The sequence below is a fragment of the Bos indicus x Bos taurus genome, chromosome 5, assembly GCF_003369695.1.
Source record: "Bos indicus x Bos taurus breed Angus x Brahman F1 hybrid chromosome 5, Bos_hybrid_MaternalHap_v2.0, whole genome shotgun sequence".
Lineage (NCBI taxonomy): Eukaryota > Metazoa > Chordata > Mammalia > Artiodactyla > Bovidae > Bos > Bos indicus x Bos taurus.
In genome coordinates this window covers 90334588-90449393 of record NC_040080.1, presented here as the reverse complement: position 1 = coordinate 90449393, position 114806 = coordinate 90334588, and the positions used below count along the sequence as shown (strand labels likewise).

Here is a 114806-nt window from a genome sequence, read left to right as displayed (position 1 = left end):
GTCACACTTGACTGATTCAAGCACTTGCCCGTGCGGAGACATAGACACATATACAGACCAGAGTCACATTACGCCACTCACAGCTACATGCACCCCCCACAGACACCCACACACCCCGGAGGCCTGGCCCACAGAGCAGGAACTCATGAACTTACAAGTATTCACCTGCTCTTATCCTGGCTCCCCACCTACAAGTGACACGTACACACATGTACATATATAAACAAACAGAGCCTTGGCCACAGAAACCCCATCCTGGTAACACTGGCCTTGCCTTTGGGGTGGAAGGCGGCGGCAGGTTTGCAGCTTCTCATTGCCAAACCGCTAAAGAAGGAGCAGAGAAGGAAGGAGAAATAGCCAGAGGTCAAGGAAATTTAGACAGACATCAAGAAACAGGGAAAGAGAAGGGGATGGGGAGAGGTGGGAGGTTGGGAGGTTGGGGGAGGTGGACAGGAGAGGAAGGGATGGAGGGGGAAGCTGTACTCAGGTTTGGAGCTAAATTCTGAGCCACTGACACCAGGCCTGGGGGGGGGGGGTATTTTCCTGTAGTGCTCACCTCTCTCCTCTTCCTCCTTTCTCCTCTCTAAGAGGCCTTGGGGGGCCCTCCCTATCCAATTAACAGAGTAGGAGCAATCAAAAGGAAGTTGTTAATTTGCTGATGCTCATTAGGGGCTCTTAGCACGAAGGCTGTTGAGGTCTGATGGTGTCAGATGATGAGGAGGGGAGTGTGGGGGACAAGAATTCTATCTCTAGCCCCTCCTTCATTCCATTTGTGGGCTGGTGGAGCTCTGGGAGAGGGAGGTGAGAGGTGTGTTCCCAGGGCTTTAAGTCAGAATGAGAACGTATAATGAGAAGGGGCTGGCACGGAGAAAAGAAGTTGGATGAGAAGTTGTGAGGGGTTGGGGGCAGGGGGCACATGGAACTACAGGGAAGGGCGCTGGAGATCCCAAGAGGGAGTGTAGGCTTAGGGCTGAGGAGAAGGGAGACTGGGATCCAGTTACTAGATTCTTGGTCAAGGTGCTACCAAGAGGAAGGGAGGATCTTAGATTCTCCTCTTGAACTGGGGAGCTGTCCAGCAGCACCAGGCTGTTCCAGAGAGCTGCCATGTGCCCGGGCAGCCACTGGGTGGCAGCACCCTCCCAGATACTTAGAATCAACGAAGAGGGGCATTTGGGAGTGGGATTTCAGCCTGGGAGGGCCCCAAGCAGAAATCTGAGGAAATCTTGGGCAGAGTCTGATTCCTGAATTCCAGATGACTTCAGGAGGAGGGGTGGGCCATTTTGAAGCATCTGTAATTTCCCTAGCTCCCCACCCTCGCAGGCTGAGTGACACATGGAAGCTTCTTCAAATGGCTGCAAATTGCTTCAGTCACCTGGGATGTTACTGAGGGAGCAGCGGGGGTGGAAGGAAGGTGATGAGGTGAGGTGGAGGCAGGCAAGGACTGATTGAGGCCAAGGAGCAGCCTCAGGAGGAGTTTGGGGGAAAGTAAGAGTGTGAATCGGGCAATCTCACATCCCAGACCTGGCTCTGCCATTCATTAGCATGAGTAGGTCCTTGACCTCTCTGAGCTCAGTTTCCTCATCTGTAAGATGGGGATAATATTTATTTCACAGGAGATTCTGAGAATTACATGAACTAATGCATAGAAAGAGCTCAGCACATTAGCTTGTACTCAGTAAATCCTCAATAAGTAGTAACTTATTATTAGCATTACTGTTTGAATTGAGTAATAAAACCACCAGTGCAGCCACATCAGGGTAGAATCTGACAGCGGTTCTCAGCCCAGGCTACACATCTGAGTCACCTGGGTAGCTTTTTCAAATGCTGCTGCTGTGGCCCCACTTTAGACCAATTAAATCAGAATCTCCAGAGGTGGGGTCCAGATTTCCCAGCTTCTCGAGATCTGTGATATATACCAGTCAGTCTTGAGAAATCTAGATCTTCAGAATCCACAGGTCTGGATCAAAGCTTTGGTTATTTACTCCTGTATATCAGACCCCGGCTATTGTTTCCTCCTCATTTGAGGTGAGATGGATCCTTGTACATTTTAGCAAACTTCCACTGTGGCTTTTCTTGTGTTCAGCCCCAGGACTGGCCCTGGAGTCATGGGCCAAATTCTCTCAGTGTCAAAGGAGAGATGAACACGCTGACAACTGACTCCAGTCTAGCAAAAACCAAGAGTGAAATTGAAGGATGGACCAGCATCAAGTGGCAGAAGGGCAAGTCCTACTGACAGGTGCAGGGATGAGAGAAAAGGGAAGCTGGCTTTAGTAAGATGACATATGAGGGATCTAAGGACTGTGATTAGTGTCACATTTCTTCTTTCTCTGGGCCCACCTCCCTCTTATTCAGGCCTTAACAGATCCTAGCTCCTTTAGCTTTCTCCCAGGTTCTTGTCCACACTTTCCTCCTCTCTGGCGCCTGCAGTCCCTCGACCTCGATAGCCTTTCTCTTCTGGGGCTGAGAGAGAAATAGGCCTGTAGGGATCCCTCTGTCCCCTGCACAAGGCATCTGGCTAGGACCCACCCAGGGCTTTGGCATCATACTGACCTGAATTCAAATCCCACCTCGGTCACACCAGTGCTGTGTGATCCTAGACAAGTTCCTTAACTCATCTGAGACTCCTTTTCTCCACAAACCATAAAATCTGGCTAATGCCCACAGGGATAAAAAAAAATGTCTTCCTGGTAAACAGTAGGTGTTCCATCAACAGTAGCAAGTATTATTTTCATCCCTGAGAGGTTGATGGGGCAAATTCCCCACGGACACTTCCCTTGCAGATGGCCCCATCTGCTCTAGGTGCAGAAGCGCCCTCCAGCTCTCAGAGACAGTGGAGAGAAGGGGGAGACAGGGGAGGGCAAGGCCCCCTGGGACTCCCGGCAGCTCTTCTCCGCTCCCCAGTGCGTGAAATCACAGGCGCCCCAATCTGTCTGCAACCGCTTCATCTGCCAGCTCAGCAAATGTGGAGACAATTAAGGAGTTAATTAGCAGACAGTGGGAAGGGGCTGTGGACCTGAGGCAGACGAGCCCCATCAACACACCTCTCCTCCACCCCTCCAGACTCCACTCTGTCTCTTGACCTTCATCTTCTCCCGCTTCATTCTCTTTTCTGGTCCAAATGCTCCTCTTGCCTCTTCCCTCATTTCCCTCTACCCTTGCCCTTCACTCCTCCCCGATTACACCCCTCCCCCAAGCCTGTCCTGTCTTCTCTCTTCCTCATTCCTCTCTCTAATCTCTCCCCTGCCCCACTTGGCTGTTCCTCTGTCTCCCAGCCAAATCACTGCTTTCTCCATCTTTGCAGGGCCCACCCTTTTCTCCTTTCCATGTTCACCTCTCATTCTGGTCCCTCTTCACTCTCTGCTCCTCCCCTTCTCCGCACATCACCCCTCCCCCTCCAGCATGAATGTGGGTCTCAGAACAGAGCCTTGTTCACTGGGCACCGTATCTGCTACAGGAATCAGTGGGTTCAAGGTTGCCTCCCGGGTGGGGTCCCCAGCACTGCAGCCTGGAAGGAGTCTCCTCTGACCCTCACCTGCTCCCAGCTCCTCTCTCTCCTGGCGCTCTAGGTAACTCAGTCTCTTTCCTGTACCAGAACACCTTTGGGAGGCTCCCCATACTGCCCCTGCTGCCTCCCCGGGGTCTTGGCAGTTCATCTGCACTTCCAGGATCACGTTGGAGCCCTCTTTTTCCTCTTTTCCTCCCTGGGGGCCTGGCAGATGGCCACCTTTCTCCCGTCACAAGTCCCAAATTGTGTGTCATCCTGTCATTTGGCGGGGGCGGGTCACAGCTTCAGAAGGAAGGGATGATTAAAGAGAAAACATAAATTGGGAGACAGAGAAAGGCAGAGAGCAAGAGACAGGAGGAGAAACTGGGGCCAAGGCAGATTGAAAGGGCAGATGTGGGGAGGGAGGTGGAGGAGAGAGACTGAGACAGAGAGAGAGAGGGTAACTAGAGATGGAGCAATGGAGACTTGGAAATAGGGAAGAGCCCACTAAGGTCCCTCATTGCTTTAAAATTCTGGGTCTTTGAGAGGAGTGAACAAAGGAGAAACAAAAGATCCGTAGAGGACCTGGAGCTTTTCTTTCTCCAGAAAACTTCCCTGGTTAATCCCTTACCCAACCCTGGCCTCCTTGGCTTCCCAGGTAGGCTAGTGGTAAAGAATCGGCCTGCGAATGCAGGAGATCTAAGAAATGCAGGTTCAATCCTGCATCAATCCCGCAGGAAAGATCCCCTGGAGGAGGAAATGGCCTGGATAATCCTGTGGACAGAGGAGCCTGACGGGCTACAGTCCACAGGGTTGCTAAGAGTCGGACACGACTGAGCAACTTAGCATGCTGGCAGCCTGACCTCCAGTTTACTCCTGCTCCAGCGGCCCTCGTCTCTGTTTTGTGGGCTCTGATTGCTCTGGGAGTAGGTCTGTCCTCTCTCCTCCCCTGACAACCCCTTCCCAAAGCAGGGTGTTCCCCCAGAGTGGGCAGTGGCTACTTGGACCTCCGGAGGAGGGGAAGGTGGCCTGTGCTCTGCCCGCATCAGTAGGTGTATGGGGTCCTGGGCACCTTGGGGGTGGGGTGGTCTGCATCTTCAGCTCTAGAATACCAGCACCTGGGCCATGCCTGGCCCTTGCAGCTGCTCAATAGTGCAGCCTGGGGGTCATGGCTGGATCTGGGGTCCCCTAGGCTGGGGACACTTTCCTTCCTCTACATCAGTTGGCTCTGCAAGGAGCTTGTGTCTCTGAGCTATTCCCCAGCTGAAGACAGTCCTCCCTTCTTGCTCCCACTGGGGACCCCTCTACAGCCCACACCTTCCCCATGGACCCTCCTCCCACCTTCACCAGGCCTTTCTGGCAGGTGCAATCTCAGCGCCCTGGGCGGCCTCTGAGCCGGAGGAGGCAGTGCGGGTGAATAATTCATGGGTCTGGGAAGCCCTTATCTCCCAGGCCGGCCCCACCCGGGGCCCCAGTGCTGGGCCGCCGTCCCGCGGCTCCTCGCTTTATCTCGACGCCCAGCTTGTAATGCAGCCCGCCATATCACAGGCAGAAGGGGAGATTAATTTTCTGGTTTTGCATGGGCGGGGAGGGGAGGGGGCATGGGGAGGTGCTGGGGAGCAGAAGCTGGGATCTTTCTGATTTCAGACTCCAGCGGCTTAATCCTCTCCCAGGCCTGAAGGAAAGGGTGTTGCAAGCCAAATTTCATCATCAGCGGCAGCCCCAACAGAGGGAGGAGGAGGCGCAGGGCAAGCAGACGGTGGGCGCTGGAACGGACAGGGGAGTTGTTTGGAAACTGGGGGAAAGCCGGCCCTCAGCTTGGGCTTGCCGACGACGCTGGCTTTGTTGAGAAAGGTACTCAGCCCGAGTGGGGTGCACACGGGGGCACGTGTATGTGCACACACACGGGAGCTTGGGGCACAAGGGCATACCTCTTCAGGAAGTGGCAGTGGTCTTGCTGTCTGCCCCACAGAGCCTGGCACAGAGGCGTCTCAAAAAATGTTGAGGGGCTGAACTCTGGGGAATCACTGATGAGCTAAGCAGATGCAGCTCCCCGTGTGCCTGACACCTTTCCACGTGCCCCCGCAGGCCTGGCCACTGTTTCCTGTGCCCTCGTGGTCCAGGGAGGCCAGCGAGCAGAGGGACACTGGCCTGGGGAGCCTGCTGGCCCCTGCTGCTTCTGCTTAGCTGACACAACTACCCAGAGCTAGAGGAAGCCACCGCCTGTTAGTTGAGCACCTATTGTATACCAGGCCCAGGGCAGGGTAGATGTGTGTTCCCGAGATCAATCAGATGTGAGTCTTGGCTATGGTGCCGGAGACCGAATGTGCTGTTTGCCAGCAAAGAGCTACTAATGAAGTGCTCCACGGAGGGAGAGAGTTGATGGTAACCAGGAACATGTCTTGTGGGAGGTAGCATTTGAGACAGGTTTTGAAGGATGGGCAGGAGTTGGGATTGGCCCTAATGGCAGGGAGGGAGGCATGGCGTTTTGGGAAGAGGAAGAATATGGAAGAAGTGATGATACAGAGACCAGGGTGAAGCAAAGAGATAATAACTTTGTCTGGTGGGTGAGGGGCAATAGTGAGAGCCAAGGCTGGGAAGCAGAGAGAAGTAAGGACAGAGAGGGTCCTGACATCATGTGGAGGAGCTTGCATTTGTCTGGGGTGATTGGGGAGCAATTAAGGGGTTTTGAGGGCTTCTCTGGGGCTCAGTGGTAAAGATACCAGCCTGCCAATGCAGGAGATACAGGTTTGATCCCTGGTCCAGGAAGATTCCCTGCGCTGCGGAGCAACTAAGCCCATGTGCCACAACTATTGAGTCTGTGCTTTAGAGCCTGGCAACCACAACTACTGAGCCCAAGCACTACAACTACTGAAGCCCGTGCACCTTAGAGCCTGTGCTTTGCAACAAGAGAAGCCACTTCAATGAGAAGTCCGAGCACTGCAACAAAGAGTGGCCACTGCTCACCGCAACTAGAGAAGAGCCCACGCAGCAATGAAGACCCAGCACAGCCAAAAGTAAACAAATAAAATTATTTTTTAAAAATGCCTTTGAGCAGGCGTTGACATGATCAAAGTGGTACTGGGGGAAGATAAAGACAGCCAACATTATTGAGTGTTTGTATACTGGGTGTTGTTCTAAGTGCAATGGAAGGAATTCTCTCATTAAATCCTCATAACTATCCTTTTAGTAGGTAATGATATCATCCCATTTTATAGATGAGGAAATGGGGTCACAGAGGTGTTAGTTATAGATGGAAATTAATTGAAGACAGCAGAAATCACTGATGGAAAGTTTAGGCTGATAAGTTCTTTAATGTCTCGGGCACTTTGGAGCATGGAAAGGAATACTGATTATTTTTTCTACTTTGATGTCCAATTTATTAATCTTTATTCAATTATTAACATCCCTCCCAATATTCTCATACTACTTATACAACCACTATGTCCAAAACCTATGAATTTAGCAAATTACATTCCCCCAAATATTTAAACTTTGATTGCAAATGAAATCAATTAAACTCTTCATAAATCAGGTTTTCCTAAAAGCTTTAAACATCTTTGCTATGCTAAGTCACTTCAGTCGTGTCCAACTCTGTGTAACCCCATAGACGGCAGCCCACCAGGCTCCCCCATCCCTGGGATTCTCCAGGCAAGAACACTGGAGTGGGTTGCCATTTCCTTTTCCAATGCATGAAAGTGAAAAGAGAAAGTGAAGTCGCTCAGTCATGTCCGACTCTTAGCGACCCCATGGACTGCAGCCTACCAGGCTCCTCCACCCATGGGATTTTCCAGGCAAGAGTACTGGAGTGGGGTGCCATTGCCTTCTCCGTAAACATCTTTAAAAGCAGACAAAACAAATGGTATTACAATGATTGCCCCCCAAAAGTCCAGTACAAAAAAAAATCCTGCATTTGAATTTCTTTGTTTAGTATTTCTAAGATTATTTTCTTTATTCTTACTCTTTTCCCTGCCGGGGGTAGGATTTTCCTGACTTAAACTAGAGAGTCAAGGTTGACCTGCTTTCATCAGGCTAAGGCTGCAGACTGGGTTGACTGGAGATGATTTGGGACTGGCACAAAGATCCTGGTGAGGTGGGGCTTCCAGGGAGATTCTCCTAGACTTCATTATGCAGCCCTTGGCCTGTTTCATCGGGAACTCTCCTCTTGACGCTTGGACCAATCATAGATTCTGAATTTTCGTGTGTGACCCTAATCTCTTCCCTAGAATGATTCTGGTTCTGACGGCCTTATCTTTACCGTACAGCCCGCTGTGTTCTGAGTGGGGCCCGGTCTGGTTCAGTTAAGTCTAAAGCCCCTGGTCAATTGGTTAACTGGAACTACCTCCTTTTCCTTCTCAGCAGCTGCTAAGACCCAGGCTATTGTCAGCTAGGTGCTGAAGCAAGGGTCTAAGAAGAGGCATTAAGGGCTTGAATTAGGGCAGTGGCAAAGAAAATAAAAAAGAAAAGACAGTTTTCAGAGACTCTATGAAGGCAGAACTGACTTCTATTAAACAGGAGAGAATGGCTTACCTCAAAGAATCAAATGAAAATACATGTGAAGGCTCTTTTGTACAGTATAAGCACCATTAAATCGTGGTTGTTTTTGCTTTTGTTATTGTGTTGTCATTTTAAGATGGCCAAGGACAAAGCCTTAGGGAATTCACATAGGTTTAAGTGGTAAATGGGAGGAGCGGAGGCAGGAAAGGGGGCTGAAAGGCAAAGGGAACTGACACTGTCAAAGAGAAGAACCAGGAGGGAGAGAGGTCACATAGACTAAGGGGGTGGGAGGCCCCAGAACAGGCAGGGGTGTTTTGGGGAAGCCCGGTGGTTCAATGGTAAAGAATCCACCTGTAATGCAGGAGCTGCAGGAGATGTGGGTTCGATCCTTGGGGCGGGAAGATCCCCTGGAGAAGAGAATGGCAACCCACTCCAGTATTCTTGCCTGCAGAATCCCATGGACAGAGGAGCCTGGCGGGCTACAGTCCATAGGGTGGCAAAGAGCTGGACACAACTGACGTGACTTAGCATGCACAGAAGAAATAGGCAAAGTCTGGTCTGAGTGAGGTGGGGACAGGATGGGTGTGTCTGGAAGGAGGAAAGGAAGGGAAAGAAGTGAGTGTTGGAGACAGGGCTGGGAGATGGTGACTGCCTGGACGTGCTGCAGAGGGTCCACAGGGGAAGCTGGCGATGCTGAGGGCATGCACCTGGGGCTGGGGGGCCTGGGAAGATGCAGAAAAGGAAGGCTGGAGTGGCCCTGGGTTTTTTACAATGCGCAGGTTGAAGGCTCCCCACAGTGACCAAGTTTGATGAGCCTTTGCAAACAGAAACTGTTCCCTTAGCCATGTGGCCCCCGGCTTTCCAGCATTGCTGGCAGCCTCCATCCACCCTCCGCCCTCCTCATGGGACTCAGAATCAAAGTTTAGAACCAGCAAGATCTTTTTCTTTTATTTTTTGGCTGCACTGTGCAGTATGTGGGATCTTAGGTCCCCAACCACAGATTGAACCTATGCCCCCTGCAGTGGAAGTATGGAGTCTTAACTGCTGGACCACCAGGGAAGTCCTCCAGGAAGGTCTTTATTTTATTAAAAAAAATTTTTGAAGACAGTTTAAAAAATGATACATTTCTTTTTAAATATTTGATTGTTTATTTGGCTGTACCAGGTCTTAGTTGTGGCATGTGGGATCTTTCGGTTGTAGCACACCGGATTTTCAGCTGTGGCATGTAGATCTAGTTCCCTGACAAGGGATCAAACCCTGGGATGTGGGATTTCCTGACAAGAGATTGAACCCAGGCCCCCTGCCTTGGGAGTTGGAAGTCTTAGCCATTGGGCCACCAGTGAAGTCCTCAGCAGGGTCTTTAGAGATCACCTAATCTAGCCCCCACCTTCAACTCCCACCATTTAACAGATGAGGACACTGAGGCCAGAGAATATAAGTGGCATGATTAATGAGTGACAAAGCTGAGATTAGAGCCCTAGCGTCCTGCCTCTTAAGCTAATATATTTTATCCCTGTCATTCAACTTGGCAAATGTACTGCAAGAGAACTTGGCCCCTTGACACCCAATATCATCTGGCTGCCTAAGGAGACTTTTGCAGAGAAGTAGGCTTTATTGGGTTTGCTAGACCTGAAAACCATGGCATTGGATTAGGAGGCTTGGTGGTGGTCGTTGAAGGTATGAAGCATCAGAAAAGGTAAGCTCCTTCTGAAGCAGGAGTGATGTTGGGGGGATTTTAAGAAATAGCAGGTAAAGGAATTCCCTGATAATCCAGTGGTTGAGACTCTGTACTTCCACTGCAGAGGGCTCGGGTTTGATCCCTAGTCATGGAACTAAAATCCTGCATGCTGCACAGCGTGGTTAAAAGAAAGAAAGAAAAGAAAGAAACAGGTAGTCAGCAGTAGGGAGAGAAGATTAGAGGCAAGTGATAGAGGCATGGGGCTGGGTTCTCCTGGGCTCAGTGAAGCTGTGGCCTAAAGCTTCAGCCATGTGAAGGATCGCAAGAAGGGAGGTCAGTAGTGGTGGTGGTGGTGGGCTGTGTCCTAGTGGGAAGTGGAGCTGGAGACCAAGGACATGAGGACTCTGTACAGGATGGGGTGGACACTTTACCCAGCTTGAAAGAACCACAGCCCAGCCCCCAAACCGGCAGAATCTCTGTCTCCTTTGGGCCTCTGACCACTCTCTTTTCCCTCCTCCCTTCGATTGCTGGTGGTAATTGCTCTCCATTTGGCGATTACTTAGTTCATTAATTGCCTAAAGAAGGGCATCAGCCTAGGGTGGGGAAATTGGCAAAGAAAGTAATGGGGAAGGAGGACTCTAGGGGAATGGACCTGGACTTGGACAGAGAATGGACTGCTGTGTGGTGGAGGAGAACAGTCTTGTATTACTGGCTCTAGTCAAGTGGACTCCTCTGCTCAGCTCTAGTTTGCATGCATCCTAAGTCACTTCAGTCCTGTCCAACTCTGCGTGACCCTATGGACGGTAGCCCACCAGGCCCCTCTGTCCATGGGATTCTCCAGGCAAGAATACTGGAGTGGGTTGCCATGCCCTCCTCCAGGGGATCTTCCCAACCAGGGATTGAACCTGAGTCTCTCATGTCTCCTGCATTGGCAGGTGGGCTCTAAACACTAGCGCCACCTGGGAAGCCCCAGGTCTCATTTGGAGGAACCTCTTTTCCACTCTAATATGGACTGGACATTGATACTTTCGCTCTCAGATACCCTACCATCCCCAGTCGTTCACATTCTCCATCATCAGAACAGCCAGTGTCCTCCACTGTTATCAGCATCATGGCCATCATAGTAGGCAGTCCCTAAGGTGACTCTCAGTGACCCCTCCATCCTGGCGGTCATGCCTCTGTGTAATCCTAACCCCTCAAGTGTGGGCTGTATTTAATGACTCACTTCTAGTGGACAGGACTCAGCAGGGGTGATGGAATGTTATTTCAACATGAGGCTACAAAAAAGATGTGGCTTCTTTCTTGCACTGAGGAAAGCCATCAACCCTCTGGAGAGGCCCACGTGGCAAGGAACCACCCTGCCCCCCTCCCAGGCCCAGCCAGGCCGATACCCAGTGAGATCCAGGAGCCCAAGAGGAACTGAGCTTGGAAGCAGATTCTCCTCCGGTGGAGACCATAGATGAGACCACAACCCATGCTAACACCTTGACTGTGTTCTTGTGAGAGACTTGGAGCCAGAGGCACTGAGCTAAAACCATGCTCAGATTCCTGACCCACAGAAACTATGAGATAATAAATGTGTGTTGTTTGAGTTGTTAAGTTTTGTGAGTAATCTGTTATGCACTGATAATTAGTACAGCCTCTGTCACCATCATTAACCACCATTACTACCATCGTCATTAAACTCATGTTATCAATATCACCACCCGACGCCACCATGCTCTCAAACTCACCACCATGGCTGTCATCACAGTCATGACCCCTGTCACCATCATCCCCACATCTATTTTTTTTAATTAATTAATTTTTAAATTTTTTGGCCACACTGCATGGCATGCAGTATCTTAAGTTCCCTGACCGGGGATCGAACCCATGCTCCCTGCAGTGGAAGCACAGAGTCTTAACCAGTGGGCTTCCAGGGAAGTTCTCCCACTTCTACCTTCAACTCAAATGTGAATTCTGTCATAAGAACTCTCACCACAATCATCACCTTCAGCTACAATAGTCTTTCTAACACCCACTATGTACCAGACTCTAGGCAAGCCCCAAGATTACAAAGAAATAGGAGACACGATCTGTGTCTTCAGAGAATCTGTTGGGGTCTCTCTCGGGGAAATCAGGACGCATTCATAAAAAGAGCCTAGTAAGTCGAGGAAGTCGATGCTTATTGCCACTTTGGGTGGTAGGAAAGCCTTCATGGAGGAGGAGGCCCTAAAGTGAAGCTTCAGAGGATGGTGGCCGGATAGGCAGAGGGGAAGGAGACAGGAACCAGCCTGATGTGTCCGGTGGAAAATGACGCGAGGACACCTGGCCAGAGGGGAAGACCAAGCAGAGGAAGAAGAGAGGGGGGAACGAGGTTGGAATCAGAAAAGAAGCACATGGATTTCTAATGCATTTGTGCAGGCCTCTACACTTTCCAAAGCATTCTCTGTGCTCAGTTGGTTTAGAAGAGCCATACTCTTAAAAATCTGCCCCATTTCCAGGCTTCCAAGGTGGCGCAGTGGTAAAGAATCTGCCTGCCAATGCAGGAGACATAAGAGACTCAGGTTCGATCCATGGGCAGGAAAAATCCTCTGGAAGAGGAAATGACAACCTGCTCCAGTATACTTGCCTGGAGAATTCCATAGACAGAGTAGCCCAGTGGGCTACAGTCCGTGGGCTTGCGACTGAGCACAACACAACCAACAACCTTCAGCCAGGGGGAGGCAGGCCTGAGGCTGAAGCCTCCAGCCTTCTGCTCCAGCAGGAGGCAGTGTGAGTGATGGGACCCAGTCAACCTGAGTCACAGTTCCTCCCAGTGGATACCAATAGGCAAGTTATTCTCTGTCAGTTACGCCTGCCTCTCAGGCTGTTGCGTAGACCAGACGTCATACGAAAAACACTGCATGTGAGTCCAGGCAGCCTAAAAATAAAATGTTATGTCCATCCCCTAGTCTCCCTGCCTCGTACCTTGTCCATCACCTGGAGATTGGACAGCAGCTGTGTCAGTCCCGTCCAGGCAGACCACACAGCAGTTTTTCTACTGGTGCAGGGTGACGGAGCAGAAAGAACACTGCTCTAGGGGCTGGAGAGGACACTCTCCAGAACACTGCTCTAGTGTGCCACACTGCACAGCTTCAGGGGGCACCATTCACATGTGGACGCAAGGATAGGAGGATTTAGGGAGTAGATACTATTGACCAACTGCGCCTAAAATCTCCCCCTCCTGGGACTTCCTTGGTAGTCCAGTGGTTAAGACTCTGAGCCTCCACTCCAGGGGCACAGGTTTGATCCCTAGTTGGAAAACTAAGATCCCACATATGGCAGGGCACAGCCAAAAAATTAAAATAAAATAAAATCTCCCCCCTCCTGAATGTCTTTCATGACTGGTCCAGGACATTCAGCGCCTCAGCTCAAGCCTGTTTGACCAAGAAATCCCCTGATCCACCTTGCCAGAGGGCTTCCCTGTTGGCTCAGACAGTAAAGAATCCGCCTGCAGTGTGGGAGACCTGGATTCGATCTCTGGGTTGGGAATTTCCCCTGGAGAAGGGCACAGCCACCCACTCCAGTTTTCTGGCCCAGAGAATTCCATGGGCAGAGCAGCCCAGCAGGCTACAGACCATAGGGTCCCAAAGAGTCGGACATGAGTGAGTGATTTTCACCATCACTGTCACTTTGCCAGAGAGACTACACGCTCTACCCACTGGGGAGGGCAGGGTCCAGAGCCAGGATTCTAGGGCAGGAAAGAAACATCTAGAGCTTCTGGATGAAGCTCAGGTCCATTCTTCAGCCAAAAAACATACCACGAATTCCATATAAACAAGATTATGTAACTATTTACAGATTTCATATGACCAATGCCCTGGGACATAGCTGTGCTGTGCTTAGCCGCTCAGTCGTGTCTGACTCTTTGTGGCCTCATAGACTGTAGCTCACCAAGCTCCTCTGTCCCTGGGATTCTCCAGAATACTGGAGTAGGTTGTCATGCCCTCCTCCAGGGGATCTTCCCAACCCAGGGATTGAACCTAGGTCTCCCACATTATAGGTGGATTCTTTACCATCTGAGCCATCAGGGAAACCCAGGACAAAGCTAGGTTTTGTTATTTGCTTCACTTTCACTTTCTAGATGAATAAATGGGAGCTCAGAGAGGTGAGGGGCTTCCTAGGTGGCGCTAGTGGTAAAGAACCCACTTGCCAATGCAAGAGACATAAAAGACACAGGTCAATCCCTGGGTTGGGAAGATCCCCTGGAGGAGGGCATGGCAAGCCACTCCAATATTCTTGCCTGGAAAATCCCCATGGACAGAGGAGCCTGGTGGGCTACAATCTATGGGATCATAAAGAGTCAGACTGAAGTGACTAAGCATGCACGCACAGAGAGGTTAAGTGATGTTGCCCAACACCACTGAAGCCATGAATGGCTGAGTGACCTCAGGATGTCAAAGGTCATGTTGTCCTCCAGCCCCACCCTGCTCAGAGATGCTTAGCAACTCGCAGGAAGCCTTTCAGTTTGGAAGGATACAATAGGGGGGTTAGAACCTAGGCCTCCTCTCCAGCCCCTAGAGCAGTGTTCTTTCTGCTCCATCACCCTGCACCAGTAGAAAAACTGCTGTGGGGAAGCAAGTTTGGCAGTGGAAAAGGAGAAATGATGGTTGGGGAGAGAGGAGGGAGCTGGAACCCAGCGGGTGACTGTGGAGGATGGGGTCAATACTGAGATGGGAGGGCTGGGGCACCCGGGCCTGTCGTTGGCTGGGGCTGGGACCAGCCTTCCCCACTCCATCAGGCCTGGGGCTGCAGGCTGCCAGTGTTCCTCCATCAAGACCCCCGGAGAGCCTGAAATCAAATACTCCTCCTCCCCTGTTCAGGCAGTCTTATTGCCACTGACAGCAAATGTATTGCTCTAATCTTTTCTCATTTCACCAGGATGGGCTCCATTCTGACCTCCCTCCCGGCCTTGAAGCCTTCCTGAGGCAGGGGGGAGGCACTGAGATGGGAGGCGCTGGGGCTGGGCTGTAAGGGAACAGTTGCAGTGATGGCAGATTTGATATGCCTTGTCTCTGGAAGGCGGAAAAAGGCTAGAAAATTTGGAGATCTCTGTGGGGGACCCATGATGAAGGGTCCCCTGTGAAAGCAGATGGGAAAGGCTTGGTGGGCAATGAAGAACCAGGGCCTGGAGCCCCAGGGAAACAGACTTCTGCAGAGCAGACAAGCCTGGGCATGTGTGTTTGTGTACGTGTTGGAGCCAAAATTGTAAGCTTGGGAGATGGTCCTGACGAGATGGGGCAAGGCAGGGTTTGTCCACGCCCTCCAGAGTGACTGACCCACCCTGTCCATCCTCTGTCCACTCTGCTGCCCAAGAAGCCTCGCCGGTATGAAGCCCCCGTGCTCCCCTGGCTGCCTCTCTTTCTGGTCTTCGCTGCTTAGGTGAGCACTCAGGTTCTGTGGTTGTTGTTCCGTTGCCAAGTCGTGTCCGACACTTTGCAACCCCAAGGATTGCAGCACGCCTTCCTATCCTTCATTATCTCCTGGGGTTTGCCCAAGTTCACATCCACTGAATCGGTGATGCCCTCCAACCATGCTTGGCAACCTCAAAAAGGCTTCGTGGGAGGCCTGGGGGTCTGGGAGGGCAGGAGGAGCGGCTCTTGAGAGACACTCAGCCTGGGGGTCAGGGCTGGTGTCTAGAGCCCAGGAAGAGGGGCAGGGGTCGGGTAGGGCAAAGGGACGACTATGGGAAGGAATCTGCTGCTCTGAGCCTTTGAGGGCTGTGAGAAAGGAACAGCTGGTGAGTGGAGCTTGGCAGGGAGGAGAAGTTGGGGGAGTGAGGCAATGTTCTGGCCCTGGGTCTTTCATTTGCTTGGCTAAAATCAAGCCTGAGCTTGTGTGTGTGTGCCTGTCTGTCCCAGGGCAGGGCAGAGCCCCTGTGTTGCGTCATGGGGAGCGCCTGTCTGAGTGCACCTTCAGGTTAAGCTGGAAAGTTTTCTGGATCCTGACAGTCTGAGTGTGACAGGGCCTCAGCCTTGGGGGTATATTGTGTGGAAATCCACTTCTCTCTTCAAAGTTCTCTGGCCCTTGCCAGGGAGAAACTTCTGATTGGAGAGCCTGAGCTGGGTCAGAGCTCTGCCCGGGGTTCAGCAGGGCTGGGGTGGGGTGGGCGAGGGGCTGAAAGTGGAGGAGGGTGCTGGCCTCGATCCCGTCTGGCAGTGAGCTGCTGCTGCTTACTGCCGGGTGAGGCAGCCCACATCTCAGCAGAGGTCTTCTCATAATTACTCCTTTTTTCAGACAAAATCTCTGCCTGAACTGACTTTCTGCTCCTCTCTTACTGTTCCCCAACTCCTTCAGAAAGGAGTCCCTGCCTCCCCAGATCTCCATCTGTTCCCCACACTCCGGAGGTTCATGCCAAGACCACTCCCTCGGGATGGCCATCTGTGCCTTGTTGGTACCTTTTTTTTCCTCCTCCTTTCCTTGTCTGAAGATAGCTGAAGTGGAATGTGAGAACTTTCCTATGAGCCAGGCCAGGAACTGGAGCTCCAGGTCTAACGAGAAGGGAGTGACTGAGGTGTATGCAATATGCTGGGTCCCCTCTGGGTCCCTTACCTCCCTCAGATCTGTACATCTCCCTTACAGAGCCTTATGTGTAACATGTCTTCGTTATTGTCTCTAGACACAGGACTGGAACCGGGGTGGTATCCTCTCCCAGTTTGGAACCGCTTTCTCACCCCGTTTCCACGTCGTTTCCAGGATGCAGCGCCCCCTAGTGGCCTAAAATCCCTTCCCTTTTGTAGTTTTGCAGGATGGCCGCTCAACTCCAAAGGATTTCCAAACTTTTTCATTCCAAAACACTTCCAAGACCTTGACATGTTATTAGTGTTGTTTTGTTTTGTTTTTTGGGGAGCGGTCATGATGCACGGCTTGCGAGATGTTAATTTCCAACGGGGGCTGAACCCAGTTCCTTGGCAGTGAAAGTGCTGAGTCCTAAACATTGGACTGACAGGGAATTCCAGCAGTTGTATTTTTGATATCTGTTGATTGAGAAAGCACCATAATGACTGAGTTCTGGATCTCATCATTAAAACTCATTTGCATTTTATTCATCCCCCAGCAATCATACAGTTACACATAGTCAATCAGTTACACACAGATGGGTTACTCATAGTCTTTATGGTGCCACAGGATAAATCTCCTGTGATTATTCCAAGGCCTCTAAATTTGGGAACCATGGATTTAAACCACTCCTTATGTCACTGATGCGGAGACAGGCCTGGAGAGCAGAAGAGGTCTGTTTAAATTCGGTTGCACCAGAATTTGAATTCAGGGTAGATATGTGCCCCAGGGACTGCCAGTTTCAGTCCTATAGGGGCCTAACTGGAAGAAGGCAATGGCACCCCACTCCAGTACTGTTGCCCGGAAAATCCCATGGATGGAGGAGCCTGGTGGGCTGCAGTCCATGGGGTCGCTAAGAGTCAGACACGACTAAGTGACTTCCCTTTCACTTTCCACTTTCATGCGTTGGAGAAGGAAATGGCAACCCACTCCAGTGTTCTTGCCTGGAGAATCCCATGGACAGAGAAGCCTGGTAGGCTGCAGTCTATGGGGTCGCACAGAGTTGGACACAACTGAAGCGACTTGGCAGGGGCCTAACTAGGGAGGAAGCTGCAGGTAGAAGATTGGGTGATGGGCAGGAGAGCAAGACCGTCCCCAAGAAGTGCCGAGAGCGCACCCCATCTTCCTTCTGTTCAGAGCAGGTAAAACAAGCCTAGAAGGGCTGCAAAAGGGACCCAGGGGAAGGAGAGAGCAAAGGAACAGAGAATAAGTAGAGATGACAGTCTGCTCTGCTTCCAGCACTTCCCTAATTTACCCAAACTGCGCAGACTTCAGACAAGTCTTTTCACTTCTCTGAGACTCACCTTTGTCGTCTGTAAAATGGGAGGGAACTAGCAGTTTAACTTTCCCCTCTCTGTGGGAATAATACTTTGCTTGTCCCATAGGACTGTTCAGAGAATCTAATGAAATGTGTGTGAAAGTTCCCCAGCAACAGCTGGGGAAGAGAACTTTGAATCCATGATCTCCTTTTTAAACCTTAAATCAACAGATAGTAGAAGTTGAACAGAGATGGAGAGAGCCCAGATCTGATTCCAGGCCTGACTCTGAGAACTGGCTCTTGACTTAACTTTCAGGGTTAAAAATTAGTAGTGTTGCTACCTGTTACAGTTTACACGAATCTCTGGCCTTTTTTCAGAACCAGCTACTTTCCTCTTCCTTTTCTCAGCCTGTCTCCCTACAGTTCCAGCCACCTTGAACTCAGAGTAGCTGAGCATCCTTTGAATGAAGTATGGGCAGGCAGTAGGGCTTGCTGGGTCAGCTGAGGTGGGCACAATGAGAAGGGAAGTATACTAGTGTTGGTGGGAGGGGGGATGGGGGGCAGTACAAGGTAAAAGTGAAAAGTGAAAGTGAAGTAGCTCAGTTCAGTTCAGTTCAGTTCAGTTGCTCAGTCAGTCGTGTCTGACTCTTTGTGACCCCATGAATCCCAGCACGCCAGGCCTCCCTGTCCATCACCAACTCCCGGAGTTCACTCAGACTCACATCCATCGAGTCAGTGATGCCATCCAGCCATCTCATCCTTTGTCGTCCCCTTCTCCTCCTGCCCCTAATCCCTCCCAGCATCAGAGTCTTTTCCAATGAGTCAACTCTTCCCATGAGGTGGCCAAAGTACTGGAGTTTCAGCTTTAGCATCATTCCTTCCAAAGAAATCCCCCAGATGATCTCTTTCAGAATGGACTGGTTGGATCTCCTTGCAGTCCAAGGGACTCTCAAGAGTCTTCTCCAATACCACAGTTCAAAAGCATCAATTCTTTGGCACTCAGCCTTCTTCACAGTCCAACTCTCACATCCATACATGACCACAGGAAAAACCATAGCCTTGACTAGACGAACATTTGTTGGCAAAGTAATGTCTCTGCTTTTGAATATGCTATTTAGGTTGGTCATAACTTTCCTTCCAAGGAGTAAGCGTCTTTTAATTTCATGGCTTCAGTCACCATCTGCAGTGATTTTGGAGCCCAGAAAAATAAAGTCTGACACCGTTTCCACTGTTTCCCCATCTATTTCCCATGAAGTGATGGGACCAGATGCCATGATCTGCATTTTCTGATGTTGAGCTTTAAGCCAATTTTTTCACTCTCCTCTTTCACTTTCATCAAGAGGCTTTTTAGTTCCTCTTCACTTTCTGCCATAAGAGTGGTGTCATCTGCATATCTGAGGTTATTGATATCTCTCCCGGCAATCTTGATTCCAGCTTGTGTTTCTTCCAGTCTTCTTGTGTTTCTCATGACGTACTCTGCATATAAGTTAAATAAGCAGGGTGACAATATACAGCCTTGACGTAGTCCTTTTCCTATTTGGAACCAGTCTGTTGTTCCATGTCCAATTCTAACTGTTGCTTCCTGACCTGCATATAGATTTCTCAAGAGGCAGGTCAGGTGGTCTGGTATTCCCATCTCTTGAAGAATTTTCCACAGTTTATTGTGATCCACACAGTCAAAGGCTTTGGCATAGTCAATAAAGCAGAAATAGATGTTTTTCTGGAACTCTCTTGCTTTTTCCATGATTCAGCGGATGTTGGCAATTTGATCTCTGGTTCCTCTGCCTTTTCTAAAACCAGCTTGAACATCAGGAAGTTCACGGTTCACATATTGCTGAAGCCTGGCTTGGAGAATTTTGAGCATTACTTTACTAGCATGTGAGATGAGTGCAATTGAAGTCGCTCAGTCCTATTCAACTCTTTGTGACCCTAAGGACTGTAGCCTACCAGGCTCCTCTTTCCATGGGATTTTCCAGTGGGTCTCAAACTTGTTTGCACATCAGAATCACTTGGGAAGTTTTTAGAAAATTCCCTAGTCTCACTCTTCATGATTCTAGGCCTTGGACACATATTTTGGATTCTCATGACCAGCTGGGCAGGAAAGGGGTGGTGAGGCTACTTTACTTTCTTGGGGGTAGCCATTCAACAGCAATTCTAGAGCACTGGGTTCTCAGTGAAGTCACCCCATCAGTAGCATCAGCATCACCTGGAAATGCATTAGAAATGCAAGTCCTCAGGCCCTACCAAAGACTTAATGACCAGAAACTCTAACTGTGGGCCCAGCAACCTGTTTCAACAAGAACCCTTGAGGGGATTCTGATGCATACTTGACAACCCCTGGTCTAGAGGAGGAACCTACTGAAGGTCAGGCACGTGGAAGTGCTGTGGTCTTGGCTTTTAAGGAGGCTGGAATTTAGCAGAAAGAAGTTCAGGACCTCAATAAATGCATCTCTTCCCCTAGGCAAGGGTCTAAGGAACCTGAGCACCTGGGAGAGGCACAGATGTGTTTCTATAAGGGGACTTGGTTGTATTAGAGTCTGATTTAATTCAACACATTATTCATTGTGAGAGGGTGATTCCTAGGCATGGGGCAGGAAAAACATGGGTTTGGGAAGATTTGTTTTGTTTTCAGTGAGAGGGAGGTCATCAGAAGAGAGAAAGGAAAAACAAAAGACAGGGAGACACAAAGTAATAAGAACTAAAACTTATGTGGAGCCCTTACTATATGCCAGGCACTGTGCTAAGAGTTTTGCAAACACTGTCTCATTTAATCCTCCCAACAGCCCTTTAAACTATAATTATCACTCCCATTTAATGCATAGAGAAATGGAGGCACAGACAAGTCAAGCTGCCCATAGAAGCAGACCTTGAACCAGGGCCAATATAACTCCTGAGCCCATGCATTTTACCAATATGCTTTGGTGCCTCTCCTAGAGAACAAGAAGAAGTTCTCACTTGCCATTTGCTAAAAAAAAAAAACTCTTCAATGGCTCACTAGTGCCTGGAGAATTAAACTTATCTTAGACGGCTTGGTATTCAAGGTCTCTTATTCTGTGATACCAAAATTCCCTCCAGCCTTTACCACCCCCTATCAAGATTCTTGCACTTCCGCCACGCTGGATTAATTTCTCCATCTTTGAACATTTCTGACTACTTCACTTCCCATTCCCCTCCCCGTTGGGATCCTATCCATTCCTCAGGCTCAACTCAAATGCCTCTTCCTCCCTGATTCCCAGCCAGAAGAGGGCTTGCTCCCCCGCCCCGAACCCCTGGGGACACACTCCGCATCTCCGTACTCTGCGCCGTGTGTAGGGCGCAGTACACCGTACACGTAAGTACACCTAAGTGCTCCACACGGGCTGGTGTAATTGACAAAGGGAACAGTGATTCTCGAATGGAGGTAGGGAGTAAGACCTGTAGAGATGGTGAGCAAATGAGAAGGAATTGGGAGATAAAAGCCGAAATGGGGAGAGGATGAAGACAAACACTGGGCGGCAACCAGACGGCCCGCCGCCAGGGCCGCGTCTCCTCCAGCCCCGCCCGGCCTTCCCATCCCCCCCACCCCGCTACTGCCCAGCGACCGACGGTGCCGGCTTCCCGGTCGCGACTTCTGGGCAGGCGGCCCGCCCGACTCGAGGTGGGGCGCCGGGGTGGCGGGGCCGCGCGCTCGACCGGCCATCCGCGTCCTCGCATTAGCATAAATCCCATTAGCGGCTCCGGCGCGCCGCGGCGGCCGGGGGAGCGGGTAGGGCGAGGGCGGGCGTAACGGTGCTAATGCATCCTTCGACGGCGCGGTACAGCAGGCAGAGGCCCTTCTACAACCATTACCTCGCTGGTTCCTCCGAATCACCCGGTGCGTGGGGCTCTCCCAACGCGAGAGATTAAATAACCAGGCCAACATCTCCCCTCTAATAAGTGGCAGGGCCGGGAATCGAATCTGTGCTTTCTGGCATCAGTTCTCATGCTTTTCCCATCACAGCTCCAGGATGCCTCCCTACCCAGAGAACTACAGTTTGAGAAGAAAGGGGTTTAAAACATCCCTACACACACACACACACACACACACACACACTTACACACATATGCACACACACACACACACATTTTCAAGGGCTGGTGTAGCAGGGAAGGGGGTTGAATGGAATGGGAGGGGTGTGGTGGTGCTTTGGGGGAAGGGAGGAATGGGGTGTCAGTATCACCAACCCTCACCCATCATTTGGGACACAGAGTTTGGATGGTGGGGTGGAATGCTCCCACTGTCTTATTGAATGCACCTCTGCTCCCTCACATGACTATTTATTGGAGCTGCAAAAGCAAGAGATTATAGCAGTAAATTAGAGGAGTACAATCTCTGTTCTCTGGACGTTTATGGTCTTGTGGGTAAAATCAGGAATATTTGCTGGGCACTCACTGTGTGCCAGAAACTGTGCAAAGTGTTTTATATGGACAGCTCACTTATCTATGAAATAGGTTCCTAGACAAGTGAGCAAAGGCACAGATGGCTTCTAAAAGTCCATATAGTTGGTGACTAGAAGAACCAGGAAGATGAAAAAGATGAGCTGACCTGTGGGAGGAAGTCGTTCTAGGGAAGCTTATAGGGAAAGGCGTGGCTCTAGGCCTCGGAGACCTCCCTGAGCAAGGCAGAAAACATCTCAGCTGCTGCAAAGGATTAGGAAAATTTAGCCAGGTGAAGAGGCTGTGGCGGTGGGAAAGAGGAGCTGGAAATGCCAGAGGGTCACGAAATGCAGCTCTAAGGGCAAGCCAGGGCCAGGTTAGGAGAGCCTTGTTAAGGATTTTGGTCTTTATTGAGGAGGAAGTTGAAGTCATTAATGGTTTTAAACAAGAGAGAAGCATGATTAGAATTACATTCTTAAAAGATCATTCAGGGTGTAAAAAATGCAAGTGAAGGGTAACCAGATTCACTGATGGCTTGGACAACTGAGTTGGGATTAAGGTGGAGAAGGTAGGAAGAAGTGGATACATACAAACAGATACTTAAGAACTGCGCTGAAGTAGGACTTCTCTGGTAGTCCAGTGGTTAAGAATCCACCTGCCGATGCAGGGGACACAGGTTTGATCCCTGGCCTGAGAAGATTCCACATGCCATGGGGTGATGAATCTCACAGGCCACTGCTACTGGAGTCCCTGTGCTCTAGAAAACCCGAAAGTGGCAACTCCTGAGCCCGCGTGCCCTAGAGCCTGCACTCTGCCACCACAATGAGAAGCCTGGGCACCAGCAAGTAAGACCCAGCGCAGCCAAGTGATAAAAGAAAAAAATAAAAGAATATTTTTTTAAAAAGACTTGTTTTAAGTAATTGGATAAGGGGTGAAGGGGAGAAGGTGAGAACTGAGTCATTTTACATCCCCTTCTCTCCCTCAACCCCTAATCATTTAATAAATCCATTTCATTTCATGAATATCTTTGCCACCTGTTCCCTCCTTTCCATTCCCACTGCCACTTGTCTAATTCAGCTTGTGTCCTCTCCCTAACAATGAAGCAAGTCTTTCTACTTTCAGATTTTCCCCTCTCTAAACAAACCTCCATGCCATTTGAGCATGGTGGTTGTGGTTTAGTCACTAAGTCATGTCCAAGGCTTGCGAGCCTATGAACTGTAGCCTGCCACATTCCTCTATCCATGACATTTTCTGGGCAAGAATACTGGAGTGAGTTTCCATTTCCTTCTCCAGGGGATCTTCCCAACCCAGGTTTCCTGCACTGCAGGCAGTCTCCTGCGTTGCAGGTGGATTCTTTACTACTGAGCCATCAGGGAAGCCCCCATTTGAGCACACGACCTATGTAAAATGCAAGCATAATCAGAGTCAACCCAGGCCCTATTATCTTGTCATTGTGTCAGTTATAGGATAAAGTCCCATCCCTTCCTAGTCTGGTCATTCTTTGCTAGCGTACATTACATGTGTCAAAGCTATGGTTTTTCCAGTAGTCATGTATGGATGTGAGAGTTGGACTATAAAGAAACCTGAGTGCCGAAGAATTGATGCTTTTTGAACTGTGGTGTTGGAGAAGACTCTTGAGAGTCCCTTTGACTGCAAGGAGATCCAACCAGTCCATCCTAAAAGGAAATCAACCCTGAATATTCATTGGGAGGACTGAAGCTGAAGCTCCAATACTTTGGCCACCTGATGTGAAAAGCTGACACTGGAAAAGACCCTGATGCTGGGAAAAATTGAGGGCAAGAGGAGAAGGGGATGACAGAGGATGAGATGGTTGGATGGCATCACTGTCTCAATGGACACGAGTTTGAGCAAACTCAAGGAGATAGTGATGGACAGAGAAGCCTGGCATGCTGCAATTCATGGTATCTCAAAGAGTTGGACAGGATTTAGTGACTGAACAACAACAATATTATGTGTTGTAAGGATCAGTAGAGATCTGTGCTGTGTGGTTGTAATGTAAACTCTCTTGTCTGAGGAGGCCTTACAAATAGCTGTGAAAAGAAGAGAAGCAAAAGGCAAAGGAGAAAAGGAAAGATATACCCATCTAAATGCAGAGTTCCAAAGAATAGCAAGAAGAGATAAGAAAGCCTTCCTCAGCGAGCAATGCAAAGAAATAGAGGAAAACAATATAATGGGAAAGACTAGAGACCTCTTCAAGAAAATTAGAGATACCAAGGGAACATTTCATGCAAAGATGGGCACAATAAAGGACAGAAATGGTAGGGACCTAACAGAAGCAGAAGATATTAAGAAGAGGTGGCAAGAATACACAGAAGAACTATACAAAAAAGATCTTCATGACCCAGATAACCATGATGGTGTGATTACTCACCTAGAGCCAGACATCCTGGAAAGTGAAGTCAAGTGGGCCTTAGGAAGCATCACTATGAACAAAGCTAGTGGAGGTGATGGAATTTCAGTTCACCTATTTCAAATCCTAAAAGATGATGCTGTGAAAGTACTGCACTCAATATGCCAGCAAATCTGGAAAACTCAGCTGTGGCCACAGGACTGGAAAAGGTCAGTTTTCATTTCAATCCCAAAGGAAGGCAATGCCAAAGAATGTTCAAACTACTGTGCAATTGCACTCATCTCACATGCTAGCAAAGTAATGCTCAAAATTCACCAAGCCAAGCTTCAACAGCATGTGAACTGTGAACTTCCAGATGTTCAAGCTGGATTTAGAAAAGGCAGAGGAACCAGAGATCAAATTGCAACATCTGTTGGATCATTGAAAAAGCAAGAGAGTTCTGGAAAAAACATCTACTTCTGCATTTTTGACTATGCCAAAACCTTTGACTGTGTGGATCACAACAAACTGTGGAAAATTCTTAAAGAGACAGAAATACCAGACCACCTGACCTGTATCCTGAGAAATCTGTATGCAGGTCAGGAAGCAACAGTTAGAACTGGATATGGAACAACAGACTGGTTCCAAATCAGGAAAGGAGTGCATCAAGGCTGTATATTGTCACCCTGCTTATTTAACTTATATGCAGAGTACATCATGAGAAATCCTGGCTGCATGAAGCACAAGCTGGAATCAAGATTGCCAGGCGAAATATCAATAATCTCAGATATGCAGATGACACCACCCTTATGGCAGAAAGTGAAGAACTAAAGAGTCTCTTGATGAAAGTGAAAGAGGAGAGTGGCTTAAAACTCAGCATTCAGAAAACTAAGATCATGGCATCTAGTCCCATAACTTCATGGCAAATAGATGGGGAAGCAATGGAAACAGTGACAGACTTTATTTTGGGGGGCTCCAAAATCACTGCAGATGGTGACTGCAGCCATGAAATTAAAAGACGCTTACTCCTTGGAAGAAAAGTTATGACCAATCTAGACAGCATATTAAAAAGCAGAGACATTATTTTGCCAACAAAGGTCCGCCTAGTCAAAGCTATGGTTTTTCCAGTAGTCATGTATGGATGTGAGAGTTGGACTATAAAGAAAGCTGAGCGCCGAAGAATTGATGGCCTGTCAATGGCACCCCACTCCAGTACTCTTGCCTGGAAAATCCCATGGACAGAGGAGCCTGGTACGCTGCAGTCCGTGGGGTTGCGAAGAGTCGGATAGGACTGAGCGACTTCACTTTCACTTTTTACCTTCATGCATTGGAGAAGGCAATGGCAACCCACTCCAGTGTTCTTGCCTGGAGAATCCCAGGGACGGCGGAGCCTGGTGGGCTGCTGTCTATGGGGTCGCACAGAGTTGGACACGACTGAAGCGACTTAGCAGCAGCAGCAGCAGCAGCTGGAGAAGACTCTTTGAGAGTCCCTTGGACTGCAAGGGGATCCAACCAATCCATTCTAAAGGAAATCAGTCCTGAATATTCATTGGAACGACTGATTCTGAAGCTGAAATTCCAATACTTTGGCCACCTGATGCAAACTGACTCATTTGAAAAGTCCCTGATGCTGGGAAAGATTGAAGGTGGGAGGAGAAGGGGACGACAGAGGATGAGATGGTTGGATGGCATCACCGACTCCACGGACATGAGTCTGAGTAAACTCCGGGAGTTGGTGATGGACAGGGAGGCCTGGCGAGCTGCAGTCCATGGGGTCGCAGAGTCGACTGAGGGACTGAACTGAACTGAACTGTCGGCTCAGTAAATCTTCCGAAATTCTTCCTATTGAATGGAGAGATTATCCACTTCTCAGTTAAGAATTTCCAAAAGTCCTATTTCCGGGTCTGGGGAAAACAGGCCCAGAAAAATTTGCCCTCAAAAAGTATCATTTGCCTTTAGTCAACATGGTATCTTGAATGCCTTCAAGAAAGTGTTCCGGAGGGAGTGGGGCGAAGGGAGAAAGAAAACCCCCAAAACTGTTGACCTTAGTCAAGATGGGTGCCTTTGGCCTCGCTCTATCAGAACGCGCATGCCCACTCTTGTGTCCCCGCCCTTCTCCGTTGCCCTGGCGTGTGCGTCAGAGCGTGGGCGGGGGGAAACACCGCGGGAGGAATAAATTTCTCTGTGATTGGTTGGTGCAGGATTTCAAACCTGGCCTAGCGGCGCGGTGCTGTTCTGCCGTTGGGTGAGACGCGGAGGGAAGTAGAAGGCCGCCCGGGTGGGGCCAGGCGGACCCGAAAAGGTGGGTGTCGGGGGTTGCGAGGAGAGGTGTTTGTGGCGCTGGGTCTTTTGGGGGAGGGAGGCGTCCCCGGTTGGTGAGCTGTGGCCCTCACGGGGTCGGGGTAGGGGGAGGCCGGCACCAACAGCTCCTCCTCCGCGGCCCTCCTCCGGCCGGGGGCGCGGGCGGCCTGAGCGGGCTTTACTTAGGGAGTGGGGGGGTTCTTTCGTGGCGCCATGTTTTGTGGAAAGCCGGGGGCGTCTTTTTGAGATGGTGACTTCAACAGGGCAGAAGCTACCCCAAATAAATGGCTTTCACTTAAAGACAGAAAGTAGGTGGGGTAGCAAGACTTTTTCGACGGTTCTTTTCGGAGGAACAAAACTTTTTCAATGGGAAAAGCCCTGGTGTTCTAGAGGCCGAGGCGGCTTGGAGTGGAGCCCCACTTTCTAGTGGGCTGTGTGAGTCTCGGGAAATGATGACATTTGCCTTTCTCATTAAAATCTCAGCCTTAGAAACAGCAAGGCCTTACTTTATCCTTTCACATAGATCCCTGTTCATATCTAGATCCTATAGACTCATCTACAGAGGGAGTCTATAGGAGGGAGTGTATAGGATTGTGGGTTGGGTGGGAAGATAAGCTTATTTTTAAAGAAACGTCATCGTACTCTTTAATGTGGTGGGTGAGCTTTCGAGTTATTGAAAATGTTTAGGGAAGACGCCTTTCCTATAGGTTAATCATTCAACAGGCATTCAGTGCAAAATTAAGTACAAGACAGTCTTACTTGGCTTTAAATGAGCTTGCAACTTATTTGTGCTAATAGAACTTAGAAAGATAACTGTGGTGAATATAGTAGGCCTTTACACTGTTGAGAATACGTTAGTCCGGCCCTTTTAGAAAATATTTTGCACCATTTATCAAGAGTCATAAGAGATTTTTTTTACCATCTAACTTGGTACTCCAAGCCTTGGAAGTGCATTTTTAAGGAACATGGCCACTTGAAGAAAAACACTGTCCGTAGTGATGTTCAGCTTATTCGTTCATTGAATATTTTATCATCATTTGCCAAATGTCAGTCATTGTTCTAGGCACCAGAAACTCATCAGTGAGCAAAAATCTCTGCCTTCTTGGACGTTAAACTAGTGGGGAGACAAACAATAATCCAAATAAGTCAGTTAATATGTAAATATGTTAGATGTAGATAAATTTTTTTGAGCAAAGTAAAGCAGGAGTTTGGGGGGAAAGATGCAATTTGAAAGGGTGGTTAACAATGGGACAATGTTTTTTTTAATTGAAGTGTAGTTGATTGACAGTGTTGTGTTAGTTTCTGGTTACAGCAAAGTGAATCATGTTCTTTTTCATATTTTTTTCCATTATGGATTTTCTCCATTATGGATAATTACAGGTCCTGCTATACAGTACTCTTGCCTGGAAAATCCCATGGACGGAGGGGCCTGGTGGGCTGCAGTCCATGGGGTCGCTAGGAGTGGGACACTACTGAGCGACTTCACTTTGACTTTTCACTTTCATGCATTGGAGAAGGAAATGGCAACCCACTCCAGTGTTCTTGCCTGGAGAATCCCAGGGACGGGGGAGCCTGGTGGGCTGCCGTCTATGGGGTCTCACAGAGTTGGACACGACTGAAGCAACTTAGCAGCAGCAGCAGCAGCAGCTATACAGTAGGACTTTGTATGTTTGTCTGTTTTATGTATAGTTGTTTGTATCTGCTAATCCCAAACTCCTAATTTATCCCACCCTCTTAGTGCAGGAGACCCGGGTTCAGTCCCTGGGTCGGGAAGATCTCCTGGAGAAGGGAATGGCAACCCACTCCAGTATTCTTGCCTGGAAAATCCCATGGATGGAGGAACCTGGTAGGCTACAGTCCATGGGGTCGCAAAGAGTCGGACACGACTGACTGACTTCACTTTCCTTTCACTTTCTTTCGTTTTTGGTTGCCATAAGTTGGTTTTCCATTTCTGTTTCATAAATAAGTTCATTTGTGCTGTATTTTAGATTTTACATATAAGCAATGTCATATGGTATTTGTCTTTTTCCGATTTCCTTCACTTAGTATGATAATCTCTAGGTCCATCCATGTTGCTGCAGATGGCATTATTTCATTCAGGGCTGAGTAGTATTCTACTGTGTGTGTGTGTATATACATAGGTGTGTGTGTATATATTATGTGTAATATATATATGTGTATATATATTATATACACACACACCCGTACATGCCCCTTCTTTATCCATGCATCTGTTGATGGGCATTTAGGTCGTGTCCATGTCATAGCTATTGTAAATAGTGCTGCTGTGAACATTGGGGTACATATATTTTTCAAACCATTGTTTTTTTCTGGATATATGCCCAGGAGTGGGATTACCAAATCATATGGCAAGTCTGTTTTTAGTTTTTCAGGACCTTCCGTACTGTTTTTTCCATAGTGGCTGCTCCAGTTTATAATCCTGCCAACAGCGCAGGAAGGTTCCCTTTTCTCCATACCCTCTCTAGCATTTGTTATTTGCAGACTTTTTAATGATGGCCATTCTGACTTGTGTGAGGTGGTACCTCATTGTGATTTTGATATGCATTTCTCTAATAATTAGTGATGTTGAACATCTTTTCATGTGCTTTTGGGCGGCTTGTATGAGTAAATGACATTTGAATAAATACCTGAAGAAAGTGAGGGAGTGACCATCTGAAAAATTCTAAGTAGAGGTAAACAGAATTACCCAAATGTTCAAGGAAGAGAACAGTTAAATAAATGTTTATCAACTTCTTGCAACTTAATGGAAACATGGTAGAAAAAAGTAAGAATATATAAATCTATGATTGCAGTTCTATGAAATATGAGTGCATAATGGGCAAAGATTACTTAGGGAGGTGCATTGAGTTCAGGGTGGTGAGGTTTTAGTTTCACCATTAAAAAATGTTACTTTTTTTTTGAACAGAGAAAATTAACAGTATGAGGCAGCGTTTTATATCTGCCAGATGAGTGTTTTAGATAATAAAGAGGTTGTTTTATACTAAAATGATTATGGAACGCTTTCCATAAGTTGATAATACTTACATTAGACCCTGAAGAATGGAACACTTTGGAATGGAAAGAATTCACAGAAGAAAAAGAATAAAAGGAGAACTTAGTATAATGAACTGGTAATGATTTTATGAAAAATAGTAATTTGTCTCGTTCTGCTTTTTTTTTGGGGGGGGCGTACTGCACGGGCTTGTGGGATCCTAGTTCCCCCACCAGGATAGCTGGGCCCTCCGCAGTGAAAGTGCAGAGCCCTAACTGCTGGACTGCCAGGGAATTCCCTCTTATTCCGTATTTTAATCTTCATTCATGTTGGACTGAAGGTGTTCTGTTTACTCTTTCTGCAGTTGACTTGCTCATGAGAACATTTGTTTTCAAGATATTCCTTCTGCCTGCCAATTGAATAGAGGCTTTGATATGGTGAAGCAAAAGCTGGACATTTGGGAAAAAGAATTGTTCTGAAATAACTTTCATATGAAAGCATTTTGTAGTATTGAGACAGTCTTAGGGGATGTTTTTCCTTGGCAGCAGAGAACTGGTATTGTTAATTTCTTGGGACTCTTTGGATTTAGTAACGTTTGTGAGAATGTTTTTCATCAAAACTCTTTCCTGAAAAACTCATTGCTTTGTCTTACAATATTTAACACTCTTGATGCATCTAAAACCTGATGTATAGGTCTCTTAATAATGTTATTTGTAGGGGGAGGAAGAAGAGGATAGAGACTTTTCCCAGGATACTCTGCAGTAAGATCTGCAATAGTCTGTTATTCTGAAGGATGATGTCTGTTCTCTTGGCTGGGTGATTGAAATTAAATTGGGGACTCAGAGCAATCACATCAAGCTGAGACTCTTTCCTGGTGATGCCAAATTGCTCCCTTAAGGATACTCACAGATTGGGAATCTGTAACATAGTGACTTCTCCACCTCTGGGGCTTCTCATCAATAACAGCTGAGATTCTCTAGCACCTTTTTGTTTAAAGTGCTCCACAAACTGATTTCCTTGCTACACACAAGGATCATTTCAGCTTTCCCAGAAGACAGCCGCCTCTGTAGTGAAAAAGTGACAGCTGTTTTACAGCTGCGCAGCAATGTACTACAATATGACTTTGTTTGTGTTTCCGTTCACATTAGTGTATCTCCTAGCTATGAGCTAAATAATAAAGGGGGAGAAATAAACAAGTATTCATGAGGGTGAAGATGTGACCCAGCAGGAAAATTAACACGATTTTTAGTTGATACTGAATAGAATGAGTAAATTTCAACTTGTCAAGATATCAGGGTTAGTACTGATACAGAAAGATATTTTTGTCATCTATAAATAATTCCTTAGAGTCACTTCTATAGAACACAAATAAAAATACATAGTTCCCCAGCATACAAAGTGAAGAGGATTATATTTTCTGGTGCTATTTGGATTGCCCAAAGTAATTCTGTCTTAGAGGAAAAACTAGCTCTTCTCAGATGCTATGAGGCTCATGTAGAAGAGCTTGTTTAAGAGCCTAGACCATGTCAAATTTTACTGTCTCCTCCGTTTTTGATTTGAAGTCCAGCTGTGGTTTGCTAATCACTATTCTAGGATGTAACTAACAACAATCACACAAAAACAAAACCAAAAAATTTATACCCACTCTAATACCCTATAGTCTTATTGTGAGGTTTGCTTTATACAGTATAAAACTTTTATCTCCATTAATTTGTAGAATTCTTTGAGGCAAATATGGCAAGTATTTTTGTTCCCATTTATAGATGTGTTTCAGAATTTTAAGTGACTTATCCACGGTTATACAACAGGTAAATAAAAACTAAAAGTTTATCCTAGGGCTTCTGTCACCTTTATTTAACTGTTTTCTTTGTTTCCATGTATATTAAACATGTTCAGGTAGAATGGAAATGCTTTTGACAATTAAATCATGGTGGGGAATGTGTCTGTATTCATTCATGAGTTTGTTCTCTGGCTTCAATTTATCAAGTGTTTTTTTTCTTTTTTTTTTTTTTAAATACTGAGCCTTTGCAATTTAGTTCCAAATGTAAGGTTTCTCCTTTCAAATTTAGAGTCTAGCTGGGACATAGCTGGTGAAGTTAAAATAGAGTACAAGATGAATGTGCCACGTGAGCAAAGCAGTTGAGGAAAGATTGGGACCAGAGAGGTCAGTTGAAGTGAATGTTAATGACCTGCATGTGTTGAGGGGCTGGCTGTAACATGCATGAGAGAAGAATCCACAAAGTTCGGTGACTATATTTGTAGGAAAGGGAGTAACTTAAGGTGACTCTGAGGTTTGAAACTGAGTGACTGGGAGAATGATAAAAATAAGAAAATCAAAGTTTGATGTCAGGAGGAGGAGGACCAGGGTAGGTCAGTGGGTAGAGTAGTTGATAATATATGTGAGGGAAGGATGTTTTCAAAATCAAGCTCGGCATCCAAGTCATCCCGAATTGAGAGCTATAGGATTGAGTCAGCGGAGGGAGAGCTGAGGGCCAGAGAGAGAAATGGGGGGGCTGTCTGTAGCTATGCAATGACTCAAATGGGGTAGTTGGATACATTGAAACAGCTGTCTCCTAGGTACTAGGCATCCTGTTAGGAGAACAATGTAGATTGGGGTAGTTGTGTGAAATCACAGTTACTACAGTGAGATGTCCCCAAGTAGGTACTCTGTGTCTTTAGTCTTTTCAGGAATCAAGTTGTGTTTTCAAGAAAGTACCTCCACACAGTGCTCACTCTAGGGAGTGGTGTACACAAGAAAATAGTGAAACAAGAATAGAGGAACTTGAGAAAATAAAGAATTTCTCTTAAAGGGGACAGAGAATCAGATTGTTGTCATTTAAGTCGTAAAAGTCCTCTGATTTTTTTTTTAATGACCAGTTTTCGGTATTCTAGTTGCACTGTCGAATTTTCCTTTTCTGCTTGTGTGCTCAGTCGTGTCTGACTCTTTGCAACCCCATGGACTGTAGCCCGCCAGGCTCCTCTGTCCATGGGATTTCCCAGGCTAGAATACTGGTGGGGATTGCTATTTCCTCCTCCAGGGGAATCTTCCCAACCCAGGGATTGAATCTTTTCTGCATTCCTAGTGAAGTAGAAGTTCTTCTGTGTACTGAGCTCACTGTTGTACAATGTCAGATTATACAGATGAGGGAAGAGACGATAGACACGAATAATAACCCCATATTAAAACTGACCACCGACTTTGATTTTTATTGGGAGCCAAAGGAATTCATCATTTGAATAGGCTACTGAACGCCCTATCCCTGTTTTCTGTCCTGTAGCACAGAGATGTATTTGCCTTTCTTTGGTCATATTGTTAAAACCCAAGGGCATCTCTGTGACTTCTGCATCTTTTCCTACCAGTTTTAATACTAGTCTTGTAGTTTTGTTTCTAGTTTAGAGAAAGAGCTTTGTAATAAATTTGTCGGTCTGGTTGCTTAGCAGCTTGCTGTGATTATTATGTAGCTTGGAACAGATACATTGCCGTTTGAAAATCTTGGTTTCCGGCCCTGATTCAGGTATATATTGCATCCAAGCTTGGAATTGAAAGCTTTTTTGCTATTAGAGCAATCATCATACAAGTACAAATGAGTAATTCTGTAGCATTTAATAGAAAATCTTAATGTTTATATATTCCTTTTTCCTTTGGTTTTCCCTCCCCTTTCTTGCCCTTATAGCTTATAGTACAATGTTACAAACACTGTAAAGTCACTAATCCTTCATAAAAGAGTTCTTAAAATTTTATTTAGATGCATGAAAGAGGACCTGGACTAGAACATTCAAGGGATGATTAGGAGAACATAAGAAGAATCCTTTAATGGTGTTTCGGAGGACGTTCAGTTTTCAAATGAAATTTGATTTTTTAATTTCATTTCCTTGATAATTTTCATAACATCGCACTGATGTCTTTCTTTCTCAACTGTTAAGATCTTATTTCCTCAAAGTGTTCCCAGTTAAAGTCTATTTGGAACAGAACTGCCTGTAAGGACACCATTTTTAATGTAATATCAGCAAGTCTTTAGGGGGGAAATATGAAGCTTGAAATTCACTATTACAGAACACAGTAGCAAATGATTTTTCCTTTGCCCTTCTAGCTGTGAAGGTGGTGTATTGTCTCCTTGATGCCAGAATGTGGTACAACATAATCCTTTGCCTATACTTAGTACAAATTTATTAGACATAGTCCCTGCACGCAGTCCAGCAGAGAGCCTGCATTACAGAAATAATTCTTGTGCTGCTGAGCTGGCGATTTCCCCACTTAATCGCTCGTGTGACGTCATCTGTGCCGTTGGTAGGAAATGTGCTGACCATGTCCTGCATTTTAAAAGGCAGTTGCCACATGGGTACTAGCTAAAAATGAAATTAAAAATAAACCTTTCAAGTTACATTGAAAGTCTTCAAAGTACAGCAGGATTAAAGTGGCAAAAATGTTATATTAATCATTAGGCTCGACTAAGTAGTTGATCACCTAGTAATAAACTAACACACTTGTCCCTAATTGCTTTCTTCTCAGCTCCAAAGTGATTGTAGAATGGAGGAAAAGAAGTAGGCAGCAAGGGGTGTTACATTCAGGGGACTGAAATGCTTTTGTAATTTTCAAATGAGTCTTAAACATTCTAACTTTGTTTTTATAATAAGGATTACACAAAACATCAGTTGTTGACTTGAGATTCTCATAGTGGTAGCTTACACATGGATGAGTCCAGATGTTAGTCACTGATCACTGTGCTGGATTGCTACTGAATCTTTTGTCTGGGGGAGATGGCAGGACCCCTAATGTATATTTGATTTCTTGGCAGGAAGATGGATACTACGATGCTGAATATGCGGAATCTGTTTGAGCAGCTTGTACGCCGGGTGGAGATTCTCAGTGAAGGAAATGAACTCCGTAAGTCATTCTGAGATGGCCTGTGAGGAGAGAAAAAACAGATTTCAGATTTGGGCTTTCTACATAGCCTAAGTGTGTTCCAACCCTAAAATTGTTTTTCATTTTGAGTTACCTAAAAAAAAAACAATGGTCAGTTATTTGTGGTCAAAGCTTCATGGACACGGATTCTAAATGGTCACTTTTTTTTTTCCTGTAGTTATTTTTAAATGGGTTTTACCCAGATTTTTTCATTATTAAGGTTCTCTTTTCACTAAATAGTTGGCATTAGTTGCCGATTTCATTTTTGTATAACAAACTGGGCAAAATCTATTGAATTTCTAAGGATGTTGCTTTTTTCATTAGAGGAATAGTCGTGTACATTTTTTATCTGGGGTTTTCCCTGTGTCCTATAAAACATTTTCAATTGGAAAGGAGAAAAATGACATAATTTCTTTTTGAAGGAAGGACAATCCATCTGCTTTCACCTACTTCATATATTTGATGCTTAGTAATAAAGGTTTGAGGTTGGGTGGAGAGCTAGGGAGGCAAAGGAGGTGGTGATGGAATCGTCTTCTGGGAAGTAGATTAGTGACAAAGAAAGGTGGAGCCGATAGCTCTGACTTACTGATCTAAGGGAATTATTCTTTACTGGCTTTTCTTTGTGTTACCATCCTCTCCTATTTCAGATTTTCATGAATATCTAATTCAGTGGGTGTTGCTGCTAAGTCAGTCTCATTGGTATAAAAGTAATGCAAGAACTAAGTCTTAAAAATCTTCATAGTACTTACTATAGTGTGTTGCTTGTGCCATTCAGTGCTTTCTTTAATTTGATTCATGCTTTTAATAGCTTTCATTTACTTACAGCCCTTTCAAAACAATATTCTTTTTTCTCTAATAACTATTGCATGACCTTGTCATCTGGTACCAACTCAGTAACCATGATGGCATACTAATTAGGCTTTTCTTTGAGGTCACATCATCTCAGAAGACAGATTGTTTTGGAGTCCAGTGGGGAAGAGATCTTAAAATTCAGGTTCACTCAGCCCATATTCAGTGAGAACCTATCACAACTTCTAGCACATGTAGAGGGAAAGGGATGACTAAATGACTTCATGGAAAAAACTAGGGTTTGACTTGAGCCTTCAATTGGATATAGGGTAGGATCCCAACAGACAGAGGTAAAAGAGGTCATTGAGTGTTAAGGGAGACTTCTGAGTGGAGGCAAAAGGGTGTTGGATGTGAGGTAAATAAGGGTAAGTGGGGAATGACTTAATCAGAGCCGTGCTTTTGGAAAGTTACCCTGCCAGAGGTGGTGGCTGCATTAGAGGTGGAGGCTGAGAGGCTGATTAGGTGTTTGCCCTAGCTCAGGAAAGAGGCATTAGGGAGCCCTAACTGGAGCGATGATTGTGAGCGTGGAAATGGGCAGAAGAGGCTGTGATACTAAGATCTCTAGGAGGAAGCAGCTGATGGCATGTGGGGGCAGAGGGAGGAATTTGAGGTTTGGAGTCTTAGTAACTAGTGCTGGCTTTTAACTGTTATTTCTGTCTGTGAGATAGGAATTTTGCCACAAGGATTTGGAGATAAATGAGATACTAGGTTGTGAAAATACCTATGGAAAAAATATGCCGTAAAAATACAAGATATTTATTCTTACAGGAACCTTTATTTTATAAGTAAATTTCTGTCTTTCCTTAATTTCTGTTACAAAGTAGAGGTACATTTTGTACCCGCTCTGAATCCCTAACTTGGTATGTTGCCCTTTGAGGAACTAAAATGACTTAATGTCTTCTGGACTCTAGAATCTCCTTTTCTGCAACCACTCTAGTCTGTTATCTTCTTAGAGCCTAGGAATTCTTCCCATGCCTAATTGTCCCCTGACTCCTTACTCTTGCTCTTCATCATATAACTTCATTCCTTTCTTTTTTTTTGTACAGTAATATCTTAGTCATGTATGCAAATGCTCTGGTTTTGGTCTAATATAAACAAGCATTTAATCATTTGTATTAAAATAGGAATGCCTTCCTTTAAATGAACTGATACTTTATTTGGTTTCAGTTCTGTTGTCCGATTCAGTTAGATCTGTAACATATGCCATTTAACAATGAATGGGAATTAAACCCCAAATAAGACTTTTCAAGGAGTATCCTAAAGAACAAGCTAACCAGCAAATTAGGTCAAGTGAAAATCTTTTCATTCTTAAATTGTTTTTCAATTCAGGAAATAGTTGAGTGTGTAGGCAGCACTATATTTAGAAACATTGACCACAGTGTAGAACTAGAAAGCTTTTAGACTATGGAAAATGTGTTTCCTGTTCTTTATTTTTGAAAAAGGGAAGTATTACATACATTGAAAAATATGCAAACAATAAGTTCTTTGCTTGGTGAATCGTGAGAGTAAAATGTGACTAAGAACCAGCTCTTGTTTTTCAACTTTCTCTTTGTGAATCTATAATTTTGAAATATTTAAAGTTGCAAAAGGATATATTGTTTTCTTTTTCAGTTAAGGAGAAAAAAGCCCCTTAGTAATGTGTTCTAAACTGTTAACTAAACCAGTATATCATTTACAACTATTTCAATTGTAATAATATATTTTACTTTTTGAGATCCTTGATATTTGTATTATCTAAGATAACTAGGTCATAATATCCTGCTTTGCTAGAATCTGTTGTTTACTAAAAACTTGTTTCCTTGTGTGTCAGAATCAGTTTCTCTAGATTGAATTGTTATCCTAATTTGTAAGTTTGAAATTTGGTCAAATAATTAAAATTGCTTTAAAAAAGCATTATATTATTTCTATGCTCTTACGTTAAATTCAAATAGGAAAGGCTCCCTTATTACCAGAGAATCTGCTAGCTTTGTGTGAATTTGGCCTAGTTTCCACTGTAAACTGGGTTAATTTGACCAGCAGCAGATGTACACCTTGGAAGGTTCCTCCATGATGCTGGTGGAATGATGGCTTAGAGATACATTGAGGTTAACTAGAACAGTAAGGCATTGTAGAATTGTCTTTGCAGTAGTCTTTGCAGGTGATAAGAATGGATGCCACCAGAGTTGTTATGCTTTGAGGTGCTGCCTTGGAAGCGATGCTTCCTTTGCAGACATTTGAAGAGAGTCCACATTCCTCTTATCAGTGAGTCGTCCAAAGCTAGTATGATCTTCTCGTCCTGTGTCTTTCCATCTGGAATGTTTACATAACCCTTCAGGGCTGTGTTAAACAGCAGAAGCAAATTGGCTCTTTACTTTCAAATCAATATTTGTATAATTATACAGCTGAATGCGATTGCAGGCCTAGACATCTGTAATATTAATCTACATCTACTGGAGCATATTACAGCAGTTACATTTGAATTTGCTGTTTAACGCCTCTTTGGTGCAGCAACATGTGACTCTAAAGGAGGGTGTTTTTGTTTTATGGCCTAACTGTCCTGGTGCATGACAGCTGCCCCAAAGGTATCCTCCTTTGATTGCCTTCTGTTCAGGAGCTTTCACTGTTAGTGTTACATCTGGAGCCAGGTGACTAATGAGTTACTTATTTCATAGCAGATGCCACTGGCTAAGCCAAAAGTAAGTGGCCTATTGGAATAGGAGTTGCTCCCCACAAAACTCTTGACCAGAGTGATGAACATATATCAAGGATCTGCTCCTGGTTATTTTCAGCTGGATTTGCTCATAATTCAGCTAGTCCCTTAATTATGCATTTGGAGTAAAACTAACTGGAGGACTCATTTATTACAGCATTTATACTCTGTTTGGTGCTTGAATTATTAAAGTTTCCCCCTTTTCTTAGAATTTATCCAGTTGGCAAAGGACTTTGAAGATTTTCGTAAAAAGTGGCAGAGAACAGACCACGAGTTGGGCAAATACAAGGATCTTTTGATGAAAGCAGAGACTGAGCGTAGTGCTCTGGATGTTAAACTGAAACATGCACGCAATCAGGTGGATGTAGAGATCAAACGGAGACAGCGAGCTGAGGCTGACTGTGAAAAGCTGGTGTGTATTGTTTTTCTGCTAGCACTGTGACAGTGGGGGTGCCCTGTTTCTTCTTCATTAAAGAATTAGAAGCAGTTTGTCCATGATTGGAGCTGAAATTGCAACCAGAAATACTATTTTTCATAGGTTGAAATTTAAATTTTTAAAATTTTTTCTCCTTTAGATCTTAAACATTTACTTAATATACAGATTTCAAATGAGAATTTAAAGAATTAGGGGGAAAGGCAGGGAGATCCTAGCATATTTGATCTATTTCTTATTGTTGATTATAAGTGCTACCTAGAACATCCTCATGTAAGATAGTAACAGCTAGTACTTTGTCATTGATATAAGCAGGACAATTCTTAAGTCTTTATTGCGGCTCTTAATTTAGGATAAAGGGCTCGCTATGTTCAACCAATATGAACACTGGGACGTAGGGCACTGTCATTTTGATGTACCAGAGTGGGTCATGGTACAAAGGAAGCCCTTACTAGGAGGGATTAATCCATCTTGGTATACTGTTAGATGCCTCAGTAAGCTCAAATCGTCTGGTTCCAGTGCATCACAGCTTTGTATCCATTTTAATGCATTTTGCTCCACCATTTAGAAAGGTGGGTGGCTGCTTTGATCTGTAGAAGCCAATAATTGTCCTGATAAGATGACACTAAAGTGTTTTTGCTCTGTGAAATCTATTTTGGGACTCTGATTTTGCAGTCCTCTCTTTTCTTGAATTAGCGGTTTGATCCAAAAGTCTTGTAGCAGAAACCTCACTATTCTAGATAGAGTTCATTTTACCAGTCAGAAATCAGAGACGCAGTCTGGGCTTGATGTGAATTAATATGCTATTGGTGTAGCAGCCTTCCTGAAGGCTCATTTGCATAATGCTGTATTTTAATGTCTTCTGGTTTGCCTGTCCCATAAATTTAAGGTGAAGCTTTCTCCCCTGGTTAGTTAGGATGTTTTACTCTGCTTTGGTCTGTAGGAAAGACAGATTCAGCTGATTCGAGAGATGCTCATGTGTGACACATCTGGCAGCATTCAACTAAGTGAAGAGCAAAAATCAGCTCTGGCTTTTCTCAACAGAGGCCAACCAGCCAGTGGCAATGCTGGGAACAAAAGGTGGGGGAACTGCATCTGTTATCTGATCACAAGGAACACAGCTCTAATAAGTTCTTATTATCTAAACTCTTAAATATACTGCTTTTGGAATGTGTGCTAAATAAAACAAAAAGACTTTGGAGGAAGGGTGGGTGGGAAATAAAGGTGCAGGGGCTTCCGGTTTTATTTTTTTATCTTAGGTTTTTTCATTAAGGGTAAACTTTGACGTTGGTGCACAATTGCACCAACATCAATAATCCTGCACATTGCTAAGAAACCTAGAGGTGGAAGTGGCAGTTCAGCAATACTTCCAGTGTTTACTCTCTAGAGAGCTCTCGTAGTTCTGGTTTAGAAAGACCCTCTGAGAGCCAAGCCCAGACAATAATTTTGGTTCTACTGCATCACAATTTAGAATAGTCTCAACCAGGCTTTGAATTAAAACCCCCAATACGGTACGTAGGGAATGGTCAGCACTCTGAGCTATTTATTTTGTTGTCTGGTTGTTTTATGGGGAATCTTTATAACTAAGAAGATGTACAGGCTTAATTTCTTAAAAAGCTAATGCTGGGTAATTCTCTCTCTTGTAGAAAACAACCACAGTTGGGATCAAACTGAACTTCACTCTTCTGCCTGTGACTTTTTAGCAGCCTGTAGTATAGACTCAGCAGGAAATAGCACCTATACCCCTGACTAACTTTAAACTGCAGTTATGAGACCTTTGCTGAAATAGCAACTGCGCTGCATGTGTGCTCGTGTGTGCACACACACACAAACACACATACATACACCGTCTCCCTGGAAAACCATAAAAAGCAGCTCAACACAGCTAGGGTTTGAGCTTGTAGTTATCTCCACAGGGAAGATGCTGCTGTGAAATTGCTGATGTTACCTGACTAGTGTGACTTTTTCTGGTGTTGGTGGATTTTACTTTGCACAGTCTTGTTTCTAACTACTATTTCACTCATCTAGACTGTCAACCATTGATGAATCTGGTTCCATTTTATCCGATATCAGCTTTGACAAGACCGATGAATCCCTGGTAATGAACACTTGATTTCTGAGAATTATCTCTTTTTCTTAACCCTGCTCCATCAGGAATCTCTCTTCTGTCCTCTCTTCTGAAATTCCCTTATTACTATTTTATTAGTTGATATGTTATAGATACTGACTAGCTTTTAAAAATATAAATACACACAAGCTTGTAAGAGATTGGCATATATTTAGCCTTTGGAAGTGAGAATATAGAATTTAGGATTTGGCATGAGGTTAAATTTATTTAACGAATCTGTGAGCTGCCTGTACTAATTGATTATTACATCTTGACTTTTTAAAACCCCAGCTAGGGGGAAAAAAAAAAATTATCAAGACTCTATCCAGCCAGGCTTTATTTGCTGCTCTTGGTGAGAGTAGACGTGTGCCTTATTTCTAAATTAAATTGGTTCTTGAGGAAAACTTAGTCATACTTCACAATTAGAAGGAAACCAATGCCTTGGAACTTTAGCCCAAAGGCTGATGAAAGTTTCCAGGCACTAGATAATACCTTGATGAGCAGTGGTTCACCTGTCTGAGCTCTTTGTTACCCTGCTGTTGTGGGGCAGCACCCTTCTTGTAATGTATGGTGATGTTTCTGCATAAAAGGTCATACCCTGATAGTCAGTCTTTGTTCCAGAGACTTGCAACTTATTGGTTTGTGTAGCTTTCCTATTTGACTGGTGGAAAGCTAGCAAACTAAACAATAAATCAGGAGGTTATTGGTAGTTGGTCATTTGATGATAGCAAAAGAAATGACAACTACTTGTTACTAGGCTGAGAGTTTTCTGTCCAAATTCAGAGTTTGACTAGGGCAGTAACTGCTCTTTTGTAGATATTAATATTAGGTATCACCTTTTGGGAATAAGGAATGACACAGTTTGGGATTTGTAATAAAACTAGAATATATTTCTAGCTGCTTTTAGAGCTAGACCTATGGTGTAATATCTCTTGTAACTGAGGCTGAATCAGACAACCAGTACCTAAATTACTTGACCATAAGTTGGAAAGGATAAATTTATTTAGCTAAGCTATAATATATACAACTGTTTAGGGGTTTTGTGTTTTCAGAGACTATCAGGGTCAGGAGGTCATAGGTAGCTACTAAAGATGAATGCAAAAATTGAGTGAGTGAGTGAAGTGAAACTAGACCACAGTGAAAGACAAATGAATACTTTTTTAGGGCCCAAGGAGGAGGGATGATTGAGAGATGTGAATCCTAAACTAGAACTTTTAAAGTGGCTACATTGTACAGAACATCAGATTAGATGGTAGCAGTCCCTAATGAGCAAGGATCACATCTGAACCATTAGTATAGTGCCCACCATTCTGTGAGTTCTAAAACTAATTACAAAAATAATCAGAAACAAAGGACCAGGTACTGAAGATAATCATGACAGAAGTTGATTCTTTAACCTTTTCTTGCCTCTGTGGTATTGATTCCTGATTCTATTATAATAGCTTCAATTTTGGAAAGAAGGCATGTTCACTTACCACAGCCCTATGGCTATAACATTTGAGAATTGTGAGTTAGATACTCAGACTCAGGAGGTTTTTAAAATTTTCTGTAAATGTATTTGCATAGGGTTTAGGGGAGGCCTAACCAAAGAAGGATATTAATACAGTACAATTGTCAACAGGATTGGGATTCTTCTTTGGTAAAGACTTTTAAACTGAAGAAGAGAGAAAAGAGGGTATGTATGGTTTTGTTTACTTTTGGGTTTGTGTGTCTGTTTTTACTTAGTAGCAATAAAAGAGTTTTCTCAGAAATGTTGCCCTAGCTGATGTTAAACACATATTACAAGTGAATCCATGTTGGGGGCGGGGGCAGTATTGATCGTCCCTGAGGTAGTAAACTCAAGACAGAATCCTGTCCTGTCTGTTTCACTATTCTGAGCTGATTTAAGTTCATTCATGGAGAGGGAAAGGATCTATTTAAGTTTGTTTTGAGATGTCATATGAATTTTTATGCAGAACTTTTGTGCTCTAAGTTTCAGATGAAATATGTGTGTAATGGGATATACAGAGATCTATCTGTGCTTGTTTAGGGTCCTTAATATGTTTCTAGGACTTCATGTCCTTAGATAGGATTACACTCTACTTTTTCTGGTGCTGCCATCTAAATTTTTCCAAAGCTTGGTTGTTCTTCTAGGGCACTGAAGGCCTTTTTGTGGAAATAGGCTGTGAGAGAGTGCACATTGTTTGTTATTTCCTGCAGCGCTGGTACCTAGGACTTGCATCCAAGTTGTCTAATTGAATAATTTTATTTTTTGTGCTTCAGATCTCCTATCTGGCACTAAAGTTCTTGGGTTTTGCCCCATTTCTAGCGCTCAAATAGCCGACAGTTCGTGGATGGTCCCCCTGGACCTGTAAAGAAAACGCGTTCCATTGGCTCCACCGCAGACCAGGTAAGAATAACTAGGCTGAGAGAATTGTGGTCTTGAACATAGCGAAGTGTAGTGGCCCCAGCCATAAAAATCCCAAGTCAACATTGCAGTGTTATTTTGAAAGAGATGTTTGGTGAAAGTTTTTCTCTGTACTAGGATTCTTGTTATCCACAAGAATAGAACAGTAAACAACGTCAGCTTCGTGTTTGTTCTCAGTTGCTTGCGTGTATACCTACCCCTGTGACCTGTATTTTATTTGAGAGTATTAGATTTCAACTTCAAGAGTATTTGGGGCTGGGGGCTTAAGTCCTTACTAAGACTCAGAAATTTTTTAACTCCACCAAACCACCCATAGTAGAAGGGAAATTAGATTTATCCTTCCCTCATTACTGCCTTTGTTTCAGGGAAATGAATCCATAGTTGCTAAAACTACAGTGACTGTCCCCAATGATGGCGGGCCCATCGAGGCTGTGTCCACTATTGAGACCGTGCCATATTGGACCCGGAGCCGAAGGAAAACAGGTCCGCTGGGTTTGTGGCTGAATTGCCTGTGTGAAAACAACTGGTAAAATCCAGGGAGAACTGGTTTCTTGGAACCCTCATGAGGCAGGGGCTGGATGTTTTAGGTTTACTTTACTGCTACTCACTGAGGGACAGAGCTCTGTTTTTGTCATGCCCTGCTTTGGCTTGCTAGCCTGACCTACACCACTGGTGTGTAACTTGTCTCTCTGGAGACAGTGTTTTGCATAGTTCACTTCTGTGTGTTGTTATAGATTCCTGAGTGTCTAATAGTTATATTGTATATTTGGCTGTGTCGGATCTTTGTTGCGGCACTCAGGATCTTTGCTGTGGGGTGTAGGTTTATTTGGTTGTGGCTCACAGGCTATTGGAGAAGGCAATGGCACCCCACTCCAGTACTCTTGCCTGGAAAATCCCATGGGCGGAGGAGCCTGGTAGGCTGCAGTCCATGGGGTCGCTAAGAGTAGAAAACCACTGACTGATTTCACCTTCACTTTTCACTTTCATGCATTGGAGGAGGAAATGGCAACCCACTCCAGTGTTCTTGCCTGGAGAATCCCAGGGACGGGGGAGCCTGGTAGGCTGCAGTCCATGGGGTCGCTAAGAGTAGAAAACCACTGACTGATTTCACCTTCACTTTTCACTTTCATGCATTGGAGGAGGAAATGGCAACCCACTCCAGTGTTCTTGCCTGGAGAATCCCAGGGACGGGGGAGCCTGGTGGCTGCTGTCTATGGGGTCGCACAGAGTCGGACACAACTGAAGCGACTTAGCAGCAGCAGCAGCACAGGCTATTTAGTTCCCCTGCAGCTAACATGGAAGACATGTTTCCTTTCCATGTCCCCTGGCACTGGAAGGCAGATTCTTAATCTCTGGACCGCCAAGGAAGTCCCTACTAGTTATATTAGAATTGGGGTTAAAATTCAGAAGGGAGAATTACCTGGCGGTCCAGTGGTTAGGACTTCGCACTCTCACTGTCAAGGATCCTGGGATCCGTCCCTGGTTGAGGAACTAAGATCTCACAAGCCACAGGGCGCGGCAAAAAAAATTCAGAACGAAATATCTAAGACACAAAGCGTGGAGTTGTCTGTTTTCTAGGTACTTTACAGCCGTGGAACAGTGACTCCACATTGAGCAGCAGGCAGCCAGAGCCAAAAACCGAAACAGACGGCTCCAGCACTCCGCAAAGCAATGGGGGGATGCGCCTGCACGACTTCGTCTCTAAGACGGTAAAACTGGGGTTGCTGCTGCTTTGGGACACATCTAATTTTTTAATGGTGGGCATAATATTTGCTAATCACAAATTTACATATTTAGTATTGTAAAGTTAAATGTCAAATTTCCTTCCTCCTTCTCATCCCACTCTCCAGGGTTCTAGAGGGTGTGTATCTTTCCATTCTGTGAGTGATAGTAAAAGAAAGCAACTTTTCAGAAGCAGTTTTTGCTTTATTGTGATATGTATTTACAGTTCATGTTTGAATATGGCACGTGTCCCATTTGATTTCTGGTAAAAATCCAAGCAAACTGACAGGGGCACAGAGGCATTAACTGACTTGTTTGAGCCACAGGACAGTAAGTAGCGAAGTTTAACATAGAGGTTTTCTGACTCCTTGCCAACAAATTCTTTCCACTAGTGTATGGTGATCCCTTCCAACTCAGTGCACTTATGCAAATTACTTAGCCTCTTTTTGCTTGTTTCCTTATCTTAAAAAAACCTATAGGATTATTGTGAGAATACACAAGTAAAAACTAAGTGTAAAGGGATGAGAAAGCTGTTGGGCACATGCTGAGTGCTTAATAAATGTTGATTGATGATAAATGTTCTAATTCATACCATTCCGTTTCATCCTCAGGTTATTAAACCCGAATCTTGTGTACCATGTGGAAAGCGAATAAAATTTGGCAAGCCGTCTCTGAAATGCCGAGACTGTCGTGTGGTCTCTCATCCAGAATGTCGGGACCGCTGTCCGCTTCCCTGTATTCCTACCCTGATAGGGACACCTGTCAAGATTGGAGAAGTATGTATGACCTGTGGGAGCCCTCCCTGTGTTATGACTTTGTTAGCTTTTAAAAACTTCTGTGTTCAGACGCTTCAGTCTGTCCAACCCCTTGTGACCCCATGGACCGTAGTCTGCCAGGCTCCTCTGTCCGTGGGGATTCTCCAGGAAAGAAGACTGGAGTGGGTTGCTAGGGGATCTTCCCAACCTAGTGATAGACCCTGCATGGTAGGTGGATTCTTTACCTCTGAGCCACCAGAGAAGCCCTTTAAAAGCTTATGGTCATTTTTTTCAAAAATTATTGATGCCATGTACATTTCCTCCCTCAAATAGTGAGTAGAAATTATAAAATATTAACTTGAAGAATCCTGTTTGGGTTTGTCTGTCTGATTAGTAGCCTTTCTAAACCAAATTCTTCTTCCTTTTCTTCCCCTCCCTTCCCCTTCCTCTTTCCCTCCCTTTCCTTTTTTTCTTCCTTTTTCCTTCTCCCTTCCCTCCTTTGGCTTCCTTTTCTTCTCTTCCTTCCCATCCCATCTACTTTTGTAAAATTTCAAACATATACAAAAGTAGAGAGATGAGTATAACTAACCCTGGTTCTTATCATTCAACTTTCATGATCCCTGACTTATGTCGAGTCTTGATTTGTTAATACCCCCATCTCCTCCTCCTGACCCTATTCAGTGAATTATTTTGAAGCAAATCCCAGCCATGATATAATTTCATCTTTGAATATTCTTTCTCTTATGTTAGAGATATTCCATACTAGGCTATTAAGATTAGATTCATTTCTAAAATTTGATTCAATTCATTAAGAAATTATTATTAGAAGCAACATTAGCAAGAATCAAAATAAAATGATTGAGCTGCTACTCAGCCTCCAGCAAATCAAATATTACTTTTCTTTAATCTTTTTTTTTTCTTTTAATGCATGATTCCCATTTAATCTTTATTTTTTTTTCTGGTTGTGCTGGGTTTTTGTTGCTACTCGAGGGCTTTCTCTAGTTGACAGTGAGTGGGCCTACTCTCTGTTGTGGTACACGCGCTTCTTTTGTTGTGGAGCACAGACTTCAGGCCCGTTAGTCTCAGTAGTTGTGGTACATGGGCCTAGTTGCTCTGTGGCATGTGGAATCTTCCCAGACCAGGGATCAAACCCATGTCCGCTGCATTGGAGGTGGATTCTTACCCACTGTACTACTAGGGAAGTCCTTTAATCTTAGAGTTTTTATCCATGCTTGTAATTTTTTTACAGATTTTCTGTAATATAGAGCCACGGAGTTCTCTCCTACAGATCAGTGTGTGTCATAGTCAACTGAGTTGTATTAAATAACTTTTCTTACTAAGAGTAATTACAGGATAGAACAGATTTTTTAGAATAATAAATTAGTTTATATTACACTCCATACCTGTAATCTCATTATTGCTTTCTTTCTGATGCCCTTGACTGTAAGAGGAGCAGGGGTGGAGTTGTAGCTAGTGATCTTATTACTTGTTCATGCGAGAGTGTGGTGTATGTGACCATAAATCAGTCCTGGTGTAGAGGTAGGAAAAATAATTGAGCGGCTCTAGTCTTATTTATGCTTTGGGAAGAAGAATTTTAAAGTAGGCATGATGTCCCAGCCTCTGTATTAGTCTGGGGATGGCTCTTCCCACTGGTCTTCATCTACTAGTCTAAGTGGTATAAATAATAACTCTGAACTCGCCTTTTTCAGGGAATGCTGGCAGATTATGTGTCCCAGACTTCTCCAATGATCCCATCAATTGTTGTCCACTGTGTAAATGAGATTGAGCAAAGAGGGCTGACCGAGGTAAGAGTCCACCCTTGGAGAGGGTGAATTTGTTATTTGCATCAGTAATTAAGAGGTTTTTAACTGAAAGTGTCATCTTGATAACAGACAGGCCTGTATCGGATCTCAGGCTGTGACCGGACAGTGAAAGAGCTAAAAGAGAAATTCCTCAGAGTGAAAACTGTACCTCTCCTCAGCAAAGTGGATGACATCCATGCTATCTGTAGCCTCCTGAAAGACTTCCTTCGAAACCTCAAAGAACCGCTTCTGACCTTTCGGCTAAACAAGACGTTTATGGATGCAGCAGGTGGGGCAGATTTTAATGCTTAAATATGAGTCCCGCGGGGGCAGGAGTTTTGACTCTTCTGTTTCCTGCTTTGTCCCTTGCCGGGTACAGTGCCTGAATACAGTGCTCAGATACTGTGATGGATGAATAACTCTTCCATGTTCCCTGTGCTCTTCCTGTCTGAAACGTATAGGGTCCTAACAGGGTTTTTTTTGTCGTACTTTCTGTTGCTTTTTTTGGTCAAGTTTTAGGTTGTCCTTTTGAACCTGGAGCAACCCTTGATTTTTTTACCTCACGCCTTATATTTAATCCATTGGCGCATCTTATCAGCAGAAGCCTTGTAAATATATCTTAAATTTAAAATGTGTCATTCCTATTGCTGTCTCTGGAGTGCTGTAAGACCCTACTGGTTTTCCTATTTCTACTCTTGCCCTCTACAGTATAACCTTCACATAGTAGCTAGAGTGGTCCTTTCAGAATTTAAATTGGACGATATCCCTTCTTTCCTCAGTATCTCCCAGAAGCCTCTCGTAAGTCTCAGAATAAAATCCACAGTCCTTAACAGGCCCCAAAGACCCACATGATTTTGCCCTGGTTATGTCTCCAATATCATTTCCATCAACATGCCTTCCTTCCTTCCTTCTTTTCCGGTTACACTGAAATTCTTGTAATTCCTAGACTATAACCGAGCTTACTCCCAACTCGATTAGAGGCCATCATACTTGTTGTCTCAACCTGGAGTGACATTTGCAGGATTTGCTCCTTTGTTTCTTTCAGGTTTCTTGTTGGATAGCTTGTCCACAGAAACACCTGACCAGCTGGTCAGAAAGAACAGCTCCCATTACTTTCTAGTTTTCTTGCCTGCCTTATTATTATATGTATCACTGCCTGATAGGTATTTGCTTTCTGATTGACTCCTCCAGTAGCATGGGGCAAGGGCTTTTGTTTAGTTCTGCTTGATGCTGCGCACTTAAAACAGTGCCTGGCACCTGGTAGGCTCTTAACATGTTTTGTGAACAAGTACCTTCTTTATAGTTGTAAACTGCAGTTATACATCTGCCTTCCTGGAAACACGAGTTTCCAGCTGCTCTCCCGAACTGCAAGAGTTGTTTTTTTTTAAAGTTCTGATTTCTAATATTGAGCTGTTGGCCAGTAGCCTACTTGTTAATGAAACTAGAGACTGATGCAGTCATGAACCTAATCAGAAGTTTCAGAAGCTTACTGTATAGATGAGACTTTGTGGTCGATAGCTTGGAAACCTCTTGTCAAGGGAAAGAAGTCTAGGCCTCTTGGTGCTTTCTTTTCATTTACAGAAATCACAGATGATGACAACAGCATAGCGGCCATGTACCAGGCTGTGGGTGAGCTGCCCCAGGCCAACAGAGACACACTGGCTTTCCTCATGATTCACTTGCAGAGGTGAGTAGAGCGGAGATTTGTCTCTGTGAGTCTGGGAATTTGCCACATGGAAGAGAATGGGGGTTGGATGTTAGGGAAGAATGTGAAGGGTGAAGTATTTTCCTGTAGATCTTATATTTTGGTCTACTTTTAAGCAGAAGGACAAGTCTTCTAATGTAATGCTCTTTTACATAGAGTGGCTCAGAGCCCAAACACTAAAATGGATGTTGCCAATCTGGCCAAAGTTTTTGGCCCTACAATAGTTGGCCATGCTGTATCCAATCCAGATCCAGTGACATTGTTACAGGACATCAAGCATCAGCCCAAGGTAAGCAGGCATGTTATGTTACATGAACTCATACAACAAAACAGGACAAATTGGTGAAGGTAAGCCCTGAGCGTTGATAGTTCGCTAACATGTTGGGTGGCTTTTAGGTGGTAGAACGCCTGCTGTCACTACCCCTGGAATACTGGAGCCAGTTCATGATGGTAGAGCAAGAAAACATCGACCCCATGCATGTCATTGAAAACGCAAATGCCTTCTCGACACCACAGACCCCAGATGTCAAAGGTAAGGCCTAAGGCGTGCTTCTTAAAGGGCCTGACTCCCTCTCTGGTTTTTGGCTGGATGCCCTCTCCTTCCCTTTGCTAGAGCCATTTGAAATACATATTCTTTAGTAAAATTAAAAGATTTTTGAGAATTCTAACATTAAAGAAAAAGCTATACAGTTCTACCATCCTAACTTTTTTTTTACTTTTCCATGTTCTTCTTTCTTTATCCATATGGATATTTTTTATAAATATAGATATAATAATTTAGATATAATTGGTTATTTCATTTAGCATTTTGTGAGAACTTTCTCTGTTACTGTATGATCTTATCATTTTTATGGTTGTAAACTATAATTTACTTAAATATGCTATGTTTGGTACTGATTTTATTTTTCAGTTTTTCATAACTACGTATACTGATGGCATTAACATATGTATATGCCTTTTTATTTTTCCTAATGGTAAATTCCTTGGAGTGGGAATTACTGAATTGAAATAAAGGTTTTAAACATTTCTGTTTCTTGGTATGCTTTACCAATTTGATTTCTTAAAGGCTTTTGCCAATTTGTATTGCCACCAAAAGTGTATGAGACTGGTTTCATTCCAACTTCATTGGCATCGGAGACCTGTTCTTTTATTATTGCAAGTTGCTTTTTAAGGAAGTATATTGTTTTTTCTAGTACAGGAAAAATCAAATAGATGCTAGATTTGTGAAGTTTGGAGTTTGAGAATGGCTTAAGTCAGAAAATGAATGTTAGCTACTCATTGAGCATTGCCTGCATAGTTCAAAAAATATACTTGTGTGTTATAAAATGATGACAAAACTGACCCCCGGGACTTTGCTAGGTCTCTAAACTTAGCTCTTAAGTGTCTCACAGGTTTTGTAGCTTAATAATAGTTGCCTTATGAGAATGCTTTCTTCCCCACCCCGCCTCCTTTAAAAATATGTCTTACCTTTGATTGAAGTGAGTTTACTGGGGCCTGTGACCACTCCTGAGCATCAGCTCCTCAAGACTCCTTCATCCAGTTCCCTGTCGCAGAGAGTCCGCTCCACCCTCACCAGGAACACTCCCAGGTATGTAGAATTGGTTGGCTCAGGAAATAGGAAATGGTCACTTCCTTGGACATCCTTCCCATCATGCTGAAGCTTATTGAAAGAAAAATTGAATTAGATCTTAGCTAGCAGCTCGATGTTAAAAGCTGTAAGGATACCCTTTTTGAAAGGGTCTAAAGGTCTTTAGCGGAGAAGGCAATGCAACCCACTCCAGTACTCTTGCCTGGAAAATCCCGTGGACGGAGGAGCCTGGTGGGCTGCAGTCCATGGGGTCTCGAAGAGTCGGAAATGACTGAGCAACTTCACTTTCACACATTAGAGAAGGAAATGGCAACCCACTCCAGTGTTCTTCCCTGGAGCATCCCAGGGACAGGGGAGCCTGGTGGGCTGCCGTCTATGGGGTTGCACAGATTTAGACACGACTGAAGCAATTTAGCAGCAGCAGCAGCAGTAGCAAAGGTCTTTAGTATTTACCCTCCCTCATCTCAGGTGATAAAGAGCGGCTTACAGAGTAGTTGCTGAGGGTTTCCTACTTTAGTTGATTGTCAAGTAATGTTATAGTTGTTTATTTATTATTTTTTATAGAGTACTTTTCCAGTTCATTTTCTTTTTCTTTAGATTTGGGAGCAAAAGCAAGTCTGCCACCAACCTAGGACGACAAGGCAACTTTTTTGCTTCTCCAATGCTCAAGTGAAGTCGTGTCTCCTGTTACTTGACAGCATTTACTGACTGTGGGGAAGAGTGCACCTGTACTCTCTACTCTGCAGCCTCATTACTACTTTTAGCATTCTCCAGGCTTTTAATCAAGTTTAATTGTGCATGGGGGTTTTATGAAAACTATATATATCTCTTTCTCCTTCTCCTCAAGTAATGTAATATCAACACCTTGTGCTGTCTTTGGGAGCTCTTAGATGGGAGATCTTTACAGGGGTATGAAATTCATTGTGATTCTTTTGCAGGCTAGGAGGGACATCCCTTTGGCTTAAAGCCAAATTCCCTCATGTAATGACATTTCTCTGATGTAATTTCCATGAGACTAGTGGTAGAAGCCCCTGCCTCTTTGGTAAGACTGACTTGTCTTGGGGTGGGAAATAGCGGGGGCAGGGTAAAGAAAGGTTTGGGCAGAGAATTTAGGATGGCTCCTTCGTGAGAACTTGGAAATTCCCCTTCCCCTGTTAGGAGCTGAGCTGTAACAGTGGAGCCTTCATAGAAGTGGGATATGGGGAGGACTAAACTAGTAATGGGAGTGTGCTTGGCTTTAATTTGGTTTGATTAGGTTTAATAGTGTTAAGTGGCACAACCTTGTAAAAGTTATACTACAATTTATATTTATTTCTAATGGGCTTCTGTTGGGACATTGGGTTTGGTTGGGGTCAGAGCCAGTTTATTCTTAAGTTGAATTCATTCTGATGCTTAACACCCCCCCGCCCCCTTGTCCATTGGAGCTCTACTTCTAAAGGTCAGTGTACCGTCTGTTTAACACCCAACTAACAAGAGTAGGCTGTAAGGGAAGATTGTCAATATTTTGAGTGGCAAGAAAAGCCACAGTCATTTTGTCTTTGCACTTTGGATGCTGAAATCTTCCTATGGAGCATAGCTGCATCTAGATAAATATGAGCTTTTCCTTCTATTAGAATTATTTACAAAGCCTATCAAAATGCTTCCTTCTATAGAATGTTTCTGACCCATAGTTTCAGAACATATAGAATGTTCTGACCCTGTAAAACATACATTTGGAAAAAAGTAAATAGTTTTTTCAAAATGAATGTGAGATTGATTTTCTTGTCTGGAAGATAACCTTCAATGCCTTTTTAAAGAAAATATATTTCCCCAAAAGTGTCCTGAGTCTTATCATTCATTTCTCCGCTCCCCCCTCACCACCTCCAGCTTCACCACCACCAGGAGTTGGTTTCTTTGTTTTAGTCTCTTTCATTGTCCAAAGTGAAGTCCTGGATTTGTCCTGACTCTTAACCCCTTATTTGAAGAAACTACTTTAAACAAAAACCAAACTTTCTAAACAAGTCTTTAAGGACGAGAATGGTGCAGGAAAAAGAAAGAAAGAAAAACACAAACGACTGTCTGGCTGACTGCCTGGAATACCCATCACTGCTGGAAGTGCCTCTGGAGTGAGCTGGGATGATTAACGGAGGGCACCTGCACTTGGAACTCTGAAGCTGGTGAACAGAATGTATCTGAGATTGAACGTAAACAGTTGCAGGCTTAATATGTAACCGTGGAGAGAGGAGGCAACCTACTGGCTTTTTTCCCAGGAGGTGGTAGCTCTTGCGGCAGGGCCCATCTGCCTCAGCAAATTGACAGAGGATGGGTCCCCTCTCCCCTTTCCCTCTTTACACACACACACACACACACACATGTGTGCCTTTAGGATTTTTTTTTTTTAAACTTTGTCCTGGATGCTGTCTTTCTTATTTCTCTGCAAGCTTAGTGTTGGCCTGTCTCCATATTTGCTGTTCTGTAGTATCTCCCCAAGGTACATTTTAAGTCACTAATGTGGAGGAAGCAAATGGATTGTATAATGTGAGTGAAGGCAAAAGAAGACCCTGTGCAGGAACTGATGGCCCATTAACGAAAAAGGAAATGGTCCTGTGTGTCAAATGTTGGCAGCCAGTTGCTTGGTTTCTAGGCTAGGCCAAGAGACCTTAGCCATGAAAATAATTCTGATATTAGCAGAGGGAAATATGCATCAACCTTCAACTTCTTTAACAGTACTTCATGTGGAACAGCTTGACTTTCGAGGGCTTTCTTAATTAAATTGTACTCCCTTGATGTGAGATCTGTGGCAGGGGCTTGGGAGTGGGTGTCACCCTACCTCCTGCTCCTAATCCTAACCCTTTCTGATGTTGCCTCTTACTCTGTCTTTAATGCAGAGCTTTATTATCCCACTTGCTAATAGCCAGAATATTTACATCTTTAAATCCATTCATCTCCATCCATCTGTGTAAGGCTCCTGAGTTTGATGTTGATTTAACTGGGCAAGCATTACATGGTTTGATTTAGGAGCAACAGTTGGTGTTTATTACTGGATATTTAATGGTTTTTTTTCTTCCTTGAGAAGGTGAGTTCTTTGCTTGCAGAAATAAGAGGGCAAGAAGGCATCTTGAGTTTCCATCAGAAGACTGTAGGGTTCTCAATTGAGTTAACTGTGGGGGAAAAAAGTTATTTTGGGCTATGAACTGACCCTGTGGCACTGAAAGGGATCTTGAGTTCCTAAATTCATGCTTCAGTTACCGAGCGGCACAAAGTGACAAGGAGCACTGTGCGAGTGCTGAGAGCAGAGATCCCAGGCTTGGTATTTTTGTTTGGTTATAGTAGGGCCTCTCTGCCCACCTCAGCCTTTGGACAGGGAGACAGACACACGTGCATGCACATCCAGTATGTGGTTTCCTATTGGAAAGTGTTTGGGCGACCCAAGGCTGTGCCTGGGATACTGAGCAGTCTGCTTAATCATGTGTCACCTTTTCTTAGATTCTCAGCAGGAGCAGGGAAAGAGCTGCTGTGGCATCCAGACCTGAGAAGCAAGGGTGGCAGGTGCTGAGTTCAAGTTGGCGTAGCTCACACAGTAGGTTCTTGATCTGTGTGCTTTAACGATAATCTCGGTCGTGACTCAAGCTTGAGCCACTGGTGCGAAAAGCTTTTAAGCCTGCAGGGTCAGGGCATGTTAGTCATTGTGCTGTTAGTATAAACAGGGTTTGGAGAGTGGCCACTTCACCTAAGAATTTAGTAATTAAAAAAAATAAAATCTGCTTCCTGTAGCTGGTATATTTTGTAAATAAGTGAAAGGCCCCAGACCAAGAGGTCCTTAACTTGGGTGATTTGTGAGATTCTCATTTTCAGAGTCTATATTTGTTGATGGTTTCTATTCACGAAGTCAGGCTGAAGACAGCTTGACGTCACCAGGAATAACCTTGCAGTGTGTGGGAGCCTTGTCCTCTGCAGTCGTGTAGGATGGGAAAGGAGGCCACTTTTCAGGGACACAGAGTTGGAAGCAGGAATTTTCCCTTTTGTATACCTTCTCCCTCTGTAACTCTTGCCAGGCTTCATTTAGTCTCACTGTTTTTATACAGCATTACTCTTGCATCTCACACAGTTGGACACCATATGTGTGTTGGGCTTAGACACATGTAAATGGATATTTAGACTTCTAATAAAGCACTTGCCAGTTAATATCTTCTCTGGTCATCAATGAAGATAGAATTAAGAACTGATTCTCCACAAAGCCTCTAGGAAACGTAATGTGGTTACTTACAATATACAGGGTGCTTCCATTTAACATATTTGACCGCACCACACGGGTGGAATAGGTGATGGGATCCCAACTGATGACAAACTCAGTGAAGTAATTTGACTCAATTTCTCATAAATTGTAGTTTAGCTGGGATTAGAACCTGGAGATTACAGCTCCTGCTCTGGAGGTTAGCTGTGGTGTTTGCTACTTCAGACTTCCCCAGCATCATGGGGCCTATGATATTAAGTATGTAAATAATTCGACTCAGGGCTGGCTGTATGCAGACGTGCCTATGCACTCTCGACAGATGACCCAGAAAGAGCAGAAAGGCCCAGACCGCTGGGAAAAGCATTGGGACTGGAGATTATTCATTCCATAATGTTGGGTTGTTGGGTCAGTTGGAGGACCTGGGCTTGGTGGTCTGGTGCTGTCCTCTGTGTGGAAAGAAAGGATGGGCTGGTGGAGGATGAGCTTAAGTTTGTCCTCGTGGGAGTCTTCCTGGGCCACCCATGTGCATCTTGTGTGCTCTGAAGCCCAGAGCTAAGATCAGGCAAGACTGAGCCAAAGCCATCAGCCCGCTTCTAGAGACGTGTCAGCGGATTAGCTTATTGGCTTTCCCCTGAGTGGCATTAGCTCTCACCCCGTCTCATGTTCACCATCTGGCTTTGAGTAAGAAGTCTTCGAGTGATCTCTCTTCAGCAGCCAGCTCTGTGCCAGGGCTTTCTGAGGGCTGTTCAGCTTTCTCCCTCATCACCCTCAGAGCCCAGGGCTCTGAGGAGCCTCTTGGAAAAGAGGAAGCCCGTTTGTTGTGTTCACACAAATGTACACCTGGCATCCAAAGAATACTTGAGACCTCAGAGGAAAAAAATAAGGTCAAAGGAGAATGAGTGCCTGGTTAGTGGCCTAAAGTCTTGTCAAAACTAACAAGTGGAGTGACTTCCCTGGTGGTCCAGTGGTTAAGCCTTCATTCTCCCAATGGAGAGGGCGTGGGTTTGATTCCCAGTCGGAACTAAGAGCCCATAGGCTGCAGGGCCAACTAAGCCCACGAGTCACCATTAAGACCCAATGCAGCCAAATGTTAAAAACAAACAAAAAACCTAATAAGTGGCTCTGTCCTTAGGTGAGTTTTAAAAATGGAGTTGTTCTTGCTACCTGTGAGAAAAGCTCTTTCTGCCTGTGAGATGATACTGTTTGTCCAGATTTTAGTAGAGCGAGTCCTACAAAGGGGCTGGGATTTTTCTTCTTCATTGGAAAGCAAAACCTGGGGGTGGAGGTGCTTAACTGAACCACCTCCCCTCTTCCCAGGGAGCTGGCTGCTCTCCTCCTAGGTTAATATACATCGACTGGGGCTAAATGCTTGATGCTTCTGGACAGAGTCCAGCCCCTCAGCAGAGCAGCCACACTGTGGAGATACAGCTGCTAGCATTAAAGGGCTAAGCCCTTTCCAGCTGCTTTGCTTTAACGGGAACTGCCTGCAGTTGGCAGCTTATTGGCGCCGTCTTAGCCCGCTTCAGAGCAGATGACTAATCTCGGCATCTTCTCAGGGCCCTGGTCTGGAGGCTCGGGGGCAGGTAGCCCCGTAGGGTAGGAAGTGGTTGGATAATTGGTGTCGGAGTGCTAGGTGGTGATCTCAAAAATGGCAGTCCAGGCTTTGGCAGGGTTTGTGTTTTGCTTTGCCTCTGTGAAAAAAGTGGGGTTCTCTTCAGTGGGCTCTGGTGCTGAAGGAGAAGAGATGCTCACTGTGAGGGGCAGCCTGGGCATTTAAAAGCTGGAATAGCAACAGATGCACAGAGGAGTTGAGTGCATACGAGGGCAATGAATGTTATCTAAGGAAGAAGACTTGAGCCCTGTGATGCGGTCCCACTTGGGCCTTCCATTCCCAAATCTGAGTCAAGGAGCCAAGACTTGAAGGAGAAATGATCATTTCCTTACTGTAAAATGCACTTAAAAATACAATTTAATGAGAATTAGATTCTCTTATAATCAGTGGTATGTAACAGTGCTTTTCTTCAGTGGCTGGTACAGTAGTGGTGCATCTTATCATCCAGATTGTTTGGCTTGGAAATATTAGCTGTTCATGAGAGGTAGGCTGTTGGCTAGCCCCAGTGTGGAGGCAAGGGAACCTTCTACTTAGCTGTGATCAGAGAGAGATTAAAACGGAGAGTTTCCCCAGGTCTGAGGGCAGTTGCAGTATAGGAAAAACAAGGCTTAGCCCCAGGACAACTGGTATGAAGAAGCAGACAAGCAATGTGTAGAAGAGAATCAAAATCTGCCCCAGTCATGACCCCCAGAACCCTTACATGTGACCCCTGAGTTGGAGAAGGGGGAAAAGAAGGGGTTGTGGATCAGTGAGGCTCTGGCCATGATATAACAACACATCCTGGTAGAGTTCTGAAATCACAGTACAGTATTGAAACATCCAAGGTTCTTTACATGGAGGTGTTAGATAATCTGTACAATCCTTCGTCCAGTTCGCTCACCAAATCTGGAATGCCAGAGGTCTTTCCTCCTTGGGGAAGTGGGGCTTCCCTGGTGGCTCAGATGGTGAAGAATCTGCCTGCAATGCAGGAGATTTGGGTTTGATCCCTGGGTTGGGAACATTCCCTGGAGAAGGGCATGGCAACCCATTCCAGTATTCTTGCCTGGAGAATCCCATGGACAGAGGAGCCTGGTTGTAGAGTTGGACGTGACTGAGCGACTAACACTTTCACTTTCCTCACTGGAAACTGGAAGGCCATGTTATGGGCACCGACAAAAAATGGGGACAGATGGTCAAGCTAAGGAACCTGTTGCCTGGAGATGAGACTAAAAATATAATTTTGCTTAAGAAAGTCTTCCTGCTTGGGTAGAGAGAGGTGTTCCCAAAACTATGAAGAGATGTGTTCAGTGCCAGGACGGAGGTGGGTGCAGAGTGCTGTGGAACTTTAAAGGAGGGAGGAACTGGAAGCTTCAGACAGAGAGCCTGGAGCTGATGACTTGAAAGCTGGGACTCAGGCTGAACCTGGCCGCTCGAAAGGCCTGGAAGCATCAACAGGGCTGGGGAGGGGCCTCTAGGTTGGTGCTCTATAACTGGTCGCTGTCCTGGACTGCTGTCCTGTCCTCTCTTCTGACCGGGGCTGGGCCCTGGCCTGCCTGAGCCTTGTTCCATCTGTCCGCGGGGGTGCAGGGGAATTGCTGGTCTCTGTCTCTGGCGTCTTACACCCCCAGCTCAGGCAGAAACTGACTCTTTATCTGACTTAATCAGAGCTCTGAAAAATTTCCATTCCCTGCTTTTCTGCCCTTTAACTGCAGCCTATTAATTAGTGCCTTTGGGCTCCCCAGTCTCATAACCCCCCTTCACTAACCATGCCTCCCCTCTGTAGCTTTTGCTAAATATGTGACTGCTCCTCAGTGTAGCTGCTCCCCCCTGAGAAGTGATTACAGAGCTTGGCTGTGCAGACCCCCTGCCCCAGCTGCCCGAGTGGTGACCTCTTGGCCGGAAGCTTCCTCTTGATTAGCCCTAACCTCTCCCCTCCCTCTGTCCCTCCCTGTCCTCCCCTTGACATTCCAGAGGCCTGGCATTGGCTATCTATCAGTTAACACCTCTTGCTAGGAGCTGTCTTCATGTTCCAGGTCATGGAGAACTGCATTGTGAGCTGTCTTCATGTTCCAGGTCATGGAGAACTGCATTGTGAGCAGTTCACAGAGAGGTGAGCTGATCACCTCTCCTGACCGAGCAAAGTCTCCCATCAAAACCCCAATTAGCTTGTTCCAGATCACTTGACCTCATTATAGATTAAAGATCACAGATTTTGATCTATGCTGCCTCTTAAAGCTTCAGCTCTTTTGGCTGCTCCCCTTTTGTTTACTTTCGTATGAGATTCCAGGTGCTCAAAGCCCTGCTCTTTTCACCGCTTTATATCCACCCAGCCTCCTTTGCTTCATTGAGTCTCCCCCAAACTGCAGTCCATCCAAATGCTTCACCACTGTGTTCTGAAGAGGGCCTTACTTCTCTCTTAGGTTTGATTTTTGACTCCTTTTTTCTGGGATCCTCCTCACTGCCTCCCCATTGTCCCACAGCACATACACACTCTTTTTCTCTCTCTCTCTCTCTCTCTCTGTCTCTCTCTCCACACACGTTCCTTCTCTGTCTCCACACACACACACACACATTCCCTCTCTGTCTCCTTTATTCAAGCTCAGGCTTGTGTATGGGGAGAAAGTGATCCCTTCTTTAGTAATAGCCTGGCCATGTTAAAAACCGCAGGAGAAACAGCTGAACTTTTCGGCAGAGGGCATGGCAGTCTACCTCGATTACGCTGAAAACCACCACTGAATGAGATCTGTGTGTCGGGCCCCATTGGGTTCTTCCAGCCCCTTATGAACAGACCCTGTTTTCCAAATGAGGAAACTAAGGCTCAGGATCCTGAAGTAACTTGGCAGAGTCCATGCAGCTGAGCCCGTGTTTAAACTTTCAACTCCTATTCTATCTTTATATGGTCTTTACTATTTAAGAAACAAAAAAACCTTGACGCACAGAATCCTTTAGGCCCAAGTGATTTTCTTTTGGAAAGTGAACGTCTCTGGATAGTTGTCTTCTTCCTCTCCTCTCAGTCCCAGGAGCTCCCTCCGTGGAGCCCCCCTACTGTGCAGCGTGGTCCCAGATTAGACCTGTGTCCTCTTTACACCCGGAGGAGGCAGTGGGGGTGGGGAATGGAGAGGGGCTGTCTGCCAGCCAATGGGGATGCGACAGCCTAGGCTCTGCGCTCACATCATCTGCTCCTGCTAAGACAATCATCAACATAAAAGGCTAATTGTATTAATCACCAAGGCATCCGTCCCAGGCCCCCCTCCCTTTCAGGAGAATTATGAATTGCAATTGCAGATGGCTCCGCTGATTGAAGGCAGCACTCAGCAGGGAGAAGGGCCAGATCAGATTACACACCATTAATTAAAAACTTCCCCTGACAAAAGGGAGGAAGGGAGTGCACACCAAGGGTCTGCCTGGTTGGGTCTCTGTCCTCCCCAAGCTCCCCAGCCCCTCATCCAGGCTCCAGTTGTGCCTGTGAAGCGAAGACCCTGGCTGGAGCCACTGAAATTTGGCTCCCCAAAGGCCAGCCCTTCCCACATCCAAGCAGATGGCCGGCTGTCCTATTAAAGGGCTCCAGAGAAGGAGAAGCTAACCTTTGGTTACTCATTCCTGTGTCTAACTTTGGATGCTCTTCAGATTCTAACCTAATTCCTCACTTCTCATGAAGCTTGTCTCTTGCTCTAGTCTATTATGACAGAGCAGAGCTTTAAAGAACTATTTGGGAAAATAGCCCCCTGCTTTCTCTTCAGGCAGTCACCCTCATGCTCTTGGCCAGCTGGGACAGAGGTTCCACGGTCTGCTCTAGGGCAGGCGCAGGAGCTCGAGTGGCTGTGCAGCCTCTCCCCAGCTCCCCCAGCCTTCGAGCCTAGGCTTCTCAGCTGCTGTCTTCTTGGCTTATTTGGAGCAGTGACTCCCGAGTTTTCTTGATCAATTACCACCTCCCCTCCCTCCCCAGCCGCCCAGCCTCAGTCATTCATTCATCAAACTTTTATTGAGCACCCACTGTGTGCTTGGTTCTCAGGGATGCGGAGATAATTTGTCTCGGAGCTTAAGAGCTTGCTGCAGGAGCTCCACCCCCCTGTCCTCTTCAACCTTCTAGTTCCTGCTTCCTTCTTTTCTCTGGCCGCTGCTTGTATAAGCCCCCCTGGAGCTCTATTTTGGAAAATTCTAAGCTGGGAGCTGGGGAGACCTTGGGGGGGGGGTCTGTGGTACTGAGCTGGGTGACCTTTAGCAAGTCAATTGCACGCACGCATGTGTGCGCGTGCACACACGTGCACGCCCAGCTGTCGCTGCTCATAAAAGGGCACAGGAGGCCCTGGGCTCTGAGAGATTGTGAAGATGAATGAGTGGGGCCCAGCTTGGAGAGATGTGAGTGGTTCTCTGCACTGACTGTATTACAGAACACGGCTGCTGTGGCCACGAGCTCTTAGGACTCAGCCACTGCACTGTCACAGAATGGGCCCTGTTGCCCTGTCCTTGGGAGACTGGCATGGAAAAGGACCTATGTTTTTCATGCTTTTGACTGCTGTAGTGCAGGGTACCATAGTGACGGGCACCATAGAGATGAGAAAAATTGACTTTTACTGGCTTGTCTTTTCATTCCAGGGTCCCTCCCCAACCTGACTCCTGTTCCCCCATCACCCCCCCACACAGACACTCACAAAGCTCACAAAGGTCAGTAGGTCCAGGAGAGAAGAAGGTAGGGCCCTGGGTAAGTAGAGCAGATGAAATGAGAAAAGCCTACTCACTTTTCCCTCCCTCTCAGTCATCTCCCTGTCCCTTTTTTCCTCCTTCCTCCCATTATCAACAGCAATTGTATTCAAACCCAATAATTACAGTAACAGCAACAATAATCATTTATTGGATTTGTTTTTCTATTCTATCATTTTAACTTCCAAACACATTTTCCAATCTCTTGTTTAACATCAATCTCGGGGGTAGATTTTACAGCCCTTACAGCTGAGGAAGCTGAGATCCAGACAGGATCCCAGGTCATAGGCAGAGTAGATTTATAGCAGCTTGTAAATATTAACAAACTAGGTGAGACTCCAGTAGTCTTTCAGAGGCACTGCACTGCAAATCTTGGTTTCCTGGGTTATTCCTGACTCCCCACCATCCTTGGGGCATATTCAACAGCTTATGGGGGATCCCGGCAGAGCTAAGAATGAGTCTGGAGATGGCTTCTTCAGGCCCAGGTCACGGACTGAGTGCTGCAACGGGACCTTTCCCCGTCAGGATTGTTTCTGTGGATGGGGTTGGAGTGGAAGGCAGAACACCTGGGGAGAAAGGCCCATCTAGGCTGAACCTCCCTTACCCGTATCCTGCCCCTCCACTAGCTGGAGAAAAGATTCCTCTCTGTGCCAGCTCTTCCCAAGGGAGGGGCTCTCTGCTGATTTCCTCATTTGGAGGTGTGAGGAATGAAGATATAATGGGAGGGGACAATCTGGCCTCAGGAAGCCCCCAGTCTGAGGGGGAGCCACATCCCCCATCCACATCCAAGGGCAGAGACATCCCTCCTTGGAGCTCAGAGGCTGGCCCAGGACTTGATTCTTCTGGGAAGTCTGGATCCTCCTTCCAACAGTGGGGTGAGAAGTTAGAGTTCCCGGAGGTCCCCACAGCCTCTGAGCAGACAGCCTGTCTGGGCTCAGATTCCTTTTTCTCCAAGACATGGGGACCTGGAAGCCCAGGGTCCTGCCTGGGGTCCAGACAGATGAGAGACAGGGAGAGTGGTGATGAATTCCCCTGCCTCCCTCTGCTCGGCCCCATTAAAAGCGATGGAAGAGGAGGAAATGGAGCAGATTTGCTTCCCAGGTTCCTTCTAGAAATGTAAGGCTGGGGATCCCCCGCCCACCCTGTTAGGTCAAGAGGCCAAGCCTTCCCACCCCACCTCGCAAGCCCCCCATGTCCCCAGGAAAACCTGAAATCTGGTTATATAAAGCCTGCTGTCCACTTTGAGGACTCTTTTCAGAAGCTTGAGGGCAGAGGCCAAGCTCTATGCCACCTGACACACAGTCTCCATCTCAGTGTCCTCTGAGTTGGCCTGGGTTTCTTTTTTCTGGGGTTCCTCCCCTTCCATTTTCTCCATTTCTGCACTGCCCGTGAGGATGGCCAGTCGCTGGGCCAGGGTCTTGGTGTCAGGGAACAGGATGAAGTTGTAGATCAGTGAAGCCAGGACGGCTCCTGTCAAGGGTCCCACCCAGAAGATCTGAGGAGGCAGAAGCAGATGCCCTGCTCGTGAGCCAAGACCACAGGGCGGCTCTGGAACTCCACCTGCTTTCCAGTGTTGACTTGGTCTCCTGGGAGCCCTGGAACTTTCTACAAGGTGGCAAATTCAAGAAGCACAAGTCTTGTCCACTGCCCACCCCCCCCCACCCCCAGCAACCCCGACCCTGAGTCTCTGCAGGTGCAGGGACCTAGCCTCCCCGGGGCTGGGTCAGGCCCCCACCACCCCTGCCTCCCTCTCATCTCCCCCGTTTCAGCCCAGAACCCTGGCTAGTGCTCTTCCTGTCCCTGCTGGTGTGTTTGTGTGTCTATTTCTGTTTGTCTTTTTCTCTATCCAAGTTTGGAAACTGGTCCAGCTGGAGGAAGTGAATAAGGAAGCAGCCAGGACTTGAGGCCCAGTCCAATGGTGCAGCGCCGGCCCTGGCCCACTTCTCGCCAGTCTACTGGATGCCCCTGACTTTTTGAGGTGGGCAGGAAAGGATGCTGGCCCTGGTCTTCTGAGCTTAGGGAAACCTCCACTGGGAGTGAAGATGGTTCGTGGCAGGTATCCCCCAGTGTCTGGGGCCCCCCTGCTGGTGAAAGTCCCTATGGGCACTGGGGCCTCTCCCCTCCCCTGGCTGCCGGCAGAAGGTCTCACCCAGTGGACTTCAAACTTCCCCACGATGACAGCGGAACCAAAGGAGCGGGCTGGGTTCATGGAGCAGCCGGTGAAATAGATCTGGGGAGCAAGTGAAGGGCAGGGTGTGAGCAGCCTGAAAGCAGGCCTGGGAGAGGACAGTCCTTTCCCCACCGCCCCGCCGGCTCAAGCCCCAGCCCCCAGACTGGGGCTCTGGGTCCCCCTGCCCTGGGCCTGAAATGGGGCATAGCCTTGGCTCCAAGGCATGAGAAGTTCGGGGAGGGACACTTCTGGCCCCCAGGGCCCCGCCGCCTCCCCAGGGAGGGGCCAGTGGGTACACAGGCGGGTGTCCCCTGTGCCCCTTACCCCGATGAGGTGGCCCACTGCCACCGAGGCTCCAATTGTGGCTGCAGGGGAGCCCGTGGTCTGACGGCTGTCAGTGGAGGCGAAAACGCAGAGCACGAGCTGGAGGGTCAAGATGAGTTCCACCGCCACCGCCTGGCCAGTCGAGGTACTGCTCCGGACCTGTGCGAGCAGGGGGTTATGCTGGAGGCAGCGGACTCTGCCTGGGGATGGTGATCCCTGGGCCCTCGTTCCTCAAGGTAAAGGTTGTGACACCTTGCCACCGCCAGCCCCCCAGGACTTAAGGAGCTCATGGGCTGGGGAGAGCGGTGCACTGGGGTTCAGGTGAACCCTGAAGTGAACCCACACGGACACCTGCTCCCTGCGGGAGTGAGCAGCACCCCACCCACTCCATGGGGTGGTCGGGGCCACGGTCCAGGGGGAGGTGGGGGCTCAGGGCTTGTGGGGGAGGGAAGGCTGGAGAAGCTGTGCTGCACAATGCTCGCCTGTGGGCTGGCTGGGAGGGGCAGTGTGTAGGAGTGGAAGGTGAGGACTGGGGGACGTAGGTGGAACATGGGTAAGTAGAGAGATCTGGGGAGGTGAGACAGGCCGCAGAGTGCTGGGGACAGAGGAACAGGAGGAAACGGGTTGGGGACGCGGAGGTGAAGTAGGTGCAGGGTCCCCTGCTGCCCCAACAGCCCCAGCTCTCCCTGGCTGCTCCAACCCTGAAGTGCCTGGTCCTCCTCCCACTCCTGGTCCTCAGTGTGGCTTCTTCCTGTCCCCCCTCTCCCCACTGTTCCTCACACCACAGTCCCCTTCCTGCTCTGCCTGCACTAAGGCCATGGTCTTTCCCCAGGGCCCCACGTCCCCAGGGCAGGTGTGGAGCACGTGCTCTGCTGTATCCCCTCTGCCCCGGCCTGGCCCTCCCCACTTACCACCTGTATGGACCTGCCTCTCCCTCTCCCTGCACCTACCATATTGACCCCAAAGTTTTCTCGGATGTCCCCAGGCGTGACCCCGTAAAGCAGAGCAGCTCCCGCCGTGGCCCCTGCCAGCTGGGCAGCCACGTAGGCCACAGCCCGGGGCAAGGAGATGTGGGAGCCCACGAGGAAGGCCAGCGTCACGGCAGGGTTGACGTGGGCCCCACTGGCCTTCCAGGTGATCTGCACGATCACGGCCGTGGCCAGGTTGAAGGTGATGGCGATCTGCAGCACAGAGGGAAGCACCAAGGGCCATCTCAGAGCCGAGCCCACGCCAAAGAACACGTACAGCCCCGTGGCCAGGAACTCGGCAAACAGAGCCCTGCTGATGGTCATCCAGAGCCGGCACACCAGCATCTTAGCCAAGCTGTGCCGGCCTGACTCCATCGCCCCCGGGTCTATGTTCCTCTTCTGATCTCTGCCTTTTCTGATCTCCTGTCTTCGGGCTGCTCCGGCCCCAGCCTGCAGCTCCTTATGGTGCTGCTGCTTCAAGGACCATGCTGGTCAGACTGGCAGGGGGCAGGTTGACAGGGTATTGTGTGTTCGGGGGGTGGGGTGGGAGGTGTGGGGGTGGCCACACGCTCGCCCCACCCTAAACTCACATGACAGCCAAAGGAGGGGGGCTGTCCTTGGGCACTGAACTGGAACCTCCCAGGAGTTTTCCAAGCGGGGCAGGCCTAACTCTGCTGCTGGCCGACACCCAGTCTGGGGGCCCAGGTGACCCTAGGATGCTCCCATCCGCGACGTCAGCTTAGAGAGAATGAGATCACTCAGATCCCCAAGTCCAAGGCCTATGTCAGAGGGCCCTGTGCACCCCCTGCCCCAGGCTCCTAGTCTCCTGGCCCCCTTTGCCGGCAGACTTGGCCTCCAAATGGGTTCACACTATTCTGCACCCCATAAACCAAGATGTGAAGGAAGCTCTGTCCTCCACTTCCACCTAGAGCACCATTTTCTGAAAGCTGATGTGAACGGGGTCAACTTTACTGAGGACGTGAGCCTGCAGGGGTACAGAGGAGCAGGTTGAGGGGCAGTTGCTCCACAGCTAACTGGTGACACCTGTGGCGGTGGGTACCTCTGCTGCCCACCGGTCTGGAGTTTCCATTGACTCTTCGCCCTCTTGTGCCTCTTCACAGGGCAGCTTACCATTCTTGTGAGTACGCTGCCTTAGTTTACCCACACCCAGGCTCTGCCCTTTAACCCCCAGCAATATACCAAGGTATTTTCTCAAACAGAAGTGTTTTGTCCCTAAGAAGAACCTGCCGAGCTGCTAAAATAATGCACTTGTCACCTCTTACCCACAGCGGAGTGCCCAGGCTGTGCCCGGAGCCATGTGTCCCTGCCCAGCAGGTGTCCCCTGGTGTCCGCAGGTTCCCCAAATGTGACGTGTCTCACGATGAGATTCTCATTTCTCCCCGGGTCCCCTGAATGCATTCCTGCTGTTGTCCCCAGCTCAGTTGGTGGCACCTGCGAGGCATCTTTGACCTCGCCCTCCCGCCCCCGTCCAGCCAAGGCATCAAGTCCTACTGATGCTGAATCCCAAGTATTTCCTGACACTGCCCTCTTCTTGCCACCCCTGCTGCCCTGCAGCCTTCAACCATTCTCTCTGTCGTCTCCCTTGCTCCGCTCCAATCAATTATCCACACTGCAGCCTGAGTGATCTTTCTAAAATGCAAATCTGATCCTGCTGCTCCTTGCTAAAATCCCTTCAAAGCCTCTGTTCGCCTCTGTGAGCTCCGTGCCTGGCCCCCACGGTCCTCTGGGACCCTGCTTCTCCTGCCTCACCTCTCCCCACTTCCTGCCTTGTTTTTTACCCTCTGGCCTCACCAAATGGCCAGTGGTTCTAGAATACTTCATGCTGGTCTCCCCTGGGGGGATACTCTCTCTTCTCCCTGGAAAGCCCACCCCACGTCCTTTGTTTGGGGGAGCCCTAATTGATTCCTGATGAAAACAGACAACTCAATGGAAAAGTCCCTGATGCTGGGAAAAATTGAGGGCAGAAGGAGAAGAGGGCGTCAGGGGATGAGATAGCTGGACGGCATCACCAAAGCAATGAACATGACATTGGGGAAACTCTGGGAGATGGTGAGGGACAGGGAGGCCTGGCATGCTGCAGTCCATGAGGTCACAGAGTCAGACCCGACTAGTAGGTGACTGAACAACAGCAATCTATTCCCAAGGCTCAGCATTGACATCACCTGGCCCTTTCCTGGGTGAGGCCTCCTCACCACACCTGGCCATTTACACTACAGTCACCATGGGTGTTGTCATGGTGTTAATGTATCGCCCCAGTGAGGTGGGGAGCCCCTTAGGGGGGCAGGAACAAGTTTTGTTCATCCCTACATGTACCCTCTTGCGTAGGGATTGGCTCAGGTGCTCAATGAATATTTGCTGAATGAATGCATGAGTGAATAAGTTTCCTGACCTGGAGGCTTTCATGTCTGCTTCATTTCAGCCAGCTCGCCTTACAGCCTGTCCTTACCTGGGACAGGCCTTCTGAAATCTTCAAGTGAAATATCCCAACTCTGACCACAGGCTCTGTCCAACCACCCTCTCCCACTTCAATTCCAGCCACATCCCTCCCCCAATCCTCCCCTCCCCCCTTTCTGTTCACCCCACCCTCCTGATTTGACTCTACCTTGTCCAGCCAGATCCCCTGGCGTCTCACCTTGCAGTGTCCTCTGTCCCAGCTTCCCATTCTCTGCACCTTGCCCTCCCTGCCCCCCACCATTTTCCTCCATGCATGTTCTCCTCCACACCCTTCTGCTCCCATCTGTGCTGCTGAGCACTGCTGGAGAAACTTGCCCAGCCATGCAGACTGATGCCTTGACAAGCCTATGGTCTCTGGCCTCAGTAGGGGTCTCAGTAATCCATACACCACACTGTCTCCAGGCAGCTCTCTCCCTATTCTAAGCCCTACTTCAAATCTTCCTACTCTCTTTGAGTACCCTACCTTGCTCTGGCTTTCTTCCAGCAGATCGATTTGCCTCTTGCTCTACCTAGAAAGTGAAACCAGCTGGCAAGACTTAGTATATTCTCCCCTGTCCCCTGTCCCTGCAGCCCCCTGTGCCCTTGCCAGCTTCCCTCTGATCCTGAAGAAGAGGCAGCCCTTCTCCTGGGTTCGAGTCGGGGCCCCTCCTTGGGTTCCTGGCTCCCTTCAAGTGACTGGGGACCTCTCTCGGCCATTCCCAGCCTCATCTGTGATTTTCACATCTCCCTCTGCCTGGCTGGCTCTTTGAAACGTGCCTGGGTAGTCACCGAGTAGTGGAGACTCTGGGTTTGGAATGCTTTTCTTTTTTGGTTTTCTTTCAAGACTTTGCTCAAGTTCAATTCCTCTATGAAGCCTGCCCTAATTTTCCCCCTCCAGCAGAGTCAGGGCAAACTTCATAGAGAAGATGGGCTTGGGAATAACTAGTGGCTACTTCTGACTTTGACCTCCTTGGTGCTGCCACTGTTCCAGTGCAGACTCCCAGGCTTGCGTGGCATGAAGGACTCTTTCAAGAAATGCTCCAGGCTGAAGGAATGTGGCTGTGGGCACAGTGTGAGTGACATTACACCCTGGCACGGAGGGGTGGGGGGAATTCCCTGCCTAGGGGCTGTCCCAGCGAATTTCAAGGGCATCTCCCTCCTTTGCTCCCCTCAGACAGGGTCATAGAGGGCCTGAGGACACGTCCCAGTCCCTGCATATTACCTGGCCTCAATTTCTGCACCTGTACACAGGCACCAAACAGCAGTCATGCCTGTCTGTTGAGAGCCTTTGATAAGAAAGAGAAAGCATTTGAATACTACCGTGTGTTCCGCATCCCTGACCGGTGTTAACTCCTGTCACCTCAGCTGCCCCACTTTTAAAGTGGAGATGATGGGAATTCCCTGGTGGTTCAGTGGTTAGCATTCTGAGTTTTCACTGCCGGGGGCCAAGTTTCAGTCCCTGGTTGGGGAACTAAGATCCTGCAAGCTGCGCCTTCAAGGCCAAAAAAAAAGTGGAGACGTTAGTTCCCACCTCCCTAATATGTTGTTGGAGAAGGCAATGGCACCCCATTCCAGTACTCTCGCCTGGAAAATCCCATGGACCGAGGAGCCTGGTGGGCTGCAGTCCATGGGGTCACTAAAAGTTGGGCATGACTGAGCGACTTCAATTTCACTTTTCACTTTCATGCATTGGAGAAGGCAATGGCAACCCACTCCAGTGTTCTTGCCTGGAGAATGCCAGGGATGGGGGAGCCTGGTGGGCTGCTGTCTATGGGGTCGCACAGAGTCAGACACGAATGAAGCGACTGAGCAGTGGCAGCAGCAATATGTTGTTAGGAGTGAATGTGCTGATGATGCCTTGGAGAAAGTCAGATAATGGTGATTTTTAGGATTGTCACCTCCCTTCCCACTCCAGTGAGAGCTGTGAAGACTGTGCTGGGTTAGAAATGGCCCAGGACAAGCCGCACCTGAGGCCCCTGCTCCGGGCCCCGGGGTTGAGAGCCTTGAGTGTGTGGTGGCCCTGGTCTCCAGCTGACCTGGAGCAGAGTCTCCTGGGACCCTGCCTGGCCTGGAACTCGGTCCTTTACCTGTCCAGGACAGGTGGACATCGGCCAGAACTTGCTCTAGCCAGCGTGTCCCTGGACCTAGCCTTCCTGGGCCCTAGTGGCATGCTTTTGAGGTCACTCATGCTCCAAGAATTTTTGTCAAGCCCCGTACCTGGCTGTCTGCAGCTGCCTGCCAGGAAGCTGTGTGCGCTCACTCAGAGGCCTGTCTCCTGGCACCCTAGACTACCAGGGTGGGCATCTCCATGTATGAGCAGGTGTGTGTGTGTGTGTGTGTGTGTGTGTGTGTGCAAGTCCACTTGGGGCAGTGTGAGTGCTAAGGTCCTATCTCAGGGCTGGGAAGGGATGGGGGAGCAAGAAGGAGAAGGAGGAGAGATGATGGTGAGATGAGGAGGAGGAACAATAAGCATGACAGAAAGGGAAGGATTCAAGGTCATCTCCCTCGTATCCCCTCACCCACCGCACTAAAACCTGGAAAGAGGAAGCGGAGGCTCAGAGGCCGGCTGAGAGGGCCGACCCTCCCTGCAACCCCTCCTCTTGTCCAGCCATCTAGACAGTCAGCCCTCTGCCTATCCTCTGCTTTGACCCCTGGTTCTCCACCTCTCCATCATGTCACCATGTCCACCTGGGGAAACTGACCGTCCCTGGGCACAGGGGGAGGGGAAAGGGAGGAAGCAGCCTACGGAGAAGCAAGGCTTGTCTGAGTTTTGTCTTCAGGTGGAGCAGAGGGTCAGAGGTGGTGACTGAATATGGGTGTGCTTGGATATGACACATACTTGTACCCCTCAGAGAACACATGGAGCCAGGTACCAAGGTCTGATCCCCAGCGGTCCTGTGAAAAGGAATGGGGGACAGGCGATGTGGCTCCGCACACATGCGGAGCGAGAAGTCTATGCGAAGATGCAGCCCGCTGGGTACAACCGGAGATCCGAGAAGAGCGGGGTTAGCGTGTGCTGGCTCATGTGTGCGCAGGTCTCTGCCAGCCTTGGACTCGAGCTCCTCGGAGAGGATCCGACAGGAGGGGGCGCAGCGCCCTCTGCTGGCCAAACAGCCGGGCGCGTGGCACCTAGTCCGCTTCAAGCCCTAGACGAACCTCCCTCCGACGCGGTGCCCCGCCCATCCCTGAGGGTCTGTCCCTCATCGACCCGCCATTCACCGCGTCCTGCTTCCCTTGGGGTCCGTCCGAGAAAGGAACCAAGTTGCTGGGCTGGATGAAGAGGCCAGGCTCCCAGTCACGACTGCACCTCACCTGAGCCGTTTGGAAGGGCGAGTGAGGTCTGATATACTGATCTACAGATTGGGGTTGAAAGAGCCGACCCTCCCAGTCACCCCTCCTGTCCATTCATCTGGACGGCCAACACTCTGTCTATTCTCTGCCTTGACCCCCGATCCTCCTCGGTCTCTCCATCCATCACCGTGTCCACCTTCCTACCTGGTGAAACTGGCCGCCCCTGGGCAAAGAGGAGGGGGTGAGTGGGGAAGGAATCCCCTTTCTTCTGGACCACTCCCCGACAGTGGGGTGGGGTGCAGTGGGCTGGTCCAGAGGACCCAGACCTCAAAGACTCCAGGTGCCCTCTCGTCGGCGCTCCATCTGACTGGAGCCCAGACCCGGGACTTGGGGGAAGAGGAAGCTCAGCAGTGGTGGATCCGGTGGACGAGGTCCCCCCCTGCTGGTCAGAGCTGGTACTTGCGCCCGGCTCCTGGGTAGAGGCAGGGGTGGTGGCAGCTGTCGGGGGCGGGTGTGCGCCTTCACTGGGGCTTCACACACACTGCCATTTGATGTTAACTATAAAGCTGCCAGGCAGGCAGGACAGGGCAGGGCTGGCCGCAGCTCCCTTTTACAGATATTAGACCCAAGACTTCCCTGGTGGCTCAGACGGTAAAACCGTCTGCCTATAATGCGGGAAACCCAGGTTCGATCCCTGGGTTGGGAAGATCCCCTGGAGAAGGCAATGGCAACCCACTCCAGTACTCTTGCCTGGAAAATCCCATGGAGGGAGGAGTCTGGTAGGCTACAGTCCATGGGGTCTCAAAGAGTCAGACACGACTGAGCGACTTCATGTCACTTCACTTCTTCAGACCCAAGTTTGGGCTTCTCCAGTGGCTCAGCAGTAAAGAATCTGCCTGCAATGCAGGAGATGCAGGAGACGCGGGTTCAATCATCCCTGGGTGGGGAAGATCCCCTGGAGGAGGGCGTGGCAACCCATTCCAGTATTTTTGCCTGGAGAATCCCATGAACAGAGGAGTCTGTCGGGCTACAGTGCATGGGATTGCTAAGAGTCAGACACGACTAAAGCAACTGAGCACTCACACATCCACCACCCAAGTTTGGAGGAGGGCTGGAGCATCTGCTCCACGCCCCCCCCACCCCCACCCTCCGGCGCCGACCCTTGTCAGCCACTGTCAATAGCTTCTCCCATCCTTTTCAGTCCATCTCCTGGCCTTCCTGGCCCATTCTCTTCTGGAGCAAAACTGAAAACCACAATGAGAGGTTCCCACACCAGAGAGAAGCAAGAGCTTGGGTTAAACACTCTCAGGAAAGCAGAGGCCCTCCAGAACTGGGGTGTGGCTGGGGGCCCAGCTGTGGACATGCTGATTTCTTTGCATACAAGCAAATCGAGCCCTTGATCTGAGATGTCTGCACAAGTGTTTCCTTTCTATCGATTGTCTCATTTTATCTTCACAACAATCCATGGGTACAAATATCCCCATTTTACAGACGAAGTAGTTAAAACTTGGACAGCTTGTGTCATCCAGAGTTGCACAACCAGACTTGAACTCAAAGCCGGACTCTAACTCTGATGCAGAGCTGTGTCCTGAGCTTTATCTGTCCCTCTCCCCACAGAGAGCAGCCCAGTCCCAGGAATCTCCCTCCCTCCCTTCATCTGACCCCACAACAACCCTGTGAGGGAAGCACTTTTTTATTCTCATTTCATAGTTTAAGAGGCAGAGGCTTGGTGAGTTTAAGAAAGTGTCCTAAGGAGTGTCAATGGCAAGGGAACAAGAGCAGTAAGGGCAGAGCTAGAGGCCAAGGGGAAGATGGTGAAACCCTGGCTGGTGGAGGCAGACCCAGAAAAGAGGTGGGTTGGGTATGGCTTCCGATAGGGGTGGGGGCAGGGGGCTTCTCCCTCTGAACACAGGCTGTCAACGTGGCACCTTTCTGGAACCTCAAGGGGCCGAGAGGGGAGTCCGGGACTGTGTCTCCTGGCCCGATGACAGACCTGGCTGCTCACCCCCTTGGCATCTCAAGGGGCTGCCGGCCGGTTCACTTCTCCTCCACCCTGCTGAGCACACCCTGTCTCTGAGGCCCTCCTCAAGTGGCAAGGACTCGACATAGCTGAGGAGGGAGGGGTGAGCAGGCGGTCGCTTGGTGAGGGCGTTCTCTGTTCCCACTGCCCCCCCCTGACCTCCAGCTCTGTTCCTACATTTGGTCTCTCTGCCCTCTCAATCCCGCCTCTCTGACTTTCTAAGCCTCCCCTGGCCTCAGTTTCCCTGTCTTTCTGCGGAGGATTGCGGAGAATGTGGAGGGGGTTGTGGGATGATGCAGAGGAAAGGTGAGGAGCTACAGTATTTTGAGAGAGTATCTTCTGGAGCGAGACAGGCCAAACATGAATGTCAGTGGTTTATTGGGAAGCCCTCACCTTAAACACCAGCACCCTACCCCCTGGATCCTTGAGCAGAAATAAATAAGGTGGCATGTAATGAACCTAAGAAGCTCTGGGGTGGGTCAACCCCTGTCGTCCCAGGGGCTGGGGTCCTCCTGGCTCTGGAAGAGGGGCTGGGGAGGAGGAGGGGATGCAGACTGCCAAGCCACCCCTTCCTGCCTGGCCCCGGGGCAGCCTGCATTGAGCTCACCACCCCTGAGGTCTGACCTCCCTGTCTCTTCCCCATCAGCTCCCAGCCCCTGGCCCCCTACCCCAAGAGTCCCATCCTGTGTTCTTGCTTCCAACTCTTTACTGCACAGCCTGGGGAGCAGCACCTCTTTCCCAGCCCAGGGGACCCAGCTGCGGGGGGAGGAGGCCTTGCTGTCATATGCTTCTCTTCTTCTCCCCTGCAGTTCAGGGGCTGAGAGGCTGACCCCTGTCTGATGCTGGTCAGTGGGCAGTCAGCTCCATGGTCTTCTTCCGCTCCTCTTGGCTCTCCTCCCAGTCCTCGTCCGGCTCATACGTGCCCTTGAGGATGGCCGCACGATCACTCAGGCTCAGGGAGTGGGGGAAGAGCAGGTAGAAGTAGATGATGGCAGCCACGGCAGCCCCCACGATGGGCCCCACCCAGAACACCTGGCAGAGACAGGGCAGTGGCAGGGTTGAGCCCTCCCCCCAGAGGACAGACCCAGGGGCCTCTCAGAGGAGACAGATGCAGACACGCCCACACCTCCGGAAAGAGAGAATTTGCCCTTTTTCAGGGACAGATCCACTGACATCCCACTCCCCAATGACAAAGGACACTGACACCCAGGTCCTGAAAGGAGATGGACATCCCCAGAGGGACAGGGCCCCCGCCAACCCCACTGTGCCACTGCTGCAAGTCGCATTTGACTCTTTGCGACCATATGGACTGTAGCCCGCAAGGCTTCTCTGTCCATGGGATTCTGCAGGCAAGAATACTGGAGTGGGTTGCCGTGTCCTCCTCCAGGGGATATTCCCAACCCAGGGATCAAATCTGCAGTCTCTTCTGTCTCCTGCATTGGCAGGCAGGTTCTTTACCACTGGCGTCACCTGGGAAGCCCACCAACCCCACCCTAAAGAGAGACAAATGAACCTTCAGAGGGAAGAGACATGGAGAACCTCAGAGAGATGAACACAACTCCTCTCCCTTCCACACAGGGAGAGAGACAGACTCTGGAGAGAGACCATGAGCTCTCAAAGGAGATGACAGACAGATTGTCCAGAGGGACAGACCCACAGGAAGGAAGACTCTCCCCAGTCCCCAAGAGGCACAGATAAATAATACATCAGAGAAGACAGACACTTGGACTGCCCAGCCCCCCGCCACCCCAAAAGATGGAAACCGAATCCTCAGAGACCAACTCCGGAGCACAGGTGCTTTTCCCTTCCCTAGAGGGACAAACACGCATAGTCGCTGCCCCCCAAACAGGGTCCCCTGCCATCTACATCTACCCCTGCCCTTGTTCTGGCTGCATCCCCTTCTCTCTCCAGTCACCCCCAAGCTCTGGGCCCCCATCATCCAGAAAGTCCTGTTAACCGTCAGCTGCTGAGGCTGGGTTTCTAGGCACTCATTGCCAGGGAGACAGGGGAGGGTCCAGTCTTACCCAGTGTGCGGAGCTGAACCGATTCATGATCACTGAGGGACCGAAAGATCGGGCCGGGTTCATGGAGCAGCCCGTGAAGTAGATCTAGACAGAGAGAAGGAGGCCGTGAGGAGGGCAGCATGCCTGTCCACTCTCACAAGGCCTGGACCCGCGCTGGGGTCCCCTAGCAGTTCAAGAGCTCAGCCAGGCCTCCAACCATCCCCCGATTCCTAGCCTGGAGCCCTTCCCTTCACAGTTCCCTCTGGATCCCTCCTCTCCTCTCTGTCCTGAGCTTGGGCTTGGTTTGCTGTCCCCATCCCAACTCCCCCTCACTCCCGTATTTTCTCAGACTGGAGGGGATTGAGTCTGGGCCAGAGTATAGCAGCCTTTGCTCACCCCCACTAGGTGGCCCAGTGTGACGGACAGGCCAATGGACAGGGCTGGGGAGCCCACAGGGCTGGTGCGGCGGGAGTCAGTGGAAGAGAAGACGCAGAGTGCCAGCTGGAAGGTCAGAATCATTTCCGCCACCACAGCCTGGCCCGCAGTCGTGTTGTTGTTGAGCTGCAAGGGGATGGTGTGTTAGGAGCCCTGCCTTCTTCTGACTCTATGGCCAGGAACCTGCAGGGATGGGGGTCTTGGTCTCCAGGGACTCCTAGGGCCCAAGTGCCTGGAAGCCAAGCCCTGTCACTTCAGGGAGGTCATTCATTTGCCAAAGAGACTATATACTTGCCAGTGGTCAGAAAGCTTGGAATGCAAAGCTGTGGCCAAAGTGACAAAGCTGGGGGACCTCTTCCTGGACACTGGCCCGTCACCGGTCTGCCCAGGCCCCAACCCCCACAAGCTGGCATTTACCCTCCCTCCTGTGGGCAGCTGCCCAGTTTGCTTACTGCTCCCCCTAAGCCCGCCTCCCGCCCGTGCCTGACCCGCTGCCAGCTCCAAACCTCAAACCCGTCTCTCCGGTGGGGCTGACTCATGGTTTGACAATGGCCAGGAAAATCCTCCTCTGTGTTTGATTAATGAACCCAGTTTGCATGGGACAAGGGGGCTGAAACTGGGGTTGCAGGGATGGGGGGAAGGGGAGGGGGCCAGGAGCAGAAAGCAATATTCATCAGAGGCCATATGTACGGGCATCCCATTAGGGAGTCCACAAGCCTGGCTGCTAAACATACCCCCCTGAGTCCCACTCTACGGAAGTCATGGCCATTCCCATGTAATGAGAATGAGAAAAACAAAACCCAGAGAGGTTGGGGTCACCAAAGGCAGGATCACAACCCATCTCTCACTGATGGTTCCATGAGACCACTCCACTGAGGGCCACACGGGAGTGATGAGGTGCCCAGGAGGACAGAAGAGCTCGGAGGTAAGACAGGAGAAGGGAGGTAAGAGAAGGTGGACAGTAGGCACCGGGAGAGACGCTGGGATGCAGCAGCAAGAGGTGGGTGGGCAGGCAGAGGAGGTGGGTACGAACCCGAGGAGTCGGCGGAGAGCACACACCACCATGGAGATTCATCTTCCTGGCCTTAGGATGCTATGACCTTCTTGGCAAAGGTGTCAGCTGGCTGGTCTACTCTGTGCCACCCATTCGGGAGATGGGACTTGGAGACCAGGTCCAGAGCCCACCCCAGGGTCCCTGCCCCACCGCCAGCCCCCTGGGCACTCACCGCATTGACAGCCAGATTGCCTCGGGCATTGTATGGTGCCAGCCCATAGAGGATTGCGGCCCCGGCAATGGCGCCCACCAGCTGGGCCACCACGTAGAAGACCGCCCGGAGCAGGGAGATCTGGTTCCCGACTAGGAGGGCCAGCGTGATGGCGGGGTTCATATGGCCACCGCTCACGGGCCCCAGGGCCTGGGCCATGGTTCCTATGGCCAGGCCGAAGGCCAGCGAGATCTGCAGGACGCTGGGCAGCGCCGACGGCCACTTAAGGGCCGAGCCGAGGCCAAAGAAGACGAAGATGAGGGTGGCCAGGAACTCTGCGAACACTGCCTTGAGGAAGGCCACGGAGCACACCTCCTTCTTCATGGTCTTGCAGCAGTCCCCGCAGGGGTCACCCGTCCGGGAGGCGGTGGTGCAGGGGGTCGGGGGCTGGCTCGGGGGCGCCGCACAGTCCCGGGTGCCCGCACAGTCCCGGGTGCCCGCGGCGTGGCTAACGACGTGGCGCGGGGCCTGCGGGGGCGCGCTATATACCAGGCAGGCGGCCCGCGGCGGGGCGGGCCCGGGGGGGCAGTGGGCGGCTCCCACACCCGGGGGCCAGCACTGCACGCAGGGAGGGAACTTCAGGGCCGCCGCGCCCCCGGCCCCGCGCGCCCCCCCGCCCGGGCAGCCGCACGCCCTCTGGGGCCACGTGACTAGGCCGGCGGTGTAGACCGGCCCGGCGGGCTGGGACCCGCGCATAGTACGCTCCGGGCGGCTCCCGCGCTCCTACTCCACTCTATCTGTCCCGGGCTCCCGGGGCGACTTTGCTGGCTCTGGGCTCTGCCGTTCTTCGGCTCTCCGGACGGGTGCCTCCGCTGAGCCTTGATCTCTGGCCGCGGTCTTCCCCTTTTCTTCTCTCCGGGCGCTGGGTCCAGCTCCTCCTTTTCCTCCTGCGACCTGGGCATCCTGACCCGGCCTCATGCCCGGCCGGGCTGGAATGATGCGCTTCCCTGAGGACAGCGCCGCCGCCGCCCACCTCCCTGCGGGCCCGCGGTGGCGGTGGCGGGGGCGGCCGGCCGGGCAGGGCCTTGCGGGGCGGTCCGGCCATCGCGGGCCTCTCCCTGACTCGGGCGGGGCAGACCTCCTGGATTGGAGCCGGGGCGTTTGGGGATAATGAGCACCAGGCCAGCCTGCCCTGGACTTGGCCATCCTAGCGTCTACTCTCTATTTCACCTTTCGTCATCTCTTCTACTCTGTCTCTGTCAGTCGCTGCATCATTTTCCACGTCTGAATGTCTTACATGTGGTCTTTTTTAGTTCCCCCAAAGTCAGGTTCTCCCACCCGTGAACTGGGTAACACTTTCTTCCAGTCCTTCCCAGTCCCTCCTCTCCGCCGCCCCTTCTTCCCCCAACCCGCACCCCTCCCATCCTTCCCTCTTCCCTAATCCCTGGGTAGGTATGTGGGGAATGAGGCTGGAGGGCCCTTGAGAGCTTGGAAGAGGGGCAAGGAAGGACCCCCAAGATCCCAGGAGTGGAGCTGCACTGAAGACGCCTCCACCACTCCCGTGCCCCGTTTTTGGGAAGCACTCAGTCTAGTGCTTGGCACAGAGCAACACTCTGTAAAGTTTCCTCACATGTGACTGTAATTTTTAAAGCCTCCTGAGGGCTGTGTGTGGAGCGCAGCAGAGGGAGGGAACAGGTGCTCTTCCGTCAGGGGGCTGAGGGGCGGGCCGGAGGAAAGTCAAGGACCTGGCGGAGCGGGATCTGGGCTCCATGGCAGCTAAGAGGCCAAAGAAAACAAGGACTGAAGAAACCTTGCTATTGTTCCTGTTCTGCCCTGGTTTCCTGCTGGAGCTGCTCCTCCCCCAGGTCTCTCCTCCTAAGACAGGGGGCCCGTCGGTCCCTTCTGCCCTGGGTCCTGTGGCCCTGCCCCTGGCAGAGGGTGGCAGCTGTGTACAGGATCTTCATCTGGGCTTGAGGGCACAGGGCTCTGCGGGCCTGGTACAGACTGCTGCAGACTGGAACAATGACATTCGTGACCCCAGAGACCTTTGAGGACTAAGCTCTGTCACCTCTGTCTTGCCTCCGGTCTGCCCCCTTCCATCCTTTTTTTCACTCTCTCTCGTCAAGGCACTGCTCTCATAAATCCACAGATCTTAAACTCCACAGTCTTAAAGTGGGAAGGACTCAGTAGTGTCACCAGGGGAAGGAAGCTCCTACTTGAGGTTTTGAGACCAATCTTTTACAGCTAACCAAGGGCTCTGGCCTCCACTGTGTGATTAAATTCTGAGCTACCTGTGAGGGAAATCAGATTCAGAGGTTCTGCCTTGCCCAGGGTCACACAGTGAGCTAAGATGAGACCCACAGGCGCATCAGGACTGACCTGGTGTAGTTGAAGAACAAGACCCTATCTATCCAGGTGGCTCAAATGAGGGCAGCTGGTTATGTTTCCTAGGCCTGGCTTGAGGCCTTTCTACCTCTCTCTGACCTTCAGGGTCTCTCTGTCCCCAAGCTGTCACAAGAGTGCCCATATGCTGGAATTATCTTTGCCCTGAGCACTTGGATCCTTCCCAGTCAGTCCCAGAGGAATGCTTCCTTGGCACCTCTCTGGGCTGGGAGATGCATCTCCCTGTGTGTGGCAGGGAAAGTTAGAATCTCTCAGGAGGAACCCCTTCTTTTACTCCTGATATTGGGCCCCCTTGGCGATCATATGGCATCAGGTAATAGGTGAACTGTGACCTTCTCTGGAATGAAGAGTGCTTCATCATGTCTTCCACTTGGTGGGGGTTTTAGTTTTGTTCAAGAGTTGAAAGATAACATTATGTATATTCCTTGAGGGGGAACCAGGACCCTGCCCCCAAGGCTGTACTACTGTTTCTTGATTGCTCCTCCTTTGTCTTTGCATCCCCTCCCTTCCCTGATCAACAACTATTTGAACCTGCCCTTTGGAACTCAGAGAAGGTGACGAAGAAAGGCTTTTGTGCCCAAGAGTTCCATAGGGTCCTGCTTGATCTCAATACCCCCTTTTCTTTGATACTTCTCAATCCCGAGGAGAACAGCTCTTGGACAAGAAGGGGAATAATCATTTTGGATAGAGATGTTAATCATAAGTGCTTCCCAGGTGGTGCTAGTGGTAAAGAGACTGTCAATGCAGGAGATGCAGATTCGATCTCTGGGTCAGAAAGATCTCCAGAAAGAGGGCATGGCAACCCACTCCAGTGTTCTTGCCTGGAGAATCCCATGGACAGACAGAGGAGTCTGGTGGGCTATGGTCCATAGGGTCACACAGAGTCGGACACAACTGAAGCAACTTAGCAGGCAAGCATGTTAATCATAAACTCAGCAGAGGAACTCAATCTTAGGGGGACTCGGTTTCAGTCCTCCCTTTCTTCTTTTTCTTTTTTGGCTACACCATGTGGCATGTGGGATCTTAGTTTCCCAACCAAGGATTGAACCCTGGCCCTCTGCATTGAAAGCACAAGTCCTCCTAGCCACTGGAGCACCAGGGAAGTCCCAACATTTTAAAAAATTAATCGATTGGCTGCATTGGGTCCTTGTTGCTGCACATGGGCTTTCTCTAGTTTTGGTGAGCAGGGGCTACTCTCCAGTTGTGGTGTGCGGGCTTCTCATTGGTGCTTCTCTTGTTGTGAAGCATAGGCTCTAGAGTGTATGGGCTTCAGTAGCTGTGGTGTGTGGGCCCTAGAGCATGGGCTCAGTAGTTGCAGTTCACAGGTTTAGTTGCCCCGTGGCATGGGGAATCTTCCTGGACCAGGGATGGAATCTGTGTCCCCTGCACTGGCAGGCAGATTCTTAACTAATGAACCACCAAGGCAATTCTCCTCTTCTCTTTTTAACCTTTCGGAAATCTTTTCAGGGAATTGGGCGGTGGCCACTCTGGCTACTTCCTTCTAAAATAGGGCATAGTCCTGCCTCAATGGGACACTGAATTGGAAATATTCATAAGTTTTAAATCCTGGATCAGAGTTTATTTCGATTAAAATCGCAAACCCCTGGCCCACCACTTGGTCCAACAGATCCAATTAGAAGTAGTTGAAATAGTGACAACTGGAATTCTAATAGACAAAATAGATCTCATTCCTTGAGGAATTCAGGAGACTAAACCTGAAATCCAGTCTGGAACTGGCCCTTTGAAGAGACTCATTGTAGCCAGTTATGTAATTTTACCTAAGGAGTTTTTTCACAGCATTAACATACACATAACAGGAGATACTGACCACTACGCATATCGCCTTTTTTTTTTTTTTGGCTAACATCTGACCTAAACCAATTTTATTGACTAAAAATTTAATCATTTTAAGTGGATACCTTGAAACCATCTGGTTGCAGCTACCAACTGCCAGCAGACATTGTTTTGAGAATGGCTGGTAGCATCCTAAGTGTGACGCAGCTCAGAAAATTCAAATTCTCAGCAATCCAGGAATGTGTCTGAAATCCACAATGGTCACTTAGCTTTACCTTGGATGTCTGAACCACAGACACTCCATTTTGATTTTCAAATGTTTTTCCCTCCTCATGGCCAAAACAGATGTCACTGTTAATGATTTCAGTGCTTTTCTTGATATGAGACGATGCAAGAATTTGGGCTCGTAAAATCTCCTGCGTATCCAACTATCTGAAGGCCTGTTCTTCCAGTTTTTTTTTCCAGAGCACAGAGTACCTCATTCCCGATCTCCACCCTGAACTCCTTTCAGGGTGTGTTGAAGGTCCGTGGCTGCAGTGGCCTTGACCTAATCCTTGCAGAGGCAGATGGCAAGTGCCAATTTTCAGTTGGCAGAGCCCCTTCAGGGTCATGAATTTGACCATAGTTTGGTGGGAGTCATTTCATGGTCACTTCATCCCGCTGTGCTGAGAATACTTACTCCCAGGTCTGGCGAAGATTTCACTGATAGGCTGCTCAACGTGCTATTACTGGACTAGACCTTATTAATAGTAGCCCCAAATCTCCAGACTCCCTGTCTTACTAGTCTCTTATGGTTCAGGAAAACATCCCCTCTTGTTGTTTCTTCCCATATCTAGAATTACATTATTACAATCATGAGTCTCATATGGAACTTATATCATCATCTTATCAGAGGCTCAGTCACACATTCAGTAATTTTAAAAAGCAGCTTTGTAAAACAGGTAACATAAAAAATAATATAGCTAGCAGTATTAGTAAGATCATAGGTAAGAATTTAAGTCAAGAAATTCCATTAGGCGCAGCCTAGTATGTCTCAGTTTGTCTGACTTAGTCTGTTCTATACCAGTTGTTATCTTTAAGGGAAATTATATTTTGGCATTGTCCATGAAGCACCCAGCCCAATTTCCTAGTGATGCTAGGCTGATTATCTCTAGTATGGTTTAATTGTCCCCAACACAAGGGAGCCTTTAAATATAAATGACCATAACCTGGTATTAATCTCTTGGTTGCAGATCATGTAGCATCTGATCTTCATCCAAAAATAGATTACTGAGTTAAGCCTCAGAAACAGTGTCCCCTTAATAATTTAATTAAACTTTGCAACAGTATAACATGATTGCAACAAAGATCCCATGTGCTGCAACTAAGATTTGATGCAGTCAAATAAATACATAAATATTTTTTTAAAGCCCTGATATTTGGGATGCTTGTCAAAAAGTTTCAAAACACTTGGGTGTATAAAATCATAAGTCACTGTGAGACAATAGTTATTCACTTAACCTTAGTGACAATAAAAGATTTCAAAGGCAAATCTAGAACAGATAACTTAAAAGGTAAAGAAACTTGAATCTGTTATCAGAGGCAGTTCAGTGTTTTAAGAAAAATTGTCTTCTTGACAGAGATAAAAATAAAATTCAAGTTTCAAACCAGCTTACTTTTGAAATTCATTTACTCAGTTAAATCCATTCCAAACTCAACCAGACTTGACCATGCACAAAACTCTTCTCAGGGTCCACTTCCTGCAAACCTTCTATCACTTTCTGCATCCATATTAGCCCATCCCTCATTTTTCCATCCAAAAGCAATGAGCTCTAAGATGGACTCACTTTGTTTTTCTTTAATAAAATGTAATTCCATTCTTTACTGAAAACACACGTCCCACTTTCCTACAGCATACTGAAATGTTTCCTTTATTATTTTTATTAGCTTTAACTACATGTTTAGAGTCCTCAACTTTTAAAAAACCTTGATTTCTAGTGAAAATTCAGAAGTAAGAAATTATAAATTTTTATATTAGCATTCTATTAATTGGTGAACATAAATACCAATGATAATTTCTAAAAACATTTGCTTTCTTATAGAGAACATCTCCGGGTGGCACCAAACATATTCCCTGATAGACCTAGATGTCTTTAATTTCTTTGTTTAGTAATTGATGTCCTGGTATCTTATTTTATTTGGGAATGACCCAGCTATTCAAGAAACTTCCATCATTTAACTAACATTTCATGTTACCAAATATCCAGAGAGATCTTCCTCAAGTGGACATTCCTAAACCATAATTATTCCCATACAGTTTACCTAAAAGCTCTTATCATTTACATTTACTTTCCTTAAAGGACTTCCCTGATGGTTCAATGATTAAGACTCTGTGCTTCTAATACAAGGGTCCTGAATTCAATCCCTGGTTGGGGAACTAAGATCCCACATACTACAGATCATGGCTGATAAACAAACAAAACTTCTTCACATTATGTTACTTTCCTTGACAGATTTACAACAGATATAATCAGATTTGATTTGATTTCTATTAAACCTAAGTACAACAGAAGTATTATGTTTAATATTGATGACTCTAAAGACATGTCTATATTAATCAAACCAACAAGCTTAAGCCACCGTCAATAGCAGATATCAATTCAGTACTATTTCCCAGATCATATGGTCCTGAAGTTCATCTTGACCAATTTTTAAAATATTTAATTTATAAGCACTTATTTTTAAGACAATTAAATAGAGCTCATTTACCAGTTATTTTTACATACAGACAGAACCAGAGATCTCACAGTTTTCCCATTTGAGGCCCCCCTCTTTCTTTTTTCTCTTTCTTCAATCTCAGAAAGTAAAGATAGTCTAGATAAATGTTCTTGAGAATCCTGGTAGAACATTTACATCTCTAGGCATAGGGGGAGAGAAATACCAATTTCTTTTTCTTTGAACAGAGAGAGGTTTATTTTAAGAAATTGGCTTTCACAGTTGACTTGAGGATCCTCAAACCTGATAGGATAGGTGGGTAGGCTGAAAACTCAGGGAAGACTTCTTGTTCAAAGACAGTCAGGTGGCAGAATTCCTTCTTGCTTAAGGGAAGTTAGTCTTGTTCTATTAAGGCCTTCAACTGATTGGTTGTGGCCTGCCCACATTACAGAGGACTTCAGTTCTATTAAAATTTCATTAATGTAAATGCTAATCTCACACAAAAAAATACCTTCACAGAAACATTCAGAATAATTCTTGACTAAATATCTAGGCACTGTGGCTCAGCCAAGTTGACACATAAAATTAACCGTTGCAGGAAGTAAAGTAGTATGGCTTTTAAGCCAAATTACTAAATTTTTTGAATCCACCTCCTTTTTAAAAATTTTTATTTATTTTTAATTGAAAGAAAATTGCTTTACAATATTGTGTTGGTTTCTGCTGTACATCAACATGAATCAGCCATAGGTATACATATGTCCCCTCCCTCTTGACCCTCCCTCCTACCTCCCAAGCCATCCCACCCCTCTAGGTTGTCACAGAGCCCTGGTTTGAGTTCTCTGAGTCACACAGCACATTCCCACTGGCTCTCTATTTTACATATGGTAGTGTATAGGTTTCCAGGCTACTCGCTTCATTCGTCCCACCCTCTCCTCCCCCCCCCCCGCCTCCCTGGGTCCATAAGTCTGTTGTCTGCGTCTGCATCTCCATTGCTGCCCTGCAAATAGGTTTATCAGAAATACCAATTCCTTTTCATGGGAGCACAGCTGAAAATTTCCCAGCTTTGGAAAGACACCCTAGGGGGACTACAAGATAGAAGATAGAGCTCTGGTCACCTATATCAAGGCTAGTCCAGAAGGGAAAATTCTAACCAACCCTCCACCACAGGCGAAGCCCAATACAATACAGAAGGATACCCTGATGTTGTCACAAGTGAGACCCTTTTTACCAAAGACCTCTTCACCAGTCAGTGCAAGTACTGACACACGTACAGACAAACAACAACATGCTTCAACAGACAAAATGTTAGACGAGGTGTAGCCGAGGAGTCCATTTCCACTCCCAGATGGAGAACTCAAAGTGGCTCGCCATGAGCAGGTTGACTTTCCCCATCCTGCATAGGACAGAGTGGCTCACCCCAAAACAACACACACAAATACAAATGACGGATAAGCCGTGGCCACACAGACAGAACATCGGAGGAGGTGTGGTCTAAAACTTTCACTTCCACTCCCAGACTGAGGGTTCCAAAGAGATGGGCTCAGTTCTTGAAGGAGAACAAGCCCAGAACTGGCTCCCAAGGAACCCAAGAGTGGCTGGCCATGATGGAGGGGAGCAAATTCCCAGCCTTTCCATTCCCGTGACAAAGCAATTCTAGCTGAAGAATAGGGGATCATACAAAGACCACCTCTCCTCACTTTTAAGAATGCACGTTGGCCAAACAGAATTACAATAGGATCTCATTTCTTTTTGGTCATAGGTTCATAGCTTTAGGTCGATCAGTCTGCCAGGATTTTCTCCAGAGGACCATCAGGTGGAATTGAAGCATTTCCCATGTTTGATCGATAGAACACTCAAGTGCAGACCAAGAACAAACCAAAATCCTCGCCAGCAACAGAAGCCTCAAACCAAAAACCAAACAGCACAAGGCTCAAATCAGCTTCCAAGTTCCGCTTAGCCTGTGACCTCTGCCCCAGCAGGTGCCTTTCAAATGGAATTTCCCAGAAGGAAAACTGATGCCAGAAGCTCAGCCTGTGTACACTGGTGCCGAATTAAATCTCAGAGACAGGGTTTGGGGTGAAGTAGAAGAGAATAGATTTATTGCTTTGCCAGTAAAGGAGACCACAGTGGACTAATGCCCTCAAAACTGTGTTTCCCACCTTTGGGTGGGGGGGTGGGGGCTGTGAAGAGTCTTTTAGTCAGGATCAGGGATCAAGGTGTGTGCAAGACCCGCATTCTTTTAATCCAGAGGTCATCTGGCATCAGGTGATGGGTGAACTGTGACCTTCTCTGGAAAGAAGAGTGCTTCATCACGTCTTCTATTTGATATGAGTTTTAATTCTGCAGAGGAGCTCAAAGATAACATTATGTATATCCCTTGAGGGGGAACCAGGAGCCTGCTCCCAAGGCTGTACTACTGTTTCTTGACTGCTCTCCCTTGTCTCTGTATTTCCTCCCTTGCCTGATCAGCAAATGTTTGAACCTTCCCTTTGGAACTCAGAGAAGGTGACGCAGAAAGGCTTTTGTGCCCAGGAGCCCCATAACGTCTTGCTTGGTTTCAAGAAGAGAGGGAAAGAACCATGCATGTATAGGGGAAGAACATTCTAGGCAAAGGGAGCAGCCTGAATTGCTGGAGCAGAGAAAGCAAGGGAGGGCAGAAAGCAGTGGAGGTGGGCAGACTTGCGCATCACCAGAAGGACCGCGGGCTTTACTCGAGAGACTGAGGGAGTCACTGACGGGACTGGTGTGGACTGAAAAAATTCTTTTTTGTTTTTCTTTTTGGCTGTATCACGTGGCATGCATAACTTCCCTGACCAGGGATTGAACCCATGCTCCCTGTAGTGGAAGTGCAGAGTCTTGGCCACTGGACCACTAAGGAAGTCCCTGACAAAGGTTTTAAAAAAAATTAATTTTTTTATGGCTGTGCTGGATCTTCGTTGCTGTGCAGGCTTGTCTCTAGCTGCGGCGAGTCGGGGGCTGCTCTCCCGTTGCAGTGTGCGAGCTTCTGTTGTTGTGCAGCACAGGTCTAAGGCACTCGGGCTTCAGCAGTTGCTAAGAGTGGGCTCAGTGGTTGCAGCTCCGGGCTCTAGAGCATAGGTCCAGTACTTGTGGCATATGGGCCTAGCTTCTCCGAGGCACTTGGGAATCTTCCCAGATCAGGGATCAAACCCCTGTCTCCTGCATTGGTAGGCAGATTCTTTACCACTGAGCCACCGGGGATGCCCCCTGACAAAGCTTTAAAAGACACCTCTGTTGTTGTGTTGAGAAGAGATGAGAAAGGCATGGAGGCAGGGACATGGTGGCCTGGTGGGAAATACTGAAGCTGAGAGATCTGGATCCCTTCGAAGGTAGAAGTAGCAGCATTCCCTGATGGAGTCAGGGCTGGGTGTGAGAATGGGGAGTCAACAATGGCTCAAGCCTTTTGGTCTCAAGCTGGAAAGATGGAGTTGCCATCAGTTGAGCTGGGAACGACCATGGCAGGAGCAGGTTTGGGGAGAAGAGCAGGAGGCTGATCTTGCACGTTCAGTGTTAGGTGTTATCCCGGGTCCCTGCCCTGTCTTCCCAACATGGTGCTATAGTTTGTACGAGGGGACCAAAGGGGGCTCTCCTTCACTCTCTCTGGTGGCCACACAGCCAGCCCATGTCCTGGTGGCCTCCCTGCAGTGCCACCTGGGTGACAGAGCCCAGCATACCCATTTGGGCCAGGCTGACAGTGGGACCTGGACACCACAGGCCTCCCAGCTGAGCTCCTTCTGCACCACCCGTCGCGGCAGCTCTGGGTGCTTGTGACACGCCACAGACTCTAGTCTGTCTTCTGGCTCCTCGGACTGCACGGACCATTTGTAAATTGTGACAGAAACAGCATTTATTGACAAGTGAGCATTTATTGAGTGTTTACTATGTGCAGAGCACTGTGCTACCCAGGACAGATGAGGGAAGATAGAGAGGAGGGTGCCATCTGAGAACCAAAAGGAGCCCTGCCCCCACAGGGCTCATAGTCTAGCTGGGAGGCACTGCCCAGATACAGAATCGCAGCTTAAAGACCCAAAAGAGTATCGAAGCAACCCACGAAGGGGCAAAGTCATCTGGCGCAAAGTAGGAGTGCGGAGGTGGAAGCAGCCGAGGCCCAGTGGCCAGCCCTTCCTCCCCTCGGCTCAGAATCTCCCCATTCTCCAGCTTGGGGACCTGAAGTTCTGTCCATCTGCCTCTATGCTGCCCTGCCTCTGTCTGGTTTGGCATGGGACCTCCACCCTCCTCCAGGCTGGGTGCTCTTTGAGGGCAGAAACCAGCCTGTGTTCTTCGTCATTGTCTGCCCACCTGGCCCCAGCCCTCCCCCCCCCCAAGACTGGCAGGCCAGTTGCTCTGATTTCTGCCCAGGGCTCCCAGGAGGGCCCTAGGAGTGGCCCCAATACAGGCCTGATCTGGTCTGACATCTGAGTGGAAAGATCATGGCATTTTGCATAAGAAGGCTTGAATTCAAGTCTTAGCTCTACCATATACAGCTGTGTGACTTTAGTCCAGTTGTTCAGCCTCGGCCTGAAATGGGAAGGACAGTATTTGCTCAGCCTGTCTTGCAGGGTTGGGAAATAATTGCAGGAGGTGATAAGGAAATGCTTTGGAAAAAGTAAAATGCAACACGGCTATCGGGTGCTGGCCTTCCCTAACCTCCCTGAAGTTTTAGGAGGATTAGATGAGCTAATGCATGTAAAGCACCCAGCACAGAAAATGGGACACAAAAGTGCTTAACAGGTGTAGTTCCCCTCCATCCCATCACTTGAATCCTTCTGTGGATTCTGACCTCAGTGATCCCAATCTGGGCGATCGGGGCTGGAAGCAGTAGGGATCTCACATTAAGTTCAGGGGACAGTGTCATCTTGGAAGAGGAATAGCTGAGAGGAGAAATTTTTGGCAACTTCTAGAGGGATCTGTGGAGAAGGAAATGGCAACCCACTCCAGTATTCTTGCTTGAAAAATCCCATGGACAGAGGAGCCTGGTGGGTCAGAGTTCAGGAGTTGCAAAGAGTCAGAAACTATTGAGTGACTGAACATAGCACAGAAACATCTGTTGGGAAGAAGTGAGGAGGGGATGCAATACCTGAGACACGGCCAGGCTTGGCTTACAGCTCAGTACCTTGTTCCCTTTGAAATTCCAGTGCAAGGACACTCAGCTGCCAGAAGTACAGCCCTGGGGGTCACTTTGGACTCTGACTTGACCCCTTCTCCAGGAATGAGGCCAGGTGGCTGTCATCAGCTGTTGAGGATTGGGAGAATCATCTCCATAGCATCTATGACTGAGGGCAGGCTTTTGCTAACCCGAAGGAAGGTTTGGTCAAGGAAGACAGAAAAGAGCTTAGAGGAGGCAGTGGGCACAATTACAGATATGTGTTCCTTATCCAGTCTGTCTCTGAAGGGAGTGGAGGGCCCGAAGGGGCTGGAGGCTCTGGTGCACAGCGATGCTTGTGCAGTGTGGGACAGACACAGAGAAAAGCCTTGAAAGCATGACGGCATCAGAGCACAGAGAAGGGGGCTCTCAGTGTGGTCCTTAGGTCAGCGATGCAACAGGCTGGAGAGGGAGGGGAGAATGGCTGGCATGGGTGGTGGGAGGCGGGGAGAACAATGTGGAGGCTCAGGGTTGGGAGAGGTGAAGAGGCTGGATCAGGATGGGGCTAGCCCCACACCCATCTCCTGCTGGTACCTTGGGGCCCCAGGGTCTGCCTTTGCTTTAACCACTAATTAAAGGATGTCCAGGAGGCCAAAGGTCATGCCCCTCTGGATTCTTCCCCCCACCCCACCCCACCCCACCCCCAGGAACAGAAATAGCGAAATGATCCCACTAATGCGTGATAATGGTATGAGGAATTATAGTTCACACAGCATCTTTACATGCATGATCTCACTTAATCCTAGTTAATCTCGTTTGAGAAACATCGCACTGGCCTGTAAATTTAGAAGGCCCGGCTCTAGACATAGACCTGTCTCTGCCTGGACAAGTCATTTCCCCTTGTTTGGCCTACAGTGTGCTAGGCTGCTCTCTCCACAATAAGGTCCTTTGGGGGGAGCCAGAAGGAAGGGAGCAGTAGGGCTGGGGAGGTGGAAGGGAGAGAGGGGAAGAAGAGCTGCTTCCTGGGAAGGGACCGGAAGTGGGATAGGTGATGGGGGCATGTTGCCTGGTGCCTGTGGTTACGTGCCTGAGTGCCTTGCCCAGCCAGCCATAGGTGTGTGCTGGGTGAGAGGGCTCACTTGCGAAACTGAGTGTCTCCTTTCAAGAAGTGTCTAGTTGCAAATCTTCCCCCTCCCAAGACAAAGGCCAGGGGCCCCGCTAAGGCCTTTTGTTTTCTCTGCCACAGTGGGAGGCTAATCTCTCAGTCTGGAGCCCACCCGCCTCCACCCTCATTCCTCCCCCCGCCCCGCCCCCCCCCCCCCCCCCCCCCCCCCCCGCCGAGATGGGGTCTCAGGTACACCTGCTGGATATGCACATACACACATATGCATGCTTCTTCTTCCTGGGGCGAGGTCCTCTCTTAGGGCAGGAGGGAGGTCCTTGGCCCTCAACTTCCCTCTCCCTGCTCCCATCCCAGGCCAATTCTGGGGGAGCTGTCTTCTGGTTGAAACCTCGCTACCTTTAGTAGCGGTTCCTGGCAAATCTTAGGACCCAGTGCTGCAGCTTGGGAAAACTTGCCTGAAGGGGCAGAGTCGGGAGTGGAAATCAGTGCCTCCCTCCAGCCCTCTCAGAGTGGCCTCCACACCTCCCTCTTCCCTTCTCCTGGGGAGCGCGTTTAGCGCTCCTGGGGACAGGACACCCCCACTGCAGAGGACTCGGATTTATTGCAGGTGGGGCGGGAGGGGTCAAGAAGGGAGTGAGAGGTGATCAGCCAGGGCACACTTGCGCCAGCGCAGGCACACCTGCTTACACTCAGGAATGTGCACGGCCCTGCACTTGGGGACAGAGAGGCACAGGGGGACGAACAAGCAAAAAATCATGGGGCACCTTTTCCAGCTCCCGTCCCCCAGTGCACTTGCGCAGGCTCTCGGAGGAGGCTTCTAGCTCCGCCCTCCCACCCCAGCTGGGCGCCGTTGTCCCCAACTCCCTGCCAGGCGTCTCAGGGTCCCCTACTTGCTGCCCCACGCAGCCTCAGGCCAGGGGAATCTGCCAGGCTCACCGCGGTGCCCGGGGCCCTGGCCACTCGGCGCGTCTTGGAAGCAGCTACTGTGCCCTGGGGGCCGGCTTCGAGCCTGGGGAGAGGGGCTCCGGCGGGGTGGCGGGCGGGCGGGCGAGCTCCCCCAGCCCGTCCCGGCGCTCAGGCCTTGCTGCCGCGCGGGAGGCTCTGCGGGGAGTGCAGCTCCACCGACTGCCGCCGCCGCACTTCGCGCTCCTCCCAGTCGGTGTCGGGCTCCAGCCCCTTCAGCACCGCCAGGCGCTCCGACAGGCTCTTGGCGGGCGGGAACAGCACGTAGTTGTAGAGGAGCGAGGCCACGATGGCGCCCACCAAGGGTCCGATCCAGAAGACCTGGGGGGCGAGCGAGAGGGCGGCTCGAGAGATACTCCTCTCCCCGTTGGCGTTGAAAGGGGGCCTCGCGTGGTGAAGGGTATCAAACGCTCTTCCGTGTGAATAGGGAGGAGAAGCGAGCAGCGGGAAGACTTGTTAGTTGTGGGGTAATGGGGCGAATTCAGTGCGGACTCCCTGGTCACCTTGGACAAGTTACTTGGCTTCTCTGTGCCTTTCCTCACTCTAATACCTAACGCCTAGGGTTGTTGTGAAAACTCTGAGTCAATATTTGCAAAGCACTTAGAATAAGTCCTGGCACATACTAAGGAAGAACTAGATAAGTGCTAAATGATAGAAATATGTAGCCTAGTATAAATAATTACCATTTATCAAATTCTAAAGCACTGCATCATCTCTTTTAAACCAGTAACCTCACTTAATCTTTCCCCAAAGCCAAAGGAACAAAGGATACACTCTTATCCTTATTTATAGATGTAGAAATGGAGTCTCTGGGGTCAGACCTGAAAGGTGGACCCAAGACTCCCAGTAGCCCCAGGAGGAGGATTGGGGGTGGGGTGAATTTGCTGATCCCACTGCTCTCCCTTCTAGTGGAGATGGGTTTCTGCGGGAGGGGAAGACAGGGAGGTCTCAGCCATTACCCAGTGGTCGTCAAACTTGCCGGTGACGATAGCTGGAGCCAGGGAGCGGGCGGGATTCATGGAGCAGCCAGTGTAGTGGATCTGCAATGGAGGCAGGAGGCAGGGAGGGGAGTGGGGTGAGGATGGGGCCAGAGTCTTCGTGCCCCTCTCCAGTGCTTGACCTCAACCTACAGGGCATTCATGGATGGATGATGAAGTTTGTGCTATATTTACAGGCCTTGCTATTCGTTTGAAGCTGGAGTGCTATCTGTCCCTTTGTGGTGCCTGGGGGTCAAACCCTCTGGAGTATGTCCATGTGTCTGTCCCTCTTGGGAGGTCTGTGTATCTGTCTCTCTCGGGGTGTCTCTGTGGCTGTCACTTTCGAGGGTTCTGTGTATCTATCTCTAGAGCAGTCTGTGTATCTGTTTCTTTGGGGAAAGTCTGTGTGTCTGTCCCTCCAGGGAGGCTGGAATCAGTGGCCACGACCTACCCCAAGGAGGTGGCCCAGGGCCACAGAGAACCCGATGGAGAGGGCAGGGGTGCCCACGTTGTCTCCACGGCGCTCGTCAGTGGAGGCGAAGATACAGAGCACGAGCTGCAGTGTCAGGAAAAGCTCCACAGTAACGGCCTGGCCGGCTGTCGAGTTGTTGTTGAGCTGGGGACAGAGGAGGGGGACACACTGAGCCTGCTCCCCACACTGGTGTCATCTTCCTGCCCACCTGCAGCCAGGGACCCAGATAGGCCTCCGGGCACAATCCGCCAGGGCGCACGAGCCACCTTAGTCCACACTACTGGTGGGTTCTAACTGGGCCATGGCACACAGGCAGGGGGATGGACCCTATGACTGACTACTTGTGGTTCCCAGGCTAGAGGTAGGGAAACTAACTCCTTAGCCCATTAGGTTTGGTAATTGGGATTGTGTGCCTGCAGTGTGAGAGGAAAAGGGTACTGAGATGTGGAATTTCTGTTTCCTGAAGAACAAGGAGGGAAGAGGTTTTGATTGCAGCAGGAAGTTTTAGGCCTGGTTATAGGAAGACCTTCCTCGCTATTTAAGCCATAGGATACTGGTGTAATGAGAGGCCGGTGGTTTTTCCTCCTATGGTCAAAGGGCTCCCAGGAACAGGATCAAGGGACTGGCTCAGGGGCTGGCACTAGTGTGCTCCCTTCCCCCAGGAGTCCAGTGTACAATATGCTTGTTCCCCTTGACCTTGCCTATTCCTACTGCATTTCAGGCGTCAGTTTTGCCCTGTGGATTTGCTCTCTGCACTTCCTGCGGAGGTTGAGGTGGGGGTCCCTGTACTGTGATGCCTCCACCCCCATGTGGGGTGCCCATGGTCCCAGCAGACCTTACCTTGTAACGAGAGAACCTGGGGCTGAGTGAAGAGGTGATTTCATAACTCAGCCACACCCAGTACTGGATTTCTCCCTGGGTTTTGTTATCTTGAACCCTACACCCTGCCCTCTGGGTCTGGGCACTGCGCTGGGTGAAGCTGGGATAGCCCTGAGCTCCCACACTCCTTCTCCAGGCTCTGAACCCCCACCTCAGGTCCTAACCATCAAGATGGCACCCTTGGGCCTCTATGGAGTCTAACCTCAACTCCCTCTCATTTTCCAATATCAGAGCCTATAGTGGGGGCAGTGAAGAGCTTTGGAGACAGACACTGTGGAGCCTCTGACTTGCTGTGGGGCTCAATTTATTTCAGCTTCAGTTTGTCTTTCTGTAAAATGGGGATAGCAGAATGGATCCTGGAGGACTGTGAGTCTGGAAATGACAAAGGCAGAGCCCCAGCTCCATTCCCTGGTAAAGAGTGGTCTAAAGGAGAGAGTATGGATGTGGGTTCGGTGTCAGACAGCTCTGGGTCCATTTCCAGGTGCTGACACGGCTCTGTGATTTGAATCAATTGAATGCTGAACCTCAATTTTACCACTCAGAGTGGAGGATCGCAGAATTCTCCTTATAGTGTTGTACCAAGAATGAGATGAAGTCTGGCCTGCCACAAAGCAGATGCACATCAGTGGTAAATTCTTGGTGGGCAGACTGGCTTTTCCAATGACTCCAGAGGACACCTGGGACAGCCATGGGGGTCATCTGGCTCTTCCTAGCCTCAGGACATGTCAGTCTCATTGCTGCCTCGTTCCAGCCAGGAAAGTTCTCCCCAGGTCATCAAGATGGTAAATGCTGAGCAGAAATTCGGAGGAGCCTCCCAGACCCTTCCCTCCTGAGGGCCCCAGTCAACTGTGAGATGATGGAAGAGCAGGAGGTTGTGTCCTCACGGCCCCTTAGCACTCACGTTGCCCTGCTATTAGAGGGGATTTCCTAGTCACACATTCTGAGGCTTTCTTGACCATGCTTTCAAGAAGTTCCTCTTTTAGTCTAACTAGACCTCATCTTGCTGCAAACTGAACTAATTTCATTCTCAATGGAAATGGTCAGACTTCTCAGTCTATCCATCACAGTGGTCACTCTTGCCTTCTCTCAAACTTGAGCCCCCAGACTCATCATATTTTCCATTTTGAAGAGAGAAGTTCCCTAGTGGGGACACCCTTGCTCCTTGCATGAGGAAGGCCACCTGTACGGGGGAGGGAATGGCCACAGAGACCACGCAGGGCTGTTCAGAGACATCAGAGCTTACATCCAGTGGCCTGGGGGTAGGGAAGGCCAAGAAATGCTGGAGATTGAGGCATGAAAGAAGCACTCGCCTTCCTGGCTTGGAAGAGGAGCAAGAGTTAGAGCTGTGTTGAGGGACACAGGCTGTCTCTTCCCACCCATGCCCTCAGATGCCCAGGCCTTGCCCAGACCCAGGAGAGGGAGAGGGCAGGGTTGTGGAGGGGGAGGGGCCACAGCGTCACCCTCAGCTCCCAAAGCCACTGGTCATGTCAATCACCTCATGGGCTCTGGGGACATTTTCCAAGGTCTGGAGAGACTTTGACCCTTCAGTTTTGCCCTGGGTTCGCTATTTTCCTTGATGTCAACAAACTCTTGAGCTTTTAGCCTGTCACTTCCCTTCTCTGAGCCTCTGTTTCCTCGTTTGCAAAACAAGGCTTAGATGGTGGCTCAAAGAGGGAATATTGGTAGGGTAGAGAGATCACAGGTTTGACAGTCAAGCCTGGGTTTAAAGACTAGCTTTGGTACTTCCTCCTTCTGAGTCTCAGCTTCCATGTCCTTAAGAAATGGATCTTCTCATCCCTCCCTTATAGGTTGTCGTAAGTTATCCACGTGTGGCTAGCATGGAGTCCTTGCTGTGAGCCCTGTACACAGTGGATGCTGAAGGAATGTTGGGTCCTTCTTCCCTCAGGAAGATGCTGGGGACTAGCTCTCTGAAGTTCCTTCTTCATAGTCTTCATAGCAGACTATGTCTGCTTGGGGACTCCGTCCTCCGTGAGTTCTAGCACAGCCCTCACTGCAATGCCAGCATCGGTCAACAGAGTCCTTGATGTGGCTCTCCCTCTAAGAGGCTCAGGGCAGAAGGTACCAGCAGACCCGTGGGTACCCAGCCGCTGTCTGACATTACTGCTCCTTCCACCCTGACTCTCCTGTGGCAGCTATGTTCCTGGCTCCAGCATTTCTGCCCCTTCCCCATCCCACCTCTCTCTGTCTCCCCACCTAGACCCTCACCCAGATGTGGTCGTTCCCATCTCATCCTTCACAAGGGACTCCCTAGGATCTTCCCTTCTGGAAAGGACACAGTTCCGGTTACTCACGGCATTGACAGCCAGGTCCCCTCGGATAGCTGGTGGTGTGATCTCATGGAGCAGGGCGGCCCCGGCCACAGCCCCCAGCAGCTGGGCGGCCACATAGAAGACAGCGCGGAGAAAGGAGACGTGGCAGCCCACCAGGCAGGCCACAGTCACGGCGGGGTTGATATGGGCCCCACTGACATGGCCCAGAGCCTGCACCAGGGTGCCGATAGCCAGACCGAAGGCCATGGCGATCTGCAGCACAGAGGGCAAGGCCTGTGGCCAGTTGAGGGCTGAGCCGAGGCCAAAGAAGACAAAGAGGAGTGTGGCCAGGAACTCTGCAAGCACTGCCCTGGAGAAGGCTATGGACCGGAGTTCCCACATGCTGCGGAGCCTTCCGTGGGCTGGCCCAGGGGTCTCGGGGTGGGGAGCTTGCAGCTCTTGCTCTCCCTCTGTCTGTCTGTCTCTCTCTCAGGGTCTCCGGGGAGGCTGGCCCTGGGCATTTATAGGGCCCCTCCATCCTGAATTTGGACACGTGAGATGTAGGTGGAGTCTGGCCGATACCCTTTCTCCCCTATGGCCGCCTCCTGCCCCTACCCCCTACCCCTGGGCGCAGCATGCCTATCACCCCATCTAGGACTTCACAGCTGAATGGAGTTCCCCATTAATGAGCTCCAGATAGGGATTGACGTCCCCTGGTTTTCCGTGTTTGTTCCCTAGGTTATCCTAGGGCAGCTGCCCCAGGGCCTCCCCTGTCCCCACCGGTCCTATGGGGATTCTGTACGGCTTATGCTGCCAAACCCCTCTCTCTGATTCAAACTGTTTGCCAAGTCAGGGGCAACACCTTACAGAACTGACCATGAAACAGGGTGTCAGTGCTACCCCTTCTGGAGATCGGGACATCCTTCCTGCTGACTGAGCTCCATCTCGCAGGGGATGGAAAACAACCGGTTGGTGTGACACGAACCTTCCAAGGCATAGAGGTTTCGTGTCTCTCCTGTGTTTGCTTTCTTGCACTCAGTCATCCATAAATCATTAAGCTTCACTTGCTCCCTGGAACCCCTGCCAAATAGCAGCTTTCATAGCCTGGAAGCAGGGGGCAATTTAAGAGGCGCTGGGATCCTGGCCTTGGGTGATGGAGTCAAGCTCAGGTCGACTGAGGAAGCCATGGTTTTCCATTCCATAGTGCATCTCTGTGATTTCAAAAGGGGATAATAAACCTCTGTGGGCTTGGGGTTTAGATTAAATGAACTAATGTATGGAAAGTGCTCAGAGCTGCTCCTGGCCCACAGCAAGCTGTCAGTTGATATCATCTGTTATTAATAGCATTATTTGTACCATCAGGAGGGACCATGACTCCCCAAACTCACATGTTAGGGTCCCGGAAGCTGTGACAGGCTCTAGGCATCCCTAGAGCTCGGAGCCACCCAAGCCACAAGGGGAGGACGTTTCTGTGGGGCAGTGAGCTGTGCAGGCTCGGGGCGACTGCAGTAAGTGACTCCCTGGTCTGAGTGCCCACTCAGTCCAGCCTCTGGGCAGTGCCACCTCCTGCCATCAATGCTGCCCTGACCTGGGGTCCAGGAGACATTAGGTCCCATTACATCACATTTTTTTGATCTCTCCAGCCCTGCTCCCTGTCCTGGGGACCCAGAGGCAGGTCAGGGCCTATGTGAGACTAAGAGAATCAGCTTCTTGGCTCTGCTCTACCTCCTGTCCCCGGGGCAAGTCACAGTCCCAGGAACAGAAATCTGAGAGTGACTGGAAACCGCAGAGTGGAGCCCCCCATGATGCCGCATGCCCTCGGATAGTCCACACACACTTTCTTGTCTCTCCTCTTTGATCAAAATGTTCATGACCTTGAGAGAGAGAAAAAGTGGCTGACCCATTATTCTGAGCAGGATCTCCCCTTACCTAGTCAAATGAAAAGTCTCTTACCTCCCAATAAAACCCCCAAGAGGTGTCATGACTTCTCTCTGTAGCCCTTAATCCACATCCCAAACTGTGTATGTGTATGTTGGCCTTCAGTCACACGGCCATAAATTTAGAACCCAGTGGTAAGATACCACTCTAAGACAGAGGTCGTCTAGCCTATGAATCTATTTTACAGACTACAGCATGAAGTACAGAGAGACTGAGACTCACTCATGTTCTGGTCTGGACACAAGTCTGAAAGCAGGGGAGGACGCCAGCCATGACCGGGCCCCTGGTCGGGTTGTTCCTTCCTTTTGAGCCGGAGTGGAAAGTGTTCCTGAGAAGCTGGAGGGTTCCAGACGTGGTCCCTGTTTGGTGAGAAGCCCCAACCCGGGGAGGGTTGTATTTTGTTTACAGTGATCACAACACTGTGTAATTTTAAAAACATAATTTTGCTTAATTATGTTTAATGAACAGAGGAAACATTGTTTCAGCTGTGTATTTTTTGGTTAATACGCATGCTGTATGCTGTGTATGTGTTCAGCTGTGTCCGATTCTTTGAGACCCCATTGATTGTAGCCCACCAGGCTCCTCCATCCATGGAATTTTCCAGCAAGAATACTGGAGCAGGCTGCTATTTCCTACTCCAGGGGATCTTCCCAACCTAGGGATTGAAGACACCATGTCTTATGAGGAACAAGGTGCCATCAGTTATGTGATGCACTGCTAACTAGAGTGTGACAAAAACGCTTGGAGACAGATGGTGAGATGGTCACACAACACTGTGAATTCACCTGATACCACTGAATCGTTCACATACAGACGGTTAGGGTGGTAGGTTTTATGTTATCTTAGAAATAATTCTTAAACATAAGTGAAGGAAAACAACCCCCAAAATGCTTTATTCCTAATTTTTGTTTTGTACTTATTGAAAAAAGTCTTTCAGATTTACGTAGATATCAGAAGAAAAGCTATGACAATTCTAGACAGCATTTTAAAAAGCAGAGACATTACTTTGCTGACCACGGTCTGTCTAGTCAAAGCTATGGTTTTTCCAGTAGTCATGTATGGATGTGAGAGCTGGACAATAAAAAATGCTGAGCACCATGAATTGTTGCCTTCAAACTGTGGTGCTGGAGAAGATTCTTGAGAGTCCCTTGGACAGCACAGAGCTCAAACTAGTCAATCCTAAAGGGTATCAACCCTGAATATTTATTGGAAAGTCTGATGCTGAAGCTGAAGCTCCTGTACTTTGGCCACCTGATGTGAAGAGCTGACTCACTGGAAAAGACTTGGATGCTGGGCAAGATTGAAGGCATGAGAAGAAGGGGATGACGGAGGATGAGATGGTTGGATGGCATCACCGACTCAATGGACATGAGTTTGAGCAAACTCCGGGAGATAATGAAAGACAGGGAAGCCTGGCGTGCTGCAGTCCATGGGGTTACAAAGAGTCAGATATGACAGACCAACTGAACACAATAGCATTTAGTCAAAAGTCACTCTTTTGAACACATGAAAAAAGGATATTATAAGCAAAACAAATGGCTAAAAGAGTTCTAAAATTTCTTCACATTCAGTTTGGCTTTCCTAAAATCCTTTTTCGATTCCAAGTTGAGTCCCGGATATTTCTTTGCAGTTTCACCCTCAGTGCCATCTGAAGTGTAGCGATCCATCATTTCTTACAAGATTGTCTGCCGTGTTTCTGTAAGTGTACCTCGGGTGTTTTCTTGCTTCATGTGTGACTGCCAATCATTTTGCCCTTTGCTCAGTAGTAAAACAACAATTTCATCTGCTTGTGGGACTCTTCCTTTCTTGGGTCCCATAAAACACTTGGCAGTTGTTTTACAAGAAAAATACAGCCTTGTGGTCATTCTTCAATAACAACTATTTGCTTCACTAATGTCATATTCTTGGCAGGCAGCTCTGTTTCTGTGTCCTTCTGTACACAAAATAACTTTGTTTAACTGCTAAACCATAGGGTAACTTTTTGAAGACATTTTCAATAGCAATTAAACTGAACAGATGTAGGAATGAGAAGACGTGAAACTCAAAGGACCGAATTTAAATATGCACAGGTAATGACAACCATTCCCAGCTGTTGTAAGATACCACGATCATTAAGACATTAGAATGAGAGGAAAAAGGTACACCTTAGGACTGATGAAATACAGCAGTTATAAGACTAAACTTGCATTAAGTGCTCACTGTTTCATGAACTCCTTTAGACATTCCTACATGCATTAACACTGTTAATCTTCACAGCAATCCTATGAGCTAAAATTATCATCTCATTTTTTATGAGATGAGGAAAATGAGAGAGGTTAAGTAACTTTTCTGAGATCACACAAGAAGTGGGGAGGCAGAATTAGAATCCCAGGTGTTTGATGTTTTGGTTTATTTTTTTGGCTGTGCCACGTGGCTTGCAGGAATCTTAGTTCCCCAACCAGGGGTTGAACTGGGTCCCCTGCAGAAGTGTGGAGTCCTAACCACTGCACCACCAGGGAAGTCTCAGGAAGTCTGACTTAGAGAGGATATTTTTAATTGTGGAAGTGAATTTCTGCCTCATACCCACCCTGTGAAATAATCAAGATAGGGAAGAAGTGAGAAAGAAAGTTAAAGGATGCTGAAGACTAAAGAAGCAGGGATTTATATGTGGTTTGCTGGAGGCTTGAAGGAGGTGGCTGAGAGTCTGGAAAAACAGAAGTAGGAGGAGGGTATCTGTGGGGAGCTGGGCCAGTAAGGGTGCCCCACGTAGGAGCACAGTGACAGAATTCAGAACTGCTGCTATCTGACAGATAACAGGTGTGTTTCCTGCTCTGAGCGGAGCTGCAAGTGCCCTCCATCCTCCCATCAAGGTCAGTAAAAGCAGGTCACATACCACAGCCTGTGCGGCTGGAACTCTGGGGAAGGAGAGACAAAGAACAGGGCAGATCCACAGTGGCTGAAGTGGGACAGAATAAAAAGAGAGCCTCAGCAGCAGCAGGTGGAAAGGGTGGGAGCCTGGGGCTCCGGTCCCCTCTGGAAGCCCCAGAAACCTTGCAGGGGATCGGGTCCATGGAGTTCTGGGATGGAATGTGAGCGTTTCTATGGAGGGTTGCCAGATAAAACACTGGATACCCAGGTACATGTGAATTTCAGAGAAATAACAAATTGTTTAGCATAAGTAGATTCAACGCAATATTTGGGACATACTTACATTGAAAATTTACTCATTATATGAAATTTAAATTGAACTGGGGTATCCTGTATTTTTCTTTGCTAAATCTGACAACCCTACTCTATGCAGAAGTGAAGAGAGGACCTAGAGGACCGAAAGCCTGGAGGCATCTGGATTTCAAACTAAATTCTCACATGGACTTTTAGGACTGAGTCTTAATGGCCACATTTAATCCAGGAGGAAACTGAGGCACAGAGAGGTTTTTAAAGTTGCCTGTGGACTTCCCTGGTGGCCCAGTGGTTAAGAATCTGCCTGCCAATGCAAGGGACAAGGGTTCGATCCCTGATCCAGGAAGATCTCACATGCCTTGGAGCAACTAAGTCTGTGAGCCACAACTACCGAGCCTGAGCTCTAGAGCCTATGCTCTGCAGCAAGAGAAGCCACTGCAATAAGAGGCCCACTCACTGCAATGAAGAGTAGCCCCTGTTCTCAGCAAGGGTGAAAGCCCATACACTGTAACCAAGACCCAGAGCAGCCAAAAAAAGAGAAAGTTGCCTAGGATCAAAGGTAAGTAGCCGAGATAAGTTATAACTACAGGTGTGTCTGATTTAGAAATTCAGACTTTTGCCCCCCGGGTTGGCTGACTTTGTTCCCAAAGGCCAGGCAGTCCTGAAAGCTGAGGCCCAGGTAGAGACAGGCTCACGCTCCTGGGGAGACAAAGATAGCTTCCGGCTATCTCCCTCCTGCCCATGCAGTAGAGCACAGGGATGAAGAAGACCTCACCTATAACCTCCTACAGCTCCCACCGCCCAGAGGACAGGGCCAGACCAACCCCTCCGCTTTGGGGCCCTGATCCATGTTGTTCCCTCTGCCTGGACGTGTGTCCCCACCATTTTCTCACGGCTGACTTTTCCTCAAACTCCAGACCAGTGACTTTCAAACCCTTTTAATTGAGACTTGCAGGAAGAAATGCATTTAATATCTTAACCCATTAACATTATCTCAATAAAAAGAGATATAACTATAACATTACACAAAGCAATATTTCCTAAATGTGATGTTTTAAATTCCTCTACTCTGTTTCACTCAAAAACTCATTAAGGTCACAGCTACTAAATAGACTTCATGACCCACCAACAGGTTGCCACTCAGTTTGAAAAACGCTGTTTTTGATTCTGGCTTAAAATCCCTTTCTCAGTGGGGAAGAGAGTGTTGGTGGGTTTAAGAGGGGGTGGGAACAAGCTTGTTCTCTTTGAAGAGAATTAGGTGTGAGTAAGAGATTCCCTGGTGGCTCAGATGGTAAAGAATCTGCCTGTAGTGCAGGAGACCTGGCTTTGTTTCCTGGGTCAGGAAGATCTCCTGGAGAAGGGATGGCTACCCACTCCAGTACTCTTGCCTGGAGAACTCCATGGACAGAAAAGCCTGGTGGGCTACAGTTCACGGGGTCGCTAACAGTCGGACACAACTGAAGCAACTTAGCATGCAAGCATGTTAATCATAAACTCAGCACCTATCACTGGGCCTGGCACATTAGAGGTGCTCAGTCAATGTTTGTCAAGTGGATAGTGAGCAAATCCACCAGTTCTTGTCCCGTCACCCTCACCCCAGCCCACTTACACCCTGCCCAGCACCCTCTGTGTTTCAGCCACATGACCATCTTCAGGGACCCGATCAGAAGAGAAGCTGATTCTCAGAGCTTGGGCAGAGACAGGGAGGCATGCGTTTGTGCACTCGTGCGTGGAATAGGAGTTGGAAGCAAGCCTGTGCTCATTTGAAAAGGATCAGGCATGAGTAAGGAACTTGGGGCAGGGAGACCTTTCTAATAACAACTCTGCCTTGTGAAGTAGTGAGTTCCCGGACTCTTGGAGGAGCCAATGAAGGCTGAGCAAACACTGGGGAAGCTATGGGAAGAGTTTGTGCACCAGGATGAGGGCCAGACGAGTGGACAAATGGGGCCACTGCAGCTCTGCAGCGTGAAGAAGCCGGCATGCAGCTTAATAACGCTTCTGCACAGGTGGGCAATTGGGAACCGCTGGGTGCTAGCAGAAGGGGAGACTGGCCAGCAGGAGGACGTACTGCTCCCCTCGTGACTGAACTCCTTCCAGTCCCTGGCTTCCTGTCCCATCACATCTGGGGAAGGCTAGCCAGTGTGGAAGCCCCAAAGGGAGCCCCAAAGGTGCTGCCGTGGCACCACCCTCCCTGGGGGAGGGGGAGTCCTCCCTGCAGGGCAGGAAGGCAGAGGGGGAAGTATGTGCCAGCTGACCTGGGAAAGCTGGTGTCTCTGCCCTACAGGGAGAGACAGGAGCTGTGAGTGCCAGGGTCAGACTATGCAGGGGTCATTACCAGATCAGAGAGTGGTAATGAGTTGAAAGGGCTATGGGCAGTGCCCCATGACCTTGCTTGCAAAGGTCACCCAAACCTGTTTGACTCCCCACTCAGAACAGCCGCAGCTGAGCCAGCCTGGCTGCACAGTGCCTGCCTCCAGGATCTATGGCTCCAGCAATTGGTTGACCAGTAGGACCCTGATCAGGCTCTGGGCAGGGCCCCTCTCCACTCCCCCGCAACATACCATCATGCCTGGCTTCCTCCTACCCTGGAGCTACACCCCCTCATGCCCCTCCCAAGCGTCTGTCAGCCTCATGCTGATGTGTGAGGCACCAAGCTAGGCTCACATGGCTTCTCCCGACCAGTCATCTTGGCCATGTGGGCAAGTGGGCACCAACCCCATGTATAGAGGAGGCTAAGGGAAGCTCAAGGACCTTAAACTGACTGCCACTTCCACTGCCCCCCTCCCCAGAGTACTGCCTCACCTTGGTGACATCACGGATCATGCCATCCTGGCTAAAACTCTGAGGACAGGAACTGTATCCAATTTATCCTTGTAGTCCTAATGCTTAATACGTGACTGGCATGGTGTAGACACTCTTAAAAATGTTTGGTGAATGAATTGTTTGCTCAAGGTCAAACAGCTAGGAAGTAGCTAAGCGATAATTCAAACTCAAATCTTCCTCCATCCCAACCCAGTCTCCCACACCCTTCATCCTCCTCCAGGAAGCCTTCCCAGACTTACTCAGTCATGGCAGCTTTCCACTCCACTCCCCAGAATCTTGGGTGTTTGCCTCATCTTCTTTCTCCCTGTTCTCCCTGAAGGCAGGGTCCTGGGATAGCTTCTCAGCCTGGTTCTGATCCCCTAGCTATGCCCCCAGAACTCAAGAAGAGCTCTGTGAATACAGGATGTCCAGCCTGAGGATAGGGAGGGCTCAGGAGAGGAAGACATCTTCAAGCCTATGGGCCCAGCCACCTGCCTCATGACCCCTGCTCATCCAGCCACAATTCCTCCTGGTACTGGGCCTGCCGACTCCTCGTGAGAGTTGACCCGGGCCTTGGTATTCGCCCAGGGTGGGTCCAGGTGGGGCAGGTAATCCTCTGCTCATTTTGCTGCAATTCAATATCAGCCTCCAATTTGCACGCTCTGCTGCCGTCCTTCCCTCCTCCCTCTGGCCTCAGCTGGGGGAAGGGAGAACTCAGGGCTCTCTAGGGTGCTTCTGAGGGACCCTTGGGAGTCCTTCCAGCTGACCACAGCCCCGAGCTTACTCTGGTCTGAGCGTCAGTCTTGGGATGGAGGGACCCCAGTCCCCACCAAGGGAGACACCTGATGTCCAGCAGCCCAGAGTAGATTCCGGGTCTACCTCGTAGGAATCCAAAGCCACTCAGGCTCTCCAAGCTTCCGGGTGAACAGTTGTATAAAAGTCCCTGCACATAGTGAGTGTTCAAAAATACTAGCCAAGGTCTCCCTAGGGGCTGAGGGTTGGTGGCTTTGGAGAGTCCTGTTCTCATCCAACCACCCATCTTGGGCGGTAACATGGGCCTGTCCTCCCTGGTTCTAGCTGACGAATATCTGTTTTCTTGGGATTTTAGAGCCCTTGAAGGAGTTCATTGTATTTATTTATTCATGCAACAAATAGTTATTGAGCACCAGTCATGTGCCAAGCACTGTTTTAGGCTTTGAGGTACGTCAGGGAAAAAAACAGATGGAGATCCTTGACCTGGCAGGACTGCCCAGGTAGGCAGTTAGTGAGACAGTGCCTCTCTGCCTATTCACCTCCACTTCAAACAACCTGAAAAGAGATGAAAAGAAGTTGTCAGAATTGGAAAATAACAGTGTTTACTCTCCCATATCACTACCACCCCTGTCTTACCACCATGGCTTGAATTTAAGTCATGTCAGATGAATGTAATAAAAAGTGTGTGTTGTTCCTTAAAAAGTTAAACACAGATTTACCATATGACCCAAAGTTCCACTCTCGGTTATGGACCCAAAGGAGCTGAAGTCAGATGTTCAAACACAAACTTGTACACACATGTTCATAGCAGTATGATCCACAATAGCCAAAAGGTGGGACCAACCCAAATGGTCATCAAGAAATGAATGGATAGACAAAATGCAGTATATCCATACAATAGAATATGATTCAGCCATAGCAAGGAGTGAAGTGCTCACACATGCTGCAACATGGATGAACCCCGTACATTGTACACTGAATGAAGGAAGACAGGCCCAAAAGGCCACAGATTACATCAGTCCATCTGTAAGAAATGTCGAGAGTAGGCAAATCCAGAGAGACAGAAAGTAGATGAGTGGTCCCAGGTTGTAGGGTTGGGGGAAAGAAGAATGGGGAGTGGCTGCTTAATGGGTGCAGGGTTTCCTTTTGGGGTGATGAAATGTTCTGGAACAAGAGTGGTGGTGGTTACACAACATCGTGAATTTACTAAACGCTGTTCAGTTGTACATTTGAGACAGTCGAATGGTGCATTTTGTGTTACGTTGTTTTGTGATTAAACAAACCGAAATGTATTCTGTGCAGGGCTTCCTGTCCCCTGCATTGCCTCTGCATTCCCCCAGGGCCTTTGCACATGCTGGTCCTTCTTCCTGGGCTGCTCCCTTTCCTCTTCTTCTAGTTAACACAGCTGTATCCTTCAGATCTCAGCTTCACCATCACCTCCTTAGAGAGGACCAAACCCTGCTGTTACATACTTGAGAGCTGTGTGCCACCCTGATGAAGCACTTGTCTTGGTCATAATCGTGCCATTTATCTGATGAATGTCTCCCTCACTAAACTGCTAGCTCCTGGAGAGAGGGGAGAACCTGTGTGTTTTGGGGCCTGGCTGTATCCCTAGGGCCTAGTTCAGTGCCTGGTACACTGTAGATGCTCAATAAATATTGACTGAGTGCACAAATGAATAAATACCCCTAAGTGGATTCTAGTAGAGTCACTATCCCCACCAACCCCATCTCAGATGGTTTCCCCAACACTGCCGCTGCCGAGCCTTCATAGCCACCATGACACCTCATCCTAATTGCCACTTGACAGGGTGGCAGGATGAGAAGGAGGAGTCGAACTCCCAGGCAGCCCAGGAGCTGAGACAGAGTCGGTCGACAAGGGTGGGATGAGAGAGGTCGGGCGCCAAGTGGGACAAATGCCTGAGTTGGAAGCGTAAATGTGAGTCAAGTCAACACTGCACAGGATGGGCTTTCCAAAAAATGCATATTGAACAAATTCCTGAATGAATAATGTGCCAAACCCTTGCAAGGTAGGAGCCTGGCACATCATCACAGAATGATGAATTCTGGAGTATTAAAAAGAAGCCCCAAGGGGACTTGGTGGGTGCTGGAATGATGGCGTGAGGGAGGGAGGTATGCAGAGTGACTTGGGGTGTGTACTTGTGCCCTGCTGCCCTTTCCCAAGATGGGGAGAACCAATGAGAAGCAGGTGGGGAGAAATGAGATGGGATGTGATGTTTTGATGTTGAGGTGCTTCTGGGATGGTTAAGGGAAGGTTCTGGAAGAAGGACAGAGGCAGAGGCAGTAGGAGGACTGAAGGGGAGGTGAGGCAGGAGGGGAGGACAAAGGGGGTCTCCATGATTATGGGAAAAGTTGGGGGAAGATGCACAACTGGAGAGGGGGACAAGGAAGGGGATGACAGGGACCTCCATGCCCAAAGAGGAGGGAAGAGCTGGGCCCAGAACCCCAGGCTGGTCCGAGTCAGGAGAGGGGAGTAAGGGGCAGTCTGTGTGATGTTGCTGCGTGAAGCTGGGATGGCAAGAAATCAAGGGGACTCCCATCTTGGGGCCTTTGCTTTCTTTGTGAAAGAGGGGGAAGGTCTGAATCAGGAGCCTGGGGGAGGTGGAGCAGGTTTGAAAGAGCTGCAGTGGAAAGAAGACAGAGGGCTGCTGGGGGCAGTGGACAGGGCCTCTCTGAGGCAAGAGGCCCTGGTCTCCATGGCGGCCCACTGTTTCCAGTAGGTGTGGCAGCCCAGGGCGGCAGCCAGCTCCACCAGCCCAGCGGGTGCCCAGTGGGTGCAACGGGCAGCTAGGGTAAGGCCCTGGGCCAGGCAGTCAAGAAGGAGCCATCAGAAGCACAGAGGGCCATAGGCAGCGAGTGGTCCATTCACTTCAAGCTTTGAGAAGTGCGAGTGTTTTAGGAAAGACAGGCTCCAGGGTGTGGCTGTGGTAGGGACTAATGGAAATGGGGAAGGCCTTTGGAACTGAACAGCTTCACGACCAGAACAGATATGGACATCCTCACAGGAGAGAGAAGCTGGGCTTCCAGAGGTGGAAGGGTTAATGACAACACTGAGAAAATAAGAAGGCTTGTCAGAGGATTCTGGGAAGGCTGGAGACCACATGGACCCATAGCTTGAATGGCAAGGCTGGACACAAGGTTTCCAGAACAATGCCCTCTAAGCCCCGTGCTGCACAGGGGGCAGGGGCGGGGCAACACATGCCTCTCAGTAGGGGTCAGCTGCTTGGGGTGGGGGGGCAGCATTTCTGTGGACTCTAGCCCCTCATCTCTGGCCCCATAGACACTCTTCACTCAGGCCTTCAGCGTCTCTTGCGGAAATCCCCAGAGCAGATAAGAGATCTCCCCTCTGCCCCAGGGTGCTCTCTCTCTCCAGACCCATCAATTCCCCAGGAGAACTGCAGGATCAACCCCAAGCCCCTGGTGGCTCTGGCCTGCTCTCTCACGCCACAGCCACACTTGGGAGCACTTGCACTTCCTTGAACACCTCTTGCCTCTAGGCTGTGCGCAGGTGGCTTCTTCCTCCTGGGAGACCTTCTCCACCCTCCTGGCTGGCTTCTGGCCCCGGCCTACTCTTCCTCCAAGATGCCTTTCCCGATGACCCAAGACTGCCCCTCCTGGGCGTTCCTAGAGTACTCCAGACTTTCCTTATCACAGAGCTGTCACAACATGGTGTTGTCTCTGCTCTGGCCTGCCTTGCTTACCGTGGATGGTACAAGAGCTGGGTCTTGGGTCCCCAACACCTGGCCCAGCACCTGGCCCAGTATGGAAGCTCACTAAACACATGTGGAATGAATAGGCTAGTTGGTTCCTTTCTTTTTTCTTTTATATTGGGGTATAGTTGATTCACAATGTCATCTTAGTTTCAGGTCTACAGCAAAATGGTTCAGTTATACATTTACTTGTATATATCCTTTTTCAGATTCTTTTCCCATTTAAATTGTATCATAATATTGGGTAGAGTTCCTTGTGCTATACAGTAGGTCCTTGTTGGTTATCCATTTTAAATATAGTAACATGTACATAGTATAAGTCACTCAGTCATGTCCAACTCTGCGATCCCATGGATTGTGTCTGGTCATAGCAAACACTCTCTTCCAGAAACACAAGAGAAGACCCTATACATGGAAAATCACTAGATAGTCAGTACCGAAATCAAATTGATTACATTCTTTGCAGCCAAAGATGAAGAAGCTCTATACAGTCAGCAAAAACAAGACCAGGAGCTGACTGTGGCTCAGATCATGAACCCCTTATTGCCAAATTCAGACTTAAATTGAAGGAAGTGGGGAAAACCACTAGACCATTCAGATATGACCTAAATCAAATCCCTTACAATTATACAGTGGAAGTGACAAATAGATTCAAAGGATTAGATCTGAGTGCCTAAAGAACTATGGATGGAGGTTCGTGACATTGTACAGGAGGCAGTGATCAAGACCATCCCCAAGAAAAAGAAATGCAAAAAGGCAAAATGGTTGTCTGAGGAGGCCATGCAAATATCTGAGAAAAGAAGAGAAGCGAAAGGCAAAGGAGAAAAGGAAAGATATACCCATCTAAATGCAGAGTTCCAAAGAATAGCAAGAAGAGATAAGAAAGCCTTCCTCAGTGATCACTGCAAAGAAATAGAGGAAAACAATAGAATGGGAAAGACTAGAGACCTCTTCAAGAAAATTAGAGATACCAAGGGAACATGTCATCCAAAGATGGGCTCAATAAAGGACAGAAATGGTATGGACCTAACAGAAGCAAAAGATATTAAGAAGAGGTGGAAGAATACACAGAAGAACTGTACAAAAAAGATCTTCATGACCCAGATAATCATGATGGTGTGATCACTGACCTAGAGCCAGACATCCTGGAATGTGAAGTCAAGTGGGCCTTAGAAAGCATCACCACGAACAAAGCCAGTAGAGGTGATGGAATTCCAGTTGAGCTATTTCAAATCCTGAAAGATGATGCTGTGAAAGTGCTGCACTCAATATGCCAGCACATTTGGAAAACTCAGCAGTGGCCACAGGACTGGAAAAGGTCAGTTTTCATTCCAATCCAAAAGAAAGGCAATGCCAAAGAATGCTCAAACTACAGCACAATTGCACTCATCTCACAGGCTAGCAAAGTAATGCTCAAAATTCTCGAGGCCAGGCTTCAACAGTATGTGAACCATGAACTTCCAGATGTTCAAGCTGGATTTAGAAAAGGCAGAGGAACCAGTGATCAAATTGCCAACATTCGCTGGATCATCGAAAAAGCAAGAGAGTTCCAGAAAAACATCTATTTCTGCTTTATTGACTATGCCAAAGCCTTTGACTGTGTGGATCACAACAAACTATGGAAAATTCTGAAAGAGATGGGAATACCAGACCACCTGATCTGCCTTCTGAGAAATCTGTATGCAGGTCAAGAAGCAACAGTTAGAACTGGACATGGAATAACAGACTGGTTCCAAATCGGGAAAGGAGTGCATCAAGGCTGTATATTGTCACCCTGGTTATTTAACTTATATGCAGAGTACATCATGAGAAATGCTGGACTGGATGAAGCACAAGCTGGAATCAAGATTGCCAAGAGAAATATCAATAACCTCGGATATACAAATGACACCACCCTTATGGCAGAAAGTGAAGAAGAACTAAAGAGCCTCTTGATGAAAGTGAAAGAGGAGAGTGAAAAAGTTGGCTTATCATGGCATCTGGTCCCATCCCTTCATGGCAAATAGATGGGGAAACAGTGGAAACAGTGTCAGACTTTATTTTTCTGGGCTCCAAAATCACTGCAGATGGTGACTGCAGCCATGAAATTAAAAGATACTTGCTCCTTGGAAGAAAAGCTATGACCAACCTAGAGAATATATTAAAAAGCAGAGACATCTCTTTATCAACAAAGGTCCATCTAGTCAAGGCTATGGTTTTTCCAGTGGTCATGCATCGATGTGAGAGTTGGACTATAAAGAAAGCTGAGCGCCAAAGAATTGATGCTTTTGAATTGTGGTGTTGGAGAAGACTCTTGAGAGTCCCTTGGACTGCAAGGAGATCCAACCAATCCATCCTAAAGGAAATCAGTCCTGAATATACATTGGAAGGACTGATGCTGAAGCTGAAACTCCAATACTTTGGCCACCTGATGCAAAGAACTGACTCATTGGAAAAGACCCTGATGCTGGGAAAGATTGAAGGCAGGAGGAGAAAGGGACAACAGAGGATGAGATGGTTGGATGGCATCACCAACTCAATGGACATGAGTTTGAGTAAACTCCGGGAGTTGATTATGGGCAGAGAGGCCTGGCGTGCTGCGGTCCCTGGGGTCGCAAAGATTCAGACACGACTGAGCAACTGAAGTGAACTGAACTGAACTGGACTGTGTGTGCCAGGCTCCTCTGTCCATGGGGTTCTCTAGGCAAGAACACTGGAGTGGGTAGCCATTCTCTTCTCCAGGGGAGCTTCCCGACCCAGGGATCAAACCAGGGTCTCTTGTGTTGCAGGCAGATTCTTTACCATCTGAGCCACCAAGTGAACCCAGCATGTATATGTCAATCCCCAAATCCTTCCTACCTCTTCCCACCTCTGGTATTCGTAAGTTTGTTTTCTGTGAGTCAGTTTCTGTTTTATAAATAGGTTCGTTTGCATCTTTTTTTTTTTAATTCCAAGTAAGCGATATTGGGCTTCCCAGGTGGCACTAGTGATAAAGAATCTGCCTGCCAATGCAGGAGATAAAAGAGTCATGTGTTAGCCAGGACATGGAAGCAACCTAGATGTCCATCAGCAGATGAATGGATAAGAAAGTTGTGGTACATATACACAATGGAGTATTACTCAGCCATTAAAAAGAATACATTTGAATCAGTTCTAATGAGGTGGATGAAACTGGAGCCTATTATACAGAGTGAAGTAAGCCAGAAAGAAAAACACCAATACAGTATACTAACGCATATATATGGAATTTAGAAAGATGGTAACAATAACCCTGTATACGAGACAGCAAAAGAGACACTGATGTATAGAACATTTTGGACTCTGTGGGAGAGGGAGAGGGTGGGATGATTTGGGAGAAAGGCACTGAAACATGTATAATATCATATATGAAATGAGTCGCCAGTCCAGGTTTGATGCACGGTACTGGATGCTTGGGGCTGGTGCACTGGGACGACCCAGAGGAATGGTACAGGGAGGGAGGAGGGAGGGGGGTTCAGGATGGGGAAGACGTGTATACCTGTGGCAGATTCATGTTGATATATAGCAAAACCAATACAAAATTGTAAAGTTAAAAAAAAAGTCCTAATTCTTAAAATACTTGTACGGTTTAAAAGACAATAAATAACTAATAAGAAAATTAAAAAAAAAAAAAAAGAGTCATGTGTTCGATCCGTGTGTTGGGAATATCCCCTGGAGGAGGGCATGGAAATACACTCTAGTACTCTTGCCTGGAGAATCCCCATGGACAGACGAGCCTGGTGGGCTACAGTCCATGGGGTCGCACAGAGTCAGACATGACTGAAGCGACTTAGCACACATGCATGCATAAACTTTATCACATATTTGTCTTTGACTTACTTCACTCAGTATGACAATCTCTAGGTCCATCCATGTTGCTGCAAATGGCATTATTTCATTCTTTTCAACGGCTGAGTAATATTCCATTGTGCGTATGCACCACACCTTCTTTATCTGTTTGTCTGTTGATGGACATTTAGATTGTTTCCTTGTTTTGCCTATTGTAAATATTGCTGCTATAAACACAGGAGTGTATGTATCTTTTTGAATTAGGTTTTCCTCCAGGTAAATTCCCAGGAGTGGAATTTCTGGATCGTTTGGTAGTACTCCAAAAAAACTTTTTAAAAAATGAGGGAAAAAAAAGTGTGGAAGCTCAATAAACTCGTGTTGAATGAATGGGCTATCGGTTGGATTGAGCTGGGCTAGAATGCTGCTAGTCTTATCATTCCAGAGGAACAGTGTGTCATGTTATTTTTTCAGTGACCTTTCTGGGTAGTTTTTCTGGAGGAGAAGGACAAATTCAGGAATGGATCAGAATGATCTGAAAACCTTTTCACAATACCATTGCCAACCTTCCTGGAAGTCATATTGTCCAGATTATGTAGGGGTGAGAATAGGGAGAGGGCAGCACATTCACTCTGAGAAAGCTCCCAGGTGTTGTTGACCTGCCACATCTCCCAGCCCCGCAGAGACCACTGTTGAAGGCTGAGTTCCAGGCCATATTTTGGGTGATAACCATCCATGGGATTCAAACCAAGGTGCACTAGACTCTAAAACCACTGCCCTTGATCTCCACACCATGCTGTGCTAACCATGACCCCACCTTCACGATCTGAGACACCACCAACCACCCTCTCAGGCGTTCAGCGCCATCACCCTCCCCCACAGTCCCTCACCCCACAGCCATACCTCGGCCAGACCCTCCGCACGGCTTGTTCCCAAGGAACCAACTCCTGCTAAAGCCCAGCCCCCTCTCTCAGCAGCCGTCTGGCTGTGCTACCAGGACCATACCTTTTCATCCGCTACCCTAGGGCAGGCTGTGCCTGGGGTGCATCTTCTTGGGATTCATCTTTGCCCTAGAGATTAGTGTCCTTGATCATTTTGATCATAGCCACATTCTGGCTGGCCTCAGGGCCTTTTCTGGGGATTCCCAACTCCAAGATCCATGGAGCATGTATGTAAGTTTCTGACAGAAGGTCCATTACTTTCATCAGATTCTCATGGGATGTTTCCAGTTTTTGAGTATGTGCCTGCTCACCCCTTGGGGAACTGTTCGTCTGTCAAAATGCAATTCAGATATAACTGACTCTGGATACTCTCCCACTCCCATCAGAGCATTTCCCAAGCTCCGTATCTTTCCTGGGCTGAGTTTTCCATCGTCTGCCTTCTCCACAACAGTGTCAGCTCCCTGATGGCCAGGGTCACAATTGTTCACCCTTATTTCCCAGAGCTGCACCAGTCCAAAGCACATGCTCAAATGGTTTCCTGTAATCAGACGATCTATCAGGCTGTTTCAGAAATTACTCCTCTTTCAAGAAGCCTACCCAGATGGACTGGCAGACGAGCACTTCTTTATCCCAGGGTGACATCTTAGGCCTTACTACTCAATTCCCTCTATACTTCAAGGTACAAAGGCTTAGCACCTTGTCTTAAAGACAGTAAAATGGGACATATGATGAATTAAAGGATTGTTCTACATAGGCCATCTAGTTATCTGCCCCAGGCATGTCCAAATATCCAACCAAGGCTTCTGAATGTCTTCATATCAGGTTCCAAGCTCTCAGCACATCACCTCCACCCCCTACCTAGTTGCCTTCCTCTCCTTTCCCCAACTCATCACTCTGGAGAATTTCTAGTTCCTTCATCCCTCTAGAGATGACCCCTTGGGGACTCCGCACACTCTCATATTACCCAGAATACAAGATGGTGTGGAGACCATCTGTGCATGGAGACTGTCCAATCTGCCATGCAACACCCCTCCCCAGCATACCTCATTCCATGTTACTCTGCCCTTTCCTCCATCACATCCGTGCATGAGTCCCCTTCGCCAAGGATCTCTCTGACCAAATTCTTTCCTCGCCCCTCTGCTCACAGCTGTAGATTGATTCTTATTTGTTCCAGGTGTGGTTCTGCCCCCCAACCACAAGCACAATTCCTTTCCTCCAGTGGACTTCATCCCATCCTTGGTCATGGACAGAAATGGGGAGAGAGCTGGAAAATAGAGAGCTTTTGGGGATGCATTGAGGGTAGGGAAGCCCCAGAGCCTGAGCTCTGAGTGGCCAGGTCTGGAGGAGGTGGCTGACACTGAAGGAGGCCACAATTCATGTTCCTAAGACAACACTGGGGTTCTCTCCCCCCGGGTCAGGGGCTGCCAGGAGTTGCAGAGGGCAGTTTTAGTTTTCACAGTACTCCAGGAATACAAGTTCCATCAACAGTTTCCAAATAGATGCCCTCTCCCAGAGCAACATGAGATAGCCGTGGGCCTGGGAGGACTTATCCAGCACAGGGCTGGGCAGGGGTCTGCTGGAGTAAAGGGCACAGGGGTGGGGGGCACAGTCAAGGTTGGGGGCTGAGGGCAGGCTGAGAAGGAGGCCTCCGCAGGGGACTGGTCCACCCTCCACAGCTCTGCAGTCATTCCAGGGGGAAGCTGGCCTATGCCCAGACCCTGGGCTTATCAGAGCTAGAAGGGAAGTTAGGGACCGCCTATCTCGTCAGTGGTTACTGGACCCAGGGTCACATGAAGGCTGGGATGTGGGTTTCTCAAGTAATTTGCTCTAATTCAATGGGTGCGTCAGGTTCTGAATATTTCCCTGACCTGAGACTGCGATCAAGTAACTCAGCCATAAAGAGCTTCTGCTTATTTCTGGAATTCTACCAAGCCTGGCTGGCACACTTGCTATCGGCGGTAGATCTGAGTCTGCTCCATAGATCTTCTGCTAACAAGAAATGGGGAAACAAATTAATCATTACTTACATGTGGTCTACTCGGTCAGCCACATTTGCCAAAGCATGTTCTGCATGGCAGTGGTGGGTGTGGGGATAGATAACAGAAGGTGAGGTTGGTGGGTAAAGGGAGGGAACTGCCTTTCAACCCTGCAGAGGATCCAACTGAGGTTCAGAAAGGAAAAGGCTTGGCAAGGTTGCACAGCAAGCTGTGAATGGATATCAAATCTGAACACATGTCCGCAACTCCTTGACCAGGCCACCTACCCTTCTCACCTTTGGATGGACTGCAGAGACCCCCGCACATGAGATTTACTCTCTCTTCCTCAGGAGGACCAGTCTTTCAAACAAACTTCTTGCTTTCTCTTTTCAGATCTTTTTTTTTCCCCTCAAAATTTTATTCTTTTGTAATATCTTTAATACCTTTTTAGAATATCTTTAATATTTTCATTCATTTATTTGTTTTTTCGGTTGTGCTGGGTCTTCGCTGCTGCGTGGGCTACTCTTTGTTGTGGGGTACCGGCTTCTCATGTTGTGAGCACAGGCTCTAGGCATGCAGGCTCAGTATTTACTGTCACATGGGCTTAGTTGCCCCTCGACATGTGGATCTTCCTGGACCAGAGGTTGAACCCATATCCCCTGCACTGACAGGCAGACTCTTATCCACTGCACCACCAAGGAAGCCCCATCTCTTCAGATCTTTGACAAATCTGTTTGTTCAAGTGGAAGTGCCAAGAGAGTCCACACTCTATGATTCCATCTATACAAAGTACGAAATCAGACAAAACTGATCTCTGTTGTCACCAGCCAGGACCTTAGTTATCCTTGAGGGAGGTGGTGACTGGGAGGAGAACAGGAGTTCTGGGTGCTGGTCACATTCTGTCTTTTGATCTAGATTCTGGTTACATGGGTGCATTCAGTCAGTGAAAATGCATCAGGCTGTACACTTATGCCTTGCATCTTAATACATGCTGGTAATATATCAATTATGAAATTTAAAAGGTATGAGATCAGAAGTATTTGTCATTGACTGATGAAAGAAAGCACACTGGGGCTGTTTCTAAGCACTTTTAAATATTGTGCTTAGAAACAAAGCTACACGCCCTCAGCAGTCAACAGCACTGGGGAGACTCTCCCTGCTCCCACGGCTCAACCAGGT

The 114806-nt window shown here is 48.3% G+C and overlaps 4 protein-coding genes across 9 annotated transcripts; 1 reads left to right on the top strand and 3 right to left on the bottom strand.

Moving 5' to 3' along the window:
• Positions 1-14899: 14899 nt before the first annotated feature.
• Positions 14900-52058, top strand: RACGAP1 (Rac GTPase activating protein 1). Of its 5 annotated transcripts, none has more exons than XM_027542807.1 (17): positions 14900-15062; positions 34331-34419; positions 38185-38387; positions 39352-39488; positions 40437-40506; positions 42137-42190; positions 42824-42904; positions 43288-43405; positions 44501-44631; positions 45256-45420; positions 47109-47204; positions 47292-47490; positions 48783-48888; positions 49063-49195; positions 49303-49438; positions 50386-50494; positions 51092-52058. In XM_027542807.1, exons 1-17 carry the CDS (start codon positions 15010-15012, stop codon positions 51165-51167), a joined length of 1956 nt encoding a protein of 651 aa, XP_027398608.1. In that variant the 5' UTR covers positions 14900-15009; the 3' UTR covers positions 51168-52058. The 5 variants fall into 5 exon arrangements, with proteins under 5 accessions (XP_027398608.1, XP_027398612.1, XP_027398611.1 ...); XM_027542811.1 differs by lacking the exon at positions 14900-15062 and adding an exon at positions 20735-20827 and having other exon boundaries at positions 51092-51577; XM_027542810.1 differs by lacking the exon at positions 14900-15062 and adding an exon at positions 26412-26543 and having other exon boundaries at positions 34335-34419; positions 51092-51577.
• Positions 52059-61136: 9078 nt separating this feature from the next.
• On the bottom strand, positions 61137-64956 carry AQP6 (aquaporin 6). Its single transcript, XM_027542806.1, has 4 exons — positions 64444-64956; positions 63494-63652; positions 63149-63229; positions 61137-62494 (listed from the first exon to the last, which is right to left on the bottom strand). Exons 1-4 carry the CDS (start codon positions 64834-64836, stop codon positions 62282-62284), a joined length of 846 nt encoding a protein of 281 aa, XP_027398607.1. The 5' UTR covers positions 64837-64956; the 3' UTR covers positions 61137-62281.
• A 6927-nt stretch (positions 64957-71883) lies between these two features.
• LOC113893110 (aquaporin-5) lies at positions 71884-76915 on the bottom strand. 2 transcript variants are annotated; one of them, XM_027542804.1, is made up of 4 exons: positions 75891-76912; positions 74626-74790; positions 74251-74334; positions 71884-73258 (listed from the first exon to the last, which is right to left on the bottom strand). In XM_027542804.1, the coding sequence occupies exons 1-4, from the start codon at positions 76623-76625 to the stop codon at positions 73073-73075; spliced, it is 1170 nt and encodes a 389-aa protein (XP_027398605.1). In that variant the 5' UTR covers positions 76626-76912; the 3' UTR covers positions 71884-73072. The 2 variants fall into 2 exon arrangements, with proteins under 2 accessions (XP_027398605.1, XP_027398606.1); XM_027542805.1 differs by lacking the exon at positions 74626-74790 and having other exon boundaries at positions 75891-76915.
• Positions 76916-89566: 12651 nt separating this feature from the next.
• LOC113893109 (aquaporin-2) lies at positions 89567-95044 on the bottom strand. Its single transcript, XM_027542803.1, has 4 exons — positions 94588-95044; positions 91376-91540; positions 90907-90987; positions 89567-90268 (listed from the first exon to the last, which is right to left on the bottom strand). The coding sequence occupies exons 1-4, from the start codon at positions 94945-94947 to the stop codon at positions 90059-90061; spliced, it is 816 nt and encodes a 271-aa protein (XP_027398604.1). The 5' UTR covers positions 94948-95044; the 3' UTR covers positions 89567-90058.
• Between the last annotated feature and the right edge of the window lie 19762 nt (positions 95045-114806).

Coding starts and splice junctions, on each gene's coding strand:
- RACGAP1 (XM_027542807.1), top strand. CDS start 15,010: ATGAAGCCCCCGTGCTCCCCTGGCTGCCTCTCTTTCTGGTCTTCGCTG. Junction 15,063..34,330: donor TTCTGGTCTTCGCTGCTTAG/GTGAGCACTCAG, acceptor ATTTCTTGGCAG/GAAGATGGATACTACGATGC. Junction 48,889..49,062: donor CTCATGATTCACTTGCAGAG/GTGAGTAGAGCG, acceptor TCTTTTACATAG/AGTGGCTCAGAGCCCAAACA.
- AQP6 (XM_027542806.1), bottom strand. CDS start 64,836: ATGGAGTCAGGCCGGCACAGCTTGGCTAAGATGCTGGTGTGCCGGCTC. Junction 63,653..64,443: donor AAAACTTTGGGGTCAATATG/GTAGGTGCAGGG, acceptor CTGCTCGCACAG/GTCCGGAGCAGTACCTCGAC. Junction 63,230..63,493: donor CAGTGGGCCACCTCATCGGG/GTAAGGGGCACA, acceptor CTTGCTCCCCAG/ATCTATTTCACCGGCTGCTC.
- LOC113893110 (XM_027542804.1), bottom strand. CDS start 76,625: ATGCGCGGGTCCCAGCCCGCCGGGCCGGTCTACACCGCCGGCCTAGTC. Junction 74,791..75,890: donor GCAATCTGGCTGTCAATGCG/GTGAGTGCCCAG, acceptor ATCCCCTTGCAG/CTCAACAACAACACGACTGC. Junction 73,259..74,250: donor GGTTCAGCTCCGCACACTGG/GTAAGACTGGAC, acceptor TGTCTCTGCCAG/GTGTTCTGGGTGGGGCCCAT.
- LOC113893109 (XM_027542803.1), bottom strand. CDS start 94,947: ATGTGGGAACTCCGGTCCATAGCCTTCTCCAGGGCAGTGCTTGCAGAG. Junction 91,541..94,587: donor GGGACCTGGCTGTCAATGCC/GTGAGTAACCGG, acceptor CTCTGTCCCCAG/CTCAACAACAACTCGACAGC. Junction 90,269..90,906: donor GCAAGTTTGACGACCACTGG/GTAATGGCTGAG, acceptor CTCGCCCCCCAG/GTCTTCTGGATCGGACCCTT.